The sequence below is a fragment of the Beta vulgaris genome, chromosome 8 (assembly GCF_026745355.1).
Source record: "Beta vulgaris subsp. vulgaris cultivar EL10 chromosome 8, EL10.2, whole genome shotgun sequence".
NCBI classification, from domain to species: domain Eukaryota; kingdom Viridiplantae; phylum Streptophyta; class Magnoliopsida; order Caryophyllales; family Amaranthaceae; genus Beta; species Beta vulgaris.
Window position 1 is genome coordinate 44,886,921 of NC_079209.1, and position 144,179 is coordinate 45,031,099.

Here is a 144,179-nt window from a genome sequence, read left to right on the forward strand (position 1 = left end):
TTGATGTTCTTCGCTTGTTAGCTACACAAGGTTGTCCATTAAGAGGTCATGATGAGTCGAAGGATTCACACAATCACGAAAACTATCTTGAATTTAGAAAAACTTCGGCAATATATAATAAAGATGTTGGCGAAGCCATAAGACAAGCTCCTTATAATTCCAAGTACATTGCTCCATCGATCCAAAAAGAGATTCTCCATATCATTTCTAATATGATAGACAAGAAATTTGAGACTCCAAATTTTGTATTATTGTTGATGAAGCACGAGATGAAATCTAAAAGAGAGCAAATAGGACTTGTATTAAGGTTTGTTGATCGAAACGGAACAATTAGGGAGCGATTTTTTGACCTTATACATACATGTTTCAAATACATCGGCAGCAACTCTTAAGAGGGAATTGTGTTCAGTCCTTTCTCGACATGAAGTCGCGATTGAAAATTTTTCGAGGTCAAGGATATGATGGTGCTAGTAATATGAGAGGTGAGTGGAATGGTTTGCAAGCATTATTTCTGTCTAATTCCCCGTATGCTTATTATGTTCATTGTTATGCTCATCGTTTACAGCTTGCTTTAGTTGCTGCATCTAGAGATGTAAGTCCAATACATCAATTTTTTCTAATTTGACTTTTATTGTCAATGTCATTGTTGCATCTCCCAAACGTCTTGATGAATTGCATGCAACTAAAGTTGTTGAAATTAAATGGTTGTTATCTATTGGTGAAATAGAAAGTGGTAGAAGGGCTAATCAGATGGGTACCCTCAAAAGAGCTGGAGATAAATGTTGGGGTTCACATCTTTACTCTATTCGTAGCTTGCTTAAAATGTTCAATGCAATAGTCTCACTACTTGAGCATATCATGGCAGATAAATCGTGTATATATTCTCAACATGGGGATGCTGATGGTGCTTTAAATTTATTGATTTCCTTTGATTTTGTGTTCATAGCACATTTAATGGAAGAATTTTTGAGAATTGTTGATGTTCTTTGTCAAGCTTTATAACAAAAGTCTCAAGATATTGTGAATGCTATAAAACTAGTCTCTACGAGTCAAACTCTCATTTAAGAAATAAGGGAGAATGGATGGGATAGTTTTTTTGGTTCAGTGGGACTGTTTTGTCAACAACATGATATTCTGGTGCCTGATATGAATGCTCCTTATCTAGCTTGTAAGGGTAGAGCTCGTCATCAACATGATCAAGTTACAATGAACCATTTTTATCGAGTTGAAATATTTTTAAGTACAATTGACAAGCAATTACAAGGCTTGAACCGCAGATTTAACGACAATGCATTGGAGCTCTTGATCTTGTCGTCATTGTAAGAGCCAAAGGATGGTTTTAAACAATTTGATATCAATAAGATTTGCATAGTAGTAGAAAATTATTATCCAAAAGATTTTACCGAGCAAGAGAGGTACAATATGAAGGATCAATTGCAACATTTCTTTTGTGAAGTGAAAGATGGTCAAAATATGAGAAATTATTCTACCTTGGAGGAGGTTTGTGAACAATTGGCAAAAACAGGAAAGTCAAATGCTTATTTTTTGTTTGACAGATTAATACGTCTAATATTGACTCTTTCTGTGTCAACAGCTACAACTGAAAGAGCATTGTCATCCATGAAAACCATGAAGACAAGACTGCGTAATAAAATGGAAGATGAGTTTTTGGCGAATAGCTTAGTTATTTATATTGAAAGGGAAATTTCTAAGAGTTTTAGCACCAAGTCAATTATTGATGATTTTAAAATTTTGAAAGACCGTCGAGCGTTACTTTAGTTCTTTTTTCAATAGTGGGATCATGACCTTGTGGTTTTAATATTTTTATATCTATTTTGTGATATTTTAGTTTAATCTATATTTTTACATTGGATTTAGAAGTATATTCATACGTTCTTATAGTTTTATACTTTCATATCTGTTAATATGTTATTGTGAAAAAATCTGGCCCCTATACAAAATCTTTCAACATCCGCCACAATCTGGATATGAAAACGACTTGGACAACAACTTTGGGCGACCAACACAAATATAGGCCTCTAGAGAGGCCATAAGAGTCATTGCCCACCCAGTTCCCATAACCTAACTTACTAGATAAAGGTTTTAAGCTAGAAGCCATACATTTAGTTTCCGATGAAAAAAGAAAATCTAAAGCTTCACTACTAACTAGCCATTTGAGGAAGGGAAAAGTAGGGGAGTTAGTAGATTTAAGGCCCCTATAGTTCCACAGGCCTTCATATCTCATTTGATGAGTGAGTTGGGTCAGTCATCATAACCCTTGCAGTATCACTTCCCTCTGAGCCTCTAGCATCCACATCATCTTCACTTACAGTGTGTTTGGTTCATTTTTAGTAAAGGAAAGAAAGGGAAGAGAAAGGAAGGGAAGAGAAAAGAAAAGAATGGAAGAGAAAGGAAAAAACCTTAATTTCCCATGTTTGGTATAATTTTCTCTTTCCTTCCGAATTCCCCCGCTTTTGGGAGGAAAGGAAAGTGAAATTTTATTAAAGAGTCTTTCCTTCCAATTCCTCCCATTTCCTTTCACTTAATTTTTTTTAATGAACCAAACATTGGAAAGTAATAAATTTCATTCCACTTCCTTTCTTTTCCTTCCAAATTCTTTCTACCAAACAAACTGTTAGGCGAAATTTTTCAGTTATGTTTCCACAAAAAAAAAAATTATGTTTTGTACCTCTTCGATGATGAACTGGCGTTTCCTGATGAATCCAGTAGGGACTCTTCATAATGGACTGTTGCTCTTTCATTAACGTTTCTTCCCCTTTACTGCAGATATTTCTTCTATAAATCTTCCCCAGAAATTTACTGCCCAAGTACCCAAGCCACGAGCCTTCTTTAGTTGTTTCTTTCTATGTTTTCTCTCTTTTTCTATAATACTCACCAATTTTTTCACCTTTTTCCCATTTTATTTTCCAAATGGTCCATGGGTAGGGAAGAATCCGAGGATTGTTGGGTAACCTTCGTTCCATCTGTGTCCATTTTACCAAGATCCAGCTGGCCCAACTCTGATTCTGCCGAGTAATAGATATCATCTAGGCTTAGACGGTGAGTGTGACTAGGTCCAGATATTTCCATCCCACCCTTAATAGTAGCTTTACCTTTGCCACTTTTTTGTGTCTCATTCACTATCAGAACATCCACAATTGGTCTGGGATCCTCCTGATCAATTACAGTTGGGTTTGGAATTTTTTGTTCAGTTGGTAATATGGTATGGTTCGTTTTTTTTTTTTACTGGTAGCAGCATAAGTTGTGTTTGGGATTGGGGTAGAGTAAGGAACGAAAATGGTAGCAGCATAAGCTTGTATTTTCCATCTTTTCAGGTGAAGTGTACTCAAGTCCTACAACTGAAGAGGGAGATAGTGAACCTAGGGAAACATTCCTCATAAATGCATTCGGATATCCTTCACTGCTATCCCACCTTTGTGTTTTTATGATTATTCTTATTCTTATACCTCTTAGGGTCTCTTGCATTAATTACCTTGAGCCTCACAAAACTGATAGAATTTGTGGCGCACACGGGAGTTTTGATGGACTCGAATAGTATCGTAAAATTGAATTTTCATTGATAATTAATTGTACAAGTGTGTTTGTGAGAGCTCATGTCTCTCATTCACCTTGGTAGAACCCTTTGTTTCTACCTTTCCTAATATCTTGTGTGTAGCTCACTTTATTTGGCTCCCCCTCATTTGAGCTCATCTTGCTAACTCTCATTTGAGCTCACCTTTTAACTCATACACATACAACATATTTATAGTCGTTGTACCTTAGTTTTTAGATTTTTCTAGACCTTGATATTTCTAACACACACTCAAATATTCTAAACTTAGATTTTTTTACATAGATATTTTACAAGATTTTTCTAGACAATTTAGGACATGCATATAAGTTTTTTCTTACATTACATGACCTATCTAGAATTTTCTAGATTAACTTTCATCACTGGGTGAATTAGGTGTGGGTCTAATTTTGTTTCAATGGATTTTAGAAGAAGGGAACTTTGAACCAAAATGTGCATGACTTACTTAACTTTCCTGGCTTCCTGTGGCATGCCTTGATTGTAACATTTTAGCTAAGTTTGCCAGCGAATCAGTGAATTCCTTCCCCCATGTTTTGTTTACCATCTCACTTTCAGGTCTTCCCCCGCCGTTTCGACGTTTTAGTCTTGGTGATCCAGGTTCCTCCTCCAATATTAAGCCTTTGCATTTCATACCATGGACTATATTACCTCTTGAGTGTTCATTAATGGAGCTACTTGTTGTTTGGGTTTGCGTTCTTGGCTGATACTTTTGATTTGTTCCAATTACTAGATTTCCTAGCTGCAGGAATTTCCTCCACTTCCATAGTGATCGACGTGATTCAAGGTAGTCATCTTTAGACGAAGAATCAGACTGGATTCTTCTTCTTTTGAGAGAGTATGGATCCTTGTTATCGACAATTTTACGTTTGGGACTTTGGGCCTTTCATCAGGTGATGATTGGGAGAAGGAATCAGAGAAGGATGAGAAGAATATTAGAATAATCTAAAAATCTAAGGGAAAATGTGAAGTTACTAGAAAGTTGTACAAATAAAAATCTAGTAAGTTGTAACATATTTTCTAGAAAGCTTATTTGATGTAGTTGATGTAGAAAAATCTAGAGACAAATTAAAAAATAATGTAAATGAAGCATCTAGATTAGAACACTCTAGGTTAGCTACATCAAGATCTATAAATAGGCTTGTATATCATGGCATTTGCAAAAAATAAGAAGAAAGATTTCCCCATATACACTACTACTCCTCTCAATATTCTACACCTTACTCCACAACTAAATACAAACCAAGACTCCAAATATAATATCCACCACATTCTTCCACTCAAATTTCTAACATTTGGTATCAAGAGCTTGTAACATACCCAACATATATACCAATATCTTTCCCAAATGGCCAACACCCAATTTCCCATTCCAATTTTTGGGGGAGAAAATTATGATTTTTGGAAGTTAAAAATGAAAACATTGTTAAGATCTCATGGCATATGGAGATTGGTTGATCAAGGCTATCAAGAATACAAAGATGAAAGCTCTTTAAGTGAAGCACAAAAAAAAAAAGCTTGAGGAAGAAAGGATGAAGGATGCCAAAGCCTTGTATTTAATACAAAATGCACTCTCCGAGCCAATATTTCCAAGAATCATAAGGGCCGACACGGCAAAGGAAGCGTGGGAGATCTTGCAACAAGAATTTCAAGGAGATAGCAAGGTGAGAAGTATCAAACTTCAATCTTTAAGAGGGGAATTTGAAAACTTAAAAATGGAAAAAGGTGAAACAATGAAAGACTATTTTTCAAGAGTAGTTGAAATTGTTAATCAAATGAAGTCATATGGGAAAGATATTTCAGATGAAAAAATTGTTAAGAAAATTTTGTTAACTTTAACGGATAAATATGATGACATTGTAGCTATAATTGAAGAAACAAAGGATTTATCAAAAATATCGGTTGAACAATTAATAGGATCATTGGAGTCTCATGAACAAAGAAAAAATAGACATGCAAATGAAGAAGTTGAAGAGATGACTTTTCAAGCAAAATTAACTTTAAAGAAGCAAGAACATAAAAAGGAAATTTCATCAAAGAATGATGATGATGGAGAAGAAGAGAAGCCAACAAAATACAAAGGCATGGACTCCAAACTTTTTTGTGAAATTTGTAAGAGGACTAACCATGTTAGTACCAATTGCTACTTAAGTTTCGGAGATTGGCTGGTGACAAGAGCATCACTGTAACAATTGGTAACATGAGTACCAAAATATTCTATGGAGAAGAAGCAAATGGAGGTTGCGGTGACATGGGCGCCAGCACAAGAAAATTATAAGCGTAATGTTTGGTGAAGGTTGATGACAAGTGCATCAACAATGATCAAGAACTTTTTGGAGCATACATCTGAGAGTACAAGATTTTTAGATTAGGGGGAGTATTAGAATAATCTAAAAATCTAAGGGAAAATGTGAAGTTACTAGAAAGTTGTACAAATAAAAATCTAGTAAGTTGTAACATATTTTCTAGAAAGCTTATTTGATGTAGTTGATGTAGAAAAATCTAGAGACAAATTAAAAAATAATGTAAATGAAGCATCTAGATTAGAACACTCTAGGTTAGCTACATCAAGATCTATAAATAGGCTTGTATATCATGGCATTTGCAAAAAATAAGAAGAAAGATTTCCCCATATATACTACTACTCCTCTCAATATTCTACACCTTACTCCACAACTAAATACAAACCAAGACTCCAAATATAATATCCACCACATTCTTCCACTCAAATTTCTAACAAAGAATAGTATTTCATATGAATGTCATTCTGTCAAATCAAGATGAGATGAATCTGAAACAGGGGTAAGGATGTGTTGAACCATTAGATTCTCGAGATTAATACATACTTCCCTCATAGGTCTCCTAAATATACCTTCATATCTAAAATCCACCCATTGAAAATGGCCAATTTGATATTCATAGAAGTATCCTGGGACGAAATGTTTGTCAAGTTGAACTTGAACTTTTACCCTCAAAAATTCCTTTGGACCTTCTTGCAGCGAAGCATTGTCAAATGTTATCACTCTACCTAACTTCTCAAGTGCTCTGCGAGCTCCATGGGGGTGATTGGAGGTGAGTGGTATTCCTTCAACTCGTATCCACATCGGTGCCATGGAAAGGTCGAAACTTCTGATGAATGCTCCCGGAAACCAACATTTGCAAATTAGAAGTGCTCCTTGAAAGCATGCACCTCGTTTTGCAAATAAGTTATCTCGATCATCTTCATGGGTGCAGTAGAAGAAGAAAATTTTGCCCACTTTCTCTACTGCAATTTCTTTGTCGGTTATCCAACATGACGCTATCCATTGTTGGATTTGATTTGCTGAGAAATCACAGCCATCTTTGAACTTACCTATTACAACCATAGGATAGACTACTCCAGAGGAAAGCATGTCCCCAAATTCAGAATTAATTTTAGGGCCCATTTTTTAAAATTTCCATTAAAGACATCCTCTACATCAGGATATGGATAACTCATTTAACTAATTGGAGTAAGGATATGGCTAACTGAGAAGATTCTCGATATGAATTAAGATGGGAATGGGAATATAGTAAGATAACGAGGTGTTTTGTAGATGGGGAGTTTTGGAAATTTTTTTAGAGAGAAATTCTAGTTTTCTAGAGAACTCAATATTTTTCATTGCTAGCCTTAGGGCATATTCTCTTCGGCATAAAACAACTGAACTGAACTGAACTTATTGAAGCTGAACTGAACTGAACTGAACTTATTGAAGCAAAACTGAACTGAACTGAACTGAATTAAATTGAATGTAATAAATATATAAATAATATTTAAACAATAATAATATGAATATTAAATAATAAATAATAATTATAATAATAAGTAATAATAATGAATAATAATAATAGTATTTTGGATATTTTAAATGATAGTTATAAATAATAAATTATTAATAATAATAATAATTAATGATAATGATAATTAATAATTATTTTACATTATTTGTATTAATAAATAATATCTAAGAAGTAAATTAATATTACTATTTTAATAATTATATTTAATAATATAATAATATTTAGTAATAAAAATAATGATTGGGTTGGACCGTGGAAATTACATCGTAAATCGTTTTGACACAATTTGATTGGTTTATGAGCAAAAAAATGTGAGTTTATTTGTGCTTTGACCTAAACCATGTTCCTCTTAATAATAATAGTAATAAGGATGAGTACAGCTATAATAAACAAAATAATATATAGAAACAACAACAACAACAACAATAATAATAATAATAACAATAACAATAACAATAACAATAACAATAACAATAACAATAACAATAATAATACTTAATAGTAATGATATAAAAATAAAAATAAAAATAAAAATAAAAATAATAATAATAATAATAACTAATAGTAATGAAATAAAAATCAATAATAATAATAATAATAATAATAATAATAATAATAATAATAATAATAATAATAATAATAATAATAATATAGTAATTAGTAAAATAAATTATACCAACATAATAATAATATTTAACAAAATGGTTATAAAAGAATAAAGCTGAACTGAACTTATTGAAGTTGAACTGAACTGAACTGAAAATAAACTGGGGAGAACAAATTCTTACTCTATTACTAAAAGATATATATATATATATCTAAAACCCAAAACAAACATATGTCATGCTGCCACATGTACTATCCCCTCCTCTACACAATTAAATGAGACATTAAACAATAAAAATGTGTTTCAAGACTCAAACCCCTGACTTCTCATTTGATATACTAAAGCACTAACCAATTACACTACAATACTCAATTGGTCTTTTTTGGGGGAAAAAATAATTTATAGACAAGATAATATTTCTATTTTTGAATACTTCAAATACCGTTGGTAAATAATCCGAAGCATATTGCCCAGCACACGAACTAGTTTACTATTAAAATCATTAACTTGCTAAATTTAACCATTTTTTTTTTTTGGTGAAAAGAGAGGGGAATACCCCAAACAGCATGCTAAATTTAACCATGATATTTAACATTCCTAGCTACAGATACAACCCAGCACACTTCTAGAAACGCATCATCTCCGTGACTGCTCGGTAACACTCCTATAGTCCTATGTAAATAAGTAAACAACATCCAAAGGCAACATGTTGAACGTCAAATGGTGTCGACCCCATATGCAACTACCGTGCACTAAATATAGGTTCAACATCAGGTCTTGGTTGTGATCTTCTTGTGTATTTGAGCAGCAAACCCTCCGAAGTAAGACCGGGTACCTTCAAATCTCTGCAGTGTTTTAGAAAATTTACATAAGAAACAGCAGGAAAGCAGACTAAGAATTTCATAGCAATATTCACATAAGAAACTTAAACCAGCTATTGCAATTTGCAGCAAAAATAACTGACCTTATATAAGGCTCAAGATCATTCCATTCCCACTTTGGTCTCTCTTTAAAGAGAATTGAGAAACGCTGAGCAGGAGTTGATGGTAGAGAAGAAACACTAAACGCACGAACCCAAAGTTCCACCCCAATCCTCTCTGTCAAGACTTCACCTTCCAACATATTAATATTTGTCTGCATTCCATGAGGAATTTTACTATTCCATTCCTCCACGAATTTGTCCATCTTCACTTTTCCTTTCCTCAGAATTCCTTTGGCAAAATGGACACAAACCTGTTTTTCATTCAATTTCCACAAAGAAATACCGTCATCATTGTTCATTTTATTTCCATAAACTCTCAAACAATGGGTGGAAATTCCCGGAGGAAAGCCATCTGATTCCAGCATGCAGACTACTTCATTTTCTGGTAGTGCATCAAAAGACCAATCGTTTAACACTGCATTATGCAAAATCATGTTCAAGACCGAATCCATGCATTTGTCATCTACAATTCTCCAATACCCATTGATTTCTAATGCACTAAGAGCTTCTAAGCCCAATCTTAATTCCTCATCACTTGCTTGAATCTGTCCAATGAGATCATCCCATCTATATACAGAGTTCTGTTCCTCACTCTCTGAAAAAGTATCCATTTCTGACAACTCCTTCATGCTAAAGGGTTTTTTTGAGAGAAGCAATTTTAGCTTGTCTAATCTGGGAGCAACCTCAACAAGCTCCAAGCTACCAGAAGCAACTTTCAACACAGATGCCAAAGCAGGCTGATCTAAGTTTTGCTCATCACAATCCATAGCATTTTGGGGTAACGATGATGATTTCGAAGGAGGGATGAGAAAAACAGAGTTGGATGTACCCACAAACTTGATTGCATAAGTCTTTGATTTAGTACAAAAAACAGCCTCTTCATCTGCCTCTCCCCTCAAAGACACTCTATAGATAAGCAACCGTCATTGAACAGAAAAGCATCAGCACAAAGAGATGCAACTCAACCAGCATGGAGATTTCAAAAAGATACTTACCTTTCGCAGAGTACATCAGGAAGAAGCTTTTCATCGAGCTCCAAAAGGATCAGGTCGTCATGAGGACCAAAATCAGGATGATAAGCCACGGATATTGAAGAGTTGGCTTGAAGATCTAAAACTGCTTCTACATCCCCACTTCTATCCATTCCGAGAAGCACCAGCTGTCTTCAGTTTTTCTCACTTCCCAAGATCAGACCTTATTACGACAAAGGAGTAGCATGCAACCAGAAAGCTTGAGCATGAAGTACCACTTCCTACCCTACTATCCACAATGAAGAAGTGGACAATCAGAAAAATTAGGGATGTAGGAACTTACAATATTCAATTTTGCAAATGAGTTAAATTAAGAATTTACATCTAAATTAAGAACTTACAATATTCAACAATTTACATCTAAATATTCAATTAAATTAAGAATCTAACAATATATAAACTTAGAAAAGTTGAAAAATCTGAAATTAAAACACAAAAGTATAAAGTATAAACTAAGAAGTAAGAACTTACAAGCTTGAAGCTGCGATTTGCGAATGAGTTCGAACTTCGAAGTCCGTGGGTACTGGCGGCTGGCCTACTGGGTCGCGAACTCGCGAAGCCGAACTGCCGAAGAAGGCGAATTGGGCGGCCACCGGCGTCTCCTAATCAGAAAAATAAAACAAAAAATATATATTTTCCTCATTTTAGGAAAGTCTTAACTCTTAAATGACTTATAACACTTGAACTACTTATACTTCTACCTATTGCAACATTTCTCATTTTAGGAAGTCTCCTAATCCTCTCTTTGGTCTTTGTACACAAAACTATAACGTTGCGAGTATTAAAAAAAGGAGGAAGTAGGTTATAATTAAGAATCAAATTGGGGAAGAACAACGTGATTCAACCAAACAACTAAAAAATCACAAATTATGTAAACCCTAAAAAGCGAAAATCCAAAAAGAAGAAAAAATTGCAGTGAGGAAAAAAAGAGACCTGTAGTAAAAGCTAGAAAAGCTCAGATGATGGCTTCGAGATTGAGAGCGGGTGAGAGAGAGAGGGTGGAAAATGCTGTCTACTCAAATTTGTGAATGGTGATTTTTGTTGAGGGGAGTTGGGAGTGAAGACTGAAAACTGAAGAGAAGACAAGTTTTAGAGCCAAAATTACAAGTGTTGGGAAAAACGGCGGGATAATTATAAGAGTTTAGGATTTTTCTAGATTGGTGCTCATTTAAGATAATTTCACAAAATATTGTTGTCACTTGTCAATGGAGGGTCGATTTAGTTTTGTACTTTCAGAAAAGGAAAAATTGATTTTATCAGTTCCAACTATGGGCGCCCTGATAAAAACAGTCCCAACTTTTGTTTTTTATTGTTCAGTCCCAACTTTTGGGGGTATTTTACAATAATGGTCCAGGTTAACCAGTAACCGGTTGAAGAGGTCAATTTTTTTCAACAATTTTTTTTTTTTTTTTTACTATTTTAACTCATCTTTCTCTCTCCTTCCTCCCCTTCCCCCTCCCTTGCCACCTTTCCTCCCCTGCCCTAACCATCTCTCTCTCTCCCCTAACCCACCACCCTTAACAACCCTAGCCCCACCACCCAGCAACCTCTCCCCCTCCCCGCTAGTCGCGTCGTCCCCTCCCCTTCCCCGCCGGTCGCGTAACCCCCTCCCCGTCCCTTCGCGCACAGTCGGTTTTTTTTGGCATTTCAGAGGGTGTTTGCGGCTTTTGCGGGGAATGGAAGGGGAGGGGGTTTAGCGACGTTTGCGGGGGAAGGGGAGGGGAGGGGGTTTAGCGAAGTTTGCGGGGGAAGGGAGGGGTTAGCGGCATTTGCGGGGAAGGGGAGGGGAGGAGAAGGGAAGGGGAGGGGGTTGTGCGGCAGTTGCAGAAGAAGGGAGGGGCTGCGGGGGGTGGGGTGCTGCGGTAGTTGTAGGGGAAGGGAGGGGGCTGCGGGGGTGGGGAAGGGAGGGGCTGCGTGGGTGGAGGAGGGGGTGTGGCAGTTGCAGGGAGGGGACTGCAGGGTGGGGAGGGTGGTGGCTGCGGGGGAGGGAGCTGGTGGACTGGTGTTGGTGGTTTTGGGGGAGGGGCTGGTGGGCTGGTGGGGTCGGGGTTGGTGGTGGGTGGTGGGCTGGGGGTGGGGGTTGTTAGGGGGTGGGGTGGGGAGCAGTGAAGAGAGGAGAGAGGAAAGAGGAAGAAGAAGATAGAAAAAAAAAAAGGGAATTGTTTTTTTTGGCAAGTTTACCTGCTACACAGGTTAGAAACCTGCTGGACTGGTATTGTAAAATACTCCCAAAAGTTGGGACTGAACAATAAAAAACAAAAGTTGGGACTGTTTTTATCAGGGGGCCTATAGTTGGGACTGATAAAATCAATTTTTCCTTCAGAAAAACAGATGATACCTCCGTTTTTTAATAAGTGCAACATTTCCTTTATTTGAAATAGTCATAATAAGTGCAACCAAACTCAAAATGGTAAAAAGTTCAATATTATTACAAATATGCCACCAAAAAGCAAGAGGGGACCACAACTTTTTTGTTTCATCACTTGAATTACTCTATTTTATTGTGGTCCCAACTTTCTCTCTCTACATTCCTTGGTATTCCCCCACTTTCTCTATGTTGCACTTATTAAGAAACGGAGGAAGTAGGATTTTTTTATTTTAATAATGCAATCTTTTTCACGTTCGCAAATAATAAGCTAACATTTGGCTTATTCCCTAATAAAACAACCTTTATAGTTGGGGTTCCTAGAATGGGTATAAGTTACCATTAACCTGTCGAATAGGTTACTCCTCATTAAATGACTTCTTTCCCCTCCTAAATCCCCAACCAAAAAAAAATGAAGGGTTTGACTTATAGAAAATTGAAAATCGTAAACAACCCTAAAATCTCTCTCTTCATCCATTAGTGAAATTCAAGCTTTCTCTCTCATCAATTCCATGCAATGAACATAGTGAAGTGAATTGTCACTATTTTCGCAATTCTCTCTCTTCTCACAATTTTCTATCTTCTTGTATTTCTCTCTCTTCTCGCATTTCGCTGTTGATCCAATATCTGGAGCTTAATTTGGTGGAGGTTGATTTGGTGGAGTTGTGAACAAAAAGTATTCCGGAAATTCGAGTAATTGGAGGTAATTTTGTCGAACCTTAATCTTTAAGTCCTTAAATTATTGAATTTGATTGTGCTGTGCTTGGGATTGAAAATTTTGCAATTTTTAATTGTGTTAATTAACTGATAGGATGGATAATATGACCTTAAAAATTTGCCATGGTGGTGGTTTTAAGAATGATAAGAGGGGTGATATGGTTTATGAAGGTGGAGTAGTACGGACATTTAGTGTAGATCCTGATGAGTTGTGCAACTGGTACTTTGAGGAGTTAGGGAAAAAATGTGGGGATTATCCTGAATTTTTTGGGATGTTTTACTTGATCCCTGATGATGAGGTGTTAGAGATTGGTGCACTTGCCATGGAGAAGAGGTGTATTGACATTTATATATGTCATACTAAGAAGGGTTTACCAGTTGTTCTTTGCACTAACCCACTTATTACACAAAGCCATTTGAATCCCATTGCTCAAAATCCACCAAAAACAAGACCTGAGAAGTTGACTATAAGAAGGGGACCAGAACATGTGAGATATAGTCCTAGGAAGAAAGCTATTGAGAGCACTAGTGGAAGTCCACCTAAGGTTGACCCCACATCAAATTTGCCCAAAAAAATTGACGGCACACAACCTTCCACATCAGCAAAAAAAAAAAAAAAAAAAAAAAAAAAAAAAACCAAAGCACCAGTCATTATCCCTCCCAATCTTAAACACTCAGGACTGTTCTCCCCAACTTATTTTCAGTTCAGTGTTTGACAATACTTTTACTCTCACATATCACTATTCATTTTAGTTTAGTTTAGTTCAATTCAATTCAGTTGTTTTATGCCGAAGAGAACAGACCATCAGCCTATCTCACATGATTTCACATCAGATTTGCCTAAAAAAATTCACCCCACCCTAGCTGTGCACAAAGAACCTTCCACCTCAGCAAGAAGCAAAAAAAAACAAATAAACCTCCCTTTTCCCCACCAACCCTAAGCACTGATCCTATGCTATGCTACAAAATGTTTGGCAATGTACTATGCTACAAAATGTTTGGACTGAAGGCATCAACATCAAAGAATACATCCAATTTCCAAAATTTCAGATAAGTGCTAAAATTACAACATGGCAGAATGAACCCAATAAGAAAAAAAGGTAAAAGAAAATAAAAAATAAAAACAATAAAGGTAAAAAAAGAGAAGAATTGCATGGCATGTTGCAAAACTTCATCTCCTCCTCATACATTGGTCTGATAGGAAGGAAGTCCCATTTGCATACATACCTCTATAAAACTCTAATTCTCTCTTAGAAAGAAAAAAATAGTCTAATTGGATTTGATGAGTCTTAGGAACTTGCACAGAAGCTCTTAAAAACCTCTGGAAAGAACACTATGCATTTACCACTACCGCATTTTGTAAGATTGAGTCCTGGAGACTACACAGTGTTGGCCACTGAACGAATACTCGAGCATTATATCGATGTCACGTGGATTCTTTTTGTTTTGGGAAACTGTCATGGTTCCCACAATAGCTTCCCCTTCACATATAGTAATCCTATCCTCAAGGTACAAGACTGTTTGCTTCCAGTGAGTGTTTCTTGATCTTGGTCCTAAAAATGTGGTTCAACAAAAGAATGAACATTTTACCCCGCATTCAAACATCACAGGCTTTCAAAATGTGATTTCTCAGAAAAAGTGAAAGCACTTGTTTAAAAGGAAGGGTTAGCAGGGGAAGCAGACCTGTAGAGAAGCCCATTAATTTATGGCACTTTGTAAATGACACGTCAAAATAAGCTACAAGAGCGTGAATGTAGTCATTGCGCTCTGCCACAAGTCTAAAAGGAGCAGTGAAGGAAGCATCACCTGGCGTCATTTTAGATATGTCCATAGTCTACAAAAACACAAAAGGTAGTTCATTAGAGAGCTAGAGTGAATAGGAATTTAACGAACGTTAATACAGCCAAACCTGAGTAGAAATTGGATCCAACAGAAGAAAAGAAAATTTGAACCAACCTTGAGTAGATGGGAATTTGTGACAATTTGATTTTGGTCCACTGTATCAACTAGTGGCTCCACCATGGCTTGCTTTTTAATACAGCTCATATCAAAGCCATAAACATTGTTCCAAACTGACAAAGACATAATTATAAGTGAATAACAGAAGGACGTAGACTTACAAAGAAAATATTTAAGCACATTAGCTCCAGACACAACAAAAAGTACCAACAAAAAAAATTGATGCATCAAACATGAATATGCTTGAGATATAAACTAGCACAACAAAGTAGATGCTTACACTCAATCTTATCCTCTTTGTACTCTGCATCTTCAATGGCTGTCAAATATAGAGAGGCTTTATCTGGAAAGACAATACCATTCTCAACCTACAAACAAGACATAACGCGAATGACTAAATCAATGGGAAATCTGAGTAATCAAGCGAGACAAACATATACTTGGACAAACATTCATATAGAGAATATACCACAGATTCTAACACTAACTAGTCGCATATACATGATCTGATAGACTGATATGCATTTTCCTTTAGTTTACAGCTTCAAGTTAAACTCACCTTGAGTTTTTTTCAGATCATTATCAGACTACATCTTCTAACTGGTTACTCAGTTCAATTATATTGCATAATCATATTATATTCTCCAATAACCCAATATAATCATCAACCCATGGCATTTAAGCCATCTCTCAAGCTTCCAAGTCATTTGGGCTAGGCTCTGGTTTCTTCACTTGAAGTAAGGTGATCTAGTGTGAATTTATTCAGAACTCGTCTGAATCTTTCTGTTTATGGTTCAGTCAAACCTTTCTAGTTTGATGGTCTGGTCTCCAAATTTAAGTGAATTTTGACAATATCTCTATGCTACATTTAGATAGAATATATTATCATGTAAAATCTCGTTAGATTCGTCTCAATGAACATATTTCAAAAATCCAATCTTTATTAATCAATTAGATTTGGCAAGTAAATGGAAATAAGTTCGGGTCTGATTTTTCTTGTCTAGTCTAAATTTTTCTGTCTCGGTCAGAAATTATTTGATTCTAACATGGATAAGTGATAATGTCTTGAAATAAAGTGAAGAGAACACAAAATGTCAAAAACTGTTTAAACAAGTAAATATTATCAGTTCCGTAACAGCTTAAAAACAATTGCAATGTAGTGCAAGTAACGAGCAATGCTTATTCTTGTAAGATAGATCAACCAACAGCAGACCAAACTCTTGCTAAAAGAAAAAGGGAAAAAATACATTGTTTGATCCATGAAACTGTGTACAGTTTATAAGCTAAAAATAAAGCAAGAAAACAAAAAAAAATCAGCTGGAGAAAATTGCTTAGAAACATAATACACAAAATGCAGAAAGAAAATAAATAGGGAACTACACAGAAAATTACCAGCCACTTACCAGCCACTTATCACGGGCATAAAGAACTGTATTCAACATATTTTCATACAATAGAAAGTATCCCATCCATTCTGACACGATAATATCCACTTTAACAGGAAGGTCAATTTCTTCAATTTTCCCCTTGAGCACAGTGATGACTGTCACATGCAGACAGGTCAGCATGCATATGGAATATACATCAGCAGTTACAACTAAGACAGAAATTAGATAGTAAAATTACCATCTGAGTATCCATTTGCTTCAACAATCTCCTTTGCCATGTCAGCCATGTGGGAGCATTCAACCTAGAAAGGAACAATAAATGAGAATTTGCCTAGAGCAAACTTACATTAACAACCAGTGGAAGGATGTCCTACATACCGCATAGACGTGCTTAGCCCCCGCTTTGGCACAAAAAAGAGACAAGATACCAGTACCAGCTCCTACGTCAAGTACCACCTTACCCTTAACGAGAAAGTCATTTTTATAAATAACATTTTGATATGTCTTGGTTCTCACCACATCCTTCAACATTTCCTGCAATGAATCATAGTTAGTTAACAGCATACAGGAGTCAGGACCCAACAGACAGTAAAAGCACATGAAAAGTTGTTCAAGCCAGAGAAAGAAGCATAATAGCGCTTCCTGTAAACCAAAGCATTTTTTAGCAGTTGTTATAAATATGTTTCTCAACTATCTTAGCTAAAATTTTAGTGCACTTTACTGAAAGAAAAAAGTCCGGACTTTTGAATCACCTTCACTCAAGACTCCAAGCACATTCTAAGAGAGAAAGTTCATAAGAAACTGGTAGGCTAGTAAATCATGTTGGGCTATGTTCTTATAACATAAGGACACACAAGTTCATAAAGATTCCAATAAGTTATCAGAATTAAAAACATAAGGACACATAAGTTCATAAAGGTTCCAATAAGTTACAATAGCTAGCCAAATTCAATACACAACAGCAGTAAATTTTAATAGGTTCAAGTGAAAAAAACACACCTTCAACATACAAGATTGTTAGACTTTGCAGAAGGTAAATAAATTGGAAAGATGGATATATTATGGACAGAAAAGGCTTCTTAGTAGAGCTTCCCAGTTCCCACCTTATTGTTATAATCTGCACAGAACAGATATGAAGCTGCCCTTCTCTGAAACATTCTATCGTCACTTTTTAATTAAACAACCAACCAAAGGAAACTGGTTTCTTGCTTTCCCCTAAAACCTCCTACACCAAGCAACAAAAAAGCTCTACTTTTTTCTTCTACCCACATCCTTCCTTTCCTTTTTTCTTCCCTATATTCACCTCCCACTTATCTCCTTTCCAGTCATCTAAAAAGAGCCAAACAAGCTATAAATTACAGAATTCTATTTGGGATCCCAGCAAGTGGTGAAGCACACAAACTAGAGCTAAATGTAAAATAATGACCATGACATCACAGCTTTCGTGGAAAAATAGAGTCGGCTCTGACTCTCTGAGGTACTAACTCAGGGAAAAGCCCTGTTAAGCTGAGGTCTGAAGGTAGGAGTATTAGCAACTCCGCGTTGTTTTTCTCAAATATGATAAAACTGCATTTGCAGATACGTTAGAAAGGGTCATAGAAATAATTATAGAGGCGCCCAAATGATTACATTCTTCCAAAAACGGATCTATGCAGCCTTTTTCTTACAACTTTGGCAGCAACTGACGGCAAAACATGAACAGGCTGATCCAATTTCATAAGAAAGATAAGTAAAGTACTAACATTATTTTGACTAAACATCACATACTAATTGGCACAGCTGAATTGAGGATAACTTCACATAGATCATCAGAAAAATGTTTGAGAAGTTCAACAAGGATAAGCATGTATCTGCAACTCTCATCAAACCGTTTAAATGTTATACTTGCAGTACCAACCCATTCCTTCTCTATTACTATCTTTCAAACACTCTAGATGTATTTAAAATCATCAACCAGCTTTAATATTAAATTATCACAATTAAAGGTCGGACATCTAAAATTTACTCATCCCAGAGGGGGAAAATAAATAAGAAAAAAAGGGACAGAATTTCTTAGAAATAAGCGGTCAGCAATTAGGATTCCAAGGCATTCAGATCAGCAGAACAGCATATCCATAGACAGCTTTTGAAAAGTACAAAACACTGCCAACATACAAGGACGTAGCCTTGAAATGACTGGGACTTACTTCATGTATACCTGCAACAACGGAAAACAAACACAAGAATATGTTAAGTATAAAAGAATATGAGACAGCATCATATTGTTTAAGATGGAGTAACACAAAATAAGAATAAAAGTGTACAAGATGCATGAACATATTATGTAATTACAACTATTAAGGAAAACAGAGGGACCAAGATATGCAAGAAGTTCAACTTTTTTCATAGTCCCCCAAATCACAAGCAAGCAAGCAAAACAAAAGAAGGAACTACACAACACAAATATACTCCCTTTGTCCTTAATAGATTTCTCATTTCTAATTTGGGCACTATTCATAGGTAAAGGACATCCTCAAAAATAATTTGCAATATACATATTAGAGATGGTTATGTGAGGTCTTGTTTGATTCGTCTCATTGTCTACATTGGGAAAATCAAATTTTTATAACTTTTACTAACATGTAATTAAAGATATTAACAATATAAAATGTGCAATGGAGAAATGGAAAATCTATAAAGGGAAGGAGGGAGTAATTTATATTGCATGGCATTGAAGCAAACCACATAAACGAGAACTTTAACTAATCACTCCATCCAGAAATAAGTTGTCACATAGTCCTAACCCCTTACTATAAACATATGGCATCAATCGATTACTTACAAGATGATTACGCATCCTCACATTCTGCCTAGGACTCGTTTTAAGCTGCATTTTCTAGAAAGTCCAATTTTAAATCATTATCATTCCAAGAAAGCTAAACACTACTTCAAGACATCCAAAACAGTATACCTGAAAATTATTTCTAGACGAAGAGAGTATTACGAAAAGCACATGACACTCACGGTCTTATATAAAAAGTTGGGTGCTTTTTTTCGCGATTTAATCTAATCTTATCAAAGGTGCTTAAACTAGAGTTGGATATTCCCTGGCAACTATTACAAGATAACCATTTAAGTAGAACTTAGCTTTCAATATTTGAACATGAAACAACATCAATAAAAACATTAACTCTTAACTTACATTTCAAATAATTTACTAATAAGTAATAACCTAACTTCAATTCAACATATAAAAAATTTTAAAACATCACTTTCCTCAAAACAAATATGCACTAATTCCTACATATTTCACACAACTACTAAAGTCCTCTGTCAAAACCAACTATCACAAACATAACAAAGTACCAAAACCCACCTACAAAAAGATTACTAAAGAACACAAAAGTGACCAAATTGAACATAAAGATGAAAACTTTGAATAAGAAAAGAAAGATTTATACCAAAGTGTGAGTAAGAATCGAAGTAATAATCAGCACTGGTTCTATCATCAGTAAGATTGGAGGTTGCTGCAACATCTTCAATAATTTCATCATCAACATTCATACTAACTGGGTTTTCAAAATTATTATTGTCGGGTAAAGATGCGTGTTGTTTGTTGTTCTTGTTACGACCCATTTTTTGTGCTTCAAAGGGGTTTAGGGGCTCTGAGTGGAGAAGATATTAGGGTTTTGCTATTGAAGAGGGGCTTAAGCTTTTTGTATTGAGGTGTGGGATTTTAAATAAGGAGCATAAATATCTTACTGACATGTTACCCTGGAAGTAGAATAAAGTCCAAAGGGAAAATGAATGGTTGAACCCAAAAAAAAATAGTTTCAATAAACATTTATATATTATAAATCATAGAGGTTTGTAAATGAAAAATAATTAAGGGTTAATGGTGGGTTATTGGAGTTACATATGAATGAGTTGCTGTAATTTATAAGGGAAAAGGTAATGTGATGAGAATAAAGAAATAGACCTAAAAGAAAAGTAGGAACAAAAAAAAAAGACATAAGTAATATTATCATAGATTGAAATTGGTTTCTAATTGATTTTTTAAAAATAAATGGAAATGCCATTTTCTTTTTTAGCAGGAAATAAAACTAGGGTGGATTCCAACTAATAGGTCACCCTAAAGCATCCTTACGGATGATTATGGAAAAGGAAGGATCATGAGACTCAAACCAATATCTCATATTTGAATGAGTATGGCCACGGTTTGCCATCGAGTCAGCTGCTGCATCGACTTTACGAAAGGCATGATTAATGGTACAGGCGTCAAATTTGCCCAGATCCAACTCTGCATCACAAATAAGAGCATTAATGGACCACGGAATTTTCCATATTCTCTTAATAGCTTGGATAACAGATAAATTATCCCCCTCAATAATGATATTTTTAGCTCCAAAAAAAGCGCACCCCTGATCTCTTCTCTTAAATCCCAAGCTTCAGCTACTAAGATAGAAGAATGATTCGAAATACTATTATCACCACTCAGAAGCAATTTATCCTCTGAATCTCTAATAACAAAACCATAAGCAGCACGTCCATCATGAAACTTAGAACCATCAAAATTGATTTTGACAAGATTAATCGGTGGGGGGACCCAGCTTATGTTAGTTCTTTGCAACTTCTTATGTACAATTTAGATCCTGCACCAGGGTGTAGGATGAGGAACCTACACCTTGGCCAAAACTACGTAGTTTTGATGCTTTTAGGAGGGCCAAAATTTGGCAGGCTTTTGGCAGAATTTTTAGGTGGGCCAGCTCTTTCTCTCTCATCACTCACTCATTCCTTCTTTTTCTCTCTCATTTATTTTTCAAGAACCATTTCAATTATCTCTCTCATTTATTTTGTTCTTCATTTATTTCTCCCTTATTTTCATTCATTTCTATTTTAAATTTCCAAATGTTGATATTTGATTTTATATTCTGTTTTGCATTTTTAAAACTTTTCTTAATGTACAAATGCATATGGTTTGATGTACAATAATATACGAGTGTACAGTTGGGGATTTTCAGTGATCAAAGTATTGACCATCAGTGTACATTGTGATTTATCCTTATTTATGTTGGTTGCGGAACCTTTTTTTTATTATTAGCTCCACCTACAGTTGCATGTACATGCACGTACATTGCATGTACACTTTGTTGACATTCATGTACATTAAGTGGGTTACAATCATGTTGTTATGTGTTGACCTTTTAATCTAGTACCCATATTGAGTTTTTTTTTTTTGTTTTGTTTGTGTCTATAGAATATGTTATGCATGCATGTTAGTGAAGCTAATGTATATTTAGTCATACACAATGATCATTAACGCAACTTTAATGTACACAGAACAAAGTCAGCTCTATAAAATAACTTGAACATTCAGTCATAACAACATTGTACATTCAGGCTTAATAATTGAACAATCTTGCTAGAATAATTGTACATTGAGTCATATCCAGTGAACATTCAATCAAACAATAATGTATCCTTATTTTCAGTGATCAAAGTAATGATCATCAGTGTACATTGTGATTTATCCTTATTTACGTTGGTTGCGGTACCTTTTTTTATTATTAACTCCACATACAGTTGCATATACATGCACGTACCTTGCATGTACACTTTGTTGACATTCATGTACATTAACTGGGTTACAATCATGTTATGTATTGACCTTTTGTTTTAATACCCATATTGAGTTTTTTTTTTGTGGCACCTGGAGCACTATGAGGTATAGGACTGTAATTGTACATATTGAATTTCATTAGCGAACAAACATCAACACACCAGTGTACAAAGATTTCAAATTACTCACTTGACATCAGCTTTAGGAATTGGGTTACTTTTATTCTATTATGTTTCTTTGTACATTCTTGGCTTCGTGGTTGTTCATTAACAAAATCAAAATGTACAATGACATCCCCCCATAAAATCGTCAATAACACACAATGAACAATAATAGACATCCAAAACAAAAAAAAAACTCAATACGAGTATTAAAACAAAAAGGTCAACATATAACAACATGATTGTAACGTTAACCCAGTTAATGTACATGAATGTCAACAAAGTGTACATGGTAGGTACGTGCATGTACATGCAACTGTAGGTGGAGCTAATAATAATAATAAAAAGTACCGCAACCAACGTAAATAAGGATAAATCACAATGTACACTGATGGTCATTACTTTGATCACTGAAAATCCCCAGATGTACACTCGTATATTATTGTACATCAAACCATATGCATTTGTACATCAAAAAAAGTTTTAAAAATGCAAAACATAAAATAAAATCAAATATCTACATTTGGAAATTTATAACACAAATGAATGAAAATAAGGGAGAAATAAATGAAGAACAAAATAAATTAGAGAGAGAGAATTGAAATGGTTCTTGAAAAATAAATGAGAGAGAAAGGGAGGGAATGAGTGAGTGATGAGAGAGAAAGAGTTGGCCCACTTTCATAAATGCTACCAAAAGCCTGCCAACTTTTGGCTCCCTTAAAACCATCAAAACTACGTAGTTTTGGACAAGGTGTAGGATGCTCATCCTACACCTTGGTGTATAATCTACTAATTGCTTCTTATGAGGCTTACACTTTTGCCTCATGTTGCCTCCTGACTTAAAATTTGAATTAAAAATAAGGAAGAATTTTCATCTTAAATCTCAAATTTATGGTGTCTTTCAATATTTATAAACGATTCAAATTTTGGTAATAGTCATTCTCGTATTATTCCAAATCAATTTGATCAATATATTAACAAGTAAACAAAAATTCACATAACATACTCTAATTGGCCATGACAACCTGCTAGTGAATAAAAAGGAGATAAAAAAAAAAACAGTAAAGGGAGAAGAATTGAAATTTGGATCCAACTAAATAGCGAAATTTAAATTGAAAAGTAGATAATAGGTCACTAGGAACCAATACAGAAAAAACATTAATAAACTTGAGATTTATTCATAATTGAATCAAACTTGGAATTAATATGAAAAGATGGCTTTAATATTGGGATTTATGGTGACACTTTTCTATAAGAAAACAAATAGCGTATTTGATTTTCAAAGTATTAATTAAGGGCATGTTCTCTTCGGCATAAAATAGCTGAACTGAATTGAACTGAACTTAGCTGAACTGAACTGAGTTGAATTAAACTAAATTGAATTAGATTGAATGTAATAAATATATAATTAATATTTAAACAATAATAATATGAATATTAAATAATTGTTATAATGATAAGTAATAATAATGAATAATAATAATAGTATTTTTGGATATTTTTAAATGATAGTTATAAATAAATAATATTAATAATCATAAATTATTAATAATAATAATCATAATTAATGATAATAATAATAATTAATAATAATTTTATATTATTTGTATTAATATATTAATACTTGATTATGATAACTAATACTTGATGATGATTATATAATAAAAATATATCTAAGAAGTAAATTAATATTAATATTTTAATAATTATATTTAATAATATAATAATATTTAGTAATTAAAATAATGATTGGGTCGGACAACGCAAATTACATCATAACCCGTTTTGACGCGATTTGATTGGTTTATGCCTTATGGGCTAAAAAACGTGAGTTTATTTGTGCTTTTCACCTAAACCATATTCCTCTTAGTAATAATAGTAATAATAATGAGTAAAGCTATAATAAACAAAATAGTATATAAAAATAATAATAATAATAATAATAATACTTAATAATTATGATATAAAAATAAATAATAATAATAATAATAATAATAATAATAATAATAATAATAATAATAAGAAAAAGAAAAAGAATAATAATTAGTAAAATAAATTAGACCAACATAATAATAATATTTAACAAACTGGTTATAAAAGAATGGAGCTAAGCTGAACTGAACTAAACTGAACTGAGCTAAACTGAACCGAACTGAATATAAGCTGGGGAGAACAGGCCCTAAGAAACCAATCTAACTATATTAAAAAAGATAATCTTTCCAAAAGTTAAAAATATGACTTAATCTCAAGTTTTACTTATATGTTTTAAATTTTATTTTAGTTACACGTCAAATGGATATACTTGTACATTTTATATCAATATATTACTAAATAAGATACGATGTAATGTGGTGTTTTTCCCTTATAGTTTTGTACTCCACGTCACGCACATACAAAAAAACAAAAATAGAAAATGCATTGTTTAAGATTTGATCTCGTGATCACAAGCATATATAATTAACGATTAACCACTAAACCAAATAATACTTAGCTTTATATTATCATTTAAAAGTAAAATATTAATAAATAAAAGATATAATTATTAAAATATTAATAAATAAAAAATATAATTATTCGGAGTGTAGTACAGCTGTACAGGCCTAAAAACAAGTTATTGTATTATGTAGAGCTACATAGTCCCACGACCTAACGGTTGTAAAGTAGGCCTTTCTTTCTCTTACTAAATTGGATGATTCCCTTTTATTCTTTTAGCTTATATATTTGGTGCTATTCTATCCCTAACTAGCTAGTACGTAAGTTCTCCTTAAAAAAAAAAAATAGTTAGTACGTAAGTTCCTTCTTTGTTCATTATATATGTTAGACTTAAGGTTTATTTCGCCAACATTATGGAAATACAATTTATACTTTTAAAAACACTTTTCTAGAACACAATTTTAAGATTAATATTAAGGTGTTTGACCGACTTTTTAAGAGTAGGAATGAATTTGGCATTATTTGACCCACTCTTTGATTCCATTTATAAAAAAGAAAAAGAAAAAAGTTCTCTGGTGTAAAAAAGGGTTCGTATTCTGTTAATAATAGGATTGGCCTACGCTGGATAAAACTTGAAGCATTTCAATCACCACTGGAAAAAAATGTTGGTCTCGGTCTCTATGTTGCATCGCCAACCATCATCTAATGACCATTGCTAATCATTTGCCATCACACCACCATCACCTGCCACTTTTTTCCCGTATCTCCCTCACCATGGACCCTATATATAATATATCTCTCTGTGTTCCTCCATCAACTCCTTTTTTGTTCAACTTTATCTCTCTCTCTCATCTCTTGCATTAATAACCTCCAAACTTTCGAAACCAAATTCAGCAATCAACCATGTTTATGCCAAATTCTAATCAGGCAGAACTTAGTTGAGGATCTACAACTAATGTAAATGCAGCTATAAATAATAAGAGAAACTAGCTACGAAATTAAAGAAGATGCAAAGGAGAGACAAAGGCACCAAGAAATGGTGACGCGGAAAACCCCAAGAAAAGGGTAAAAACTGCGGGTGGAATTGAGTCCACCAATCCACTATATGAGAAGATTACAACTTACAGCTAGCAGCTTGCACTAGGTATACTTATGAATATTGTAAATGTAGAAGAGAAAGTAAGAGCAATGTAAAGACTTGTTTTTTACAGAATGTTTCCCCTTCTATTTATACTAATACATTTTTATAACGTTATTCCTCCATTTGAACGTTGCATAACAAACTCTCCTAAGAAGGTGCCACAACTCCAGGAATCAAGGGAGATCTTCTCTTCTGCTGGCTAACCACTTCTTCCTATTTCTTTGGCCTAACGTCATTACTTGACTTGGTCTCGGTTAGCATCCAATGTTCTTCCAACCGGGTTATTTTGCACTCTTCATCTCTGCTTGCTGTAGCTGCTACCTGATGCTCTCTAGCTGTGACATACGCGTTACCTGTAAGTTTCAGCTTAGGAAAATTTTAGGACATAACAATTGCCCCTAACTTGTGATGCCAACCTAGGCGCAACTGAGTTAAAATCGCAAGTTACCAGTCAAAACAAAACAATTGTTAGCAAAAAGATTTATCTCAGGATTAAGATAAGCTTATACTCTCTTAGAAGATTTTTTTATCTTTTTCTCCGAGGAATTAAAACGTTTGAAGATAAAAATTTTTTTACTTAAGAGATAAACTTCTTTAACCACTAAAAAGATAATTTTCTTGGGAAAAGATAAACTTATCAGGTAATTGATTACTTATCAGCAGCTAAAAGATAAATGTTACGCAACATTTAATATCTATCCGTTGGCCTAGGCTACCGTTGAACTACTAGTATTTAAGGGTCTTTTAACCCTTCCTGAGACTTCACTTTACTCTTTTGCGAACTTTTCTTCTTCTCAGGTAAACTTCTTTTCCTCTTACTTTCTTACTTTTTCATTTCTTCTCTCTGATGGGCAAGGCAATTGACGATGTGCCTTCGTCAGTCACTGCGCAAGAAATAGATGAGCTTAAGAAACTAGGGAATTTCCCTGAAGGTGCTCAAATTATCATTCCTTCTGAGACATGCAGACCTGAATTTTGCCCAGAAGATTATGTTTGTTTCTACGAACATCCCTTTCTATTGGGCTACAATTACGAATTTACACCTCTCACCAGATCCTTTATGGAAGTCCTCCACCTTTCACCAGGCCAGCTGATGCCAGCCTTGTGGATAACCTGCTTGGTACTAGAAACCCTAACCGATACCTAGCATCATCCTTTTTCCCTGAATGAACTCCTGACAGCCTACAGCGTCAGAAAGTCAGCTAAGGGTTTCATTACCTTTAGGGCTAAAGCTCCTTACCCTCCACTGATAGATGGCACCATTTACTATGACTCTGTCTGGAAAACCAGAAACTTTTTCGTAGTAAAAGACTCCCTAGGTGAAGCTGGGAGTTTTCTGGTTGGGGGATGGTCTAATAAAGGTACTTATTCATCTAATTTTGTCTGTTATTCCTAAAAATGAATTAACTAGGTTCTTACCTTGTTTTTCCTGCAGGTCTTGGTCCTATAATCTCCCAGATACCTGAACAAGCAGAGAGATTAGCAGGCCTATTTGACTTACCCATTGAGGAACGCACCTATACTGCCCCAGCTGAAATTACTCCACTAGACTCAAAGATTCCCTCTCGCACGAACTCAATGTCTTCAGGTATAGACTGATCCTGATCGTCTTATTATTATTCTGAGATTTAATTTAGACTTTTCGACTAAACTAACTATCTGCCGCATGCAGCCCAAGCTAAGTCTAGCACTCTTTCTGATGAGGATGCCATGGACAGGCTGAAAAATAGAAAATGACCAGCAGCTCCCTCTGCCCACTCTCAGGTTGAGAAACCCCCCCGCAAGCATTTACGCTCAGCCTCAGTTCATACTGTCATAGACATCACGTCTAAACTTCCTAAGGAAGAGGAGTTCCTGGTGAGCTTACCTACTGACTTCCTAGCTGAGGAAGGTTTGGAAGGTGGTATTTGGCCTTCTGCTGAACAAACTGCTGTTCCCAGCCGCGTAGAGGAGGCTCAAAGGGCAAGACCCATAAATCACGCTGTCCAACTATCTCTACAGGTTAGGCATACTAAAATATTATCTTGTGCATTGAACATTGGTACATCTTTTATTCTTATGCCCTACTTTTCTTATGCCAGCTTACCCAAAATTGCCTAGCTGCTCGGGACAGCCTACGAACTGTGGCCTCCCTTCAGGATAAGGTGGCCCGGCTGCAAAAGGACAACCTTAGCCACCAAACCAAGCTGGAGAAGGAGAAGCAGGCTAGGCTAGACGCTGAGAGCAAACTGGCTGCTGAATTAGAGCTGATGAAGAAAGAGAGATTGGAGAAGGATGAGAAATTGCGGCAGCTGCGCTGGAGATCGAGCGCCTGACAGCCACTACTAAGGATGCTGAAGAGAGGGCTCTAGACGTTCAAGCTGAAGCCAAAATCATAGAAACAGCTAAACTAGCTTACCTGATCCGCTTCAAGAATCTGGACGACAAAGGCGTTAATGCCTACATTGACAGGTATCTTAAGCTGGACTCCATGGCTTCTCTGGAAGCCTTGGCTATGGGCAGCAAGGCAAACGATTCTGAGCAATCCACAGCTGAATCCCTAACTACAATCGGCCAGCCAGAAGATGTTGTCCCTGGCGACAAGGAAAAAGCTGTTGGTGATGATGCTAGCGTAGTTTCTTAGTTACCTTAGCTTTTTATCAGCTTTCTCTCTAGAACAATTTAATCTTAATTAACTTTGGTACTTTTACCATTGCCCATGGGGGAAATGTCTTTTTGTAAGAACATATTTTCCTTTTTGCTATTTAATCGTTTGGACTTATGCTTTTGCCTTTTCATCTTAGCTGTTGATACTTTGATAAATACTTATGTTACATGCATGCTTTTGTTCTTAGATATTTAGACAACATATTTACCTAGTGTAAGCGTTGTCCATCTTTGGTTGGGCCCGTTTCCTTGGTGCTACGACCATTTAGCTAAGTTCTGGTGCTTTAACCCTTAGCTGCTCAAACTGGTGCTACGACCTTGTAGCTAGACCTTGTAATTCCAGCTACCCACCTGGGTGCTGCGACCCCTTGCATTTGCCTGCGCATGAATTGGACTTAGATGGCCTGCTGTTACAAGCAATAATCATAAAGTACTTAAGTTATTAACAAAATTAATTTGTTGTTTACCTGGTGGACCAATGCTTTATGCAAAACAATGGTTGCCTTACTTGAAGATTCTGGCGTCTATAGCCCGGTAGTAACCTGGCTGATGCCCCAGGTTAGAAATGATACAGCTTGAGGTTAGAAGCGTTCCAGCTTATGGGTACCACTTTTCCATCCTTAGTAACTAGGCGATAAGCTCCTTTTCCAACTACTTGATCAATTAGATAAGGGCCTTCCCAGCTTATCCCTAACTTACCTGCGTTGATCTCTTGGGTATTTTGGAAAACTTTCCTGAGAACCCAATCTCCTACCTTGAATACCTTGGCTTTGACATTCTTATTGAAGCTACGAGCCACTATTTGTTGTTGCGCAGCCATCCGTACTAATGCATTATCTCTTAATTCCTCGATGGAGTCCAGGTCATAGCTAAGCTCTTTGTCGTTGGCTTCAGGAGTCATCAATCCATATCTAGTTGTAGGGACAGCTACTTCTGCAGGTAACATCGCCTCGCACCCGTACACAAGTGAGAAGGGAGTTCTTCCTGTAGCGCCTCTTGGTGTTGTTCTGTTTGCCCATAGTACCTTAGGCAGTTCTTCTACCCATTTTCCTTTCTTAGCTTTCAGGCGCCTTTTAATGCCATTGATGATTACTTTGTTGCTGGACTCAGCTTGTCCGTTAGCTGCGGTATCTAGGTGTGGAGTTATCAGACTAATGTTCCATTCTGACAGAATTGCCTTGTCTTGTCACTTATGAATTGTGATCCGTTATCACAAACAATTTCGCTAGGTACCCGAACTGCAGATAATGTTAGTATGCAAAAAGGATATTACTTCTTTTCTCTACCTGCTGGAATGCCCCAGCTTCGATCCATTTGGAGAAGTATCTGTGAGTGCTAGCATGAAAACTTTTTGCCCTGGAGCTACGGTAGTTTCCCCACAATCCATGCCCCACCTCATGAAAGGCCAGGGTGTAAGGTGGGATGCAATACTCAGCTGGCTGGTGATACTGCATGCTTTCTGGCAGCTTTCGCATTTTTGCACATACTCTTAGCATCAGCACGCATGGTTGGCCAATAATACCCGTATGCTAGGATTTTGTTTGATAGGCTTCTTCCAGCTGCATGAGACCCGCATTCACCTTCATGGAACTCCTTGAGTGTGGGCTCCCACTGGTCTTTCTCCAAGCATCTTTGCAATAGGTCATAGCTGGCGCAAGCTCTTTTGAATAGAGTGCCTGAAATAACATGATATCTTGTGGCTTTCATTCGCAGCTTCCTAGCTTCCAGCTTATCTTCTGGCAGGATGCCCCTCTCCAGAAAATCGATGATTGGCTGGGTCCAGCTAGCGTTTCCTGCCTGGCTGCATCTGGCTGCACCATGTTTACCTCTTTGCTAATAGCTGGCTCAGCTAGGTGGGCTATAGGTATTGACTTGAAATCGCATTTTCTGAGTGCTGATCCGAGGTTAGCTAGGCGTCGGCCTTGGTATTCTGGTCCCTTGGGATCTGTTTATGCTGAACTCTTCGAATAACTTGGCTTTGTCTTTACTAGCTCCAGGTAAGAGGCCATTTTTGAATCTTTAGCTGCGTATTCTCCATTTACCTGGCTTACTATTAGCAACGAATCACTGAAGACATGCAAACTGTTAGCTTTTAAATCATGCGCCAGTATCATACCTGCAATTAAGGCTCATATTCAGCCTCATTGTTGGTAGCTTTAAAATCGCAGCAGATAGGCGTACTATCATGTCCCCTTGTGGCGACTTTAGCACTATACCTAGACCAGCCCTCTGAAGTTTGAAGATCCATCCACATACAGCTGCCAGGAGCCTGATTTACCTACTTTGTTAATGTGGCGCACCTCTTCCTCAGCGGTAGCTGCTAGGTCAGGGCTAAAGTCAGCCACAAAGTCAGCTAGGGCTTGCGATTTTATAGCTGTCCTGGGCGATACCTAATGTCATGTGCACTTAGGGATATGGCCCATTTGGCCATTCTCCCTGAATGCTCAGGTTTTCGTAAACTGCTTTGATGGGGTAATTAGTCATAACATGAATGGGTGAGACTCAAATAGTGTCTCAACTTACGAGATGCCATAATAAAGCTAACACTAATTTTAAGTGATGTGTACCTGGTTTCAGCATCTAGCAAGGATTTGCTAACGTAATAAACTGGGAGTTGTTGATTTTCAGCTTCCCTGGCTAGTACCGCACTTACCGCTTTGCTGCTAACAGCTAGATACAGCTGGAGAGTCTCTCCTGAGTGGCTTTGATAGTAGGGGAGGTTGAGCCAGAAGGCCTTCAGATCCTGCAATGCAGCTTCATGCTCATCTGTCCAGTTGAATCCTTTATTCTTTTTTAGCACGTTGTAAAACAGGTGGCACTTGTCGGATGATCTGGATATGAATCTGTTCAGCGCAGCTACTCCTCCGTCAGCTTCTGGACCTCTTTCAGATTTCCGTGGTGACTGAATATTGATTAGTGCTTGCACTTGGCTGGGATTGGCTTCTATTCCTCGCTGGGTGACTATTACCCAAAACTTGCCTGCTGGGACACCGAAGGAACACTTGCTAGGATTGAGCTTCATCCCATACTTCTTTAAGACTTCAAAGGTTTCCTGCAGGTGGTCCACATGATCCTTCGCTTTCTTTGTTTTGACCAGCATGTCATCTATATAGACTTCCATCGTGTCCCCCAGCTGCTTCTCGAACATCTTGTTGACTAGCCGCTGGTAGGTGGCACCCGCATTTTTTAGCCCAAAGGGCATTACCTACCTCTTTCAGTCATGAAGGCGGTCTTTTCTTTGATCTGCAGGATCCATTAGTATCTGATTGTAACCTGAGTATGCATCAGGAAGTTAGCCTTCATGGCCAGCTGTAGCGTCCACCAATGCATCAATATGTGGCAGCGGGAATGGATCTTTGGGGCACGCCTTATTGAGATCTGTAAAATCGATGCACACGCCATTTGCCATTTTTCTTTCCAACAACCACCACGTTAGCTAGCCAGTCGGATATTTGACTTCTCGGATTTTGCCAGCTTTAGTAGCTTGTCCACTTCTCCGTTGACTATCATATTTCTTTCTGGAGCAAACTTCCTTCTTTTCTGCTTCACGGGCTTTGAATTAGGATCAACGTTTAGCTTGTGGGTAATGATGTCAGGCTCAATGCCTACCATATCTTCATGGCTCCACGCAAAACAGCTTAATTTTTCTTTAAGAATCTCAATAATCCGCTGCTTCTCCTCAGCTGGCAGGGATGCCCCAATCTGCACGGTCTGCTCTGGCTTTGCTGGGTCCAACGCCACTTCATCTACATCTTGATCTGTTGGCTTGGCTGGCGCTGGACCTTGCTGTAATTGCTAGATAGATTCCTTTTTTGCTTTTAGAGATATGCTATAGCACTCCCTAGCCAGCTTGCGATCGCCCCTGATTTCTTGCACTCCCCACTTGGTAGGGAACTTAATAGTCTGGTGATAGGTTGAAGGTACAGCTCGCATTTTGTGGATCCATGGTGTCCCCATTATGATTTTATGCTGAGGGACAATCTACCACATTGAACCTGGTTTGGAGGTTGACTCCTTTTGCATAGGTGGGCAGCACGATCTCCCGAGCGTTGTAGCTGGCTCGCCATTGAACCCGAACAGAACAGTTGCTTTCCTGAGGATATCAGCTTCCTGCAGCCCCATGCTTTCTAGAGCCTTTTGAAAATGATATTAGCTGAGCTGCCATTGTCTATCAAGACTCGCTTCATGAGGCAATTGCTGACGGTGAGAGATACGACGAGGCCGTCATGATTTCAGCTTCCTCATCTCCATCTTCTTCGTCGAAGCTGATGGTCATCTTCTGAGCTTTTTCTCTTCAGCACTCCTCAGCGGGCTGGTGCGTTTTGGAACCTTCTCGAGCAAATCTCTTGGCTGCAGAGTATGTTAGTCCACATATTTCTGAACCTCCAGAGATAGAATTGATTACCTTATCGTGTAGGGGCTCAGGTGGCGGATGAGGCTGTTGCTGGCTGGGGCCAGCTTTTCTTCTGCTGCCCCTTCTTCCCCATCAAGTGCTCGAGATAGCCCTTCTTGAGCAGCCATGCCACTTCCTTTTTGAGAGCATTGCATTCTTCTGTTCGATGGCCATGGTCGCCATGATAGCTACACCACTTGGTGGTTCCTTCTCGCTGTCTGGTCTGTCGCTTTTGCGGGCCATCTAGCGGTTGTTCCCAGCTTTTTAGTGCGTTTACTACGCCTCCTGCATCCACGTTAAAACAGTAGGAAGCAATGGAAGGGTAATCGTTATTAGCTGATTTACCTGTGACCTTGCTGGCTACATTGTTACTTTCGCGCTTCTGATATGGCTGATGGCGCCAATCATTCTTCTTCTGGTTCTGGGATTTCCGATCGTAGCTAGGCTCGCTCACGTACCTGGACGCCTCGTCCTCCTCGACACGTATCTCAGCCATAGCTCTGGCCCTGACCTCTTCGAAGTGCCACATGGGTACCTGGTCAATTCATAATACAATCTAGATTTATAGGTTAGTCCTCTCCTGAATGCTTCGATAGCGTGGGAACATCCAGGTTCTTGACAGAGATCATTCCTTGTTGAATCGATCCAGGTACTGCCTCACAGCTTCATTGCTTTCTGGGTGATGCGGTACAGTCGCCGGTTGCTTCTCTAGGACCCTGCTGCTTGCAAACTGCATATAAAACTTGTTAATTAAAGCAGCAAAATTTTGGATGCTACCTGGCTTGACTTATCAGCCATTGTAAAGCGGCCGATAAGGGTGGCCCGAAGGACTTGCACATGGTGGCCTCCAGCAGATGCTCAGGAATGGACAGAGTCCACATCTTCTGTTATATTGAGCTACATGGTCATAGGGATCCGCAGCTCCATCATACAGCTTGTGAGGCTGGGTCACGTTGATCTTTTTGGGAATCCTGGCTCTTGCGATTTCTTCCACGAAGGGGGATTGAGCGTAGCCATCAGGAGATTCTTCAGCCACAGGGGTGGTGCTCCAGGCACTTCGTCAGCATGCGAAGTATCTTCCTGTTCTGAGATTCTAGGAGCGCCATTTTCTTAGCTGCGGATCAGCTTCATCTGCTTCATCGTCGGACCTAGCTGCTCCATCTTCACCTTCACTGGCCTCGGAATCTTCGAGATCAGATCTTAGGAATTACGTTCCGGATACGGCTTTGGGTTTTGCTACTTTTGACAGAATCCAATTCTTTCTGAGGCTGTCAATGGTCTGCTGGGCTCAGATTGAGTGCGGTGAAGGTCTTCTTGAGCCTTCAGCAAAGCGCTTTCATTCGCTTCAGCAGAATCGTCAGCCATTTCAAAGTTGGGTTGAAGTGTTTCTTTTTTGGGATTTTATGAGAGTTTAGCTGTAGAGCCCCACGGTGGGCGCCAAACTGTTTATGCCAAATTCTGATCAGGCAGAACTTAGCTGAGGATCTACATAATGAAATGCAGCTAGAAATAAAAAGAGAACTAGCTACGAATTAAAGAAGATGCAAAGAGAGAACAAGACACCAAGAAATGGTGACGCGGAAAACCCCAGGAAGAAGGGTAAAAACCGCGGGTGGAATTGAGTCCACCAATCCACTATATGAGAAGATTACAACTTTACAGCTAGCAGCTAGCAGCTTGACTAGTACACTTATGAATATTGTAAATGTAGAAGAGAGAAAGTAAAGAGCAATGTAAAGACTTTGTTTTACAGAATGTTTTCCCTTCTATTTATACTAATACATTTTTAACGTTATTCCTCATTTGAACGTTGCATAACAAACTCTCCTAGAAGGTGCCACAACTCCTAGAATCAAGGGAGATCTTTCTTCTGCTGGCTAACCACTTCTTCCTATTTCTTTGGCCTAACGTCATTACTTGACTTGGTCTCGGTTAGCATCCAATGTTCTTCCAACCGGGTTATTTTGCACTCTTCATCTCTGCTTGCTGTAGTTGCTACCTGATGCTCTCTAGCTGTGACAAACGCGTTACCTGCAAGTTTCAGCTTAGGAAAATTTTAGGACATAACAAACCACTAGTTAGTATTAGCATAGTAACCATTCAATTTATCACACTCTTCATCACCCTCTTCTATCTCTCGCTAAGCCCTCTTCTCCTTTATCGATACTTACCCACATCGGTCAAGGTTGCCTTTCCTATGTTCGCTATCAACACCTAGCTTGAAGACTTTGATAAATACTTCCTCCGTTCTTTTTACTTGCAACATAGCTTCTTAGCACACAATTTTAGTAGAAGATTAGAGAATGTAAACGGACAAATTAATCAAAATAATTTAAGCGTTAACATCCTTATCCTTACTCATCACTCTTGCCGGTGTTTAAGTTATTTTGATTAATTAGTTCGTTCACCTTATCTAATCTCCTCCTTAAATTGCATATCAAAAAGCTATGTTGCAAGTGAAAAGAAACGAAGTACTTTGTTAGTAGCAAGTGGAGCATAGAATAGGCAAGGAAGAGACTTCATGAGAGTGAAGGAAGGGGTGTGAATTTTTTTAGTTGGAAGTGTATCATTTACTGTAGCAAAAATTTCATTAGAGTGATAAAAACCCCCCAATTAACTGATGTAAGAAGTTCAAATTTGGGGCATTTATTTCTAGCCTCGCTAGAAAGCATTGGTTCTCAAGAAATAATAACCTACTAAGTTTTATTGTGTTTGCCAAGTCTCAATATGTTACTGCTATTCCAAAGTTGGTGAGATATCTGATATGCTTAATAAAAGCCAGGGGATTGCCATACATTCTTGCTGGTGTACGGTCAGCTTATACTCAACAAAAAGAGAAGATGTAAGACTTCAAATCTAACCAATCATCTCTAGACTGTTATTAGCAAGAGAACTAAACCAAACTTAGACAAGCTATCACCCCATAATCCGAAAGTAAAACTCTCCCAAAGTGCAGCATCTCTTTACAGCACCAGATTCAGTAGAAATCAAGAAATTCCAGTACAAGAGCAATCATGCATTCATGCTCTTCCCACATGATCTCTGGCATCTTTCAATTATATGTAAGCTATTGTCTTTTCTCTCCTCGTTACACTGATTCAACAATTTGAAGCATCTATGATTGATACGACGACAAATTTTCCCCTACGAGCACAGCAAAAATGCAAGGGATACAAATTCTAAGATTTTACAGGAGCCAAAAGGACAGAAATGGCACTAGCTATATCATTTTTACAAGTATGCTATATTCAGCTTTTTGTTTTGATTACAACAAGTGAGCAAACATAGGATAGCTATGCACCAAAGTCAGACCGATAAACTCTTTGACATTAATTCCACCAGTATTGAACAGCAAGACTACGAATTTCTCCCCGCATCTATAGAGCTTGTACACTTGCTTGCATCCTCTGTAGGGACCTCAGAGCCATTAGTATTACAAACTTCTAACTTCCGCCTCTTTGCTGCCAGTCGAGGCCTCAACTGCAAGAACATTTAAAACCAGAAAATAGTTATCTGTAAACAAAATTAAGCCACTGGCTAACCATTAGATAAATTAAGCCCCGTTCTTTTGAACTGAGAGAAACTGAATTGAATGGAACGAAACGGAACTGAGAGAAACTAAAATGCAGAGAGTAAAACTGAACTGAACGAAACCGAAAATAAGTCCAAAAGAACAGGGACTTATTGCTCTCGCACAAGAAACGACTCTCCAGTCAGCATTATGTGAATTTTTCTAACTACAAACCAGTAAGTTTTAACTTCTAACTCTTACCAAATTATCCTCGTAAGTCGAACAGCATACTTTCTGACAGAGCACTGGCTGTCTGAACTACATTTTATTGTGCAGGTATCAGACACCTCTCTGCTATTGCAGGGATCAAGTCTGTAAACCCCCTGTCCTGCCAGGGGTGAGAGCCTCTTTAGAGGCATTAGGGTAAATATGTTAATTATATAATGTTTTCTGTTGTAATGCATAGTTCACAAGGCCATAGAGTATAATCTATCCAGCTTGCCCAAGTAGCTAATTCAGAAGAGAGATGCCCAAGTATACCATGTTCAAATTAACTATGCAGTTCAAAAATATGAATGCCTTTCCCCCTTAGATTAGTCACAATTCACTCTAGCTCTTCAAAAAAAATGAAGCAAAATTTATCCTTAAAGCCTGAAAACAGATGCTAGCCCATTCAACATTCCAACCAGACCTGATTCCAAACCCAAAAAGACTAACCAAAAATGTCTCTATGGAAACTGGAGTAAGCAAGTCTAAGTACTCAATACCTCTCAAAAAAAAAAAAAGTCCAAGAACTCAATAGAAAGTGGACCCAAAAGATGCAACAGACAAAAAGAACAGGTGGTGCACCAATGGCCAGGAATCATGACAACTGCCATCAATATCACATCCATTTTCACCTACTAGTATAATTAGAAAAGGCAGATATTACTAGACATGATTGCATGTATGCATATTTGAGGCAAGTCCTCTACATAAAACTCAAATATACATAGGCACAGATGTTTCCATAATTTTTCTTCATAATGAACTTACAAGTGGCAAATGAAACTTGCAATAAGAAGGAAAAAAAGGGCAGATGACTCATTACAGCAATCGAACATATGCACATGGAAGAAAGTCTTCTATGTAGAGCCTCATTACCGGCAAACTGACATATCCATAAAACACAAAATTCACCTACTTTCTTCATCGACTAATATCTAACAAGTTTAACCCATCAACCATAAGCCAATTGGGATATGGACAGTTTAAGACAATGTACTTACCATTTCAATGTACTTCAATTGCTTCAATACTTCTTCAGTTTCCAGCTCCTGGTACATTAAAGTTGCAAAAACTTGGGTGAACATTTAAACCATGCTCCGAATTGATTAACTTTATAGTCAAAAGAGGGGGACCCAAACTTACAATTCCGATCATTAACATAAATCATAAAAAAATTGTGTTTTTTTGGGCCAACAACCTTGGAAATTTGCACAAGATTTTCTTCGATATTGAGAAGGCTTATGATAAAGTACCCAGGTATGTACTTGATGCACAATAACAAAGAATGATGAATGTGTAAAACATAATAATGAATATGCAAGGGCAGCTAATGAAAATTGTTAGAATAAGGACTCTTCAAGGGGGTTGTCCAATCAAAACTGCAATTTATCAAGGATCTGACCTAAGCATAAGTACTAGTTTATTTGCAACAGCCACAGAAGAGTTGACCAAAGTCCATAAAAGATGAGGTGCCATGGTGAATGTTGCCATAGATAATATTATCAGACCAGGAGTTAATGATAGGCTAGAACTACAGAAACAAGAGTTGGAAGCGCAGGGCTAGAGGTTGAAATATTTGGGGTGTAAATTAGATATGGAGGACTATGACTGAGATACTGTGAAACTAGATAGGACATCACCCACCAGTAAGTAATTTTAGTATTTGTGTTCTACCATTTAGAAGCACGGAGATAATGACCAGGATGTTTAGCATGGAAAGCTCTAGAATACATACCAGGTTAATGCAAAGGGTTAGGTTGGCTCCATGATTCAACAACAATTACCTCCCCCCCCCCCCCAAAAACCCGCCAAAAAAAGAAAAAGAAAAAAGCTTCATCTATGGTTAAACATCCAGCTACACAACGGCACTGCCAATTAATGAAAGGAGTCCTTGAAGAGCACTGCCACCACTGCAACTTAAGATCTTACCAATCCAAGGTTCTGTACCACAATATAGACGAAAAAGAAAGAAAAAGTGGCGTTATCTTCCCTCCACTGCTATTCAGTTTCCACATACTTACCGAGTTTTCAAATCTTTGCATACACTAGAAATGATGCTCACAGATAATCATAATATCCTACTCACCTCACTCTTGCAATTTGAATTATAGAGTTTATGAAATAGAATAGCTGTTTGCGAGAAAAACCTTTTATGTTGGTATTTGATTATCACAATTTTGTTTTCCGCTTATTCCATGAACCAAACTTCGTCATAGTCAAAGCTTCTTTAAGGTTTATGCCAGATTTGACCGTTGGGAGATATACATTGTAAATTATAGTATATGTTAGGGTTGGAATATGTAGTTCGATCAAAAATTTATATTTTGTTGATTACGAATTTTTTTAAAATTGCAACAGACTGGTAGTAATAATTACTTGTTCATCCTCTCTGGCAGAAGAACCAAATAATAAAAAAAGGAATCAGAATGAGTTTGAAATGAATCATCAAAAATATGAAGTATAAGTAACAGAAACCATTATTGTATCGGTACAATTTGAATCCTTTCCATCTCAAACAACTGAACCTAAACTAGATGCTCCCTCAAAGTTTTAGAAAGCCATTTCATTATGAGAAAACTTACAGCTCCATAAAAGGTTGTTCACATAGGCTTTCTTACTCTCTGCTTAGAAAAACAAAATTATTTCTCAAGGAACAGTTTAAATTTCAACTTCAACTGGACTCTGGACACAAGACCTTGCCAGTTATTTCATCTCCAGTAGGCAGTAGCAAAAACACAACCACTTACCCAAATTCAACAATGAACTTCTAACTAACCTTGACATGAGGCCTGAGGAACTAGATTCTTAAATTTTTTAAATTTTAATGTAGTTGTTCATATCAAAGATATCTCCAAAGATTGAGACTGAAGAAAGATCTATTTGAACAAAAGAATTACCCCCCAAAAAAATTTAACAGTTACATTCAATTACAAACTACATGAAAGTTGCCTTTCTCATGGGACACATCACAAAGATGCACAAGAGAGAAAAGCAAACTTCACAAAATTCCTTTTCAGCTCAATCCAATAACAAGATCTTTATTCCTTTGCCACATTTTGAGTGGGTAGACCACTGCAGGGGGGTTTAGGCAGATTGTTGAGCAAGAGCACCCATTTTCAATTTCTTTATCAAACTTTATCAGCTACCTCATATCATGCTCCTATCTCACAATGAGCTTCTAGGAAAGACAGAACTTGATTTGAAAATCCACATACGAATTGGGGCAATGCCTCTACATACAAATTCCTAAAGTCTTGTGTTTCGCTATAATTCTCTTTTGAAGAGTCAACTTCCTGATCCACGCTCCAATTTCAAACTTCATTAACTGGTGAAGTCACAACTCATTTTGGAACCTATATTCTGAAAAGAATTTCACATGATACAGAGCCAGTGACCTGGCCACTTTGTACCGTGTCTAAGATTTTATGTTTTCACAGATCTAGCTAGTTCATTCTTCTAGCTACTTTTCTTCGAAAATCTTCAACAAAAACTAACAGAACACACCAAAACCCCCTATTTCCTCTATTTCTAATTTCATTAGGGAGGTGAAGACTCCTATATATATGAAGGCAGTATATAAAAGGCTAAACATGCATGATAATTTGCAGGTGCGGTGGTGACGGCCAACTAGGGTCTCATTTCATAACATTTGCACCAGTGTTACAAAGGTTCAGAATCTTTTACTCATCTTCCCCACTACTATGAGGTCACTCGTGCTTTCGGATGTAGGCTTTTATACATTAAATGGGAAGTTGTCTTGCTCTGTTTCTTTCGTGGGCTACATGAACAGGCGAAGCAAACAGCATAATAAGGTACTTTTAAGATATGCTTTTATGGCAATGATTCAAGTACTTTGACTGGAGAGCAAATAGTGTAGCTTCCATGTTAATATTAGTGGATAGAGATGGCATGTTTCCTATTATGTTCCTGGCCTCTTCGTGGTATGTTGCATCAGGTGCTTTTCTTATTGCTTTCAAATATCCAAAGTAATTGGCAAGCTTCTTGTAAGCATTTTCTTCTCAAGGACTTGTCCTCTAGTATTATGTACCGTGGTTTAACTTCATATTTCATCGTCTTTTTTAATTGCAACACTGGAACTTCTGCACTATTCAAATATATTTTGACCGGAATTTGTAACTAATACTTTCTTCATTCCATTATAGTTTCATCACTTCCCATTCTCAAAAGTTTTATATTAATGGCATCATTACCAATTTAGTGAAGGGTTCTCTCTATCTCTCTTCTATCACACCGGTCCCTTTTGTTTCTCTCTCTTTAACTCTCTATATCTCTCTCCTCATCACTTGGGCTCCTTTATCTGTGTCAAAAACCTAACGTATAATGGAACAGCGGAGCTATATAAACACAAATATCATTGGGGTTTTCTCAATACTTCCTTCGTTCCATAATAAGTGAAACATAGGGATTGAACACAAGATTTAATAAACATCACTTTCAAAAGCCAATAGTCATAAAATACCCTTTTCATTATCAAAAGGAGGAGAGAGAAAAGCAAACCACACAAGTTTGTGATGGGTACTATTGTCATTCTGTCACTTTCTTTTTTCCATTTTAAGGTATGTTTCACTCATTTTGAAACGTTCTAAAATAGTAAGTGTTTCACTTATTATGGAACGGAGGAAGTATATATTTTCAATAAATAATAAATATTTTCGTAAGTACCAACCTTTTACAATTTCTACTAATAAATAATTCTAAATGCTAACAATCAACGTTGTGCATCAGCAAATATAAAAACTAAACTGTTGTAACTTTCAAAGAACACAGGACGTATTTCTTATGTTTAAAGAAAAACGGAAGAAGGAACTAAATTTCATAATCTCATTTACTCTAACACATAAAGTAGGAAACAACTATCTTGAAGAAACAATCACTATCAGAAGCAGAATATTGGAAAATCACACTATGTATTACTCAGGCCTGAGGACGACGGAGAAAAAGTAGCATAACACTTCCTATTTTCATGCACACAAGCAGTAATGAGGAGGGAGAGAAAGTACTCAAACAAGGCTTTGGAATCTTCATCTATTGTAATGCAAAAGGAATACCCGTCACAAATTGGGGGGGGGGGGGGAATAAAGCCATCTATGCCTAATTAGCCTGGAACATAGGTATTGATAGATGAAAAGCTCTTCTTACCTGAGGTACAGAGCAGTCAGCATGCACATGATCCCAAAGAACAGAGCGAAAACAATCCCAATTGTCAGACTGGACCTCAAAAAGAGGAGCCCTGCATGTAAAGACTCCTTGAGCAAGCTCCATTCAACAAGGATAATGCCAGTAAACAAATATCAAGCACTGACAGTTGCTCTAGGAAAACTAGTTAGACAAAATCAAACAGACAATCACTCAGCAGTTGCACATATAATACAGCAGTCGAGCTTCAAGCACCTATGACAACACAAAACGGTGCAGAAGCCAGAGAAACCAAATTCGATACCCTTTAACAAATTCCATAGAACTAATCTGCATAATATAGAGCAGCTTGTTTTCAGTGGTTTATCCTGTAAGGGGAGGAAGCGATAAATAAAATACCAGACTTGTGTTTTCCCATGCTCCCACAATAATTCTGATTAGCCATGCTGGTGCATGTAATTTAGAGATCTAGGTGAAAACCTCTGTAGCTCATAAAAGGTCCATTAAAAGTTTACAAATTTTGCTTCCAAGGTCAGCAAATGAAACAAAGATTACATGTTGATTCTCATGTTGCCATGTGAATCTTTGTAGTTTTAACAATGATCAAAATTGCACCTGCTACCCACTCACCTGACTATAGGAAATCAAGAACCTAGTTCACAATACCAGCCCCTAACTTAATACCCTTGATACCAAAGAACAAAGCCAGCGCGATCTCCTTCACAGAAAGTATATATCAGTGAAACAGACTGATTCTTGTACTTTTAGAGACTTGATTAAGTGTCGAATTTAGTTAGCATCTCTTACATTTAAAAGGTTGCGTATGCATAACTAGAAGGAAAGAAACCACAAAACAAGATACACTATCAGATACCTGCGCCACTTTCCACATATAGTTCCATCTATGCTGTCTCCCAGACCAACGATGACCTCTCTACACTGAAGCCAATTACCAATAAAGGCCTTACGAGGTTTGCCAGAAAATGGTCTCTGCAGAGAAAATATCAAGAGTCACTTTTTAAAGTAAACCACATAAGAGAAACCAATGATAAAGCTTCAATGCAAGCCTCACAGGCAAACTAACAGAATGTGATGGATCCAACTCCATTGGTTCAGGAACGACACCACCTCCCCTGCATCAAACCAACAGCAAATATTACATATTGTGTAAGAATCACGATTCTTGAGAAGAAATAATATGTGTGTGCGTATATATAAAAATCTCTTGATATAGCGTGAGCTCAAAACTCAAAAGACCTTTAAATATATTGATAGACAGATAAAAATATAAATTCTGGATATAGCATTAACGGAGGCAGGGTAGATATTTCTGTAAATATCACATTCTCATACCACATCTCATGATAACAAATCACCCAAGTCCATTTATCCATGTTTAGCTCCTTTAAGATTCAGATCAATCACACACAAAAAAACAACTCTACATAGGTATTTAGCTGTTAATTCCCTTAACCTGATCCTCCCTACCCCACCCCCACCCTATTAAAGTATATCATGTAGAGCCTTTTCCCAGTTTCGGAATCTAAAGGGTATTGGTTGTGGAACATATCTCATTCTTTCATCTTGTATTTTGCAAGTCAAAAGCAATGAAAACAACAGAAATAATGAGATTATAATTTATAAGTACATATTATCATGTACGATATTTCACCTTTCCTCTAAGTCCATTTATTCTTACCAAGTAGTACTTGGTCACTTGGCAAGACTCTTATCTTAGATCCTTAAGGTCATGGGTTCAAATCTTGCCAAGTATGGTGCTTGGGTGTAAGGATCCCCTTACCGTCCCACCTACTCTCGCACGTGATCCGCAAATGTCAAACCAAGAAATTGTGAGAGTTGAGGTGTGGGTCCTTCTCCTTACCATTAAAAAAGGTTCATTCATTCTATCTTTCTCTCTCTCGATTTCTCTCAGACTCTTTGCTGGTTAGCCACCATAGATACACTTTTTGCTTGCATCTCACCAAATCTTCTCCAAACCCTCCAATTTCCTCCCCTCCTCTACGAAAAGCACACAACTCCACCCTCTACCTTCACTAAGCTGACAAAACCCCAAAACCATCCAAGTGTTTGAGCCTCATAGATGGTCAAATATGGATCAATCACCTTTGCCTAGAATAAGATAAAGCTTAGAACTAGAAATCGAGTCCAACGTAAAAATTGAATCCTTATATTCAAACACTAGCAAACCTAGAGAGAGAACATCCCAATATGTTTGCTTACTATTTTTAGAAACCATATCCTGAACATGGAATCTTAAAAAGAAAGTTCTAAAGGAAACATCGAACTCATGGCAAAATAATAACCTCAATCCATCTCCAATCTCCAACCTACAACCAACAAGATATTACTGAACATTACAAAACCGCAAAAACTTTGTTATTCTTCAACTCATGCTCAATTCTCAAGTTTCCACCACTTATCTCAAAGTTCTATATTATCACCAATACCTGCAGTAAACCCATCCACTAAAACAATACCATATGCAAACAAAGGACATCATGGTACCTCATCTTATATTCACCTTGTAAGTCATTGCAAAGAGGAAAGGACTATGTGCCAATACTTGATACAACAACGATCATGATATTGACCATCCTATTAGTCCGTCCTCGAGGCCCTAATGCATTACTACACAGGCACTCCTACATAACGTCCGAGTTGTAAACTTGTTACGAATTTGGGAGTTATTGTTCTACAACAACCCATTGTAGAACGCCATGACAAAATTACGTCCTTGGCGCATTCGAATATGTTTTTCAACTAAAATTGTTCGTTCTTTTGTCTGTTTTGCCCAACAGGGTTTTATTAATTACTTATGAGAAAGACAAAGACCATTTAACACCATGAGTTGCACGAGGTTTAGAATCTTCTGGAGAAAATAGCATAACAAATATCTGAGTCTTGTCTCCTAAAGCTACAACTTATGAGGTCAAATAGTTAACTGATCCCCCTACCGCGTCAACAAATCACCTTTTCCAAAAGGCACATTAGAGCTGACGAGATCCTTCGTATTGACAATGTATAAACTTATTGTCCCATTGCTATATCTATTATGATCTTCTTTCGGAGAGGATATACCATAAGAATCACATTCACATGCGATAAAACTTTCTTCGAAACAAGACAACCAATACAAATTACATCCAGACTTTCTCACAGCAATATTTATTGATAGGGAAATACACTAGAGAAATAAATCATAACGACGCTACGACAGAGACAAAAGAAACAGATAGACACTTAACTGCCTTCAAGCCATCCTCAACAAATTGACAAAGATACTACATAGAAGAAACTAGAAAGTATCAACTCCAGTGAAGCTAAACAAACTGTTGCGGATCAAAGAAAACCACTACAAAATGTAGAAAGATATTCTACAAAAGCAAGAAAATAAAGAGTTACAGAAATGAAGAACATTTGTATGGATCAATGACCTCAAGCCATATTGCATAGTACCAAAATCCATGAAGGGCAACACACTATTCTACCTCTTTCTTTTTCTTTGGAGGGGGGGGGGGGGTTAATTGCTCTACCAAGTACCAACTCTTATCAGCAAAAGGCAACAGCATCTTAAAAACACCTAAAATAACCTGCAAGTCATGAACCAATTGAAACTTCCCAATATCTCCAGAACCGAGCTACTACCTAACTTGTCATCCTATATATGTATTCACAATTCTGCAGAGTCCAAGAAATTAAGCCAGGAAAACAACCATGACAATTTCCACACTTCTCAGTTCTTATACACCTAGCTACTCAACAAAGCACTTCTGAGTGAAAATAACATGACATTCTCAAGCTACTAAGTTCTCATTAAAAAAACCAAGCACGATGGCCAGAACATTTCTTTTTCCGGGACCCTCGAATGAGCAAAAACATGATCCCCTATGTTTTCTCCAAGCTAACAATAAATATGTAAAGCTTAACCACAAACAATTAAGACACCACCATACTCATCCAAGGTACCACCAAATCCACCCTAACTAGCTGAATTGGATAGTTTTGTACCTCGTGGGGACAAACACAACATATCTCAAGTGTATGGAGGCATGCAACTACAAAGGTACTAATTGTAATCTAACCACTTAACTATTGGCTATTAATGGTTAAAGTTGACAGAAAAACCTCAAACAGAAGTCAAAAGGATATATAGATTATTGTCATAAAGATCTTGTAAACCAAATTCTAGAAGCATACCTTCTCACAGGTCCACGCCATTCAGGCACAATCGCTTGGAATCCTTTACCAACACGAACACTAGTTATGTAAGGCTGAGAATCCTTTAACATCAATGCTATTGGACTAAAATCTCCTTCAGAGGTTACAGAACCCTTTTCAGTCCGGATAATTGAAGACTTCCTAACCGCTCTCTCTCTTAACAAGTTATGCTTCTTTTTAGAACAAGGTTGACAATACCAATCATCTATAGGAAGCTTTTTTATGCTTGGATTGAAGCAAGAAATATGGAATGCTTCCTCACACTCGTCGCAAATTAGCATGTCTACCGCTGTACCAATTACACCACAAACATTACAAGTGCGAGAACAACTGCTGCCACTACATGATGGTGGTTCTTCCTCGGAAGCACCAGATCTGTTTAACCCAGAATCAGACAACAATCCATGGCTTCGAAGAATAGAAACACAAAGACCCTTAGCCGACTGTGATTGGTCATTTTCCATCACATCAACAACAAGTGCACCAGAGGATGAACACTCATCAGTGTCATCTATTTTACTCTTCAACGGACTCGAGCCCATATCAAGCAACGACGACGAACAGCTATCATCTACACTATACAACTCGAAATTCTTGTTCATCTTGTCTTTTACATAACAACCACGTTCCTCACTTACACACCCATCAATTGTTTCTGAAGTTGTCAACAGCTGCTCCTGTCCACTCAATCCTCTATTTTCCGGGCACGAGGGTACGACTCGGTTCTCTCTGATGGACGAATTACAAACACCATCAGGCGAAGAATTCGTCGAGACCATGGCTGGGAAAATAGTGACTGCCCTTTTGTGATTCTTCCTTCTTTCATAGACAAAATTTATGCTATCAGGTGATGTAATTGGGGCAACAAAAGTAGGGTTTTTTGGACGCCTCTTTCTCTGATATACAAAATTAAGGGCAGAACTTTCAGATGTAATGCTGCAAGCAGATAACTGTGAACAACTTTGAATATGATTTAACAACCCTAAACCATCAGATTTCAGCAACCCTTGTGTTGTAGACATAGCTCCTCCACACCCAAAAGCTTTCCCCATCTCAGTTTTTGAATCCATCTGCCATTATTATCATACTACAAAATCTATAATCTCATGTACAGCACTCAGAAATCAATGTTCTTACAAAAAAAAAAGGGGTATCTAACTCACATGAAAACAACAATAAAGAACATCTAAGAATAAAATGAAATTAAAAGAGGAATTTTGAAACTTACCACTATTTGAAAACCCTAGAATGTGTTGATTATCAACTCAATCACATACCAGAAACTCTATTTCCAATCAATTTTCCTTCTATTGTGAATTCAACTGTACAGTGATGGCTTTCTTAAAATGTAATTTGCATTTTTTCGAAAAGGGATTTAAGAATTAAAACCCCAAAAAAATCATGCCAGCCCTAAATTCGGTCAATATTACCCCCAAATCAAAATGTGGAGCAAGAAGAATATAAGCACATAAGGGTTCAGGAAGAATTTTGCATGCAATTGAATTGTAGTAAAATTTCTTGATTTTTGTTTTTTGAGGAAATAAAACCAATGGGAGGAAAGTTGACACAAAAGGACGAGGCACGTTCAGGGTGGTGGTGGGCTGCCGGACTGCATGTGAAAAGGTAACAAAGGGCAAAATAAAAGTGGGAAAATCGACACCAACTATCTCGACTATAGTTAGTTTGTTTTAGAAAAAGTTCCGAGTTTTTATTATCTTTTAGCAGTTTAAAGAAGGTTTCATCCTAAAATAATCCTACACTTTTAGTTAACATGTAAAATTGAGTAATTATGATATATGACGTGGTTTGATTGGTCTATGCGAATTGAAATTAAAGGGTTGATTGAAGAGTATATTGTGTTGTACTTAATTGATTTAGCAGGTTAATTAAAGTGAAATCACATTAAAAGAGACTCTTTAAAGTTAAAAATCCGAGACAATTATGTAGTAATTAAAAATTGGAATTTTTCAAACCAAATTGAAAACTGAGACGGACATAGCTTAACCATTCATATATGGAGAATATCAGTAATCAATTTGTACATAATGAATATAAATGCTTCAAATTTATTTTTAATCCTTCCATAAATAAAACTTGTAAAATTCAGAAAATTATACAAACTGTCATGAAGAATTTTAGCTCGAGTATTTAAAAGTTCTAGGTATATGTTAATAGTTTAAGAGTTTTAATGGAAAAAAAAATTGTCAATATTAAGAAGTTTTGAATGTAGATTGATATCTCCACTGCTAATATGTATAGAATTATATTTTACCGAAGTGTTGTCATTATTGAGGTGTACATTTGTTTAGAATGATCATTTCGATATCTAAGTTTGTCATAACGACAACATCATAAAGACCTTATATACTTAAACCCCTAAATTCTTTGTTGTAATGTCAAGACTTTGCAATTGCATCAACAACACCTTACACCTCCACGCATATTATAGATAAAAAAAAAAAAATTAGCACGACTGATGCTCCAGATTAAGTTTTTGTCACATTTCAATAGTTCAAGACAACTGATGATATAGCTCATTTGCTTCTAATAAGCAACTTGTTTTAACCTTTTTTACGAGTTGTGTTTCTATTTAGGAAGTAATGATTGCAATTATGATTGCATTTTACATAATACCCGAGGCCAAAAGGATTTAGTACTTTATTGTAATCATGTTTCAAAAAAAATGCAGCTTAATGATCAAAGATTTGAGATCTATTACAAAAATCTTGATCATTTCTAGAGAGATGCCACTTTAGAAATGAAACGGTGCCATGTAAGCGCTTGAAATGAAGTAACACAAAACGCCATGAAACGGTGTCATTTTTGCTCACACTTTTATGATTATAGTAAAATTTTCCCTGATTATAGGACAGGACATAGAAAGCTCACATCCCCTTGAACTTGTATTACATTTCTCAAATGATCAATGCTCTTATTATTACAAAGAGAGAGGGGATCAGAAACTCTACTTTATTGACAAGCTAGAATCAACACAATTTTTCTAGATATAAGCACACTAAAATCTGTCATTCTACTTTTGCAAATGTCAGCATCCATGTGTATAAACCTTGGAAACTATCGTGCACTTCCTCTCTGTTGGCACATCTCAACATACCTTCATGAATGAGGATTTCCAAATCCATTATCTGAATAATAAAGACCCTTTTCTGGTGGCCATTTCCCCCCTGCCATCACAGCTTCAATCTCCCATGTCTCCCGAGGAACATTTGTCATGTTCTTGCAGCCAGTTGAGGTGACGTGCTACATTGTTCAAGAGCAAAGTTTAGAAGAGAGAGCTACACACACCCCTCTTACTGGCATGATGGTTAGTCATAAAATTTATGCAGCTAAAACCAGCAAATGTGACAGTGCATACTGCAGATGAGTAAAGATATGCACTGCAGACCGAGGACATAAATACTGAAGGCAGCTCTCAACAATAATATTAAGGCAGAAGGGACCAGAAAAATGTCCACCAAATGACCATCAACATACACATACTTGAGAAACCTGAACTAAGACATGACCAAGCATAAAGCCAGAAGAGTCGTGCAATTGCCAATCAAGTATAAAGAAGTGTGAACTGGGAAAAAAATTGTTCAAGAAAAACATGGAGAATATCGAAAAGACAAGGGGAGAAACTTGATAGTCAGAGGAACTTTGCTACAATTTGAATCTGCCGCATGACATGATTAATCTAACATTAGGTCATCACTCATAGGCAACTCATTCTTAGTACAATTTGGGGAAAATCACTGGAATTAAGGGCTCAAGTAAGACAGGAGAGAGAGAGAGAGAGCATGTAAAAACACTCATTGAGACATTATATCTACTTTATCTGAAGTCAGCAACCTCATGATGTTAGTTCTCAGATACTGAATATACAAAACGTCATCATTAATGCATGAAATTATCATTGGGTTCTTAACCAGTGAATAGCACACAAAATCAGGAATAATAAGAAAATTGTACAGTACCACATCACTTTCAATTCGAACACCACCAAAGACCATAAATCTCCTTATAGTGTCAGGATTGAAGAACTTTGAAGTGTCTGAATTTTCCATTGCTGGAATTAGTAAAGCACTGATGAAGTAGCATCCAGGCTCCACTGTGATTACCTGAAACAGGTTGGTCAAGTTAGCTTTTTAGTTATATTTGTTTCCTGATTGTTCATATTTATGCGATAACACTATATAGATTTAACGTACACCAATAGTAATAAACAATCCAAACTAAAATGCAGAGACATTGGCACATTAACAGAATTGAAAGAGAGGGAGCCACGCAACATCAGGACACGACAACAAAAAGTATGGACAGAAAAGCCCTTTACTCATTAAGAAAGGAAATGCAAAGGATTTGTTGATGAGGTATGGCCTATGGTTTAGCACTATAGCACTAGGCTATCGCCTATTTTCCCAAAGTAGCATCTTCTGGAAGAATTTTTTTATTATATTATAGGCACTTTTGGATTAGGTGTCTACATATATGCATAGGATTAAGTGTGAAGTTAAGCCTCGTGAAAACAGATTTGCTAACCATGTCCTCCTTCAGTTCTCGAGCTGTACGTAGAGACTTTAACCCAGGCTCTTTTGGCCGCTCCAGTCCCTACAAATTTGCGAACCAGTTCATTTACATTAGGATCACCCAAGAAAAGAAAAAAAAAAAGATAAGCAGCATCAAGAGGATAAACAATCAGGACCTTAGGATAGCCTCCTGGATCATGGGTGTCGATGCCCAGCAAGTGGCCAAGACCATGAGGCATGAAAACAGCTCCAAGCCTTTGAGACATCATATCATCAATATCCCTAATAGCAGAGAAAAACAGGGAAAAGATACACATGAGTAACTAAATCAACTTTCCAGAAAACATGTCATGAGAAGAGAAATAGGCACTATCTCACCCAGTGATGATGTTCCCCTTCTTTAGACCATCAAGTATGATTTTCTCTGCAAGTCTGCCACCAGGATGCACATTTCAGATATCATGATCCAGCCCATATCTTAAAACACGAGCATTTTCGAAAAACTCTGTCTCTTATGCATTGTAGAAATGTCAGCAAAAATTCGAATTATTCCGAATAAAAGTACGATTTCCAGAAAGGTCGTGACAAAATTCTATATTTTGCCATGAAGCGATACTAATTCAAAATTACTTCTTTGAGAGAATTTGTTAACATGAGACGTGTCATCACTTATTAAATAAACTCCAATATCAGATTTAGTTTTAAAACTAAAAGAAACCAGTTCTATATGAAACATAATTCAATGCCTATGATTTCCATTGTATAGAGATAAAAAAGGAAAAAGAAAATTATATGAAGGAATGAATACACAAAGGACGATCCCCAACTCGGCCTTTATTGGATGAAATGCAGTTTAAAAGAATCTCCCTACTTACAAAACAAAACAGAGAAGCATATTATACGCTCTTTAATGAATCTGCACTTTATCAACAATAAGTTATAAGTCACCTATAACCAAAATTTAAGCAATATGTGATAATCTGTGAGTTCTTACTACTTACTAGCAGGCAAGTTTTTCACTCTGTTCACTTGGATTTAGGCCCTCTTTACAGCTAGAATTCAGTTCACGGAAGGGCCAAAAGGTTCAGATAAGGATTTTGCATGTAAATACAAAAAAATTGCATGCACACACACGCACACACACACATGCACAAGCACACACACACGACTCATATAAGAATCTTTATACTCCCTCCGTTTCGTTTAAAATGCAACAAAGGAATATTCTATATCTCACAAAAAATACCCCTTTGTTGCATTCAAAACGAAATGGAGGAAGTATTAGAACTTGATTGCTTAACTCTGGATGTCCTTATTACTTGATTCTATCTCCACGACTCAAATTAATTACATTAGATTAGTATCAGCTCAGTATTCTATCAAATATTAATTGTTTGTCACTTATAAAAATTGAGTCAATAATATCTAGTGTTTGCATTGTTTGTCTCTGTAGGATTGACCTTGACTTAGCCTGCTACATAGTTAGGAGGTTAGGAATTTAGGATTGTCTTTTTGTTAGGTACGCAACACACCTATCATTCTTAAGGAGAGAAAATCATAAAGTGGGCCCCATTGACGGAACAATCTAGCGATAAACATTAATAGGTAGTGCTACCTAAACTTTTTGAGTAAAGGTAGTATCTTTTTTTTAAAAAAAAAAATTATAAGGTAGTTGTTTCCAAAAGCCAATATTAAGTAGGTACTTTAAAAAAATGGCACCTAAAAAGAGATAACTATGAAGACGGAGCCAGAGAGTCTTACTTGTGCATATTTAACCAACTCACTCCAGGTCTCATTGCCGCTATGACAGAATTGTGAGCATCCAGGACAGCCTGCAAAGAAGAGATGAGAAATTTGGGAGTCCCCATCTTTATACAGGTAAGTGCACAATGCTAAAGAGTGTTAAAGGTTCAGGAAAGGGTATCATTGTGTTCCTTAGTCACACTGGATACAGAAACAACTAGCCAACAAAGGAGTTGCATGACCTTGGAGTGTGCCGGAAAAAATGGCAGGATATTTATGAAAAACCTCTTGCAAAAGATCTAACACACACTACGAGCAATTGCATAGCAATGACAGCCCTCCTTACTGTAACAAACTACCAAACCTCACTAGATCACAGGATATATTAACTCACAATGAGAGAAAGATTGTCACAGAATATTAAGGATATATATTGAATTCAGAAGAACAAGGTTACAAGGTAAGTCAAGGCTTTCGAGAGGCCAAGATCTCTCCCAATTACACTAGGTAACTACTCAATTTCTGGATACCTTCACCCTTTCTTACCCTCTATTATTTATAGCTATAGTCTTGTTCTCCTTTCTTTTCACCTGATGCCACCTCATCTTACAGCTCACCTAATTCCAGAATATCCCTGCTATATTCTCTGATATGCCCTGATTATTCTCTGACCTTGCAGGCTGAATATCCTCTGTCATTGCAGGTGACCGTTGCTGCCTTCCTTGTCCTTCTCCCCCCTTCCTCTTGCCACGTCTCTGATACGTCATTAGTATAGGAGGACGTATTTGGTTTGTTGCATTACCCCGGGCCCAAACACGCACCTTGTCCTCAAGGTGGAAGTGAGGAAAGCGTAGTTGGATTGAATGGAACTCTTCCCAAGTTGCTTCGAAAGTAGATGCTTGCTGCCATTTGATAAGTACCTCAGTACGTGGAGAGGCTGCAGACCCCACTGTACGCACCTCTAAGACAGCCTCAGGTTCAGCCAGCCATTCCAAGTCAGGAGATATGTGACTTGGCAGCACAGTCACAACACTTGCATCCCCTATGGCTTTCTTTAACTGTGACACATGGAAGACCGGATGGATTTTGCTATGTGGTGGCAGATCCAGCTTATAAGCAACATCCCCAATGCGCTGGATAACAGGGAATGGGCCATAAAATCGAGGTGCTAGTTTCTCAAAGGGCCGACGTGCCAAGGACTGTTGGCGGTAAGGTTGTAACTTAAGATACACTTGCTCCCCAACTTCAAAAGTGACATGCCTCCTTCTCTGATTCGCATATTTTGCCATTCTATGCTGGGCCTTGATGAGATTAAGCCTTAAGTCGTCTAGGATAGCTTCTCGCTCTAACAACAGATTCTCCAAACTATCCACAGCCGTGTGTCCTCTGCCCAATCGAAATAATTGGGGGGGATCCCTTCCATAAAGTGCCTTGAAGGGAGTGATCTTGGTGGATAAGTGGGGTGACGAGTTATACCAAGATTCCGCCCAATGGAGCCACGCTCCCCAATTCCTCGGCTGCCCAGATGTGAAGCAACGTAGGTAGGTTTCCAAGCATTTATTGACTACCTCTGTTTGCCCGTCGGTCTGTGGGTGGTATGTTGTGCTGCGTTTTAGTTGAGTTCCTTGAAGACGAAAGAGCTCTTTCCAAAATAAGCTCATAAATATACGATCCCGGTCTGACACAATTGAATTCGGGAACCCGTGAAGCCTTACCACCTCTTTGATGAATACCCCTGCTACGGTATAGGCTGTAAACGGATGTTTGAGGGGCAAAAAATGCGCATATTTAGTGAGACGGTCCACCACCACAAACACCGTATCATATCCCTTGGAACGAGGAAGGCCTTCGATGAAGTCCATTGTTATCTCCTCCCAGACCATTGTTGGTAAAGGTAGAGGCTGTAATAACCCTGCTGGACTGAGATTTGCAGCCTTGAATTGTTGACATACCCCACATTTCATCACATAGCTTGTTACATCCCCTCTCATGCCTACCCAATACCAACTTGCTGCCAATCTGAGGTAGGTTTTAATATCACCCGAGTGCCCACCAATGGGTGAGTCATGATGTTCTTCTAACAAGCGCTGCACATACACCGAAGTTCTGGGAATGACCACTCGTCCCTTGTACAGCAATTTTCCTTCAACCAGCGAAAAATAAGGGTGTGCGGATTGATCATTCTGCAGCTCTGTTATGATCTGTTGCAAGGTGTGATCTTTCTCAATTTCTTTGTATAACTCTCCCCAATCTACTCCCTGGGTACACACTGCAGCTCCCAACTCGATGTCCCCTTGATTCTTCCGTGATAAGGCGTCGGCCACTTTATTAGATGGGCCAGGTTTATACTGTATCTCAAAGTCCAGACCTATCAACTTGCTCATCCACCGTTGATACTGGCTCCCACCTCCCTTTGCTGCATAATGAATCTAAGACTTTGCTGGTCCGTTCAGACGATAAAGTGTCTTCCAAGGAGGTAATGACGCCATTTCTGAATTGCTAAGCAGATCGCCATGAGCTCATTTTCATACACAGATCTTGCTTGTGCTCGTGGGACCCAATAGCTTGCTGTAAAAGGCTATGGGGTGTTGGTCCTGCATCAAGACTGCCCCTACTCCGTAGCCTGACGCGTCTGTCTCCAAAATGAAGGGCAGTTTAAAATTAGGCAGAGCCAGGACCGGGGTGTTTGTCATAGCGGTTTTTAAGGCTTGAAAGGCTTGGTTGGCTGCCTCCGTCCATCCGAAGGAGTCTTTCTTAAGCTGAATTGTGAGAGGTTGTGCAATCTGGGCATAATGTGCAACAAACTTTCTGTAGTAACTGGTGAGTCCAAGGAACCCCTGTAATTCCCTCAGGTTCTTTGGTGGTTCCCACTCCACCATTGCTCTGATTTTATCATAATCAGCCGCTACTCCATCCCCGTCTACCTTGTGACCTAAGTAAGCCACCTCCGGAAGTCCAATCTCACATTTCTTAAGGTTCACAAACAGTTGATTCTCTTCCAACGTTTGCAAAACCATAGCCAGATGATTCACATGTTCCTCTTCACTAGTACTATAAACAAGAATATCATCAAAAAAGACAAGCACGAATTTACGAAGAAAGGGGCGCATTACCTCATTCATTAACGATTGAAATGTTGCCGGAGCGTTGGTTAGGCCGAAGGGCATTACTAAGAAATCGTAATGGCCTTCGTGTGTGCGAAATGCAGTTTTGTGAGTATCTTCAGGTTTGAGAAGGATTTGATGGTAGCCTGACTTGAGGTCCAATTTGGTGACCACCTTGGACCCGTAAAGTTCATCGAGGAGTTCGTCAATGACCGAAATAGGATATTTATCCGGTATGGTCTCCTTGTTGAGGGCTCGGTAATCAACGCAAAATCGCCAAGAACCATCCTTCTTGCGCACAAGTAAAACCGGGCTTGAAAAGGGGCTTGTTGATGGCTTGATGATGCCCGCCTCTAACATCTCTGTGATCAGACGCTCAATCTCGTCCTTCTGATATTGAGGGTATCTATAGGGTCTTACCCCTACTGGGTTGCTGCCTTGTTTTAGGATAATCTGATGCTCGTGTCCCCGTCGTGGGGGTAGCCCAGAAGGTTTCTGAAAAACCTTCTGATATTGTTGCATCACTTCCTCTAAATAAGCAGGCACCATTCCCTTGGATCCTTTTTCGGACTTATTGTTGGCTGGTCCTTCTTCCATCTGCCCCATCTCAATCAAAATCCCCCCTCTTTCCTTGCGAATGGTCCTGATCATGGCTTTGAGAGAGATACACGACCGGTTTAAAGAGGGATCCCCCTTCAAGGTAACTCTTCTGCCCCCTTGATTAAACTGCATTGTCTGTTCCTTCCAATTGGTGACCACGGTTCCTAATTTCTCTAGCCACTGGACCCCCAATATGAGGTCAGAGTTGCCCAACTTCAACGGTAAAAAATCTTCACTGATTTCAAACTCTCCTATTTTCACCTTCACCTCCCTGCATTCACCAACTCCGAGAATTGAATCTCTATTACCCAAGGAAACCTCGAACCTTCTGGAATCAGCCACTATTAGCCCCAATTTATCGACCACTTCGCTAGAAACGAAGTTATGGGTCGCTCCGGGATCAATCATAATCACTACTCGCTTTCCGCTAATTTCCCCCATCACCTTCATGGTTTTCGGGTTAGTCAGCCTAACCACCGAGTTGAGAGAAACTTCCGCCGTGGGCGGTTCTTCCGAGCCCAGTTCATCTTCGACCTCCCTTGCTCCCGAGTCATCCTCGTCCCCTTCTTCATCACAGGTGATTAACACACTTAACTCTTTTTTCCGGCAACGATGGCCAACGGCCCATTTTTCGTCGCACCGGAAACATACCCCCTTCTCTTTCTTCTCTTGTAGTTCTCGCTCAGTCAGGCGCCGGATTTCTCTCGGAGGAGTGAGCGACGGATATGCTCCACTTGTCTGGTTGGGCGTGTTACTCCAGTTTTTATGAAAATAAGTTGGATTTTGGGTGGGCCGAGTGAGATGTGTTGTGGTTATAATTCTTACCTTGGTCCCCTCAGTTAATTCCTCCTTTTTGTCCCCCTGCCATCTGCCACTTGGGCCCTTTTATAACCCTTATCTTTTCTTCAGCCCGTAATGCTTGGTCCATGGCCTGATCCAGAGTCAACGGCCCCATTTGACGAACCTCAGCCTTCACTTCCTCCTTTTACCCATGTAAAAACTGGCCCATAAGTATCCTTTCTGGTATCTGGTCTAACGGGGCTGCCAGTTTTATGAACTGCCGGCGATAGTTGGCGACAGTGTCCAGTTGACGGACGGCCAACCATTGCTCATACAATGACCCGGAGTTCGCCGGCCGGAATTGCTGTAGAACGAGTTTTCGCAGTTCCGACCACCGGTTGATAGGTTGTCGTCGGTGCTCCCAGTTGTACCAAGACAAGGCATCTCCTTCTAGCCCGACGACCGCCGCCTCCATTTTTTTCCTCCTCCGTAAGATAATAAAAATTAAAATACCGTTTTGCTTTAACCACCCAATCATCCGGTTCCTTCCCATCAAAAAGAGGCATATCTAACTTGCGATATCGCTACCGCCTGGTCCACCCCAGCCGGAACCTCCTCCGTTGTCGCCACTTCCTCCGATGCCCAGTCCTCCGTTTCTTCCGCCATTTCGCCAGTTCCCACTACCATTCCAACCAGCTCCTCCGCCATTACTCCTCCATCCCAGACCTTCTTCAAATGGTCCAGGTCCACCACCTGAACCCCCACCACCTGGAGGCCCCATGAATCCACCTCCTCCTGGATTTTCGGCGAAGGCGAACTCATTTTCTCCCCTTCTCTCTTCGTTATGGTAAGGTCCGTTTTCCTCCTCATGGAAGCTTTCTTCCTCGTTATGAACTTGGAGAGAAGGGGCTCTCCTCCACTTCAGCGAGTTTCGGATTTCCTCCTGAAATTTATTTTGCCCCACCCGAATCACTTCAATCATTCCTTCTTGGTTCTCCCTGGTCCGTTCTATGCGACCCTCCAACCTTTGAATGGAAAGATCCATACTTGCAATGATGTGCTGGGTGATAGCTGCTTGCATTTCTGCCGATGCCTTCGCCACAGCGGTGGCGACCTCTTCTGCCACCGTGTTTTTGAGGGTGGCAATCTCCTCCTCTATCTTGTCCATGCGTTGTGCATTCTGGACAGATGTAGGTGGTGCCATGGATCAACGTGCTCTGATACCAAGATGTAACAAACTACCAAACCTCACTAGATCACAGGATATATTAACTCACAATGAGAGAAAGATTGTCACAGAATATTAAGGATATATATTGAATTAAGAAGAACAAGGTTACAAGGTAAGTCAAGGCTTTCGAGAGGCCAAGATCTCTCCCAATTACACTAGGTAACTACTCAATTTCTGGATACCTTCACCCTTTCTTACCCTCTATTATTTATAGCTATAGTCTTGTTCTCCTTTCTTTTCACCTGATGCCACCTCATCTTACAGCTCACCTAATTCCAGAATATCCCCTGCTATATTCTCTGATATGCCCTGATTATTCTCTGACCTTGCAGGCTGAATATCCTCTGTCATTGCAGGTGACCGTTGCTGCCTTCCTTGTCCTTCTCCCCCCTTCCTCTTGCCACGTCTCTGATACGTCATTAGTATAGGAGGATGTATTTGGTTTGTTGCACTTACTTACCACGTGTCCCCCACCAAACAAAGGGGGGAAAAACGAAAGTTTTGTTTGCTACAGAAGTCCCTAAATGCTACAAAATCTCAATTATCAGCTAACACGTTAAATTAATTCAACCTTCTAATCCAAAATTGAAAATACAACACATAGAATTCGGTAATATGTAATGATATAATTAAACAAAAGATCGGAGGGTAAGCATAATCAAATCAGATAAAGTAGCGTTGCTTGATAGCAAATCTTAACAAAGTGGCTCTTTCAGAAATCCTCGTGGACCCTGAAAAAGAAATTGCGGACCAAGGGGCTGCTTGTCAAGTGCGGAGTATTCCCTTAGACGATGCATGCTGCCCATTAGCGTCACACACCCTTCGGACTACTAGTCAACGCACCCTATAGCTTTTAGGCTACGACATTGACTTAAGGAAGGAAGATGGCTAAGCAAGAGAGATAATAAAATTGCTCAAGAGAGTATAGACCTACATGCACCTAACCTAGAATGTTACTAATTCTATAATGTCCCTACCTCCTTAAAGGAACTCTCTACACAAGGAGAATCTATACAATTCCCTACATTATGTACAAAGATGTTGCTGACTCTTCCTAGCTAGAAGCATCTATACAAAACTCCACTACACTACCTATGAGCTGTCCGGACTCCGGAGCACTCTAGACCCTTTCAAACATGAACCTCTATGTTGTGCACCAACTTTGACTTCTATACTTCATCTTGTAAAAGTGGCCTGACCATTCTCTTCATTGGCCCAAAATATGGAGGACCCCCAAGTTTTGTAACACTAAAGCCAGTTTGGGCTGCTCCTATACATGTAGAAAATACAAACTTAAACACTGCAAAATCATCCAAGAGAAGAGCAGCTAGTCATATGTTCAGATAAAGCAGCAGACCCAAAAATATATGCAGCCACAAATTTGTCAACTTTCACGGTCAAAGAGTGACTATAGCCCACAAGCTCTTAGCATAACAGCTTAAGAAGAAACTCACATTGTATATAAGACGCTGATCAGCAGTGAACTTTCCATTTACCTGAAAGAAACCAAAAAGACAGTATTCAATGTCAAATTGAGAATAGCTTCATGCCTTTTATCTCATGAATATCTGATTCTACAAACTCTATAGAAGGTTGGCCAAATCCTCTAGCTTCAAAGCTAGTCACGACATATATTCATACAACAATATCATGTTTTCAAAGGGTTCAGATATGACTACTGTCGGCAATATCCCCATTTCTAAAGAGACTCGTCACAGAAATAGATTTTGTTCCCAGAAGGCCAACATAGAGACAAGACATCTTTCTCTTCTATCTTTCAGCACATTCATATGCTTAGGCCCCAAGAAATTGAACTAGTAACTAGGATAAAGTTCAAGAACGAGCTACATACAGGAAATGAACATGTTATGTCAGAACCATAGAAATGATATTCAGCTCCCATATCAAGCAACGCCATATCTCCGTCCATAAAAGTCTGCGAAGAGGTAATTGTAAGAAGATAGATTAATTAAAAATGAACTAGTAAAAAGAAGAAAGAAAGGAAAGGTCAAAGAGCTCAGTAACTACTCAAATTATAAATCAACAAGGAATAGTGAGCTCAGGCAATTCTGGGTACAGAGAAGAGCATAGCGAAGGCAATAAAGTACATACATATGGACAGCTGGCCATATAGATTCTATTGGCTGACAGATAGGCAATTAGACTACAGCATTAGCAGTTAGCAACCAGATTGTAATAGTTTTAACCATCAATTGTCCATTTGTATTACACCACTAGGAAATGTCATGTACAAATGGAAGTCCACGTTATAAAATTGCCAATATTAATAACGATAATGTTAAGTCTTCTAAAGTACATAGAAATTGCAGAACAATGATATGGAGTATGCTGGTATCTATTCGATAGAGCATAGGTTGCTAAAAGTAACTTGCTTACAACCATGATATTTTTACTTTTATTGAAAACATAAAAATTTTAAGTAGCAGGTGTTGTATACTTACATTTACATTTTACTACCTCCCTTTTTTTTTAAAAATCTACACACTTTCCTTTTTAGGCCGTTTCTTTTTAATCTACACCCTTTCCCTCTATCTAAAAATGGCAACCTTTCCCATCATCTTTCCCCACCTTTTCAACCCATCTCTACAAACATATACTCTCTCCTCCAATAATTTATTGTTTTTTTTTTTTATACTTTTCCCAACTTACATTTAGCTTTTAGACACTCTCCCTCATACTTTTGGCAAATTTCCTTACTTCTCCCCTAAAGATAGCCGTCTAGAACTTTTAGAAATGGAGGTAGTATGTAGCTAGCTTCAATCTTTCCTTCTTTTAAACAAAATTAATCACCTAGAACTCTCAAATAATTCTATCACTATGAACAAATAATAACTTAGTCAAAATAATTTCGCCGATCAAATCTAGGATAATTTTTGCCCCTAGGGGCCATAGTCATCATCTCAGACAATTAATGATTGATTGTATCTTATTGATCTTTCTTCTATAACTTTTTATTTGAAAATTATTTTACTCCTTTTGAATTGCAAAAGTTGAAGGTATGAGACAGGATATTTTTTCTCCAATGTCAATTCCTTTAATTAGATCAAAATCAATCCTAATATTTTGTAATAGATCACTTAAGACACAAGTCTACTTCATGAAACTTTGTTCTTTTTTTTCCTTTTGGATCAAATTTTTACTGTATCTTATGTTTTCCTATCTATTCCATTAGTTCTCACTAAACTATATGTTAAATACCAGGAAAAAATAGTAGTATACTTTGTCCTTATTATTTTATCTCTATCTCTTCCTTCGACCACAATTCTCTGGTTTTGTGAGACTGCTAACTTGAACAGTATCATATGCATTGGTATTTTTTGGCACGTACACATTGATTGAAATAATTAAATCGCAACTAGTTATATTCAGATATATAGTTTTTACTTTTTAGCATGGAAGTAAAGCTCGGTTATTTCGTTACAGTACACCCAAGTTGTAACAGATGTTGGAGTTGTCGTTCCACAAAACCAGTCATTACACAATGCGCGATAAAATCAGGGCTTTCTTGCTGCACCGTCCATTGCATAACATTGACTGGCTGTATAGGAACTTTTCTTCACACTGTGTTGGTTCTTTGTCAAAAGTGACCAAAAACCTTATTTTTAATATAATTATATTGTAAAAAAATTATCCCAATGTACCAATTGAATCGCAACACTCTCAAATATATTGTTTTAGGAGATGGATGGAGTGAGCATCGACTGTATCATTTTAGCACAAAAGTTGATTTGTATAAGATAGTGTGGTACTTCTATATCATTTGATTATGAGTGAGTAGGTGCGGTGGGTATTATTTAATTGTTGCTTCATCATTTTCAAAAAAAATGTGAGGCATTGAGCGGGAAATAATAGAGAAATAACGAACCCATGCCTTAAATGGATGTGTTGCAATCACACTAGGACAACTAAAAATGAAAAGAGTTGCAATTATATTAGAATGGAGGGAGTACTATTTTAAGTAATTATATTTCATTAACTAAATATACAACCCACTCACATTATAATAAATTTGGTCATAAACTCATAATACTTCCTCTACTCCAAAAAAATATGCAACACTTGCATTTTAAGAGTCGAATTTTCCAACTTGGACCACAAATTACCACCACTAGGTCAATAAGACAATAATAACAGGGTCATGAAAAACTTGTTAAATTCATGTCAATATGCAATATCTGAATAAATTTTTTTGATAATTTGTATTAATACATAATTAAAGATATTTATGGTCAAAGTTGTGCATTGTAGACCGTGAAAACTATTCTTTGTGCAGTGGAGGAAGTACGTTGAAATAAATACTAGAAAAGTCTCATACCTAAAAAAATTGCAATTGAGGTTAACCGTTAACGACCAATTAATACACTTTTGGAAAAAAAAAATTACATAGTGTAAGCTTGATCTATTCCATTCATTCGTTACAAACCCCTTCCTTGACAACTATCGTGAACACGATTACATCCATAATTTTTCCTTGCATCTTAGAGTTCCACACAGATATTGATGACTACATGAGCCCTAGATTGATGTTACAACATTTCATGCAAATGTGCAATTGATGAGTTTCCTTGCCTAAGCCCTTCTTAGAAGATGGAGGACTTAATTGATAATTGTTGGTCCTTATACACATTATAATTCAATAATACTTAGCTAGTTAGCTCTTCTTAAGGAAACCAGAATATGTCTCGATTCTTGGGATAAGTCTCCCAAGATACCTTAATAGTTACAAATTCAGACATGTCTAGGTGATGAGATTTTAAGCGCATTCACTAAAAAAAGGTGAAAAGGTTGAGATTCTAGTAAAGGGTAATGCACTAAAGAATTTAAATGAAGGCAAAGCTTGTAAAAGGCCAAATGTTGAACTCGTTGGGGGGATGCACAATATTTTTTGAGACTCGTGTGATAGGAGAGAGATGGAGAAAGATGAAAAAGTGCCCATGTGATTAAGACAAAGAGAGAGAACCCACATACCAAATAAGGTATGTTTATTTCTGAACATCCATGTAGGATAATGTTGCAACAACAAAAAATGGAGGGACTAGATAGCTAGGAAGTTTCTTTTAAGCAATTGACAGAAAATTGTTAGCGGATCAAGCCATACTCAGGGCATGGCAACTTAGTACATATGTTTTGAGAGTAAGAACTTACAACTTAGTGGCTCACCAATAGAGACATGGATAACTAATTGATGCAACTTAAAGAGTGGGATTTAAGATGATACTATGTTCAGGTTGTTAAACCTTAAACCAATCACAATAAGATCATGGACTCTTGATTCTTATAGTTGGGTACTAACGCATAAAATTGTAAGAGCATATTGGTTTGCAAGATTCTTACAAAATATGGGCAGGTTGCTCAGTACTACGGTAGTGGAGAAAGTGATAACATTCTACATAAATAAAATTGTCAAAATTAACAAATCAGCAAAGGGAAAGTCTTGGAATAACCCTTACAGTTGGTTATTATATCAAGATTTTAAACATGTCATCCCATAATAGGAGATTATTCATTTACGCAAGTTGAGTTCTACTTTCCTTATAACTTCCCTATTTTAATAATGATTACCTACAACTTGCTCACAAATCCCATTCTAACTTTCTCCACATTAATTGTATAGCAAACCTCATTAAATCGAAGCCTCCTGTACTCATATCATCCATATGGAGCTTTTTGAGGAGCAATTTTCTAGTGCAAAGATCAGTAATCTGAACGAGTTTAGGTTCTTAAAACATACCCTTTCATTTGGAGCCGCTGCATGCCCATAGTGAAGAACAGAACTGCAGAAAAATATACCACACTTAGAGTGAAAAAAAACAATTTTTACCATCATTCGTGTGCTTCATCGAGCAGTAAAACAAAATTTCATTTATAGTTCCTTGTTTAATTTCCAATGCTTCTTCTGTCTAAGAATGGCGAAAAGGGAGTGTATCACCATAGCGCAAAGATATCATGTGATTACATTTACAATCACAAATGGTCCCAAATGCTTAGTGTGTGACAATTTATTGGAGTCCAATTCTTTTGTCCCAAAACTCTAGAGAACTTGTGTGCCACTTCTTCTTATTGGTTGTAATTATCATTTATCACTATGACCCGCCTTATGATGATGAGCTTTTTAAAACACATAATAACAATCAACCAATAAGAAGCAGTGGCATACAAGTGGTACAAAATTGTGGGACGGAAATCGGAAGATTTGGACCCTATTTATTGAGCTACTGGAAAGATGTGGTCAAAAATACGTGATGCAATCCTGAACTGAACCTTGAGCTAAACGGCAAATGACAAACTAACAGACCCAAAAAATAACAAGGACCAAAGATGTGTGACTGAAACAAAGGACCTACGACTCTTATTTTGTGGTCTATGTTACTAAGACTCGCTTACAAGTGTCCACGTGCATACGGTCTTTTGAGTGTCAAAATCGGCCATTTTGTAGAAAAAATTGTCAAAGTATCACAACAAGACAAGTCCGACACGGACAAGTGAGAAATTGAGAAGAGTCAGAGTAGCATAGTTTGTGGTGTATGATGAATTTGGACCAATTAATTGAAAAACGCCAACCTAAGTCTCACATAGAGAGTAAAAAACCTATAAATGCACAGGAATGCTCAGGTTAAGACTCTAAGGTGGATATAAAGATGGATAAACTTAGAATACAAAGAGTATCAAATCAAACTTAAGGAACAGAAAGGCCATGGGAGTGGTAATCAGGTCCGGTCAGGGTTCAACCAGTCAAGAAACCAAGGTCCTAAGTCTGTAGGACAACAGAACAACCAAGGGAACTATAAGTGAGAATCCCAACCAGAATAAGCCTCCGGGTAAACTGTTCGTGATAAGTCGAAAGGAAGCTAAGAAATCTACCGACGTAGTTTCTGATAATTTTTCTATTAACTCAACCCTTGTTAAAACATTGTTTAATTCAAGGGTAGCTTATTCTTTTATATCATCATCTATCCTAAAGAGATGAGGTTAGTAGATTATGAAATTGAGTTGTCTATCAGTATTCCTACTTGGGAGATCATAATATGTACCAAGTTGTTTAGAAATTTGCCTTTGAAGATAGCAGGCTGTATTTCCATCTAACTTAATAGAATTCAATTTGGGAGACCTGGATATGAGTCTTGCGATGAACTTGCTAAGTATTTACATTACAAGAAAATACGTCATCAACGACGGTCGAAAGCCGTCGCTAGTGAGAAATAAACCGTCGGTGAAATGATCAACGACGGCTGGCCGTCGTTGATAGTCGGACGTTGCAGATATGGTCGGTATTTAAGCAATCAACGACGGTCGAGCTGTCGGTGAATAGTCAACGACCGTTCTTCAACAACTCACCGACTGCTTCAAGCAGCCGTCGTTGATTGTGAAACACCGACGGTTTAAAGCCGTCGCTAAGTTAACGACGGTGCTTAACCGTCGTTAAATCAACGACAGTTCATAACAGACGTTATTTGAGCGACGGCTTGAACCTGTCGCTAAAAGTTAAAGCCGTCGTTCTTTTGAATTCCTTGGCAGCAGTACTTTCTTTGTATAACAACCGTTTAGCCGTCGTTGTTTGATGTTTAGCCGTCGTTATTTTTAATTACATTAAATAATATTATAATATTACATATTATAATTAAACCCGTACACATTAAACCTTTTCCCGCATCTCCTCCTTCGCATTCTATATGTTAAACTAAAAAAATATGCAATTTAAATATGAAATAGATTAGATTTATGTACACAAAATACATCCCGATGTCGGGGAATAAGTTATAAATGTCTATAATTGGACAAACTACCTAGATTAATTATATGTACGCAAAATAGATCCCGATATCGGGAAATCAAGTCAAAGTCGAGTTCCAAAAAAATATACCAACACATCTAAAATCAAAGCTAGATATATGCCAATAAATATAGACACTAAATGCATATATATAATTAGACTAAGTATGTAGAAACTATAAGTTAGTAATTAGTTGTCAAAACCAAACAAACTACACTGTCGCGGGTGTCTTTGTAGCACCATTGCCACCACCAGGGTCATCGTCTGGTCTGCGCTGTGGAGAGGGTCATGTGTTGCAACCTGTGAACAAGTGGCCGTCATTAGACATGTTCCGCATCATTTCGTGCTGGAGGGTCCGATTTGACTCTTCCATCCATGCTGCGACCCTTGCCTCCACTTCTTCCACCCGTGCAGCGACCGTTTCCTCCACCCGCGCCTCGTTGAGAAAAAATGGATGGCTCATATGCTTGTGAAGAGCCATCTCCTCGGCCCGATGCAGAGTTGTAGTACAAATGATCTCCCTGACCCAACCCCTGACTTTACCTCTGTTCCTCCCACCAACTGTCTCCCAATACAACAAATTCGGGTTCGGCTGTGACCTCTGAGTGGTACAATCATCCACCTTATTGTATATCTCCTGCATTTGGTTAAATAATGTACCTCTGAGTAGTGCATTTGGTATGACTTAAGAGGGTGTTGCGATGCGAGTCTGCAATGATTCACAACAACATTCAGAAGCACGTAATTGTGTTGCATGTTAGTTTGAATGGATGGAGAGTGCTGCATCATCGTATTCGGAATTCATTGAGTCGGAAACCATGATTAACATTACATTTTCATAGGGCTAGGCCATGAAACATGTAAAATATTTGTAGAATATATGTGTAATTGATGCATTCCCTAGACTTTGTCGACGAGAAATTGTCCGCCTATCCCCATAAGTGTGTAATTATTCACATATATGATAGGGTCAATTACCACAATTGTAAGAGGACTAGATCACACTTTGTCCCTCTCCCCTCTTGAAAATGTCGCTGCCTGCATTTTCCGGTGGTTCCGGTTCAAGTCCGGGAGGAAGTAATGTAATATCGAATTCGACGGGGAAGGTAGTGGGGATAGCAATAGCAAGGGTAGGAGTGGTGATCTTCAGTACTACTCAGGGGTACATTATTTAACCAAATGCACGAGATATACAATAAGAAGGTGGATGATTGTACCACTCAGGGGTCACAGCCGAACCCGAATTTGTTGTATTGGGAGACAGTTGGTGGGAGGAACAGATGTAAAGTCAGGGGTTGGGTCAGGGAGATCATTTGTACTACAACTCTGCATCGGGCTGAGGAGATGGCTCTTCACAAGCATATGAGCCATCCATTTTTTCTCAGCGAGGCGCAGGTGAAGGAAACAGTTGCTGCACAGATGGAAGAAGTGGAGGCAAGGGTCGCAACACGGATGGAAGAGTCAAATCGGGCCCTCCAGCACGAAATGATGCGAAACATGTCTAATTTCGGCCACTTGTTCACAGGTTGCAACACATGACCCTCTCCACAGCGCAGACCAGACGATTACCCTGGTGGTGGCAATGGTGCTACAGAGACACCCGCGACAGTGTAGTTTGTTTGGTTTTGGCAACTAATTACTAACTTATAGTTTCTACATACTTAGTCTAATTATATATATGCATTTAGTGTCTATATTTATTGGCATATATCTAGCTTTGATTTTAGATGTGTAGGTATATTTTTTTGGAACTCGACTTTGACTTGATTTCCCGACACCGGGATCTATTTTGCGTACATATAATTAATCTAGGTAGTTTGTCTAATTATAGACATTTACAACTTATTCCCCGACATCGGGATGTATTTTGTGTACATAAATCTAATCTATTTTATATTTAAATTGCATATTTTTTTAGTTTAACATATAGAATGCGAAGGAGGAGATGCGGGAACAGGTTTAATGTGTACGGGTTTAATTATAACATGTAATATTATAATATTATTTAATGTAATTAAAAATAACGACGGCTAAACATCAAACAACGACGGCTAAACGGTTGTTGTACAAAGAAAGTACTGCTGCCAAGGAATTCAAAAGAACGACGGCTTTAACTTTTAGCGACGGGTTGAAGCCGTCGCTCAAATAACGTCTGCTATGAACTGTCGTTGATTTAATGACGGTTAAGCACCGTCGTTAACTTAGCGACGTCTTTAAACCGTCGGTGTTTCACAATAAACGACGGCTGCTTGAAGCAGTCGGTGAGTTGTTGAAGAACGGTCGTTGACTATTCACCGACAGCTCGACCGTCGTTGATTGCTTAAATACCGACCATATCTGCAACGTCCTACTATCAACGACGGCTGGCCGTCGTTGATCATTTCACCGACGGTTTATTTCTCACTAGCGACGGCTTTCGACCGTCGTTGATGACGTATTTTCTTGTAATGTAAATACTTAGCAAGTTCATCCCAAGACTCATATCCAGGTCTCCTAAATTGAATTCTAAAGGCAAATTTCTAAACAACTTGGTACATCTTATGATCTCCCAAGTAGGAATACTGATAGACAACTCAATTTCTTCATAATCTACTAACCTCATCTCTTTAGAATAGATGATGATATATAAGAATAAGTTACCCATTTATTAAACAATGTTTTAACAAGGGCTGAGTTAATAGAAAAATTACCAGAAACTACAGCTTCCTTTCAACTTATCACGAACAGTTTACCCGGAGGATTATTTTGGTTGGGATTCTCACTTATAGTTCCCTTGGTTGTTCTGTTGTCCTACAGACTTAGGACCTTGGTTTCTTGACTGGTTGAACCCTGACCGGACCTGATTACCACTGCCATGGCCTTTCTAAGAACTCTTACGCTGCATGGATGAATCACTCAACCTACGACACCTAAAAATATTTAAGGAAATAAAGTATCTCTGAGAAGTGAGAACAAATAACTTATCCAAGGATATTAACCTTACCAGACATGACACGAACTAAAGCTCTCCAATCTTTTATTGTGAATCAATCAGATTTAAGCACATAAGAATCACTCTCAAGTGGTTGTCACCTTACCAGATGTGACACAAACAAAAGCTTGCTAATCTCTTTACAGGAATGAAAAGCATTTGAGAATCACTCCATGATTGATTGTCATTACTTATCACCTTGACCATTACAATCAGAGAATGATGCTCTATTTGTAGAGATTACAAACTCGAAACTCTAAGCATCATTCAGAGCTAATTAAATAGATTAAAAATACTGTGATTCAAAATATGGAGAATACAGCTCTATGTGATGCGAATTCAATTTTACATCACTATAGCATGCTAAAATATGGAGACACGTTCATGAACTGTCCAAATTTAGGAATGGACTCGAGGATTAAATAGATATATAATCACTCTGTTCATTTGTGATGTACAAAGAAGGAATGTGGGAAGAACCTAAGGGTAAAAAATGAAAAAAGAACAAAAAAAAAGAAAAAAAAATTGGGTGGATGAAGTGGATGGGGTTAAGTGGGATATTTGGGGGGTAAGATAGCGAAACAAGTATTAGTTTCCAAATAGGAACAACAAAAAGATATCCATCAGGCCACTCACCAATACGCATTCAACAAAATTATACTTTTAATTTTCAAACACGAGCCCTACTGCAATACTCATCACTCATCAGGGCCATGACCGCAGCTGCCATCATCTAAACATGACAGAAGAGAGAAGACAGAAGTTTAGTTTTGAAAAGTGTGCCAAAGGCATGCTTAGGCTCTAGGCGATGGAAAAACTGCTTCGGACAGCCAACCTGTGAGCAAGCTACACCAGGCGGGGACCTCATGCCACCTTTAGACGCGTTTTTTTATCCATTTACTGTATATTTTTTCCCATTTTTAAAAGCAAAAATTGACATGAACAGTCCCAACTATAGGCGTTTTATCAATTTCAGTCCTAACTTTGATTATTCCACGATAAAGCCCAACTATACCTCATCTTTTACAAACATGGTCCCAGTTTACCACTGACCCGTTTCCAACATCACAATTTTTTTTCCTTTTTTCTTTACTTCGTTGCTTCTCCATTTTTATCTTCTTTCTTCCTTCTTTTTTTGTCCCTGCAATTGCAAGTCCTCATCGTTTCACCCACTGTCATCTTCTTTCTTCCTTCTTTTACTGCTCCATTTGCATCTTCTTTCTTCCTTATTTTTTGTCCCTACTACTACAAGTCTACAAGTCTGCTCTTTCTTGCTGTGTTCACCCATTGTCATCTTCCTTTTTATTTACTGAAACTGCTACTACAATGTCACTCTCTTTCTAAATTGCTTGCTTGAATTATGTCTTTAATCTTATAACCACCAATTAGACTACAGTTAAAAAGATCCTATCGTTCTATTGGGGCCCTCTCAATTTTCATTAATCTTAGCATGCGTATCATAGTATAGCATCCATAATTATTTTTTAAAAGAAAATTCTGGGAAAAAACAGGGGGGAAAACTCAATAAATGGAGCAGTTCAAAGCTTCAATGAAATTTAGGTTAAACTTTTGACGGAAAACAGAGAGTTCGATAACAAAAATTAGCAATTCAGACGAAATGCTAACTGTTTGTTGATTACAGAAGATAAAGAAAAGGTTTTTTCTGCTTATTGCCCCTGTATATTATGAAAATCTACGTTGTACCCGGCCTTCATAAACTTTCCATATTGTACCCCTAAACTTTCTAAACGTCACACAAAATACCCTTGTTAATAGAAAATCCTACCCCAAACCTCACTTAGCCTTCAATTTCTCATATCATATCCATAAACTAACAAGGCTAAAAATCCTACTCTATTCCCATAGGGTAAGTAAGTCCCAAAATTTACTATTTGATATTTTGTGCAACGTTTAGAAAGTTTAAGGGCACTAAGTCAAAATGTCAAAAAAGTCGGGTAGAACATAGAATTTCGTAAAACACAGGGGGTACAGGTACAACATAGAAAAACCCCCAAAAAAATTAAGAAGAATATAGAAATCAACTGAAATTTAAGAGAAAGATTTAAGAAAAATCAAGAACTAAGTGTGGCAGGATCAATGGCGGAAGAGAACTTATGATTAGCACGTATTACCAGTAGCGGGTGAATGAAAAACATTTTTGTACAAAATGAGCAAATAGTTGGGACCATTGAGAATAATTCACGAGTTGGGATTGCAAATGGCAGAACGGCCATAGAAGGGATTAACCTTATTAAATTTTTCTTTTTAAAAAAAGCTTTGATGAGGCAGTGACTAATTCTGGAATATCTCTCAACTAAAAGAAAAAATTCCATGAGGCAGTGAGTTAATAATTACAGATTTTTTTCCCCAGGATTCCCAGAGGTTTTATAAAATTCATGAGGCAACCGTACCCCTACGGTTTCAAATTTCAAAAATTCATCAGGTACTCCTTAAGTTTGCATATAATGTACCACGCCCTCAATAAGTTGATTATGTTAACTTAAATGACGTGAAATCACTTAAACCCCAACCTAATTCGCATATTAACCCACGCTATGCCAAAATTGTCTTTTCATAGTGATAGAAATCGCCTTTTTTCTACAGTCAAAATAGTTTAAATAGTGGTCTAAGTTACTCTTAGGCAACTTTGTCTGCTTTTAAAAGGCTTTGATGGGCATAATGTGAAATATTAGGGGAATTCGGATATAGGTCAACTGATTTTGGGTCATTTAAGTTAATAGAATCATCATTAGTAAATTATTGAGGGTTTATTGAAGGTGTTTGGTACATTATATGCTAACCTAAGGGGGCACCCGATGAATTTTTGAAACAGCAGATACCTCATGAATTTCGTAAAACCTCGAGAGGTAAAAAATCTGTACTAGACATGTTCCTCCTCTATTTTTTTTATTCCATTTCTTTTTCTTTCTACTTAGTACTTTGACTAAGACGGGTATTCTAGCGATGAACAATGTTTTCTTATATCCTTTTATGGGTCTTTAATATAATTACTATGTTGTTTTAAGTATTACAATGCTTCCATATTTGATTTCTAAGTTTTTTGATATCAAAGGTACGCCTTGCCTATAAAATGCATGCGCCTTCGCTTGCACCTCGCGCCATTTAAAACTAAGGTTATGTGAGAGAGAGAGAGAGATGTACTATAGAGCATTGTGGCTATAATGCCTTACTTTTTGGTTCACATGGGTTCTGTTTACTCCCACCCCTTCCCACCCCACATCAAATTATTAGAAAAAAGAGGGTAGAGATCTCGATATTCGTATCCCAGCACCTTTCTTCTCCCCTGTCTCTCTCTCTCTACTCTACCACTAGTGGCAGGTAAGATGAATTCTGACATATGAAATTCTGACTATTGCAAACAACTCAAGCTCCCTAGTAAAAGCCGCAATATTACCAAAAATAAATACATATATATCTTTTTGAATTATCAGATCAAGGTAATTGGGTCTTCTTTCTCTTCAATAGTTCCCTCCTCCCAGATCTATCTAGTTGTATCAAAGTGCAAAGTTATGTATTCGACACGTGTTTGTACCCGGATCCAAGTCAAGTCATATAGACACCGGTACTTCGACTGATGTCGTGTCCGAGTATCATAGATTGCTACATATCATTCTTTGGAAAGTTCGTGTGGATCCCCCTTCCCCTTTTCCCCTTTATATGCCATTTCTCTCTTTTCTATTGTACATAGCACATGGGTTATTATCCCCCCCCCCCTTCCCCTATTCTCCTTTTCCTTGATCCTTATTCCCCCCTACATGTAGAAATTACAGGGGTGTTTGGTTGAGAGAGTTTTAGAGTAAGAGGTTTGATATGAATAGAGAGGGTTTGACTAGTCCAAACCCATAATGGGAGTGTTTAGTTGAGAGAGGATTGAAAGAGAGGTTTTATCCCAAAAAAGCTTATTTTGAACAAGCTACTAGCAGGAGCTTTTTCGAAGAGAGGTTTGTGAATTTAGTTATGTAATGAATGATATATCCTAAAGTTGATCAAATTTACTACCTTTTACCAAAAAAAAAAACCACCAATAAATTATTCCAATATCCTTATCGGTCATTTCACCTAATAAAGTACCAATCGGCTAGCAGCTTTCTACCAAACACTTTCACACAAACAGCTAGTGAAACCAGCTAATACAATCAATTAACCACGCTAACAGCTATTATATCCCTAGCATGCATCTAAATATGATAAAATGAAAGAGGCGTACCTATTTTCACCTGTTGCACAAATACATGTGTATGAGCAATGCCTACAGCCACCATACATATAGGTGTGATGGAGAAACAAGCTTTCCATTTGATATTCTTTCATCCCCACTTTTGTATTTCTCATTACCTGCCAACCAACACTCTCATATAAAATTGCTAGCAATGAAGATGTAGACTTCGTGTTCAGTTGATAAATAATAGAAAATTTACAAGGAATTCAACACGAAGCAATAAGAAAAGCATAATGATAGTTCCGCCTTCCTGAAGTTCAAGTCAATCAGTTGATAAAAGATATAGCAATCTCAAAGCATCAAACCAGCAACGAAAGAAGCAAAAGAAATGATGAAAATAGATAAAGAAGCAAAATAGAAAAGAAGTTTCTTGCATAAATTATAAAACTTCCTCCTTTTCGTTTTAAACGCAACAGTTTCCATTTTTGGCAGTTTCAAATTAAATGCAACAATTTCTTTCTTTCTATTTTTAGTATGATTTTTACCCCTAAAATTACCAAAATGTCCTTTAAAAAACTTAAAACACATATTATACTACCCAAATCAAATTAAGTACTAACCTAATCTAAATTAATCTATCTAAATTAATCTAACCCACACCACCCACCACCATTTCTCTCTCCTCCATCCTCCATCACCATTTCTCTCTCCACCACCACCTCCATCATCACCATTATCTCAGTCCTCCGTCCTCTACCACCCACCACCATCATCATCACCTTTGATCTCCTTCCCCACTAGGCCAAAACCACCGACAACTTCGTTCCAACCTAAAACCACCTTCGCTCCACCGTCGGCGTCCATCCTCCGTTGTTCGTTCCAACCGAAAACCACCGATTTCTCTCTCCTCTTCCTTCGTTCTCTCTCCTCGATTTCTCTCTCTTCTCGATCTGCATCTCTCTCTATCCTATCCCTTTCTCTGGTCTTCAAGTTGTTGTGGAGATGGACTGGGTTTTGATGGCGTGATCGACGGTGATGGGGTTTTTGGGACTTCGATCTGCAGTGTAGGAGTGGTGGTTTTCAGTTGGGGTTTTGTTGTGGTGGTGTTTGATCTTTTTTTTGTGGGTGGATGTAAGGCTGGTGGTTGGCGGCGGTTTGTACTTGTAGTTTTTAGTGTGGTTGCTGGCAGTGACAGTGGCGGTGTGTGGGTGCTGGCAGCGGCAGTGGCAGTGGTGGTGATTTTTTTGTGGGTGGATGTAAGGCTGGTGGTTGGCGGTGGTGGGTGCTGACAGTGGCGGTGTTAGTGGTGGTTGTTGATTGTTGGTGATGGTTGCTGACAGTTTTTTTCTTTTTGGACCCACTTTATCTCTCCACTTAAACTTAATCACATGTCCCTCCCTTTTTCTAATCACTCCTTAAGAAATTTCAACTAGGAGTTCGTGCCCTCTAAATTGTTGCGTTTAAAAAGAAACGGAGGTAGTACATGGAACCTTTGCTCTTGTTAAAAGACAAACTTGCTTCAGAATTTTAGAGCATATGTTTATCATATTTCCTAAACACCATCATATATTCCCTGTATTCCTTCTCTTTTTGACATACGTCCTATGCCTGCTTCAAGAATCAGGATTTCTTCATCTCTAAGCAAATTAGCTTTCAGAAGACAATTTAGAGAAATTAGCAAACCTTAAGAAGTTCATTACTTACAAAGTTATAAATATTTATCGCAGATCGAATTTACTTTGACCATGGTAAAAAGTATATCTATAGTGTTGAAACCAGTGAAAGACTTCTTTACTAAGAAGCCATAAAGGTTCTTTCAGCTTCTCTTTATCGTGCCAAGTACATGGAATGCAATTCCTAAACATCGAGATCTATGTTGCTCGGACTCTTCATTTCACCTCAAGTACCCGTGTTGGATCCTCGACACTCGGACATGGGTGGGACACTTGGACACTTTGTTTTCGGCTAAAAAATAGAAAAAATTCCAAAAAATAGCCGAGTCGGACACTTGGACACGTACCCGTGTCGGACATGGGTACACGAGTCTGAGTAACATAGATCGAGATAATATTTTCCATTCTCTGGAAAGCCTTCGCTAATACCTGGCTAAAATCAGAAAACACAAACTTACAGTTTCAGGCATCAGGAAGCTTTCATATCTGAAGAGGAGGCAAGGAATCACCGACTGATCACCATGCCAAACAAATCTCCAGTTTGAGAGGAAAGAAAATGCTAACAATCTTGTAGCTTGGCCAAGTAGGGTCTCAAAAACTCAGAATGATAGTGTGAACCTCAAAAACTAGCCTAACTGCCAGCTTTTTATGACATAAAATCTAAGATTTATATCCTAACAATCAGTCAAATCAGAGAGATAATCATAACAATTGCAATGTGGCATGATTTCTACAGCATTTCTTGCATCAAGCAAAAGTTCACGAACAGGGAAATGGTACAAAAATTACATAGGTGTTTTTGGTTTCTACTCTTACTTTGTAACTTCATCCAAACATGTTTCAAAATGTTATTAATGTAGCAATAAAGTGAGTTAGAACAAAAATGGACAGGAGTTATATACGAGTGGAAAATGCTAGCAATATCTGATGTTTTCTTTTATTCTTTACCCAGTTAAATAGTGCAGTCATCTATAACTGGTGGAGGTGTACCTACAAAGTACAATTGAGACCATAGCACTGAACATTGACTAGATACAAGTATAGTAAGGCAAATAGGGTTGATATTAGAAGGATTATCATTAGGAAGATAACATCTATCAAGCAATAGAAATGAAAGGCAAGTGTAACGGAATAATTATTCTAATCAGACACAGGATCACCTAACTATCTCTGCATAAAAAATTGACCCTCACTTCCTCTATTTTAAGTGTTTTTTGAACAAAACTAACAGTCCAACGTTTTCTAGATCTTAATATTCCTTAGTTCCTCAAGCCCATATACTTCTTCAAGTTCCACGTCGCAAGTAAGCAGGTCTAATACAACAACAATAGCCTTAATCCCATTATGATGAGGTCGGCTGCATGAGTCAATCTATTATCTCTACATATATCTTCTAACTCCATTCTCTTCTATCAAGTGCTAGATGATCCTGCAAACCTAATATATCCATATTATGTATAATGCCCTCCATCCAAGTCATCTTTCGGCATCCCCTGACTTCTTCTAAAAGATCTCGTACCCCAAACTTCCATTAACCTAACCAGTGCATTCTCTAGAAGACGTCTCACATGCCCAAACCACCATAACCGGTTCTCTCTTATCCTACTCTTGTAAAAAGGAGATCTTCAGTTGAGGACAGTGTTGCCAAGTTCGAGTAATGCCTCGGATCGCGGAACGGGTACATGAACGTCATTCGCTAGTTGGGGAATTCGGATCGTTGGAGGGTTTTTTTTTGGTACAGATTTAGGGAACATAATTAGAGGGAACATAATACGTGCTAATATATTTATTAATGTATTTATTAAAAATATATTTTTTTATTATAAAATAATTTCGAATAAACTTAGTATAATGATCATCTTCAGCCATTAGAATTTTAATTTCCTGGTTAAGTCTATATTTTGAAACTAGCACTACATAGGGAAGAGAAGAGGAAAACGGACAGAAAAAAGGGAAGAGAAGAAAGACAAATAAGTGGAATTTAGTACTTAAAAAGAAAAGAAGATGGCAAAAGATGTTGTCAGCTATAAATTTAGTAATTAAAAATGTTGACCTTTCTTCAACCCTTCCCCTTCCCCTTCCCTCACTTGTTTTATGACTTTATCAGCATCCTTTCCCACTCTCTTGTCTCTCTCCATCTCTCTGCAACCAGAAAAAAGTCTCATCCCTTTCTCTGCAACAACATATGCAGTCCACTAATATGTCAGGGGTTCGCATCACTTTGGCGACTAAAAGCCCTAGTCTCATTCTCCTTTTCTTAATTTGGTGCCTGATTTTCAGATCTAGGGTTTCTGAAACCCTAACAATTGCTCTCCTTCCTTCCTTTTGATTGGAACGCGTTCCCCACCGATTTGGTGTGCAACCGAATTGCGTTTCGAAGACTAGCGAACTATACATGATTCGTGGGGGTAGGGTGAATTAGGTAACACTTGTTGAGGACTTTACGTTCTTATTTCTAACTTAAATTTTTCAAATTTAATATTATCATAACATCAGCATACTCCATCCAGAGTGTACATGACCATAAAAGAGCATGGCAGCCCCAGCAACAAGAAGAAATCATTTACTGATACCTCAACATGAGCTTCTGAGCTTATATCATTTGCATATTGGATAACGTCAAGCTCCAGCTTTGACTTCAAGACACGACACTCAGTCAATATAGGATGCAATGTACTTAAATCTGTTTCAAAATTCTCAATCCCCTGATCAAGTAAAGAACACATTTATAAGCAATTTGCTAGCATATAGCATAAAGTTACTATTTACACAATAGCACATGGATTTCAACATTTTAGAAGACCATATGAAAATGATAATCTGGAAGACAGCTGTGATGATGCATATTTTAGGATATTTGGAAAAGGTTGTCATATTCGTAAAATAAATGGTTTTAAGATTGAATTTCATAACATGCCCTTACTTAAGTTGGGTGATGGGGACGTGATAAAATCAGTGTCACATAATTTGCAAATCGCTCCGGAACGCAGAATGAATTCAGGAATGGAATTCGGTTCAATTTTAGTTCGTAGTGTGCTTTAAGAATTAGCTAGTAATGAAGTATATTTTTAATAGTTAATACTTGTATCCTGGAAAAATATGACTTTGTATTGAGAGAAAATATGACTTTAGGTCATAGAGGCACATACATAGATGCAAGAGGGTTATGTTACAGCTAGGTTGATGATTTTAAAGAAACAATAATCTTGATTCTTCCCTCACTATTTTGGAGAGCTAAAATCTTAAACGGCTATTTAATTTATATAGAAAGATAATTTGTCTGTCATTTCCTAGAAGAAAAAAGCTAAAAATTCAAGATACATTAAATGTCCTTTCGTTGGTGTGGTGATTTACTTGAAGTTAGGAACTTGGTCTTCCTGTTTTGACAAAATAAGGTTCAGGAGGAACATTTATATTCTATTTCCATAAAGTTTTGGGCTGTTATCAGGAGTGTAATGACAATATTACTGATATTACTCTTTTAAGTGTTTTGTGGCAGGAGATATTACTCTAGGTTAACTCTAGTAGAATCTAAAAGTTTGATACATTCTATGTAGTATATTTCTTGTGTAGGTATATCTCGTTGGATTGACCATAGTTGGGATCTGTGTTTGATTCTCTAATACAACAAAAATAATAGCAAGAAGCCAATAATGATGTGGGATGAAGATGACAAGAACAGATAGCAGACACCTTAAATTCTGCTGGTTTTGAGAAATTGCCACTGTCTGTATTTAGCCCATGCAACAGATATAGCACACATTTATCTTCTCCGTCATATTGACTGACTAGAACTTCTTCCATCTCATCCACATAAGAGACCAGGTTAACCATATAGCATTCCTGCAAAAAAAAACAACATATGAGCAAATAAATGTTTAAATAATCCTAACAAAGTAAATACTAAAGTTATCAATTCTCACCATGAAATAAGACTGTGGTTTTATGTCCCCCATCCAAACAGCATACTCTTTTGGGAGACGTGGAGCAAACAGGATAGATTTCCCTGTGGCAACATCCTTCGCAGCCAGTTCTAAAGTATTAGTATCAATGCAAAAACTAATTCACTATGCTTTTGAATCACAAAGGAAAAAGGTAAGGACAAATAGACATCGAGAGTCCCAATTATAGCCTCTCTTTTTTTATTAGTCCGAATTATTGATTAATTTGGTATACTCCCAACTTTAGGGGGTGTCTACTGTCTACCAAAAGCAGTCGCACATAACTTATGACTTGTTTGATATGTAGGTAAATAAAAAAAAAAAAAAAAAAAAAGAGATGATGATGGCCAAAAGGAAAAGCAAAATATTCCTCAAATAATTGGGGATGTTTACAAAAGATAATTAGCAGGTTATAAGTCATACTGGACTGACTCGGACGACAATCCTAAAGTTTAAACTACTTCGAGTTGATCAATAGTTGGGCTGTTTACAGAAGAGGGTCATAGTTGAGAACTGAGACTTGAGACTGTTGGTGTCATTTTCTTAAATTAATGAAAGGAAAAAATTTGTAACCCAATTTGAAATTCCGAACAAATGTACATGACGAACAAATGTTTAGATAATGATCAGTATGAAGATTGATGATGAAATGAAACAAAAAGTGACACCTATCACATTATCTACCAATAAAAGGAAACAGAAACGCGAAACAAAAGAAGATTCTTGTTGACTTCAGTTGATGCACAACAGCTCTCACACACAATAAATCTTGTCGACTCTGAATTTTTGACGCAAAGGCAATTAAATTTAGTCATTGGGAATTCAAGATCAGTAGTAATGATTTAACTTTTTAATGCTTTAATAGATATTATTCATGATACTTCCAATTCGATCCGATCTATTCGTTCGTAGAACTATTTACTCGATCGCAGACATGTCTGGAACACCTCTAACAGAGGGACAAATAGTCCATTTTGAAAGAACTTCTTGTCAACCTCTTTCCGATATGAATCTATCTGATTCAAAAAGGAAGAACTTGCATCAGTATCTCAATTTCAATTCAAACATGGGTTTTGTTTACACTGCATGCCCTGAGAAGTATTTACAATCGAAAATGAGGAAAAAACGGAGTCTTTGTCTAAAGAAATGCATTGACAAGTGTATTATTGTTTGAGAAGCAAAATAATAGCACAGGTATCCCAAAAAAATTCGTAAAAAAAGGAAATATGAAACGCAAAAAATATATGTCAGATATTACTAGACTTAGTAAACCAAGGGTGAGACAAAAACATTTATTAGTTATAAAACCTATTAAAAGATACGAAAAGTTCCAACTCAACTTCAAAAAATATCAATTTGTACTATCATCATCAAGCTAATAGCTAATTGCAATACAGAATTCAAATTTAATATTGCTCCTGACGCATTTTTCTCCCTCTCTTAGTGAAACAGCTAGCTCTCCCATATTTATAGGCATGTATTTTTCGGATTGCTTCAGAGCCCTGTTAATATTGCCTTTCTAATTGCTGCCACGCAAAAAGCTGTCTGCAGCTTGATCCAATTGAGCACCATAGACACATCATGTACACCTCCATCCCCCCAGTTGTCACCTAGAAGGCTAGAACTGAACATCTACTGCATCCTAGCCCTACGTTGACCAGCAGTAATCAAATAATTTCTAGAAAAAAAAAACCCCTTTGACAGACTGCTAGTCACACGAATAGTTCACATCCGTTTATTCCACATGATTGAGAGTGCTTCCTCGATATCATTACAAAGAATGCCACCATCCCTGCCTGGTGCCACCAAGCAGCTACCAGGCTGACAGAAGACTCACCAGAGTCAAGTACTCAAGTCACTTCTTCTGCCTCATATATCTGTCAGTATACCTTTTCCAGGATCTCTCTCATTAGCTTTGTCAAATTCCTATCTCAAGATCAAAAATCATTTGGATCAACCAACCAACTTTATTCCTATCCCGTTATATACTTCATATATGTGGTAAACATTAGTGTTAGCCCTATTATTATTATATGTATTTCTCTGCTTATCTTAACCAACTCGCATCGAGTTACCATGTGATAAAATTCACAAGGTAACTTGGACCCATCTTCTAAGGAAAACACATGCATACGCATATATGTATAAAATATAAATAAATACATACATAATGTGTGTGTGCGTGTATGTGTTTACTATAAGCGATCAAAATATAATATTAAAAGGCACCTAGGGAAGCCACCTGAAAGGAGGGCCAAAACCAAAAGTCATGCCCCTTAGCTAGCATGTAATGTTTCATCCACAAAGTCAAGTATTGCTCAGACTTAACACGTTACTGCAGCCACAAAATGACCTTGAAGAAAGAAAATCAAACTCCGTAATTTCTTACATTTACAGTTAACCACCAGATTGGTTAAAATAACCAACCTCCATACTTCAGTATTCAGGCTGTCATTCTGCTATTCCTTTACACGAGATCTTTAACAGCCGTGGTTGATAAGTGCCAAGGTAATAGAATCCAAGGACAAAAGAGTAGATGATGATCAACATACTTTTCCACATCTTGGAGTATAGCCACACTGATGACTTAACTAAGCCTCCATAAGTTCCATTTACAGTTAAGAAAGATTCCTTAAAAAATAGCTCATACAACTAAGTTACAAAAAACTCAAAAGAATTTAAATGTCTTGTAATCATCTTCTCAAAGTTGTTATCTCTCAGGAATCTTCTCAAAGATGTAGCTAAGATCTTAAGGAGATCAAAGGAGGCAAGTGTGTAATGCAGCACTCAGTTAACTAGCGACACTAAAAAAGAACAGCAACATTAGGATTGACGCTTAAGAAGCGGAATCCAAAGGCCCTGTACTTTTAACTTCAAAAATTTGTAGTCTATAAAAAAATCTGTTTTGATCAGTAAAAATCAGTTCTATTCACTCAGAAAAAATATATTCAGTTCTAGTAAACTGGAAGCCATTTATCGTGAACGGCAGTTTTGAAGTTTATTGGTGCCAGATAAAGAAGATAGAACCATATCAGAGAGTACTTTACCCAAGCCAAGTAAAAATGGCTTATACAGTTAGGATCTCAAACTGTCATGTACTCAAATTTCAAGATCTCTTGGCGGAACCCAAAAAAATTAGAACAAACTGTGACAAAAATGCTTACAGTAGCTTAATGGCTGCAATAAGTTACACGGCGGGAGGGTACTCAAAATCTTACAGGAGATATTACACGAATACGTCAAGCATGATTCTCTTGTCTTCTTAAGAGGCCATCTTGTCATCTAATGCCAAGTTGCCAACAACATATTATTTTGCTCCTGTGTTTACTTAGCTTGCAAAATTAAAATAGAACCAGCTGTTCTAGTTTTAAACTAGAAAGCCAGAATCTCTTTCAAACATATCTATGCCTCATTCCTCAAAGAGCACAGAATTTTGAGGGGATAAACTGGTTCTTATAAGAGGGGATGTAGATGTTCGATTGGCAATGGCACTTCAATCAAAAATTTGGATAGATAAACTGATCCAGAAGGAATGCAAGAGGAATTTGAATCATCTGTCAGAAAAATGATGCAAGAAGTGGGAAGAGAGTGATACTATTCTAAAAAATGTCCTACTCCCTTTCGATGCTGTGCTGCATCTTGATATATCTCTTAGTTCAAGAGATTCTATATTCGAATAAAAATTATCCAGGATAGTATCTGCTCCTCTATATATGCATGCCACATTGCCAGGGAGCTGGGTTTTTCTCTTAACACTTTCTCCTCTTCCTTCCCTAATGTGAGGCTACCATTTGGAGAACTAAGGTTCCTAAAAAGATGAAGGCTTTTTTGGAGACTCCTAAAAACTTCCACCTTCTGTGAGAAGCTAGCTAAGAACAGGTTATAGTGACAACATGAGCTGTCAAGCATGCCATAGAGAAGCGAAATCAATCGAATATATGGCATGACTTGTCAGGTGCAGTTTATTGTGGATTAAGAGCAAACCTTCCGGAATGGAAGGGCAGATGATATTTCTCTTGGACATGCTCCAATTTATCCTTGCTTGAGAAAGTTGATTTAATATGTTTATTAAAGAAAGGTTGGTTTGCTTGCCAAAGTTGATTTGATAATCCTTTCCTATAAATGCTGAGAACCCAAGGAGAATCACCTATAGACAAAGGCCTCAACTCATAGAATCGCCCCATAAAAGAAAAAGAAGTATGGATTGGGGCAAAAAAGAAAAGAAGCCCTATAGCTACTGCCAGTGAACATGGAAAAAAGATCTCATCAATTAGATTGGGACATAATTTGCCAAGAATATAGCAGTTATAAAGAATATAGCAGCTATAAAAGATTGCATATTTGGGGGAAGTAATTAAGAGATGTAATAGAAAGGCACCAAGGGGTGACCCCCCATGCACAAACGCAGGGCAAAGAACAAAAACTCATGACCTGAAACTATCATTAATTAATTTATATACATATACAAGCCAGTATCTCAGGGAACCTAATACTTGACTCCTGCTGTATAAAAGCCTCAATGAAAGAAACTTAATATCCTGACAAGGGAATGTTGTAACCTCTAAAATCTACAACTTCTTCATTTCCAAATGCACCACCAAACTGCCAGTGGAACCATATACCAAACTTCGTCAGACCAACCTTTCTTCATCCTTCTTTTCCAAGCTACAACATTGAATCGAGCTCATCCTTAACAACATTTAAGATAAGTGCCAAATAGTAAGAACCCCAGAGTAGAAGAGTAGATTATTTTCTAGTAGGATGAAGTAGATAATTTACTTGTTAGAATTAAAAAATGGAAAGAAATCCTTCCAGGAAAAAGGGGGCAATGAGATCCACTATTACAGTGGCAGATTCTCACTTTATATTAAAATATCTTACCTGTACAATAGCAGAAATTTTACACTATTCCTTAGCACTTATAGGAAAGAAATTTGAATGCAAATCTCACCAGAGATTGTTGATTATAGCTGACCGAGATGATATAACTTAAAAGAGTATTAGTTTGAACGTTCCTTCAGCAATCTCTATATAGGGTGAAGTAATATATAGCATGAGAGAAACATGGAGAAACAAGAGGTGTGTGGAAGAAGGAATAGGGGGGATAGGAGAAAGATTAGCTTACAATAGCTCCATAGAAGCCGGGCTCCCTCACTCCAAATAAATAAGCAAAATAACTTTCCTGCCTACAAAAAATTACGAAATGGCCAATTAGGCGTCAGAACAGAAATTCAAATATATTTTGTACAGATAAAATGTAAGGATGCACAGGGATAATGCATGCAGAGATAAATTACTAAGTACAGTCGAGGAAATGTGACTGCATACACATTTGGAACATACCACACGTATACAATCCAAACAATCTATCATTTGCACATACAAAAGATTCAGCTCAGAGAGAGAACAAGAGCAAGTGATATATGCAAGAGCCAATATATGCAAGAGCCAACCTTCACAGTTGAGGTGCTCAGAGATTTACTATGTCAAGGATGAGATACAAGATAAAGATGCATCCCCCGACCTCTCAAAAAAAGATCAAGTTCTTATAAAGATTCTAATAACATAGAGCATAAAGGATAAAATCCGAGATGGACTATATTTATGGGTATAAGTCAAAATTTTGAGGAATAACTTACTCCCAAGTTCAACTAGAGCTTAACCATTTTCGTTTGGAAGAGTTGTTCAAAACTACCTTTTATGGGAGGCCACTTGTGAGCAACTACCTTACATGAGCTTCGCTGTGGGGAACTACTCAACGGTCCACTGACTTTCTGAATGGGAATATCTTTCACCGGGGTCCAATGAAAAATGTCCAGATTCCGGCATTGATCTCATGTCCCCTGCGCGTCCCCCCCCCCCTCTCGTTCTCTCTCTCTTCCTTCGCAGCTACCTCATTAGACTACCTTACTTATTTCTATCTACCCTCCGTTACTTCTCTACTAATTTCCTCTAAATCTCTGGCAGAGGATGGACAGATACATAATTATCTTGCATCTCATCTTAGATTAACTACTTATTGTTTGAGCACCTGAACTCTATCCTCAAATGACAGCATCAATCTCAGTTACAACTTACAAACAACGCAAAGTTTCAATATTTCTTATTCATATAAATGTCTATGGATCAATACAGCTCATCCTCTATTCGAACACCAATGAGATAGAACATAAGAATCCCGCCCCAAACAAATGATGAAAGGTTTAACTTCATGCCATACATTAAGCACAATCCGAATTCGAATAAACAACAATATAGTAGTAGTAGTACAGAAACTAATAAATTACTTGGATGGACTGGGTTTACAATGATTTATGTGCACCCAAACTGACTTCATCACACAAAAACTGACTATATTAGAAAAAACAACTATATCATATGAAAACTGATATATCAAAATTGACTATATCGTACAAAAACTAACTATATAAAAAGTGATTATATCATACAAAAACTGACTATATCAAACAAAAACTATCTATATCAACTTAAAAAACTGACTATATCTTATGATTTTCGGTGTACAATAAGTTTTTGTGAAGTCGTTCCATTCAAAAAAAAAGTACGAATGAGTTAGCCCGTAATATATGATTAAAATCATAGAAAGTGATTATAAACATAAATTAAGTAAATGATCGATATACTAACCGGAAAAGTTCGGAATGATCAGTACAATATCGAGTCTTTTCTTCTCCGCCCTAACAATTAGCAATTGAAAGAATTGCAGAAAGTTTATTTAGAATTAAGATACCAACAAATAACTTGAATTAGAGAACTAAAATCAAAAATAAAGACGATAGACTAATTGTTTACCTGGAGAAGGACGAGGCCTTGGATTGGACGACCAGAATCAGCAAGGTGTTGTTGAAGAGATTTGACGAGTTTTTCGCGATTGATTACGTGAAGTTGCATTGGAACTTCGGGAGGAGAGAGAGAGGAGCACGGAGAAGCCATTGAAATCACCTCTTTGGCTTCCGTCATTAGCAGGGCGTTTTAAGTAGTTTACTGTGTTTTAGTTCCGGTATCTTGTTCTAGGAGAAGTCTCTCACAAGTCACAAGTCACAAGTCACAAGTCATGGGTTACACTTTAGGCTATGTTAAGTTGACCTGAAATTTTCTGATCTGAACTTATCTAATCTGATCTAATCTGATTTGATCTGAATTTATTTTTTCTGATCTGATCTGATCTGAATTGATTTGATTTACAAGATCTTATCTTTTATAAAATATATTATTACTTTGTAATTCATTATTATGCAATACATTATAAGATCTTATTTATAGTATTACTATTATTATCATTTATTTTTATTAGAACTTTTAGACAACTTTTATTATTATCATTATTATAAGAACAACAACAATAATTATAATCATAATAATAATTATTATTATTAAAAATAGATATCATCAAGGATATGTATGAGGGGGCAACTGCGAGTGTGCGGACTACGGTGAGGAGGACAGAAGACTTTCCTATTACGATCGGAGTGCATCAAGGTTCTGCACTTAGTCCCTTTCTCTTTGCTCTAGTCATGGACGAACTAACGAGGTCAGTTCAAGATGATATACCATGGTGTATGATGTTTGCGGATGATATTGTGTTGATTGATGAGACAAAGGAAGGTGTTGAGAGTAAGTTGGAATTGTGGAGGCATACATTAGAAGCCCGTGGTTTTAGATTGAGCAAAAGTAAGACGGGGTATATGGAGTGCAAATTCAGTGGGGTTACAAGCAGCGAGGCGGGGGCGGTCACTTTGGATAGTAAAGTGGTTCAAGGATCGAACGCCTTCCGTTACTTAGGATCCATTCTCCAAAAGGATGGAGAACTGGATGGAGACGTGGCGAATAGAATTAACGCAGGATGGTTAAAGTGGAAAAGCGCCACCGAATTCCTTTGTGATTCCGGCATTCCCCAAAGATTGAAGGGAAAGTTCTACCGCACTGCAATTAGGCCTGCTTTGTTATATGGCACCGAATGTTGGGCGGTGAAACAATGCCACGTTCATAAGATGAATGTGGCGGAGATGTGTATGTTGCGGTGGATGTGTGGCCACACAAGGAAGGACCGATTAAGAAATGAAGTGATCTGGGAAAAAGTTGGAGTTGCATCCATTGAAGAAAAGATGAGGGAGAATCGGTTAAGATGGTTTGGTCATGTGAAAAGGAGATCAAATGATGCACTGGTGAGAAGAATTGAAGAGTGGAGGAGTAATCAAATTGTAAAGGGTAGGGGAAGACCTAAGATGACTTGGCTGAGGGTAATTGAAAGTGATATGAGGTTACTTGGGATTGAGGAGAGCATGACGTTAGATAGAAGTGGGTGGAGGGGCAGTATCTATGTGGAGGAAGGGGTCTGATTACTACATTTATTTGTTTTTCTCAATTGTGTTGGTATTAAAACATTTTGCTGAAAACCTCTTCTAAACACTTTTCGGTGTAAACCTTGTTTTAAAAAAAAAACTTTTATCACTCTTGACGATGCCATCTCCTCTGGTCACGATTCCAGTTGACGATTCATGTTAGCCGACCCCAAATCACCTTGGGAATGAGGCTTAGTTGTTGTTGTTGTTGATTATTAAAAATAATTATATAACCAAATCATTAATTTATAAGAGCACTTATACAATGTTTCACACTTTCCCTTAAAAAAAATATTTCACACTTGAGAAGTCGGGAGACTCAACTCTTTTTTTTCATATAAAATAAAATTAGATATACAAACAACTATGACTTGCGCAAGAAAGAAATAAGTAGTGTGCAGCTTCAAATAGATAGAGAGATTTGGAATTCGGTAGGAAGAGGTATACCGAATATAAATTTATAATTTGTATCTCGCACTTAGCTTATTTTGAAATGTAATCTGAACTTAGTAGTTTCATTGTCATGAATTTGAGCTGTCATATTTTATATATTTCTTATTTTTGCGTCAATCTTATGTTCTTAACACGTGGCTTTTAATTTTCTATTATTTAATAACAACAAAATAACTTAAAATAATGATAACAATGACATTTATAATGATAACAACAAGATTAATAATAATTACCAATATTAATAATTAATAAGTACAACAACAACAATAATAATCCTTTAATTTTGAACAAATGTACTAGTAAATAATAATACTCCCTTTGTATTTTTTTATCTTTCTCACTTAGAATCTTGACACTATTCACAATTAGAAAGAATCTTTTAGATTTATTTCAATATATAAGAAAAAATATAGTCATGTGGGGCCTTGTTTGATTCGTCTCAATGAGTACTTTATTAATATTCAATTATTATAATTTTTATTAATATGTAATGAAAGATATTTAATAGTAATAATGAGTTTTTTAAATATAAGCATGATCTGATCTGAACTTATTTTTTCTGATTTGATCTAATCGGACTTATTTTTTCTGATCTGATTAGATCTGAAATAAGCAAAAATAAGGTGAACTGAACATGGCCTTAGTTTAGCTTAGACTAGTCTTGTATGCACGCGATGCATGCGAAAACTAATAAAATATTAATTGCATAAAAGAAAATTTCATGAAACTATCTTTTATAATCAAAAATTTTAAAAAAACTACCTTTTAAAAATTTTCTTTCAAAAAACTACCTCATACAACAAATTTGTTTCAATATACTACCATTTTATCATAAATGGAGTTTAATCACTAATAATTGAGTCACCGTAAATTGCTTTTCTTTCTACTCCTCTCGTTTCTCTCTTTTTTTCTCGCTACCCCATCGGCCACCTACGGCTACTGTCATTTATTGATTAGTATTAAATATAAACGTAAAGTGGTAGTATATTGAAAGGAATTTGTTATATAGGGCAGTTTTTTGAAAGAATTTTAAAAGGTAGTTTTTTTAAAAAAGCCGGTTATAAAGGTTAGTTTTTTGAAATTTTCCCATGGCATAATAATATATACGAAAAATTGTTTATAAAGTTTATTGTATATTTTTCTTTAGTTCTTTGAAAACCAATAAATCAAGGATGATGTAAATATTCTTTTAATTGAGGGTATAATGGTAAAAGATGGTGAATTTGTATTTTGTTACTTAAGGGTATGAAAGAGTTTGCCATTTTTTGTGTCCCTCTCCTCTTCCCTTATATAATAGAGATACAGTTTCATAGTTTTATCATTTATGTATGACTTTCTCACATTTCACTTCAGTTTCTCGCAGTTTAGTTCAATTTCTCGCAGTTCGATTCTTAGTTTCTCCCAGTCCAAAAGAAAGGGGTTTAACTTTTTTCGTTTTTTCACTGGATACCTTCGAGTTTTCAGAAAATTCACGAGATACCCCCAACTTTTCAAAATACACGGGGTACCCCTAAGTTTCATCATAACACACCCAAATACCCTTAATGACTAACGACGGTTAACTTTGTTAGTCTTAACCTTAATTAACCCCTAATTGAACCCTAATTAACCTAACTAAACCCTAGAACCTAACTCCTAACTAACCTAACCTCTAACCCTAATCTTAACCCCCCTCCCCCACCCTCCCACCATCCCAGCAGCCCCCCCCTCCCCCACCCTCCCCACCACCCTAGCAACCCTCCTCCCCCACCACCCAGTCGAAACCACCCTCTCCCCTAACCCCCGTCGAATTCCACCGCAGATATCAGCGGGGGGATTTGAGGAGGTGGGCTTCTCGGAGGCATCTGAGGTGGGCCTCTTTGATGCATATGAGGTGGGGCGGGTGAGTATCTAGAGATTTTGTTTACCTGGCGGGCTGATTACAGGAGCACCTAGGCAATTCATTGCAGGAGCGGAGATTTGAGGGGCTGGAACTGGTGGACGAGATATTTGAGGTTGCATCATGCCTGGTGCTGACCACCAACACCACGTACTGGACCAGCCAAATCAGGTTGAGCATGAAACAGAGGTGTTGTTGGAATGCCTCGTCTAGTAGCTTGGCCAAGATTGGACCAGTCATGGCAGCAACACCGACATACTTGGTACGTGACTCTTCCGGTTGAGGGGACGGGGGAGTTCGATGTGGCTATGGGAGGGGGTTTCGACGGGGTGGGTGGAGGGGGGTTGTGTGAGGTGTGGGGAGGGGGTTGCTAGGGTGGGGCCTTCCGTGGTGGTGGGAGGGTACGGGAGGTGGTTAGGGTTAAGGTTAGAAGTTATAAGTTAGGGTTAGGGTTAAAAGTTAGAGGTTAGAGTTTAGTTGAGTTAATTAGGATTTAATTAGGGGGTTAATTAGGGTTAAGACTAACGGAGTTAACCGTCGTTAGTCATTAAGGGCATTTGGGTATATCATTATGAAACTTAAGGGTACCCCGTGTATTTTGAGAAGTTGGAGTATCTTGTGAATTTTTTTCAGGGGTACTTGGTGATAAGGTTTTGATAATATACAGTTTAATATTTTATTTTGAATAATAATGTATCTATATTTTTATTTTAATGTTTGATTTTTTAGAATAAAATATACATTTACAATTCATTTCTTTTGAATAATTCAAAAAAAAAGAATTTGCAAGATGGAGTGCTCCATATATGGCTAGTTTATCACATCACTTGGGTGTTTCATGGCAGGTTTCTTTTCAAGCAATGTACAATGTCTAGTATGGATGGGCATGGGCCCAAGATCCAATCATATCTGGTTAAACCCGACTCATTTTTAAGGGTACAAGTCTTAAATTATGAGAACCGATGAATTTGGGTCGGGTACGGTCTGGGTCTTAGTGCTGAAAACTGGATTTGGAACTGGGTCTGATAGATTTAGTTTTAGACCCGCCCCATATACCCTATATATATATATATATATATATTAATATATTATATATATATATATATATATAAAATAAGGAAAATTTGTTAGAAAACACCTTTTATAGCCACTTTTTTGTGAGAAACCACATTTTTTTAAAAAAAACTGGTTAACTAGCCACCTTTTTTGTTCTTTTTTTGTTGGAAGCCACCACTTGCCGGAAAATTGGCATTGACTAAAGCTTTCCAGCGTTGACCATCACGTGTATGGCACATGATGTCATAACATCCTTCTTTTTTCTTTTATTCTTTGATTTTCCGTCCAAACCCATTTGATTTTCCCTCCAAACCCATTTGATTCATCTCATTCTCTCTCTTCCTTCGATTCATCTACCTGTTTTTTTGGTCTGATGAAAGTTCTTATTTTCTTCAAGATTCTACCCTTCAGATGAAAATAAGAAAGCGAAAGATGAAGGAAGATGATGGGTTTGTGGGGGGATCGGGGAAAATTGGAGGGGGGTTGCCGGCAGGTTGCGAGGGGGGGGGGGTTGCCAGCAGATGCGAGGGGGATGGGGTTGTCGGTGGTGGAGGGGGTGGACGGTGGGTTGTCGAGGGATGCGAAAGGGGAGGAGAAGTATAAAGGGGAAAGAATGGCGAAAATATGATGGTCAATGCAGGAAAATCGAGGTCAACCACCGGATTGCGGCAAGTGGTGGCTTCTAACAAATAAAAGAACCAAAAAGGTGGTCATTGACCAATTTTTTTAAAGGTGGTTTCTAACAAAATAAAAGTGATTATAAAAGTTGGTTTCTGACAAATTTTCCATATTATACATATATATAATATAATAATGCAAAATATATAAAGAGTAATGGAACTTTTTATCCTAACATTTGAAATTTTTAGCTTTTCATGCAGCCATTGAGTCAAGTGGCTCAATTACTCGAGCCTATACTAGTAGAATAAATGCTATTTGCTGCGGTCAAAAAGTGGCATATTGCTGCGGTTTTGGGCGCGCAGCAATTAAGGGGGCAGCAATAGGTAATAATTATATTACTGCGGTTTAAAACCGTAGCAATATATGTCAGATATTGCTGCGATTTCTAGGCCAAACCGCACCAATAGTTTCTTTTTTTAATATTAAATCCGCGGGTATATTGCTGAGGTTTCTTCCCAAAACCGCAGCAATATAAGCATGGCAGGTAAATTTTTTTTTCTTTTATAAAATCAAGGTGTAATTTTTTGATAGTTATAATACACTTGTAATATAAACATTTTTAAATCCAAAGAGACTATTGCAATACAATAACAACACAAAATAAACTCACCCAAACTGTCATATACTCCCTCCGTTTCCTAAAGATCTTCCCTCTTTTGCTTTATTCCTTATTTGGCAAAACAAATTTCCTCTTTACCCTCTCATGTCACTATCATATGGTCCACTATTACATTATTAATTCAATTTTACTCCCTTTCTCTCTCCTACTTTAACCCCTTTTTATTTGTTTGTTTATCTTAACCCCTTTCTCTCTCCTACTTTACTCACACCATGCCCCACACAACTTGATTTTCCTTGGTATCTGTAGGAACAATAAGTGGGAAGATCTTTAGGAAACGGAGGGAGTATTCAATAAAAAATAATAAATTACAAATCCTAATTACAAAATATATAAAAAATGAATACAGACTAATAATGAAAAAATTTTAAAAAACGAAAAAAATAGAGATATACAAAAATATACAATGAAACAGAAGTACATAATTAACAAAAAAATTAAAAACTAAAGAAAAAAGGAAAAACATCATTAGATCTTGAAACAACTCGCCGGTGGAGACGAACGGAACGCAGTCGCCGCTACCATTGATGGAGATGAATAGACCACGTTGATGGAGCACGTTCGAACGCCGGAGATAAACGATGGAGAGATGCGAACGATGCAAAAGACATTGATGGATCCAGATGCCGCAGACCTTATCACACGCTGCTCTTCTCTGACAGTCGACGATGATGGGAAGCAGGAAGAGAGTGAGAAAAATTCGTCGGAGGCTTCAACGTCGACCGACGACGACTTGCGGTCGAGGAAGAGAGAATGTGTGATGAACGACTCGCGGTCGAGGAAGAGAGAACGACGACAATTGACTCGCGATCGAGGATGAGACACGGCGACGAAAGGAACTCATCGGAGGCTGCGATTGGCTTCGTCGCGTCCGCTCCGTTCGAAGGAAGGCGAAGGTTGACAGGGAGGCTGTAATCCCCCACATTTTAAAAAGATTTTCATAAATATATTTAAGTATTTATGTAATTATATTTAAATCCAAATGAGTTTGGAAAATGATTTGACTTTTAAAAAGGGTTGACTATTTTAAAAGTCAACTAAAAATATTTTCTTAGCTTAATAAAATTGGTAATATTTTAATTAAGCATGTTTTAAATAAGAGTTTAATTTTTAAAAGCATATTTGAAAAGAAAACTTAATGGAATCGAAAGCCCAAAAGTAATAAAAAGGGAAAGGATGATTTGATGACTAAAGTCCTAATAAGCCCATCTTGTTAGTCATCAAAGTTTTAATTATTGAAATTCCTTTTCCTAAGCCCAATAGGATTAGCCTATTTAAATATCCTAAAAACCCAAATATTTTGCCCTACACTTTATTTTCTCTCTCCTCCCTTGCACGTGACTTCTGAGTTCTCTCTCTCTCACTCGACATTTTCTCTCTCCTCTTCCTCTTGAGCGTGAGTTTCATTTTTCTCTCAAAAATCGTTTCTTCTTCGCTAAGTAACGTTTCTTGTTGAACAAGAACGTCACGAATAATTTCTTGAAGCCAAAACCTGCTGCCGCACCTCCTTGCTGCTGTCACAGCCGCGGCGCTGCTCTTCCTCCTCTTTTTTGGTTGTTTTTCTTTACTTCTCCTTTAAGATTCCATTAAAGTCCTAATTTTTATTGTTATTTTATTACTATTTACATGATTACGATTTGAGTTATTATTTATTATGAAGAATATATTTTCGGATCATATGTATAAAAGAAAAAAATTTCAGATTTATTATTTTTAGTTTTAATCATGAAAGATGTGATTTTTAGGGTTTTAAATCACTAGAAATCGTATATTTAAAGTATGAATATGAATTTTGATTGGAATACGATTTTTATATGCATTTAAAATATTTTCAGAAGGTTTAGAAAATTTTATAGATGCTGGAAATTCAGAAAGTTAATATTTTAAGGTTTTTAATGGTTTTTAATCACTAGAATAGTTGATCTATACTAGGGATTAAAAATAAGAGAGTTTAAATTATAAAAACGATTTTTAAAGAAGTTTAAAAGGGTTTGGGACGTTTTAAAGTTGCTGTATTTTTTTTAGTTCAAGTATTTACTTGATTATTTATTGTTCTAGCGGGCATTTCATTGTAGGGGACTTTTAGAGCTTAAAAGTGGCCTACCGTTGCGTTTATACAAGGTACGTACATAGTCTACGTGCTATATTGGTTAGAAACATGCCTTAGGGATGTTTTTATTTTATTAGTATCATGTATAGGACCTTGTTGTTCGTATATATGAGTTATTGAATTTGTTTTACATGATATTTTGCCTATGTGCTACATGTAAATTAGAAGCAATTATGAATATGTGTGTTTGTATACGAGTTTGATGCAAACAAAGGAGTTCAGTTCATGTATTAATTCGTGAGAGAATTAATGTAAGTAAGTTGGATCATGTGTTACATAGATTCATGAGTTTCATTTATTTGTCTTATAAGAACCTAGGAGATCTTATTTGGTAAATATGAGTTATACCTATATAAAGGTACAGTTTACTGTTGGCTAGGTTCAACAGGCAAGTTAGTAAAGAATAAAAGAAGTTAAAAGAGTCTTGGATGCTAAGTTGTGAACACTTATTGATTCTAAGATTAAAAAGGAGTTTTGTGATGTTATGTGATTATTAGTTGTGAGTATTATGTGCTTGGTTGGTGTCAAACACAAGTATAAAATGAATGCAACGTAAAGTGAAACGAGAATAGGTTATAGACTTTAGACTGGTGCACGTCTAGAGTTGGACACTAAGGGTTGGAGTACATGGTGTAGCCCGGCTTTCCTGGGATTGGATTGATCACCTTTCCTCTTTAGCTCAAAGGTTCCTCGATATCGCAGGTCAATTTGGTTTACGGAGTCATGATCGTATTTCCTATTTCAGTATAGACAACTCGTCCCATAACTATTCCATTTAAGAAGAAATAAAAGTTAGAGTCTAGTTCAGTAAGAGTCATCTGCAATTGTTATGTTATTATTATTTTATTCTACAAGTTGTGTTGTAGTATCATGTTTAGGATTATTTTGTCTGATATGTAGTACTCAGCTTTGCTGATTACGTGCTTGTCTGTGTTTGTGATCATGGCTTTGCCTATTGATCCTGTGGTGATCCTTCGGGGGAGCAGAGTCAAGAAAGCATTGACATTACAGGTTCGAAGATGCATACCATTGGGAAATCTGGAATGGAGAGGCTTTTGTGACATTAGTCGTATTTAAGTTGTTTTAGGAATTTATTTTCAACATTAGCTTTAAGTTGGTGTGTTTCAGTTCAAACATTGTTTGACTCTTATTTCATAAGTTTAATAAAGTTGGTTTGTTTTTAGTAAGTTTTCCGCTGCAAAATTCTGAGTAAGCCGAAACGTTATCACACGGGCGATAATGCCTGGGTAATTCTCTAGATTTGTTATAAAAGTATTTTCTAGAAAGAGAGAATTATCGGGGTGTTACAAAGTGGTATCAGAGCTTTAGGTTAGTTTAAGACTTATAGGCGCCTAACTAACTAGCTTATTAAGTACTTTAGCTTCTTAAGTTACCTAGATTATGGGTTATTTGAAGGAAACCTTAGTAGTGCTCCTACGTTTCATTTCGAAAAGTTAGACAAAATATTTTGAGGATTAAATTATTTTTTTTAGAAACCGAAATTTTCGGAAATGCGAGCTTCGAAATTCTTTCCGGAAATTTTACGAGTTCGAAATTTTTTTTTTCGAAAAACGTGCGACGTCCGGAAAAAAAAAAAAAAAATTTCGAGTGAAACTTTTTTTTTCGAATAACCTAGGAGTCCAAACTTCTTTTCGAAAATTATTTAGGCACAAAGTAATGTTATTTATAAAAAGTGTCTGCATTAGTTTCATGCCTTAAGGTACAGTATTGCATTGTGAGAATGGGTAGTAAAGGAAGGGCATATAGGATAGAAATATTATATGCCTGCATTGAAAAATTAGTTCAGCATCATCATTAAATTTTCTTCCCTGCAAATAAGTGCATTATTATTTTTCTTCCCTACTAACGATGCATGAATGTTTTCTTTCCTGCTAATTGTTATATCCTTCTTGCCTATTAAGGTGTTATATTTTACATGCCTTTGTTTTCTTACCTCTTGATTCTTGGTGGGAATACGTTAAGGAAGAGTGCTAAACCTTTTGGGTTATTGTGATGTAGCTCTACTATTATGGCTGCAAATTTAGGAAACTACTTTAACCCTATCGTCCTGACTGACGATGAAGACGACGACCATCATCCACCCATTGACCATAGGGAATATGAAGAACTGCATTGGATAATGCGTCGCATCTTAGAAGACACTATGCTAGGGATGATGAAGTCATCATAGAAATGGATCATGCTAGAGGAACTACCAGGGAAGACATATATGATGCATGTATGAGGGTGGAATCTGAACCTGAGGAAGACTTGGACACCATACCTACTGGCAGTCTAAGATCAAGAGAAAATTCGTTGACTACTATGAGACTGACGAAGAGGACGAAGTTAGTGATGAAGACTTTGTACCTCAACAATATAAGGAAGATAAGGATAAGGATGGCAGTGTAGTGCCATAAGTTATATACATATAGATATTATATATATATATATATATATAGACGTACATAAGGTTTTAGTTAAAAGAATAATGTTGGGTATATGCCAACAAGCAAAGGTGTTTTATAGGATTAGCATTTTAGGAAATATATATATATACTAGTGTGTTATTTTATTTCACATTTTTCCTTTCCCTTCTATGGAAGAATAAAATCTAGTCTGTTTATTCAAGGAGTAAGAATTTATTTTGGGCACGTAATGGGGAATATATTTTTTTTATTTTCATTATGATGTTTCAATTTTCTTGCTTAAATTCATATGACTATGAATTATTTTACGTGAACAACGTATGAATATTAGTGAACATTCCATGTTGAAACTTAGTGAAATTGTATGTTGAGACGATCTTTAGTGATCAAATCAAGTATTGTCTTGCTTAGATACTATAAAAGTTTCTGGAACCTGAGTAGAGTTATATTACTTTCAGGTCCCGAAGTAGAATGGCTAACAACACTGAACTAGCTGACGCTATTCGCCTCTTGGCGGAGAAACTGAACCAGGACAAGGTTGAACGTCCAGAGACTGCTGGAGAAATGTTTGAAAGACTGTCCAAAGTGAAACCACCTTACTTTAAGGGACAAGCTGACCCTACTTTCCTAGAAAACTGGATTAGGGAATTTGAAAAGTTGTTTGAGGTAGTAATTGCCCTGCTGACATGAGATGGACAAGCTGTTTTATACCTAAAGGATGAGGCTGACTTGTGGTGGAGAGAAAATGGGGCTAGATTGAGTGCTGCTGAGGGATTCAATTGGGAAGCCTTTGTGATTGTGCTGAGAGGAAAGTTTTACCCTGCCTTCATGAGGAAGCAGAAAGCCCAAGAGTTCATCAACCTTAGAATGGGTAGTATGACCATTTCTGAATACTATAGTAAGTTTATAACCTTGTCTAGGTTTGCACCTGAGGTGGTAGCTACTGAGAGCTTAAGGCTCAGAGGTTCGAACAGGGTTGACTGATGAATCCAGCTGGGATTAGGGGGTGAGACCTTTACATCCTTAGATGTAGTGTATGGGAGAGCTTCTCATATTTATGGTTGCAATCGAGAAGAGATAAGAAGGCTGGAATAGTTGGTGAAAAGAGAAAGAAGTTAGTACTGGGGAAACCAAGGTAACTTTAAGAAAAACCGGAATGGGAATGGGAACTTTCAAGGAAGGAACAGCCAGGATAATCGTAGTCAGGGTAGACCTGAGAGGGTTCACAATTGCAAGTTCTGTGACAAAAACCATCCTGGGAAAGACTGTAAAGAGAGCAGTGTTGCCATTATTGCAGAAGAAGGGTCACAGAGAGTATGAGTGCTACGCTAACACGGAAAAGGTTTGAGATTCAGGGAAACGGTAACCAGGCTAGACCAGGGTCTAATCAAATAGGGAACCAGGGTCCTAAGCCTGGAGGTCCAAATAACCAAGGGAACCATAGTAGGCCTGCTGCTAATGATAATCCTACCCAGAACAAACCTGCAGGAAAAGTGTTCGTGATGAGTCATAACGAGGCAGAGAGATCTGCGGATGTGGTAACTGGTAATTTCTCTATCAACTCAGTTTTCGTTAAAACGTTATTCGATTCGGGGGCTACTTATTCTTTTATTTCGCCTTCTGTTTTAAAGAGTCTGGGATTGGTGGAGTATGAGTCAATTGACTTGTCTGTTAGTATTCCTACTGGGGAAGTCGTTAAGTGTACTAAGTTATTTAAGAACTTACCTTTGAAGATAGGAGGGAGTGTCTTTCCATCCGATTTGATCGAGTTTAACTTAGGAGATTTAGATGTGATTCTTGGGATGAACTGGTTGAGTCATTACAAGGCCAGGATCGATTGTGAAGTCCAGAAAGTAGTGTTGAGAAACCCTTCGGGAAAATTTACCTCATATAGACGATTTGGGAAACCTAAAAACTTTGGAGTGATCTCTGCTCTGCAAGTGCAGAAGTTGATGAGAAAGGGGTGTGAGCTGTTTTTCTGTAGCGTGCAAGATGTGAGTAAAGAAGTCGAGTTAAACTTGAGGATGTTCCAATAGTGAATGAGTTTATGGACGTATTTCCGAGTGAAATTTCAGGTATGCCGCCTGCAAGAGCTGTTGAGTTTACCATAGACTTAGTTCCTGGAACTGCACCTATATCTAAGGCACCTTATAGAATGGCACCTCCTGAGATGAGTGAGTTAAAGACACATTGCAAGAACTTTTGGATAAGGGTTATATCAGACCTAGTGCATCGCCTTGGGGAGCTCCTGTTTTGTTCGTGAAGAAAAAGGATGGGAGTATGAGATTATGTATAGACTATAGGGAGTTGAATAATGTTACCATCAAAAACAAGTACCCTTTGCCTAGAATAGATGACCTATTCGATCAACTAATGGAGCGAGTGTGTTCTCGAAGATTGACTTACGTTCAGGATATCATCAATTGAGGGTAGCTGATAAGGATGTACCTAAGACTGCCTTTAGAACGCGTTATGGTCACTACGAGTTCACTGTAATGCCATTTGGGTTAACCAATGCTCCTGCTATATTTATGGATTTGATGAATAGAATCTTTCACGAGTTTTTAGATAAGTTCGTAGTGGTTTTCATCGATGACATTTTGATTTATTCGAGGAATGAAACCGAACATGATGAACATTTGAGGATTATCTTGGAAACCTTGAGGAAGAACCAATTATATGCCAAGTTCTCTAAGTGTGAGTTTCGTTTGGAGAAAGTAGCATTCTTGGGTCATTTTGTGTCTAAGGAAGGAGTATCTGTAGATCCTGCTAAGATTCAAGCTGTGAGTGAGTGGCCAACTCCAAAGAGTGTGACGGACATTAGAAGTTTCTTGGGTTTAGCTGGCTATTATAGGAGATTTGTGAGGGATTTCTCGAAGATAGCGAGACCTATGACGAATTTAATGAAAAAGGAGTCCAAGTTTGAGTGGAATGAGAAGTGTGAGGAAGCTTCCAGATCTTGAAAGATCGTTTAACCACTGCACCTGTCTTAACCCTACCTGATGGGAATGAGGGATTTGAGGTCTATAGTGATGCTTCGAAGAATGGTTTGGGTTGTGTTTGCAACAGAATGGTAAGGTAATAGCTTATGCATCGCGTCAACTGAAACCTTATGAGGCTAATTACCCTACCCATGATCTAGAGTTAGCTGCCATATTGTTTGCATTGAAGATTTGGAGGCATTATCTTTATGGGTCAACTTGCAAGATATTTACAGACCATAAGAGCTTAAAATACATTTTCACCCAAAAAGACTTGAATATGAGACAAAGGAGATGGCTAGAGTTGATTAAGGATTACGATCTAGACATCCAGTATCATGAGGGAAAGCAAATGTGGTGCTGACGCCTTGAGTCGGAAATCGAGTCATAGCTTGAGTGCTTTGATAGTCCCTGAGGAGTATGTAGAGATATGCAAAGGTTGAACCTAGAAATTTTAAATCCTGGGGAAAGTGAGGCTAGACTCAGTAATCTTTCTTTGGGAGTGTCAGTTTTCGATGAGATCATTGAGGGTCAAGTTGGGGATGAGCATCTAGATAAGATAAAAGAGAAAATGAAGCAAGGTAAGGAATAGACTTCAAGATTCATGAGATGGGAGTCTAAGGTTTAAAGGAGGTGGTGTGTACCACAGAAGTGTAACGATCTAAAGAGACGTCTTATGGATGAGGGCATAAACTCCATATTCTGTGCACCCTGGGGGTGACAAGCTGTATAAGGATCTTAAGGTGATATATGGTGGCCGAACATGAAACGAGAGGTAGCGAGTATGTGTCTAAGTGTCTAACCTGTCAGAAAGTGAAGATAGACCATAAGAGGCCCATGGGGACAGTCCAACCACTAGAGGTTCCTGGATGGAAGTGGGATTCGATTTCTATGGACTTTGTGACTGCCTTACCCAAGTCGAGGAGTGGAAATGATACCATTTGGGTTATAGTGGATAGACTGACCAAGTCCGCTGTTTTCATACCTATTAAGGAGACATGGAAGAAGAAGCAACTCGCTACAACCTATATCAAGCATGTAGTGAGATTGCACGGAGTCCAAAGGACATTATTTCAGACCGTGACTCTAGATTTCTATCTAAGTTTTGGAAGAAGGTTCAAGCAAACCTTGGGACAACATTAAAGATGAGTACCGCCTTTCACCCTGCGACCGATGGTCAGACTGAGAGGACTAACCAAACTATGGAAGATATGTTGCGAGCTTGTGCTATAGATTTTCAAGGAAGTTGGGAGGACCAATTAGATTTGATTGAGTTCTCTTACAATAATAGTTACCATGCGAGTATAAAGATGGCACCTTTTGAGGCGTTATATGGACGGAAGTGTAGAAGTCCCATTTGCTGGAATGACTATAGTGAGAATGTAGTTTTGGGGACGAATTCATTGAGGAGACCGTCAAGAACGTTAGATTGATTCAGGCTCGAATTCAAGCTGCGCAAGATAGGCAGAAGAGTTATGCAGACTTAAAACGGCGCGAAGATGAGTTCGCTGTAGGTGATAAAGTATTCCTGAAAGTATCACCCACCAAAGGCGTTATGAGATTTGGGAAAAAGGGCAAGCTGAGTGCTAAATATGTAGGCCCATATGAGATTTTGGAGCGCATTGGGAAAGTAGCTTATAGATTGGCTTGCCAATGGATTTGAAAGATGCATGAGTGTTTCATATATCCCAATTGAAGCGCTATATCCCTGATGAGCGCCATGTGTTAGAGCCTGAACGAGTCAGATAGATAGTAGCCTCACTTATGAGGAAAGACCTGTCAAGATTCTCGACAGGAAAGTGCGTAGTACGCGTAACAAGGATGTTCATATTGTCAAAGTTCTTTGGTCTAACCACGAGTCAGAAGAGGCAACGTGGGAAGCCGAAGAGGATATGAAGAAAAAGTATCCAGACCTATTCCTTGAGGTGAGTTACGAGGGCGTAACTCGTTTTCTTTAAGGGGGGTAGAATGCGATAAATTTCGCGCTTTTTGTCTATTTTTATGAGATTTTCATGTATATGTATGCCTATGTTGGGCAATTTGCACATGTTAGTGCAAAAGAAGTAGAGTCTCCGCATAAGAAAAGTGTTCATAAGTAACACAAGTGTTTTAAAAATGGGAAAGTGCACAGAGACACTACCTTTTCTTCAAAGATTTTCGAAATGATGAGTTCAAACTTTCGAAACACGAGGGTTTTGTGTTAAGTTTCGGGACGAAACTTCTTTTAAGGGGGTAGACTGTAATCCCCCACATTTTTAAAGGATTTTCATAAATATATTAAGTATTTATGTAATTATATTTAAATCCAAATGAGTTTGGAAAATGATTTGACTTTTAAAAAGGGTTGACTATTTTAAAAGTCAACTAAAAATATTTTCTTAGCTTAATAAATTGGTAATATTTTAATTAAGCATGTTTTAAATAAGAGTTTAATTATTAAAAGCATATTTGAAAAGAAAACTTAATGGAATCGAAAGCCCAAAAGTAATAAAAAGGGAAAGGATATTTGATGACTAAAGTCCTAATAAGCCCATCTTGTTAGTCATCAAAGTTTTAATTATTGAAATTCCTTTTCCTAAGCCCAATAGGATTAGCCTATTTAAATATCCTAAAAACCCAAATATTTTGCCCTACACTTTATTTTCTCTCTCCTCCCTTGCACGTGACTTCGAGTTCTCTCTCTCTCACTCGACATTTTCTCTCTCCTCTTCCTCTTGAGCGTGAGTTTCATTTTTCTCTCAAAAATCGTTTCTTCTTCGCTAAGTAACGTTTCTTGTTGAACAAGAAACGTCACAATAATTTCTTGAAGCCAAAACTGCTGCCGCCCCGCTTGCTGCTGTCACAGCCGCGGCGCTCTTCTTCTCCTCTTATTTTGGTTGTTTTCTTTACTTCTCCTTTAAGATTCCATTAAAGTCTAATTTTTATTGTTATTTTATTACTATTTACATGATTACGATTTGAGTTATTATTTATTATGAAGAATATATTTTCGGATCATATGTATAAAGAAAAAAAATTTCAGATTTATTATTTTTAGTTTTAACATGAAAGATGTGATTTTTAGGGTTTTAAATCACTAGAAATCGTATATTTAAAGTATGAATATGAATTTTGATTGGAATACGATTTTTATATGCATTTAAAATATTTTCAGAAGGTTTAGAAAATTTTATAGATGCTGGAAATTCAGAAAGTTAATATTTTAAGGTTTTTAATGGTTTTTAATCACTAGAATAGTTGATCTATACTAGGGATTAAAAATAACGAGAGTTTAAATTATAAAAACGATTTTTAAAGAAGTTTAAAAGGGTTTGGGACGTTTTAAAGTTGCTGTATTTTTTTAGTTCAAGTATTTACTTGATTATTTATTGTTCTAGGCGGAGATTTCATGTAGGGGACTTTTAGAGCTTAAAAGTGGCCTACCGTTGCGTTTATACAAGGTACGTACATAGTCTACGTGCTATATGGTTAGAAACATGCCTTAGGGATGTTTTTATTTATTAGTATCATGTATAGGACCTTGTTGTTCTATATATGATTATTGAATTGTTTTACATGTATTTGCCTATGTGCTACATGTAAATTAGAAGAATTATATATGTGTGTTTGTTATGGAAGTTTGATGCAACAAGAAGTTCAGTTATGTATTAATTCGTGAGGAATTAATGTAAGTAAGTTGGAATCATGTGTTACATAGATTCTGAGTTTCATTTATTTTCTTATAAGAACCGTGGATCTTATTTGGTAAATATGAGTTATACCTATATAAAGGTACAGTTTACTGTTGGCTAGGTTCAACAGGCAAGTTAGTAAAGAATAAAAGAAGTTAAAAGAGTCTTGGATGCTAAGTTGTGAACACTTTATTCTAAGATTAAAAAGGAGTTTTGTGATGTTATGTGATTATTAGTTGTGAGTATTATGTGCTTGTTGGTGTCAACACAAGTATAAAATGAATGCAACGTAAAGTGAAACGAGAATAGGTTATAGACTTTAGACTGGTGCACGTCTAGAGTTGGACACTAAGGGTTGGAGTACATGGTGGTAGCCATGGCTTTCCTGGGATTGGATTGATCACCTTTCCTCTTTAGCTCAAAGGTTCCTCGATATCGCAGGTCAATTTGGTTTACGGAGTCATGACGTATTTCCTATTTCAGTATAGACAACTCGTCCCATAACTATTCCATTTAAGAAGAAATAAAAGTTAGAGTCTAGTTCAGTAAGAGTCATCTGCAATTTATGTATTATTATTTTTATTCTACAAGTTGTGTTGTAGTATCATGTTTAGGATTATTTTGTCTGATATGTAGTACTCAGCTTTGCTGATTACGTGCTTGTCTGTGTTTGTGATCATGGCTTTGCCTATTGATCCTGTGGTGATCCTTCGGGGAGCAGAGTCAAGAAAGCATTGACATTACAGGTTCGAAGATGCATACCATTGGGAAATCTGGAATGGAGAGGCTTTTGTGACATTAGTCGTATTTAAGTTGTTTATGGAATTATATTTCAAACATTAGCTTTAAGTTGGTGTGTTTCAGTTCAAACATTGTTTGACTCTTATTTCATAAGTTTAATAAAGTTGGTTTTGTTTTAGTAAGTTTTCCGCTGCAAAATTCTGAGTAAGCCGAAACGTTATCACACGGGCGATAATGCCTGGGTAATTCTCTAGATTTGTTATAAAAGTATTTTCTAGGAAGAGAGAATTATCGGGGTGTTACAGAGGCGAAGAGATGAAGAGAGGTTGAGAGTGATGAGAGAGAGATGAGAGGGTTGAGAGGCTGAGAAAGAGAGAAGAGAGGTTGAGAGAGGTGCTGAGAGAGAGAGGCGCTGATATAGAGATGGAAAGTGAGGGAAAAAACCCTAAGTGCTGTGTTTTATATCTTCACAGGCACCCCGTCTTTTTTTTGTTTAGTGACAGCAAATATTGCTGCGGTTGCCACGTAGGACCGCAACAATATATTAAAAAAATATTTTTTTAATATATTATTGCGGTCCTACGTGGAAACCGCAACAATATTTGCTGTTCAGGGCCCCACATTATTTTTAAAAAGTGTTCGTTAGACAATATTGTTGCGGTTTTGGGCGGGAACCGCAACAATATTGTCAATTTCTATTTTTTCTTTTCTTTTTGCGTGTTATATTGCTGCGTATAGGTAAAACCGCAGCAAATAGCATTTATTCTACTAAACTTCTCATTTTATCTATTATTGACCAGGACTGAAGCCAACTTGTTGTGAATGTTTTGATTTGGAATCTGTGGCAGAAGAATTTAACTATTATTTTGGTATTTTATCAGTTCAAAAAAATGAAAACTCTTAGTAAGTTTGAGACTCATTTCAAACCCGTTTTGGACACAGTGCCATCAAACCCATAAGATCTACGGGTAAGGGTCCAGATTTACTAAACCCTGTGAATCTGGGTGTAACCCCCCGTAAATTTATGAATTTTATAAATATATTTTAATGTATAGTTATTTTATATTAAAATATATTTTACTACTTAAATGATTCATTTCTTTAAAGGCTGACTATTTGAAAGTCAAAGGAATTATTTTCATGATTTAAAGAAGTTAAAATATTTTGTTTAGGCATGTTTTGAAAAAAATAAATATTTGAAAAGGTTAAAACACACTTTGGATTTCGAAAAGGATTTCTAAGTGGGTATGAGGAACCAATTTGGATTAGAAAAATGACTCCTAGTTGGATATGGGGACCCAAACACTAATTTCATCCATCATTAAACTCTATTTGGACCCAATTACCTTTTCCTAAGCCCACAAGAGAAACCTATATAAATCCCATAAACCCCAAAATTTTCTCACACAATTATTTTCTCTCTCCTCCTTCCTCCCATATTCCGTCCCCCTCTTCCTTTCTTCACTCTCTTCACTCGACCATCGCTTGTCGCCTTTTTCCCCCGTCGACCGACCACTATCGCCAGTCGGCAGCACCGCCACCGCCACCGGTCCTTCTTGTTTGGCGCCTTCGTCCCTCATCTTCTTGCTTTGGTTAATTTCTTACTCCTCAAGTTATTTTCAATGCAAAATTTATATTTTAAAGATTTGTTTTAATATGATTATGTTTAAAGATTATAGTTTGATGAGTTAATTATGAATCTAAAATTATATAGTTTATGCATTGAAGAAATACAAATTCAGATTTATTTATGATATTGGAATTGGATTTTTAATTATCAAAGTATGAATTTTAAGGGTTTTAAAGGTTGGAAATCGTAGTAATATAAGTATAGTTTGTTATGATTTTGAACATGTTTAAAAAAAGTTCTAATTAATATATTATATGTTGCTGGAAATTTGAAAAGAGTATTGTTAATGGAGATTTATGATTTTAGAACATGTGTTTTGAGAGTTGTTGGCAACTAGTATAGTAGTACTATAGTAGTACTATACTAAGAGACTTTAATACTTAAGTTCTAATGATGAAAATTAAAAGATTTTTAAACATTTTAAAGAAGGATTTAAAGTATTTTATTATTGCTGTAAATTGATAAAAGGATTGATTGTGGATTTATATTGGTCATTTTAGGTTGAGATTTCTCTTTACACGACTTTTAAGGTTGTGAAAGTGGACACTCGTTTTGTCTACACAAGATACGTACATACCTATGTGTTGATTGGATTAGTATCATGATTCTAAGGATGAAAATTATGTAGTATCATGTATAGGGAACTAATTGAGTTCATATGTGATTACTATTAAATTGGATTTGCATGTTTTATGTCGTTGTGTGAAACATGTTGTTTATGAGATTTATATTATGTTTGTATAGAAGATTCATGCAAGGATATGGGATTTGAGAGCTTTATTGTATTAATTTATATGAGGGATTAATATATATTTATTAGTTTGGATCATGGTTGAATCACGTTGCTCCCTTTTTATTATTTCACTACTTTATGAGGACTAAGGGCCTTATTTGGTAAGTTGATATTTTATACCTTTGAAAGGTTGTTTGGTTCATTGGTTGTTGACTAGGTTCAACGAATAAGTAAAATTAGATTAACGATTGAATTAATCTTGGGTTGTTAAGTTGTTTGATCACTTATCTAATTCTAAGATAAAAATGGAGGTTTATGATTGGTTGATGATTGTATTGTCTGTATTGCTTATGAGTCATAACAAGTAATAAATAGTTAATCATGTAAAGTGAAACGTGGATAGCAATAGCTTTAGACTTGTGCACGTCTGAAGTGTTGAACAAGTAGAGAGTTGGAGGACATGGTGGTAGCCCATGACTTTTCCTGGGATCGGATTGATCACCGTTCCTATTTCTATTTTAAAGGTTCCTCGATAGTAGGTCATGGGTGAGTCGCGTCCGTATTTTGTCTTTCAAAGGAAAGGCTAGTTTTTAGTCAGACAACTCGTTCCATTGACTATTCCATCTAAAGTAATAAAAATGTTATTGTGAAGTTTAGTTCAGTAAAAGATATCAGCAAGTTATTATGTTATTATTTAATCCTGCTTATTACTTATTAGTATCATGTTAGGTTTATTTATTTATTTAGTACGTAGTACTTAGCTTTGCTGATTACGTGCTTTTGTTTGTGTATGTTGATGATCAATAGTACATTGTCCATCTACAGGTTTGAAGATGATGCATCATTGTGTTCGAGATTTGAGAGCTTGTGTAGTCTATTTATCATGCATTGAGTTTATACTTTTATGAGTTGGTTTGGTTTTAAGTTTGACTTTGTTGGTTTGACTTTTGGAGTTGACATTGTAGTTGACTAAGTTTTATTTATAAAGTTATTGATTATATTTTCCGCTGCGAAATTCTGAATAAGCCGATACGTTATCACACGGGCGATAATGTTTTGATGATTCTCTAAGTTTTATATTGAAAAGATATTTTGGAAAAGAGGGAATTATCGGGGTGTTACACTGGGTCCAATCAAAATTTAGGAATATGGGTCTGACAAGACCCGTCCAATACGCGAACCATGCACATCCCTACGTTCTAGGTAGAGGTTGTGGAGGTTGCAAAAGGACTGAAATTAGCTAATGCAATGGGAAATCTTGAAGTTTATAGTGCAAATTGACAATATGTCATGTATTAAGATTCTCCAAGGTAAAAATAAGAACAATGGTGAATAAATTTGACTAATCAATGGATAGAGTTGTCCAACCAAACCTTGTTTTAAATTTAGAAGACGAAGTACGGACGCTACTCCGTACTCCCCGCGACCAATGATATTGAGGTACTAATTAAATAAAAATAGGACACGGTGGTCAGTCCGGCCCCAAGAAAAGTCATGTGCTACCACCATGTACTCCAACTCATAATAGTTTAATACTTCAGATGTGCACAAGTCTCCGGCCCCAAGAAAAGTCATGTGCTACCACCATGTACTCCAACTCATAATAGTTTAATATTTCAGATGTGCACAAGTCTAAAACTTATTGTTATTCACTTTTCACTTTAAATATTAATATTTTATTTGATATTGGTACTCACAATAATAAGACAACCAACACAATTAACACAAATACACAAAGACTCCAATTTTACCTTAGGATTAAATATTGTGATCATACAACTTAATTGACACAGAATTAATCCCCATTTATTTATCGACTAAAATCACCAACCAACCAACATTATTTGTTGACTTAAATCAACAACCAACTAACTTGTCAATAGGTAGATATCCAACTTTTACTAAGCAAGGCCCACAATTCTTATGAATTAAATAATATAATAAATTTAAGGGAACAACATGATACATTTCATTATCTAATAAACAATACATTTATTAATCCCTTATATAAATTAATAAATTAAATGTTCCATCCCAGACGTTTGCATCGCTCAGTCATACAAACATGTAATGCTTCATAATAAGCAACATGCTTCATACAACAATATTTAACATGCAAATCTACTTAAATATAAGCAACATATGAACTATAAAAAGTTTTGGAAAAATTGTTAACAATAAGTCAACCTTTGGCTCGTCCACTAGAAATAAGTCATCTCTTTGATTATTCCTGAATAAGTCTAACTTTGATACCAATTTGTTTTTAACAAGTCAAAACCGGTTACAACTTTTTGTTCACCTTTTTAACAGGTTAAAGTGACACGTGTCTTTCATTGGATGCTTTTAAATATTAGCTTTTATTAAAATAATAATAAAAAAAGAACTCTTCCCTCCTTCTCCTTCCTATCCCCACCCTGACCTTCTTGGTATTTTCTACCACCCTACTGCAAGCCCTACCACCGGAAAATACTAACCCAGCACCAAAAGCCACCCCTCCCCTCCTCGAAACCACACCTCGCTCGAAAAAAACTACCTTTGCCCCCCCCCCAAACCATAACCCAGCCGAGAAAACCACTTTTACACCTTGAAATTTCATTTTTTTTGTAATGCATTGTTTCCACATTAAATCCGATAGCTAAAACAACCCAAACAACAATCACCGCAATTTCAATCAAACCCTCTGATCATAAAACTCATAAAACAAAGAACAATCATCCTAAGGCATAAATCACAAAAAGTTACCCTGGTCATATTAAAATCAACAACTAACAAATCAAATTGCAATATTATAACATGGTTTATAATCAAAATTGCAATCTAGAAAAAAGAATGTGCAAAGAATAGTGTATTTGCCGAAATTATCAAGGCCGAGAACAAGAGACGAGTTAAAAGAAATCCCATTTTTAATCTGGGATTCAGAGCATTAGATTGGAATAGATCAAAATGATGTAAGACTTATGGAGTTGTAGAAAATAATTCCTTTTTGCAACTTGTCATTCTTCGAAAAAAGACGAAGTGGGCATTAGTTCATTAAAGATAAAAAGGGAGAAGAGGCTCGGGATGGGGTGATTGCTGCAAGGAAGAAGAAGATGGGTGGGGGTGATTGCTGCATTGAAGAAGGAGAGGGGAAAGGCGGAGATCTGGTGGTCTGCGGTAGTTGTACGTGGACTGATCTGCTGATAGAGTGATAGGGTGGCAGTAGGGTGGTTCGTTGGCTGACGGGAGAGAAAAAATGAGGTGGTCTAGTTTGGGTTGCGGATTGGGGGTTGAGATGGAGAATCAAGAAGATGACTTCTTTAGAGCATAAAGTCAAAAAGAAGGGTAATTAGAAGGGGTTTACAGGTTCAATAGGTAAGGGGTAAAAAAACTTGTTAAACATTTAAGTGACATCAAGTTTGACTTATTCCTCGATAATCAATTAGTTAACTTATTGTAAGCGGATCGCGCAAAGGTTGACTTATTGTTAACAATTTTTCCAAAAGTTTTCTACACATGATACTATATCATTCCTAACCTTAGGACATGATACCAGTCTAAAAATACAAAGGCATGTACGTACCTTGTGTAGATAATACGGGAGGCCACTTTCACAATGTAACACCCCGATAATTCTCTCTTTCTAGAAAATACTTTTATAACAAATCTAGAGAATTACCCAGGCATTATCGCCCGTGTGATAAAGTTTTGAACTGAAAACTTCTAGAAACATATAACAAATGACAATGTTTTGAACTTTAACAAATGACATATGACAAATGACAAATCTAGAGAATTACCCAGGCTTACTCAGAATTTTGCAGCGGAAAACTTACTAAAAACAAACTTTATTAAAACTTATGAAACCAAATGACAATGTTTTGAACTGAAACACACCAACTTAAAACTAATGTCTGAAAATATAAACTCCTAGAAACAACTTAAATAATACTAATGTCACAAAAGCCTCTCCATTATTCCAGATTCCCTAATGGTATGCATCTTCGAACATGTAATGTCAATGCTGTCTTGACTCTGCTCCCCCGAAGGATCACCACAGGATCAATAGGCAAAGCCATGATCACAAACACAGACAAGCACATAATCAGCAAAGCTGAGTACTACATATCAGGTATACATAACCCTAAACATGATACTACAAAATATACTTGCAGGAATAAATAATAATAAACATATAACAAACTGCAGATGACTCTTACTGAACTAGACTCTAAACTTTTATTTCTTCTTTAAATGGAATAGTTATGGGACGAGTTGTCTATACTGAAGTAGGAGATATGGGAGCTACCACATATTCCAATTAACCAGCGATATCGAGGAACCTTTGAGCTAAAAAGAAGGTGATCAATCCAATCCTAGGAAAATACATATCACGCGGACTATGTATCCCAACCCTTAGTGTCCAACTCTAGACGTGCACCAGTCTAAAGTCTATAACCTATCTCGTTTCACTTTACGTTGCATTCATTTTTATACTTGTGTTGACACCAACCAAGCACATAACACACATAGCTAATAATCACATAACATCACAAAACTCCTTTAATCTTAGAATCAACAAGTGTTCACAACTTATCATTCAAGACTCCTTTAACTTCTTTTATTCTTTACTAACTTGCCTGTTGAACCTAGCCAACAGAAAACTGTATTTTATATAGATATAACTCATACTTATCAAATAAGATCCACGGTCCTTATAAGATAAATAAATAATACTCATGAATCAATGTAACACATGATTCAACTTACTTACATTAATTCACTCACGAATTAATACGTGAACTGAACTTATCTGCTTGCATCAAACTTCCATACAAACATACATACTCATAACTACTTCTAGTTTACATGTAGCACATAGGCAAAATATCATGTAAAACAATTCCAGTAATCATATATACGAACAACATAGTTCTATACATGATACTAATAAATAAAACATCCCTAAGGCATGTTTCTAAATCATAAGCACGTAGACTATGTACGTACCTTGTGTAAACGAATCGGTAGGCCACTTTTGCGCTCTAAAAGTTCCCTACTATGAATTCTCCGCCTAGAAAATAAAATAATAAAATAAATACTTTGAACTAAAAAATTTACAGCAACTTTAAAAATGTCCGAAACCCTTTTAAACGTCTTAAAAATCGTTTTTATGATTAAACTTCGTTATTTTTAATCCCTAGTATAGTACACATTCTAGTGATTAAAAATCATTAAAAACCTTAAAATACATACTTTCTGAAATTCCAGCACTTATAAATTTATAAATCTTCTGAAAATATATTTAATGCATATAAAATCATATTCTAATCAAAACTCATATTTATACTTTAAATATATAGTTTCTAGTGATTAAAACCCTAAAAACTATATCTTTCATAATAAAAACTAAAAATAATAAATCTGAAATTATATTTTTACATATATGAAAACCGAAATATATTTTCATATAAAATAATAATTTAAATCATAAACATGCTAATAAAATAAAATAATTAAAAACTAATACTTTAATGGAATCTTAGAGAAGAAGAAAAGAAAAACAACCACAACAAGGAGAGGAAAGGCGCCGGAACTGTGACAGCAGCAAGGGGCGGCGGCAGCAAGGTCTTGGCTCAAGAAAATATTTGTGACGTTTCTTGTTCAACAAGAAACGTTACTTAGCGAAGAAGAAACGATCTTTGAGAGAAATATGAAATCACGCACAAGGGAAGAGAGAGAAAAATGTCGAAGGAGGAGTGAAGTGGAATGGCGTGAGTAATAATAAAATAATTGTTGGGATAAATAATTGGGTTTTAGGATATTTAACATAAAGGCTAATCCTTTTGGTTTAGGAAAAGAGATAAGATTTATAAGATTTGATGACTAATAAGATGATAACTTAGGACTTTAATCATCAACATGACTCCTTTTCCTTATTATCCTTTTAGGAGTTTCGATTCCATTAAACTTCTTTTTCAAATATACTTTATAATTAAACTCTTATTAAAACATGCTTAATTAAAAATTTACAATTTTATTAAGCTATGAAAATATTTTAGTTGACTTTTAAAATAGTCAACCCTTTTTAAAAGTCAAATCATTTTCCAAACTCATTTGGATTTAAATATAACTACATAAATACTTTAATATATTTATGAAAATTCTTTAAAATTGTGGGGGATTACAGTCTACCCCCCTTAAAAGAAGTTTCGTCCCGAAACTTAACACAAAACCCTCGTACTTTCAAAAGTTTGAACTAAGCATTTCGAAAACTTTTGGAGAAAAGGTAGTGCCTCTGTGCACTTTCCCATTTTTAAAACACTTGTGTTACTTATGAACACTTTTCTTATGCGGAGACTCTACTTCTTTTGCACTAACATGTGCAACTTGCCCAACATAGGCATACATATGCATGAAAATCTCATAAAAATAGACAAAAGCGCGAAATTTATCGCATTCTACCCCCCTTAAAGAAAACGAGTTACGCCCTCGTAACTCACCTCAAGGAATAGGTCTGGATACTTTTTCTTCATATCCTCTTCGGCTTCCCACGTTGCCTCTTCTGACTCGTGGTTAGACCAAAGAACTTTGACAATATGAACATCCTTGTTACGCGTACTACGCACTTTCCTGTCGAGAATCTTGACAGGTCTTTTCCTCATATGTGAGGCTACTATCTATCTGAACTCTTTCAGGCTCTAACACATGGCGCTCATCAGGGATATAGCGCTTCAGTTGGGATATATGAAACACATCATGCATCTTTTCAAACTCCATTGGCAACGCCAATCTATAAGCTACTTTCCCAATGCGCTCTAAAATCTCATATGGGCCTACATATTTAGCACTCAGCTTGCCCTTTTTCCCAAATCTCATAACGCCTTTAGTGGGTGATACTTTCAGGAATACTTTATCACCTACAGCGAAACTCATCTTCACGACGTTTTAAGTCTGCATAACTCTTCTGCCTATCTTGCGCAGCTTGAATTCGAGCCTGAATCAATCTAACATTCTTGACGGTCTCCTCAATAAATTCAGTCCCCAAAACTATATTCTCACTAGAGTCATTCCAGTAAATGGGACTTCTACACTTCCGTCCATATAACGCCTCAAAAGGTGCCATCTTTATACTCGCATGGTAACTATTGTTGTAAGAAAACTCAATCAAATCTAATTGGTCCTCCCAACTCCCTTGAAAATCTATAGCACAAGCTCCAAATATCCTCCATAGTTTGATTAGTCCTCTCAGTCTGACCATCGGTCGCAGGGTGAAAGGCGGTACTCATCTTTAGTGTTGTCCCAAGGTTTAATTGGACCTTCTTCCAAAACTTAGATAGAAATCTAGAGTCACGATCCGAGATAATGTCCTTTGGAACTCCATGCAACCTCACTACATGCTTGATATAGGTTGTAGCGAGTTGCTTCTTCTTCCGTCTCCTTAATATTTATTAATAGGTATGAAAACACGGACTTGGTCAGTCTATCCACAATAACCCAAATGGTATCATTTCCACTCCTCGACTTGGGTAAGGCAGTCACAAAGTCCATAGAAATCGAATCCCACTTCCATCCAGGAACCTCTAGATGTGACTTTCCCCATGGGCCTCTTATGGTCTATCTTCACTTTCTGACAGGTTAGACACTTAGACACATACTCAGCTACCTCTCGCTTCATGTTCGGCCACCAATAGATCACCTTAAGGTCTTTATACAGCTTGTCACCCCCAGGGTGCACAGAATATGGAGTATTAGTCCCTCGTCCATAAGACGTCTCTTAAGGTCATTGCACTTCTGTGGTACACACCACCTCCCTTTAAACCTTAGACTCCCATCATCATGAATCTTGAAGTCTACTTCCTTACCTTGCTTCATTTTCTCTTAATCTATCTAGATGCTCATCCCCGACTTGTCCCTCAATAATCTCATCGAAAACTGACACTCCCAAAGAAAGTTACTAAGTCTAGCCTCACTTTCCCCAGGATTTAAAATTTCTAGGTTCAACCTTTGCATATCTCACACAACTCCTCAGGGACTATCAAAGCACTCAAGCTATGACTCGATTTTCGACTCAAGGCGTCAGCAACCACATTTGCTTTCCCCTCATGATACTGGATATCTAGATCGTAATCCTTAATCAACTCTAGCCATCTTCTTTGCCTCATATTCAAGTCTTTTTGGGTAAATATGTACTTCAACTCTTATGGTCTGTAAATATCTTGCAAGTTGCTCGATAAAGATAATGTCTCCAAATGGCAGCTAACTCTAGATCATGGGTAGGGTAATTAGCCTCATAAGGTTTCAATTGACGCGACGCATAAGCTATTACCTTACCATTCTGTTGCAACACACAACCCAAACCATTCTTTGAAGCATCACTATAGACCTCAAATCCCTCATTCCCATCAGGTAGGGTTAAGACAGGTGCAGTGGTTAAACGATCCTTCAAGATCTGAAAGCTTCCTCACACTTCTCATTCCACTCAAACTTGGACTCCTTTTTCATCAAATTAGTCATAGGTCTTGCTATCTTCGAGAAATCTCTCACAAATCTCCTATAATAGCCAGCTAAACCCAAGAAACTCCTAATGTCAGACACACTCTTTGGAGTTGGCCACTCACTCACAGCTTGAATCTTAGCAGGATCTACAGAGACTCCTTCCTTAGACACAAAATGACCCAAGAATGCTACTTTCTCCAAACGAAACTCACACTTAGAGAACTTGGCATATAGTTGGTTCTTCTCAAGGTCTCCAAATAATCCTCAAATGTTCATCATGCTCGGTTTCATTCCTCGAATATATCAAAATGTCATCAATGAAAACCACTACGAACTTATTCAAAAACTCATGAAAGATTCTATTCATCAAGTCCATAAATATAGCAGGAGCATTGGTTAACCCAAATGGCATTACAGTGAACTCGTAGTGACCATAACGCGTTCTAAAGGCAGTCTTAGGTACATCCTTATCAGCTACCCTCAATTGATGATATCCTGAACGTAAGTCAATCTTCGAGAACACACTCGCTCCATTCAGTTGATCGAATAGGTCATCTATTCTAGGCAAAGGGTACTTGTTTTTGATGGTAACATTTTCAACTCCCTATAGTCTATACATAATCTCATACTCCCATCCTTTTTCTTCACGAACAAAACAGGAGCTCCCCAAGGCGATGCACTAGGTCTGATATAACCCTTATCCAAAAGTTCTTGCAATTGTGTCTTTAACTCACTCATCTCAGGAGGTGCCATTCTATAAGGTGCCTTAGATATAGGTGCAGTTCCAGGAACTAAGTCTATGGTAAACTCAACAGCTCTTGCAGGCGGCATACCTGAAATTTCACTCGGAAATACGTCCATAAACTCATTCACTATGGAACATCCTCAAGTTTTAACTCAGCTTCTTTACTCACTCTTGCACGCTACAGAAAAACAGCTCACACCCTTTCTCATCAACTTCTGCACTTGCATAGCAGAGATCACTCCAAAGTTTTAGGTTTCCCAAATCGTCTATATGAGGTAATTTTCCCGAAGGGTTTCTCAACACTACTTTTTGAACTTCACAATCGATCCTGGCCTTGTAATGACTCAACCAGTTCATCCCAAGAATCACATCTAAATCTCCTAAGTTAAACTCGATTAAATCGGATGGAAAGACACTCCCTCCTATCTTCAAAGGTAAGTTCTTGAACAACTTAGTACACTTAACGACTTCCCCAGTAGGAATACTAACAGACAAGTCAATTAACTCATACTCCACTAATCCCAGACTCTTTAAACAGAAGGCGAAATAAAAGAATAGTGCCCCCGAATCAAATAACGTTTTAACGAAAACTGATTAATAGAGAAATTACCAGTTACCACATCCGCAGATCTCTCTGCTCGTATGACTCATCACGAACACTTTTCCGCAGGTTTGTTCTGGGTAGGATTTCATTAGCAGTAGGCCTACTATGGTTTCCTTGGTTATTCTGACCTCCAGGCTTAGGACCCTGGTTCCCTATCTGATTGACCCTGGTCTAGCCTGATTACCTGTTTCCCTGATCTTCAAACCTTTTCCGTGCTTAGCGTAGCACTCATACTCTCATGTGCCCTTCTTCTGGCAATAATGCAGGTCACTGCTCTCCTTACAGTCTCTCCCAGGATGGTTTTTGTCACACAACTTGCAATTGTGAACCCTCTCAGGTCTACCCTGACTACGGTTATCCTGGTTGTTCCTTCCTTGAAAGTTCCCATTTCCATTCCGGTTTTTCTTAAAGTTACCTTGGTTTCCCCAGTACTAACCTCTTTTCTCTTTTCACCAACTATCCCATTCTTTTTCCCTCGATTGCAACCATAAATATGTGAAGCTCTCCCATACACACATCTAAGATGTAAAGGTCTCACCCCCTAATCCCAGCTGGATTTCATCAGTCAACCCTGTTCGAACCTCTGAGCCTTAAGCTCCTCAGTAGCTACCACCTCAGGTGCAAACCTAGACAGGTTATAAACTTACTATAATATTCAGAAATAGTCATACTACCCATTCTAAGGTTAATGAACTCTTGAGCTTTCTGCTTTCTCATGAAGGCAGGGTAAAACTTTCCTCTCAGCACAATCACAAAGGCTTCCCAATTGAATCCCTCAGCAGCACTCAATCTAGCCCCATTTTCTCTCCACCACAAATCAGCCTCATCCTTTAGGTATAAAACAGCCTGCCTACTCTCATATTAGCAGGGCAATTCACTACCTCAAAATATTTCTCAAATTCCCTAATCCAGTTTTCTAGGAAAGTAGGGTCAGCTTGTCCCTTAAAGTAAGGTGGTTTCACTTTGGCAGTCTTTCGAACATTCTCCAGCAGTCTCTGGACGTTCTGCCTTGTCCTGATTCAGTTTCTCCGCCAAGAGGCGAATAGCATCAGCTAGTTCAGTGTTGTTAGCCATTCTACTTCGGGACCTGAAAGTAATATAACTCTACTCAGGTTCCAGAAAACTTCATAGTCATCTAAGCAAGCAATACTTGATTTGATCATAAAGATCGCATCAACATACAATTTCACTAAGTTTCAACATGGAATGTTCTAATATTCATATAGTTGTTCACGTAAAAAATTCATATCACATGAATTTGAGCAAGAAAATTGTAATCACATAATGAAATAAATAAATAAAAAATATTCCCATTACGTGCCCAAAATAAATTCTTACTCCTTGAATAAACAAACTATATTTTATTCTTCCATAGAAGGGAAAAAAAAAATTGTGAAATAAAATAACACACTAATGTATATATTTTTCCTAAAATGCAACTATAAAAACACCTTTGTCTTGTTGGACATATCCAACATTATTCTTATAACTAAAACCTTATGTATATTATATTATAAAAAAAAATCTATAAGTAATACCTATGGCACTACATTGCCATCCTTATCCTTTCTTCCTTATATTGCTGAGGTATGAAGTCTTCATCACTAGCTTCATCCTCTTCTTCAGCTCATAGTAATCAACAACTTTCTCTTGATCTTAGACTGTCTAGTAGGTATGGTGTCCAAGTCTCTTCAGGTTCAGATTCAATCCTCATACATGCATCATAAATGTCCTCCCTAGTAGTACCTCTAGCACGATCCATCTCTATGATGACTTCATCATCCCTAGCATATTCTTTCCTCAAAATGCAACGCATTATCCAATGCAGTTCTTCATACTCCCTATGGTCAATGGGTGGATGACGGTTGTCGTCTTCATCGTCAGTCAGAACGATGGGGTTAAAATAGTTTCCTAAATTTGCAGCCATATTCGTAGAGCTACATCACAATAAACCAGAAGGTTTAGCACTCTTCCTAACGTGTTCCCACAAATAATCAAAAGGTAAAACAAACAAAGGCATGTAAATATACACTTTACAGGCAAGAATTATAAACAGTTAGCAGGGAAGAAAAACATTCATGCATCATTAGCAGGGAAGTAAAAATAATAATGCACTTATTTGCAGGGAAGAAATAATGATGATGCTGAACTAACTTTTTAATGCAGGCATATAATATTTCTATCCTATATGCCCTTCTTATACTACCCATTCTCACAATGCCATACTATAAACCTTAAAGGCATGGAAAATAATGCAGACACTTTTTATAAATAACATTACTTAAGTGCCTAAAATAACTTTTCGAAATAAAAATATTTCGGACCCAAGACACTCGAGAAAAAAAAAATAACTTTCACAATGTAACACCTCGATAATTCTCTCTTTCTAGAAAATACTTTTATAACAAATCTAGAGAATTACCCAGGCATTATCGCCCGTGTGATAACGTTTCGGCTTACTCAGAATTTTGCAGCGGAAAACTTACTAAAAACAAACTTTATTAAAACTTATGAAACCAAATGACAATGTTTTGAACTGAAACACACCAACTTAAAACTAATGTCTGAAAATATAAACTCCTAGAAACAACTTAAATAACACTAATGTCACAAAAGCCTCTCCATTATTCTAGATTCCCCAATGGTATGCATCTTCGAACATGTAATGTCAATGCTGTCTTGACTCTGCTCCCCCGAAGGATCACCACAGGATCAATAGGCAAAGCCATGATCACAAACATAGACAAGCACGTAATCAGCAAAGCTGAGTACTACATATCAGGTATACATAACCCTAAACATGATACTACAAAATATACTTGCAGGAATAAATAATAATAAACATATAACAAACTGCAGATGACTCTTACTGAACTAGACTCTAAACTTTTATTTCTTCTTTAAATGGAATAGTTATGGGACGAGTTGTCTATACTGAAGTAGGAGATATGGGAGCTACCACATATTCCAATTGACCTGCGATATCGAGGAACCTTTGAGCTAAAAAGGAAAGGTGATCAATCCAATCCTAGGAAAATACATATCACGGCGGACTATGTATCCCAACCTTAGTGTCCAACTCTGACGTGCACCAGTCTAAAGTCTATAACCTATCTCGTTTCACTTTACGTTGCATTCATTTTTATACTTGTGTTGACACCAACCAAGCACATAACACACATAGCTAATAATCACATAACATCACAAAACTCCTTTTTAATCTTAGAATCAACAAGTGTTCACAACTTATCATTCAAGACTCCTTTAACTTCTTTTATTCTTTACTAACTTGCCTGTTGAACTTAGCCAACAGTAAATTGTATCTTTATATAGATATAACTCATACTTATCAAATAAGATCCACGATCCTTATAAGATAAATAAATAATACTCATGAATCGATGTAACACATGATTCAACTTACTTACATTAATTCACTCACGAATTAATACATGAACTGAACTTATCTGCTTGCGTCAAACTTCCATACAAACATACATACTCATAACTACTTCTAGTTTACATGTAGCACATAGGCAAAATATCATGTAAAACAATTCCAGTAATCATATATACGAACAACATAGTCCTATACATGATACTAATAAATAAAACATCCCTAAGGCATGTTTCTAAATCATAAAGCACGTAGACTATGTACGTACCTTGTGTAAACGAATCGGTAGGCCACTTTTGCGCTCTAAAAGTTTCCTACTACGAATTCTCCGCATAGAAAATAAAATAATAAAATACATACTTTGAACTAAAAATTTACAGCAACTTTAAAAACGTCCCAAACCCTTTTAAACGTCTTTAAAATCGTTTTTATGCATTAAACTTCCGTTATTTTTAATCACTAGTATAGTACAACCATTCTAGTGATTAAAATCATTAAAAACCCTTAAAATACATACTTTCTGAAATTCCAGCACTTATAAAAATTTATAAATCTTCTGAAAATATATTTAATGCATATAAAAATCATATTCTAATTAAAACTCATATTTGTACTTTAAATATATAGTTTCTAGTGATTAAAAACCCTAAAAACTATATCTTTCATAATAAAAACTGAAAATAATAAATCTGAAATTCTTATTTTTACATATATGAAAACCGAAATATATTTTCCATATAAAATAATAATTTAAATCATAAACATGCTAATAAATAATAAAATAATGTAAAAACTAATACTTTAATGGAATCTTAGAGAAGAAGAAAAGAAAACAACCACAACAAGGAGGAGGAAAAAGGCGCCGGAAACTTGTGACAGCAGCAAGGGGCGGCGGCAGCAAAGGTCTTGGCTCAAGAAAATATTTGTGACGTTTCTTGCTCAACAAGAAACGTTGCTTAGCGAAGAAGAAACGATCTTTGGGAGAAATATGAAACTCACGGCACAAGGGAAGAAGAGAGAGAAAAAAATTTCGAAGGAGGAAGTGAAGTGGATGGCGTGATGTATATAAAAATAATTGTGTGGGATAAAATAATTGGGTTTTAGGATATTTACATAAAGGCTAATCCTTTTAGATTTAGGAAAAGAGATAAGATTTAATAAGATTTGATGACTAATAAGATGATCAACTTAGGACTTCAATCATCAACATGACTCTTTTCCTTATTATCCTTTTAGGAGTTTCGATTCCATTAAACTTCTTTTTCAATATACTTTAATAATTAAAACTCTTATTTAAAACATGCTTAATTAAAATATTACGAATTTTATTAAGCTATGAAAAATATTTTTAGTTGACTTTTAAAATACTCAACCCTTTTTAAAAGTCAATTCATTTTCCAAACTCATTTGGATATAAATATAACTACATAAATACTTTAATATATTTATGAAAATTCTTTAAAATTGTGGGGGATTACACACAACCTTAATTAGAACTCACTTAAGGTGAAATCTCCTCCTACCAAGTAATAAATTTCCACTATAAGTGCACCAATAAAAATTCTAGCAAGGTAACTTCTTTAAACTCTTGTAAACTTACTTTAAAATAGTTCTAAAGATTAAAGTACTCAATTTTCATAAACTATAACATAATACTACAGTTTTCACTCTTAAAAACACTAAAAATCCATGCTTACTTATTTAAAATCCTAATTTAAACATATATATTAAATATGAAATTTATTTACTTCACCAAATTAATTATATGATCAGAAATTAATATTTAAATAGCTAAAGATACAAACTTTAAACTATAATTCGATAAGATAATACTTAAAACATGAAAACACTAAACATCATAAGTAATAGGAAAAATTGATAAGTTTAATCGCACATTTAGCCGGTCTGCTCAAAACAGTCCCACCTTCAATTAATTTTTAAAAAATCCCACCTTTACACCTAACCTTTTTAAAATGGTCCTTAATCTGTTGATAACCAGTTTAGCAGGTAAATCTTGACATGTGTTGTTTTTCTATAGGTACGCAGAAAATATATTTTTCATTATTAAATAAAAAACAATTCTCTCACACCCTTCCCTCTTTCCCTCAACAGTCTTCCTCTCGAAACCTAGCGAAACAATAGCGCAAACTTCTCATCGCCTCCGCCGCTTTATCCCCTCTCCCCCTACTGGCTCGTCGACGACCTGAGAATCTTCGGCTCTATAAAGGTCATCGGCGAGCCCAGCCTCCTTTCCCCCACAGTAGCCAGTCGATCGGTGTCGTAAAAGTGTGTTTTCCGGAATCGCGAGGAACGCCGCCGCTCGAAATCGACCGCCACAACAACGAAACACCTTGGCGTCTCTTTTCAGGGTGCCGATGAATCACCACCACCACCTGATGTTAGTAACCGTGCTCTTCTCCTACAGATCTACCAACTACTGTGAGGTTATCCCTTAAGCTTTACTATTTTGTTGCTTCAATTCTACTAGGCGTAGTTTCTCAACCAAGTTTAGGCTGTTGTTGGTGCCTCTTTATCTACTAGTGGTTTTATTATTTTAGTCTTTTAGTGTTATCTAGTTATCTTAGAATTCATGAACAGTATCGATGAGTTAAAGGGGGAATTGTGCCTTTATCACTTTGACGAACTTGATTGTTCTTCTACTAATTGGGTTCAAAGGCTTGAATTTCTTGTTAATCCGTTTGGTATCTTCGAGTATGCTCGAAGTTTGAAAGCTGAGGGTAATACCTTTCACGAAATCAATGATATTAGGGCAGCCATTGCACACTATATTCAAGCATTCAAGTTCTTGTTTTTTGCGGACGTTAATAATGAAAAGGAAAAGTCTGTGTTTTTAAGTCTAGCTTTATCTATCAATTTGAATTTGGCTGCGTGTTTTACCAAGGAAAAGGATTTTCAGAAAGTGGGTGAGTTATGCTCTCTTGTTTTAATGTATGACACTACCAATGCCAAAGCTTATTTTAGGCGAGCTTTTACAGCTTTGGAACTTAGCCAACCCGGCATAACGTTACTAGATCTTATTCAAGCTCTTAAACTCCACCCGACTAATGGAGAATTTCAACAAAAATTTAATGAAGTCTCGTCCATGTTAGGAATGTCTTCAGCTTTTGTTGATATTAATGCTCAAACAGTCGGTGAGGATGAAGTATTGAGTAATTCTTCACTCCTTGGGAAGGAGGAGAAAAGGAGAAAGGTAGGAGAAAGGAAATCCTACCAGGGTACCACCACTATCAAAGTGGCAAAGAATCAAACCTTCTCAGAGAAGGTGACCATGAATGTCGTTGGAACAGATCACGACATTAAAGTTTGTACTTCAGTCCTAGAGTCTACTTCTGGGAAAAAAAGCGAAATCTACAAGGTCCCGATTTCGATTATCAAATCGGAAAGCGCAGGACACCTATCTGCATATCACCCCCTCAATGTATAGGGTGATGTCAGCGGCAAGAACCTTGCATTACCATTGCTCTTCCCAAAATCAAGTCATCAGCATCCGAACTATAAATCCATCACAAAGGATGGATTGCAGCACGACTATAGCTTACCATACACCTAAGGAGATGAGTCACTCCCCTGTGGAAGGGTACGAGTAGTGTAACCAAACTCCAATTTTCGGCTCCGATATAGCGGCTACAAGTATGGTTTCCAACAAGTCGTCTTGCGTCTCTTTGTTAGTACCTCCAAGCACCTCCTTTTGCTTGTCGGCAACGTCTACTTCACGGGTCAACAACCAGTCTATCAGCAAGATGAAAATCTCCTCTCGTGTGCACTCCAGTATCAAAAGCTAAGATAATACGGTAAAGCGTCAAAGTACCTCTTTTTCTAACCCTTTGTTTTTCAGGGTGCGCATTGGACTCAAGCGAAGTCCATCCTGCTATACTGAGGACGTCTGTTATCCTTGTCGGAAAAAATGTTATGCCCCTTTTCCCCTGTTTTAGTAACTAATCCTATTCAACATGATTTCCTTATGTTTGGTGAGTATGTTTCCTAGGTTGTAATTCAGTTTTATTAATGCAAGTTTATCTGATGTCAAAAAAAAAACAGTCTTCCTATCTCTCCTGCCATCCCAGCAGCAACCCTCTGTCACCCTTTCTCTCTCCTTCCTCCCCTACCAACAATACCCCCTCCATTGTTGTTTCTCTCTTGATCCCCCTACACTAGCCTTTCTCTCTCCTCCTTGCTCGTACCTTTGCACCAACGCCCTTTCTCCCTGACTATTCCATTGCCATTGCCACCACCATCGATTGTGGTAACCACTAATGGAGAGAATATGGGGCAGTGTCTGCAGCGATAATGGCAGACAAATTTAGCCTGATTTGTAGTCTTAACCTCGATAATGGCAGTGACGGGAACCACTGTTAATGCTTCCTCTAAACAACCTTCTCAGGCCATCTGATTTGATTTCTTCATCACCCTCATTTTGTTTAGCCTGATTCGAGCTAATCTTGTTGCTTTTCAATTTTTTTTGTTTTATGTATGGTTGCCATTGAGGAATTGACTATGTAGGTGATTTATTTTTTGTGGGATTGATTTTTCATGGCTTTGGGATACTTCTTACGTATAGATCTTTTGATTTTTGTTGTTGTGGTGGCGATTTATGAATTGTGATGTAGAAATTATTGATGGTAATGACAATGATTATTGTTGTTAAACGACAAATATGGACGAATTTACGGTTCGATAGGATGGGGTTTTATGATGGTGGGTGCGTTTTTTTGGTGGTGGGTAGATGGTTTTCGCTTGGCGTTGATCTGAGTGGATTCTGGATGGTGGAGTTTTAGTGGTCGGTGGATAGTTTGTATTGGTCGGAGTGGGACTTTGGGGTGGAGTAGTGTGGTGGGTCAGTTGGTTGCTGCTAGTGGTGGAGTCAAGTCGAGGAGAGAGAAAGAGGTTGAGGGGTTGAGTATAGGGAGGAGATAAAAGGACCTTATTAAGAAAAAAATGGTTTTAACCAGTTCAACAAGTTTCAGGTTAAAAGGCCTAATTAAAAAAGAAAAGGTACAAAAGTGGGATTATTTTGAGATTAATTGATGGTGGGACTGTTTAGAGAATACCACCAAAAGGTGAAATTATTCATATCAATTTTTCCTAAATAATAATAAGAAAAAGAGAGGAAATAAACCAAAAGAAGAGAGGAACAAGCGGCTGAGAGGAGGTGGGTCGGCTAGGCTACGACGCCGGGCACGACGGCTAGTGGTCGCCGGAAGTGGCGACAGAGAGACCGGCAGCGCGGCAACCGAGGGGAAGGAGAGAGAGAGAAAAAAAAATCGGGTGAGAGAAGAGAGAGAAGAGAGAGAAAAGAGGGTCGTGTGTGTGAGAGAGAGAGAGAGAGAGAGAGAAATAGGGTATAGGGCTTTGTCTCCTAAATTTAATGAGAGGCAATAGTAGTGTATTTATAGGTTTCCATTAGAGTCCAAAGGCTAATGGGCTTGCTTGTTTAGTTTAATAAAAGAAGACAACATGAAATTCTACAAAAGGTTTGGGCTTTTCTAACCAAATATTAAATTCATTTGTTCGACTACTCAAACTTATTTAAATTAATTGTTGACTCTCAAAGTCCATCTTAAAAGTAATTTAATTACTTTGTCTATTAAAAACATTAAATAATCATTGACTTTTAAATAGTTAATACTCAAGAATTATTCAAATACTAAAAATACTTATAATTATACTTTAAATATATTTATAAAATTCATAAATTTGTGGGGGATTACATCGATAGCCTCCAACACAATAACATTGCCAAGAACCACCTCCTAAAACTGGCCAAACTGTTGCATAACCTTTACTTTCTCGCCGACTATTGCTCCTTCGTTTCGCCTTCTTAGATAATTCTTCCAACCTATTTCGAAAAATAATGTATAAATATGAAAGTGCAAACGCCAACTGTTGATTTTTTGTTTCGCCTTCTTAGCTAATTTTACCAACCAATTTTAGAAATGTATAAATATGGAATTGCAATGTTTGAAATTAGCTAGGGCTTCTAAATGAGTTAAGTTGGAGCATTAACAATTCATAGTGGTACGTGGTGGAGAAGGTGGAGGACGGTGAAGTCGATGAAGAAGATGGTGGAGCGTTGTTGGTTGATCACCACCAAGACTTTTTGTTCATTTTATGCATATGGAGTGCCAAAATTGTAAATGTTACAACATGTACAAATATGTAGTCAAATAGAAAAATTATACAATAATATCTCACAAATTAATTGAGCCAAATTTTTCTATAGATTAATAGTGAAAGTCAAATAAACTTTCACTTCACTTTTTTTTACCGCCGTTCCGCGCCAAATTCATGTGTTCTCGTTCCTTTTTTTATTATTTTACCACTAGATTTGCCAAAATCGCAAATCATGGTGATTAAACCGGAGTTTCTCCCTATTTGCGCACTCCAAACAACTCAAAATGGAGAAAATCAAAGTTCTTAACATAAATAAATTATGTTGCGAACAATTTTTCAAAACCTTCCCTATATATTCACAAAGTTCTTTCCAAAATGTCATATTATGAATATGTAGGTTATTACAGTTAGGAAGTGTGAAGAGTTTCAGTGAGAAACACTAAATCTCGAACCATTATACGTAGAAAAAATGCATATATTAGTAACAATATCGTAAATGAATTTAATTATATTTAAAGAATCAATAAATGTCGTTGTATATTAATTTATGTATGTTGTATCTATATATAAATATATTAAAAAGGTATTCCTAAGAAAGCCTATATGACATATGACACTCTCCTCAACCTTCTAATGGGAATGTTTTATGTTTGCATTATGTCCATATTCTAATGGGAGTATGATATTAGTCTTATAATAATTAAATTATAAAAAAAAGTCTTATAATAATTATATTTAACTAAAAAGACTTGAACAAGTATTTACATCTGACACTCTTATTATGGTACTACCAAATTATCAATAGGCTATTGATGACATATTCTCTTACCCTAATTCCTGTTAACCTATTAGTTTCAAAGTCAAACCTTTAAAGTTTTTTTTATTTATCACGTCATGGCGTTAATTTTCCAGTTTTTCACCGGACAAAAAAGTAACAAATAAACTATGAAATTATGAATAATAACATATTTATCGTCATTGACCCGAGGCATGAACCAAGCTAAAATATTAGTTTTAGTTTATAAATGTTGTATATTTATACTCTAATGTTGTACTGTACTTTGTAGGGGAAACTTCATAATTTTTTTTTGGATTAGTAAGATGAATCTCCCAATCGGGATAGGAACCTTATACAGATCAACCCGACCCGGGTTAGCAAGCTAGGCACACCGAGAGTAAGGGGTGGTAGGGGAAATCCCTACCCTCAAAGTGCCCCTAGTGGGAATGTGTCCGATCATGTAGAGTTTCAATTAAACGCTACAAGGTAGAGTTGTATCTGAACCATATATTTTAAAAATAAGGGCTCATGCATATTGGTGGAAAGGAAAAAATTAGGGAGGTGGATTTTTATGAGAAAAAATAAGGGGGGTTTGGAAAGATAATATATGAGACATTGATTTTTTACTCAATAGTCGATATTGCTCAAACTCTACCTTATAAATTAATTTTAGAATTCTAGATCATCAAAACACAGTGAAAATTGAACCCCAACCTTAAGGCTGGAAAGCACAATCTTAGATTGGCAGAAAAGAAAAAAAAACTTTGTATATATACATCTCTATCTTTCAAATTTATTTAGTCATGCATAAATTACAAATGAATATTTTATATTAATTTATAAATGTTTTATTGCATATTATAAATATTTATTGTATCTAAATATTTGTAATTTAACAAAATATCCCTTATCGTATAACTAATATATAAAGCAGAGTACAAAAGTCAACTCACGAGGTCGCGACATTTGGCGTCCTCATTTGACGCCATTTGTCAGGCGCTCATTAAGTGGCATGTTATTTTTAAAATATAAATAGAGTTCTAAATTGATTAAAATACAAATAGAGTTTAGGAGTATTGATGGGTTTTAAAATAGTACCGCAAGTGCACTCTGTTGCTAGCAGATACTTAGCAAATACGGGTCGATTCACATGGAGAGGAATTCTACAGATTAATGCTCAATTACTTAACTATTCAGAGAGAAAAGTTATCGACTGATTAATAACTAAGCTAAAATAAACTAAATCACAAGAGATGGAAATTTATCAAATAATTAATTAAAGATCTACGGCGTTTGATCGATCCATAATTCTTATACCAATCAGGAGGGTTCAGAAAACTAATGATACTTAGGTATAGGATCGAGCAATTAGAGTAGGCGTTAATCCTATGGTTGGGTCTTAACAATCTCAAAGCAACATATGCAGTGTGACCACATGATCACATAATCAGACTCACTAGTTTATCCTAGACCTCTAAAAGTACGATCTTGATCAATACAAACAATTATTAGCTAGAAACGATTCATGAAATTGTACACTAATATAAATCACAGATAAAAGAATGAATCACACTATAATTTCTCTAACCACAACCTAAATATTAAAGGAATCAAGAACAATAAATCATGGCATAACCATGGCTTCCCCCACTAAACCCTAGAGATGAATCTACTCACTCGTGGCAAAGAAAGCACAAACAATAACTATTGAAATACTCATAATTTGAAGCAATTAAAAATAAAAATAAAACCAAAAACTTGTAAGTAAACAAGAGCTATGAAAGAGAAATTGTCAATTGAAGGGAAAAATGAAGAACTTGAATAATCTCCAATGTGCAATAGCTAGGGCTAGAGAGAAAACTAGAGTTTAGGGAAACTATTGAATGTAAAATAAATTTTGAAAAAAGGTCCTTTCCAAATATTTAACAAGGCTATTTATAATAACTCCTAAAAAGAACAAAAAAGGAAAGAAAAAAGTCCAGATTTTCTTTTTCCGGATCAACCGCCCGATCGAGCGGGTCTCGTGCTTTGTAATTCTTCAGCAACTAGAAAAGTAGGGCGCTCGATTAGACCAGGCGGGGACGCCTGATCGGGTGCCTTCAGCGAATTGTGAACGGGCAAGTTACGCCCTATCGTGCCCGAGACATTTCGTTTTTGGAGAAAAGTGGTCGTGGCCGCCCGACCAGATTAGGCGACCCTTCAAATAGCACTCCCTTGGCATTTGACGCCAAGTCTTCAAATCTCTTCATATTAGAAGGCTTGGGAAGTAGCTTCGGGCCTCGGATACACGTGCCTCCTAACTCTCTCCAATCCATTATGGCATCAATAATAGCATAAAATAGGGAAATAATTCCCTAAAACCTGAAAACTATCATAAAAAAAAAACCACAACTAGATGGAAGATGTTAGTATAAAATAGCTCCTAAGAGCAGTATTAGCACACATTTTAACAAAAAAGCAGGGAGAAAAATATATATAAAACTATAACATCAAGAATAATTAGAGTTGCGTTCACAATGAAAATCTGAAATATAGTAAATTGATTATAACTTTTAATATATAGTTCGTAAAATTATATTTTTTGTACCTTTGGAAAGTGTTTAAAAAGTAATTTAGAATAAGATTTATTTATACTATTTTTAAAATTTTATATTAAAGTAATGTCTAAAAAGAAAACATTGACTATACTAACGTATTAAAGTAACCTACTGCAATTGGAATTAGCGATTCAATTAGAATTAAGGTTAAGTATTAAAGTAACCGAAGGTACAGTTTCTAAAACATATACTCCTCATATTTTCTTTTCCTTCGATAAGAAACAAATGTTGCATCCTTCGTCTCCTCCAAACATTAATGTTGGATAACATGTGACATGGTCAACATATTAAAAAGAGGGTTGATATTGTTAATCATGTTGGTCTATTGAGGCTTGAAGGGCACCGTAGAAACATACCTTAGCAACATATTGTAGCAATATTACCAATCCTTCCTAATCTAAAAAAGGAAAAATGGATCAGAATACCCTCAATTTTGGCCCGTCTGCTTTTAATACTCCCAAGTCCCAACTATGGGTTATGTTTAAATACCCCCAACTATTGGGGGAGGTCCGCCAAAAATACTCCATTTACCTATTATGACCGGATGAATTGGTAAACAAAACTCCTACCACCCCCACCCTCCTCTACTCATCTCTCTCCTCTGCTCATCCCACCAAGCCCCACTCCCCTACCCACTGCCACACCCCAGCAGGGGCCCTCGCCCACCACCCCATCGAATTCCCCCTCCCCTAACCCCCTTCGAAACCCCCTCCCTAGCCCCCATCGAACCCCCTCCCCTAACCCCCGTCAAAACCCCCTACCCTCTATGTGAGTAGCGACGAACAGAGGGAGTAGAGCTCCGACAATGGTGGCGACGACCGACAGGGCTAGGCAGTGGCGGCGAGTGACGCCGCACATAGTGGCGGATCTTGAGCAACTATTTTACAGGGGCCGAATGAACAAATTAAAAGTTAACTGTAAAATTTTATAAGAAAAAATTCAAAAAACTACCTGTTATAACCAATTTTTTGTAAAAAAACTACCTTTTAAAACTTTTCTTTCAAAAAACTACCTTATATAATATATCCCTTTTAATATACTACCATGTTACGTTTATATTTAATACTAATCAATAAATCACAATGGCCCTAGGTTTTGCTGCCGATGGAGTATCGAGAAAAGAAGAGAGAAACGATAGGGGAGGAAAGAATAGCAATTTACGATGACGCAATTATTAGTGATTAAATCCTATTAGTGCGTGGTAAAATGGTAGTATATTGAAACAACTTTGTTATAAGATAGTTTTTTGAAAGAAAATTTTTAAAAGGTAGTTTTTTGAAAAAAAAAAATTGATTATAAAAGGTAGTTTTATGAAAATTTCCCAATTTAAAATGATGAATATAAACACTAAAAGCACATCAAAGTTTAAATATACTATTATTAATGGCTATGAAGTTGTAACTAATGTAATTGTTCTAAATCTCAATCCTTCAATTTTAAGCACTTTTTTGTCCATTTATTTGTTTGACCATTATCAAATTTCAAGAAATTGATAGAATAGCTCATAAGTAAGTGAGTAGATTTTTAAGAAATTAAAGAAAAGGCTCACTAATTAGTAACTAATCAATTACCAAATAGCTTTATTAAATCACAAATAAAAGCAGGTGAATTACACTTTTTTTTATGGTTTTTAGGAATAATTTGAAGGAAAAAAGTAGTTATTGCATTCGAAAAAGAAAAAGAAGAGGCCAGTAACAAAAAATGACCAAAGACATAGGGAGTAAAAGAAAAAGAAAAAAGGCATTTGAAATGAAGAAATAATTTGAAAAGTACAAAAAAATGCATTAAACTTTGCTGTCATCTGGGTTCGAACCTCGCCCTAAATATGAAACGTTCCTTTGCATTCAATGCAATTGCCATTGTGCCAACTTTGCATGTCATACATCATATTGCAGGGAAGTTCTTTTATCTCATATAATTAAAGGGCGTCAGACCTACACCATCCCTAATAATGATCCGCCATTGGCCGCACACAACACCAAAAACCACGAAGAGGAGTGAGAAGATGCACGCAAAGGAGAGAAATAGAACTAACTGCACCGGCAACGAGGGCCAGTCATGGCAGCAAACGCGGGTAAGGGGAAACAACACCTAGGAGTGAGGGAAAAGCTGGGGAGGGGGTTTCGACAGGGGTTAGGGGAAGGGGGTCTCGAAGGGGTTAGGGGATCGGAGGGGGAATTCGCCGGGGTGGTGGGGGAAGGGGAGGTTGCGGGGGGTGGGGGGCTGCTGGGATGGTGGGAGTGAGGAGGGGGCTAGGCTGGCAGGAGAGTTAAGTCGGTGGAGGGGAAGGGCTGGGTGGAGGGGGAGAGGGTGACTGAAATGGTGAGGGTGGGAGTAGAAATTAAAAATAAAAATAAAAGAGAAATAAAAAATAAAAAAATTACCTTGCTAACTGGTTACAAGCCATCTGGGTGCATTTTTGGCGGATCTCCACAATAGTTGGGGTATTTAAAATTAACTCATAGTTGGGGGTATTAAAAGCGAACGGGCTAAAGTTGGGGTTATCATGATCTATTTTTCCTTTAACAAATTGTTTAATATTTATATGATAGGTGCTTTAATTTGATTTGTAAACACAACGAGTACTAAAGAAAGGTAAGTTTTATTATGAACTTTCTCCATTATTAACTTTTCATTGGTCTAAGTTTTATTATGAACTTTCTCCATTATTAACTTTTCATTGGTCTAGAACATATGCATGTTTTATTTTTAATGTTTTAACATGCAAGAAGATGTAGGTTGTGTAGTATTTCGTGACATGTGCTTTAACATATATAAATATGTAGGTTTTGCATGATAGCGTGAATGTCTGAATCATATAGTGAGTTTATGCATAATATAGTGAGAGTCTAAATGATATAGTAGATTGTTCATAAATGATGTAGTTTCTATATGATATAATATGTTTTTGAATGATATAGTGAGTCTTTATGACCTATAAATTAGAAACCAACGTTAAAGCTAATGCCAAAAATATGAGTATAAATATTTAAAAACTCTACCTATTCCTCACGAAAAAGCACGGACATTTGTCTGGGTCCTAATACTATCAGTAGGGCTGACAAAAGTTGACCCAACCCGATAATCCGACCTGAAAAATTTGGGTTTGGGTTGAGATTTTCGACCTGAAATAAAAAATCGGTGGACCCAACCCGACCTAAAAGCATAATGGGTTAGGTTTGGGTTGACTTTTTGAACCTGAAAATAACCCGAATAACTTGATTTAGAAGTCGAATTATTTTCAGATCTGGTCAACTTGAAATTAATTAACCGAGACTTTCATAACTTATACAACCTATTTTTTGTTATTCTTATTTGTATTGGGCGAAGCCCATTTCTTGGATCACCTAAATTTCATTTCAAGTCATTAACCCATACTTTCATAACTTAGCGTGTATAGTTGAATTTCATTTCAAGTCATTTTGGGTTGGTTGCGAGTCAACCTGAAATCAGTAAGGTCAGATTGGGTTATGATTTTCGACCTGAAATTAAAATCAGGTCGAGTTGGGTGAGGGGTAAGTGACCTGAAATATAAATCAGATCAACCTGAATTGACCCAACCCGACTTGAGCTTGAGATTGGGACAAAATCAGCTAAAATTAATAAAATAGATTTTCACTTGTAGAACTAAAATTTGGGTATAAAATTGAAAATCTATGAATTTGTTGTATTATAGAGAGGTTTTAAGCAATATTGGAGAGTATGCTATTGTTGTTGTGTTCTATCTTTTCTCCCGCGAAGTGCGGTACATATATAGTACCTGTAACAACCCGAATTTCCCAACCAGCTTCCAAAGGATTAAGCACAGCGAAAGAGACTGTAGTCGAGGTAACTCGGGCTATTACCATCACACTCACCGAACTATATCGGAGAGTGTGGAACTCAATTCCCAACTCTATTCAAATAAATTAACTATTATAACTACGCTCTGATTCTTAGACTCTATTCCCATAAATTTCTACAGAAAATCCGGCAGAATTTCTTTTGAAAATTGGACAACGCTAAAGCGAAAAAAATGATTTAAACCTGTTTGCAATTTCAATTTATATAATATATCCAAATCCCAAAGCTCAACAACCTCAACGCTTTCGCGGAGCAGCAACCAATAGAGAATCAGGAGCACTAACTAGCGCTTCTTAAATGTAGAAATAACTATAGATTATAAACAACTAACTATTATAAAGTCAAGCGTCCTCACTTCGATAGCAACTATAATACTGCTCCAACTTGTATTAGCTTCAACTTGCAAAAGGATAACTCACGGCTTCAACCTGAAACATTTAAGATACTGCCACCCACCAAGTGACAGGCCACAGAAATGACAAAACACATATACACATCAGCAAAGCTGAGTACTAACCCGTAAACAAGAGTAACACATGCTTTGGTGGTTTTTACTTGAAAACGACTCTCACACAATCAACATAAGTTCAACAATCACACCAATCATAGCATTTTAGCAGCAATATTCTTGTTGAACATACATATTACATTTCCAAATTCCACGTTCCATAATACTTCATCAATCATATAGTAACAAAATTCAATAAGATGACTCTCAACAATGACATGTTTCTATATTCTCATTTAATCAACCTTTCAACTAGTTACTATATTTTCACAAAATCCGATCGTTTGGCATGAACGCGAGTGGAGAGGGTACCACGCAGTACCAGCTGTCTCCAAACTAGTGAGGGTCGTCACCCAGCCTTTTATTGTTATGCTTGCAAGACTTACCCGGACATGTCCTATAACGCCAGGAATTCGCCCCTCCTGGAAGGCAACAGCTAGGGACTCTACCCGCCCTAACTCGGGGTGCCTATTCATGCCTCACTTTCATATTTATAAAATAAGATATTTAATGTTTATACTTTAATCCTCAATACTCATAACATAACACCATATTCGACCTTATCTGGTCTTAACTCATATTTGAATCATTTCCTCATTATTATACCAAATTATATTTTCAGAAACATAGTATTTTCGAAAAAACTCCAATGTGAACAAAAAGAATACTTTTATAATAACCGAATAGCAATTCACAACTAACTCATAGAGATGCATCTATAATCATGGGCATTACTATAAACGATATATGATATCTAATATTCATATAACGCACACAGGAGCATTTAAATATATATTGCTGAACATAAAGGTTACATCCACTCTATAACAATTATGCGAAACCTCCAAGCATGATGACTTGATTTCCCATATCATCTTGAATTATATACGTCTACATAGCCATCCTCCAACAACCACCTCAAAATAAATTCGATAATCAATAACCAAAATTAGACTAATCTAAACTATAAAACATAATCGATAACTATTCCCAATTAAAATTATCAACCTTTAACATTCTAATTTCCTTAATCCTTAATTAATATCTATAACTTCGATGATATTAGCTACATCGACTTGCATCCCAATTCATAATCACAATTCTAAATTATATAACTAACCCAACTAAACATAACTCCCAACCTTACCTAAATCAAGAACATAATTTGCTACCAACAAATATATTGGAATATAAAGCTACTCGACACATAAATAAACCTCAATAAACTGATTTCTATCTTGCATTCAAACCCTTAACCAATCGAATAACAATTCCAACATTATAATCTCCTTCATGATTCCCAATGATACTCCATTCAAAATCATCCTCCAATAATCAAGACTATTAAAGTAATTAGCAACTTGTATCCAACCTAGTCATTTCCCCGTAGATAACCATAATCGTCTAACATATAACTCTTATAAATACATATTTGAAATCGATACATATATGCTTTTCAAATCCAATTACCAACATAAAGATTGTGAGCCACAACTAGTAATAATTAATCATGTCAATAAATATCCACAACAATATTACTAAGTCTCTCAGTTAGAATTAACTAACGAGAGTTAACCAAAAACACAAAACTCAAGTTTCATCGATCATAGGTTAATTATAAGTAACTAAATATGATACAAGTTGAGTTCTTATTAACATAATCAGTAATAAAACAAGTACAGATCATACTCATGGTCATACATAGCGAGTTTATCTCATTAAAACAATTCCATTATCTAAGTGGGACTTCTTCAAAGTAAATCTTAACTTACTTTGATTTATGTAGTTAAACACACACACTAATACATTTAGTGAATCACTAGTCAAATAAGCCGACTTTATTATCTTATTCATTTATAGTTATCAAACTAAAATACTTTATTAACCACATCTTCATTAATCGAATCCATAGTTAATAAAACTAACTCAAGTACTCTTCACATTACTAATAAGGACTAATTAATTCTCTTTCTAACTTAATATGAGAAAACTAATTAAACACATGAGCATCATACACTTCTTAATTACTATTCTTTTAACTTATACTTCAACCATAAACTTGGATTACTACCACATTTATTGGAAATTTTCTACCAACATTAAACTAAAGAGACTTGAACCACTTCTTACTAACTCATATCATTCCAATTCCGTCCTTCATCAAATTAACTACCTTTATTAATCTAATTCCAACTGTGTAACTTACTCAACAAAAACAATCCCAATTTGTTATCCTGAACAACTTATTTTACTAATCTTCCGCGAAACTAACATTACATCAATCTAATTTATCAACTAAGTTTGAGTGCATATCCAATATGCATTTCCCACTAACAATTCACAACAATACAATGGTACTCTATTTATAAAATCAATCAATATAAACACAATCCAATTTAATATAAACAAATTCACCAACACTAGTTCAACCCCATTAATACCACATAATCATCAATCACAATTCATCATCAAATTATCAACCATTATCATGATTCAAAGGAAGGAAATTAAGATCAAAAGGAAGGACCAAAAGTTAGTATCTCTGCTCATGAGAGCAGCGAAGAACAAAGGGATGAAGAGTGGTTTCGAGGCTTCGGCGCGGCAGAGCCCGACGAGCAGCAGCGGCAACCAACAGCAACAGGACAACACCACCAAGCGAAGAGAGAGAATGGTGGTGAGGAGCACCACCAACAAGAACCAACAAGACAGAGGAGTTGACGAGAGAGAGACAAAAAAAAAAAAGAACAGCGGCAACAACAACGTCACCGGCAGCCAACAACAATAATTGCGGCAGCACCACTAGAACAACAGCAACATCAACGGCGCAGCAAACAGAGGCAAAAGAGGAAGAACACGAGCACCGCACAAAGCTGCAACGAGTCGAAACGACGCACTGGGGAGGAAATCCACGAGGGCTAAGTGGCCGCGAGGTAGTACAGCACAGCCGTGACGACGACGACGTAAGTCCGGCAGTCGTTCGTCGGTGGAGCTCGAGCAGGACGAGAGAGAAAGATATTGGGGTTTAGGTTTTCAGTTTTGGGGTTTAGAGAGAACAGAGAACACGGGAGAGAGAGAAAGTTATAAGGGGTTTGGGTTTTTTTTTTTTTTAAATTCTAGAACCCACGAGTAAAGAGAGTAGGAGATGGTGTTGGGTTTTCATCAACTAAATCAAACCGACAGAAGGTATAAGAGTTGAAGGGCAAATTGACTTTGACTTCCTATTTGACTAAATACCACACAATTTAGTCGCACATAAGACCCAAAATAATAATAATAATAATAATAATAATAATAATAATAATATAATAATAATAATAATAATAATAATAATAATAATAATAATAATAATAATCTCATATAATTAAATAAATAAATATACTGCAAACACGATAATATAAAAATCACACTACACAACTCTGAAATAAAATAATATTTTCAGAACATAATAAACTTAATAAATATATTTAACGTTTAAATAAACGCTCTTAAAAACCAGGGCTATTACAGTACCAGGTGAATAATTCACCCGGTGATACATCATATCACTGCATAACTGCAGTGAAGTGTCTAATCATGGACGGCAAAATACGGCGTCGTTTTATCCGTTCACTGTTTACATAGAATATTACAACACTCCCCCTTGAACGGATCTTAAAACATATATTACGGGGTGACAACTACCTCATTAAAAACTTTACATTTGAAAAAACCCTAATGGGATAAAAACAAATATAAAGGAAAAAAGAATACAATTGGGTTTGATATGCCTATATGCTTTTCTGCCTCGTTAAACCCTTGCCAAGAAAAACCCTATGGGATAAAAGCTTGGACGAAGGAAAAAGAGTACAGAGCATATAGCGTTCCCCCTTGATTTAACGTATATCTCGAAGGCGACGCAGACCAGTTAGGTGTACAAGCTCTTGGAATTGGTTTGCTGGTAATGCCTTCGTGAGTAGGTCGGCTAAATTGTCGCATGATTGAACTTGTGTGACATTGATTGTTCCTTCCTTCTCCAAATCGTGGGTGGAAAAGAATTTAGGATCGATATGCTTTGTTTTGTCACCTTTGATATAACCTTCTTTAATTTGTGCAATGCAAGTGGTATTATCTTCATGGATTATGGTTGGACCTTCTTGTGTCTCTTTGATACCACTTTCCCTGAGTATGTGATGGGTCAAAGATATCAACCATACACATTTTATACCAGCTTCATAAAGTGCGATTAATTCAGCTTGATTTGATGAAGTAGCTGTTAGAGTCTGTTTTGTTGTCTTCCAAAAGATTGTTGTATTTCCATGTAATCCCCCATATTTTTGTAAAGGATTTTCATAAATATATTAAGTTATTTATGTAATTATATTAAATCCAAATGAGTTTGGAAAATGATTTGACTTTTAAAAAGGGTTGACTATTTTAAAAGTCAACTAAAAATATTTTTCTAAGCTTAATAAAGTTTGTAATATTTTAATTAAGCGTGTTTTAAATAAGAGTTTAATCATTAAAAGTATATTTGAAAAGAAACTTAATGGAATCGAAAGCCCAAAAGAAATAAAAAGGGAAAGGATAATTTGATGACTAAAGTCCTAACAAGCCCATCTTGTTAGTCATCAAAGTTTTAATTATTGAATTCCTTTTCCTAACCCAATAGGATTAGCCTATTGTTTTAATTATTGAATTCCTTTTTCCTAAGCCCAATAGGATTAGCCTATTTAAATATCCTAAAACCCAAATATTTTTGCCCTACACTTTATTTTCTCTCTCCTCACTTGCACGTGAGTTCCGAAGTCCTTCCCCCTCACTCGACATTTTCTCTCTCTTCTTCCTCTTGAGCGTGACTTCCATCTTTTCTCTCAAAAATCGTTTCTTCTTCGCTAAGTAACGTTTCTTGTCGAACAAGAAACGTCACAAACCTTTTCTTGAAGCCGAAAAAGTGACTTCCGCCGGTTCCTTGCTGCTGTCCTCAGTCCGGCGCCCTCTTTCCTCCTCTTATTTTGGTTGTTTTCTTTACTTCTCCTTTAAGATTCCATTAAAGTTCTAATTTTTATTTTTTATTATTATTATTTGCATGATTTCGATTTGAGTTATTATTTTATTATGAAATATGTATTTTTCGGATCATATGTATAAAAGAAAAATTTCAGATTTATTATTTTTAGTTTTAATCATGAAAGATGTGATTTTTAGGGTTTTAAATCACTAGAAATCGTATATTTAAAGTATGAATATGAATTTTGATTGGAATACGATTTTTATATTCATTTAAAATATTTTCAGAAGGTTTAGAAAATTTTATAGTTGCTGGAAATTCAGAAAGTTAATATTTTAAGGTTTTTAATGGTTTTTAATACTAGAATAGTTTATCTATACTAGGGATTAAAAATAATGAGAGTTTAAATTATAAAAACGATTTTTAAAGAAGTTTAGAAGGGTTTGGGACGTTTTAAAGTTGCTGTATTTTTTTTAGTACAAGTATTTACTTGATTTCTTGGTTGTTTTAGGCGGAGAATTCACTGTAGGGGACTTTTAGTGCTTAAAAGTGGCCTACCGTTACGTTTATACGAGTACGTACATAGTCTACGTGCTAAATGGTTAGAAACATGCTCTAGGGATGTTTTTAATTTGTAGTATCATGTATAGGACCTTGTAGTTCATATATATGATTTACTGAGATGGCTTTACATGTTATTTGCTTGTATGCTACATGTAAACTAAGAATATGTTTAAGTATGACTTGTTTGTATGGAAGTTTGATGCAAGCAACTAAGTTTAGTTTGGTATTAATTCGTGAGTGAATTAATGTAAGTAAATTGGAATCATGGATTCTTTGATTTATCATTTATCTTATAAGAACCGAGGATCTTATTTGGTAATTTGAGTTATACCTATATAAAGGTACAGTTTACTGTTGGCTAGGTTCAACAGGCAAGTTAGTAAAGAATAAAAGAAGTTAAAAGAGTCTTGATGCTAAGTTGTGAACACTTATTAATTCTAAGATTAAAAAGGAGTTTTGTGATGTTATGTGATTAGTAGTTGTGAGTATTATGTGCTTGGTTGGTGTCAACACAAGTATAAAATGAATGCAACGTAAAGTGAAACGAGAATAGGTTATAGACTTTAGACTGGTGCACGTCTAGAGTTGGACACTAAGGGTTGGGGTACATAGTCCGCCGTGATATGTATCTCGAGGTTGGATTGATCACCATTCCTCTTTAGTTCAAAGGTTCCTCGATATCGTAGGTCATTCTGGTTTACGGAGTCATGACCGTATTTCCTATTTCAGTATAGTCAACTCATCCCAATAACTATTCCATTTAAAGAAGAAATAAAAGTTAGAGTCTAGTTCAGTAAGAGTCATCTGCAGTTGTTATGTTATTATTTTATTCTACAAGTTGTGTTATAGTATCATGTTTAGGATTATTGTTGTCTGATATGTAGTACTCAGCTTTGCTGATTACGTGCTTGTCTGTGTTTGTGATCATGGCTTTGCCTATTGATCCTGTGGTGATCCTTCGGGGGAGCAGAGTCAAGAAAGCATTGACATTACAGGTTCGAAGATGCATACCATTGGGGAATCTGGAATGGAGAGGCTTTTGTGATAGTAGTATTTAAGTTGTTTCTAGGAGTTTATATTTTCAGACTTTAGCTTTGAGTTTGTGTGTTTCAGTTCAAACATTGTTTGACTCTTATTTCATAAGTTTAATAAAGTTGGTTTTGTTTTAGTAAGTTTTCCGCTGCAAAATTCTGAGTAAGCCGAAACGTTATCACACGGGCGATAATGCCTGGGTAATTCTCTAAGTTTTATATTATAAAGTATTTTCTAGAAAGAGAGAATTATCGGGGTGTTACAAAGTGGTATCTGGGAGCTTTAGGTTAGTTTAAGACTTATAGGCGCCTAACTAACTAGCTTATTAAGTGACTTTAGCTTCTTAAGTTACCTAGCTTATTGATTATTTGAAGGAAACCTTAGTATTGCTCCTACGTTTCATTTCGAAAGATGAACACAAATATTTTGAGGATCAAAATTTTTTTTTAAGAACCGAAATTTTTCGGAAATTGGGTTCGAAAATCTCGTTTTCCGAAAGTCGAGGAGTTCGAAATTTTTTTTGTCGTTTTCGTTTTCGGAAATTCTTTTTAGGAGCCGAATAAAAAAAAAAAAAAATTTTGTCAGAGAAAAAAAAAAAAAAAAAAAAAAAAATTTTTTTCGAATGTCTTTGAGTTCGAAATTTTTTTTTTGAAAATTTATTTAGGCACAAAAGTAATGTTATTATAAAAAGTGCCTGCATTATTTTCATACCTTTAAGGGTTTACGCATGACATTGTGAGAATGGGTAGTATAGGAAGGGCATATAGGATAGAAATATTATATGCCTGCATTGAAAATTTAGTTCAGCATCATTATAAATTTTCTTCCCTGCAAATAAGTGCATTATTATTTTCTTCCCTACTAACGATGCATGAATGTTTTCTTTCCTGCTAATTGTTATATCCTTTTGCCTATTAAAGTGTTATATTTTACATGCCTTTGTTTTCTTATCCTTTGATTCTTGGTGGGAATACGTTAAGGAAGAGTGCTAAACCTTTTGGGTTATTGTGATGTAGCTCTACTATTATGGCTGCAAATTTAGGAAACTACTTTAACCCTATCGTCCTGACTGACGATGAAGACGACGACCATCATCCACCCATTGACCATAGAGATATGAAGAACTGCATTGGATAATGCGTCGCATCTTGAGGAGACACTATGCTAGGGATGATGAAGTCATCATAGAAATGGATCATGCTAGAGGAACTACCAGGGAAGACATATATGATGCATGTATGAGGGTGGAATCTGAACCTGAGGAAGACTTGGACACCATACCTACTAGGCAGTCTAAGATCAGAGGAAATTCGTTGACTACTATGAGACTGACGAAGAGGACGAAGTTAGTGATGAAGACTTTGTACCTCAACAATATAAGGAAGATAAGGAAAGGATGGCAGTGTAGTGCCATAGGTTATAACTTATAGATATTTTTTTATATATATATAATAATAGAGTACATAAGGTTTTAGTTAAAAGAATAAGTTGGGTATATGCCAACAGACAAAGGTGTTTTATAGGATTAGCATTTTAGGAAATATATATATATACTAGTGTGTTATTTTATTTCACATTTTTCTTTTCCCTTCTATGGAAGAATAAATTTTAGTTTGTTTATTCAAGGAGTAAAAATTTATTTTGGACACGTAATGGGGAATATTTTTTTTTATTTTCATTATGTGATTTCAATTTTCTTGCCTAAATTCATGTGACTATGAATTTACTTACGTGAACAACTGTATGAATATTAGTGAACATTCCATGTTGAAACTTAGTGAAATTGTATGTGATGCGATCTTTAGTGATCAAATCAAGTATTGTCTTGCTTAGATGTCTATACTAGTTTTCTGGAGCCTGAGTAGAGTTATATTACTTTCAGGTCCCGAAGTAGAATGGCTAACAACACTGAACTAGCTGACGCTATTCGCCTCTTGGCGGAGAAACTGAACCAGGACAAGGTTGAACGTCCAGAGACTGCTGGAGAAATGTTTGAAAGACTGTCCAAAGTGAAACCACCTTACTTTAAGGGACAAGCTGACCCTACTTTCCTAGAAAACTGGATTAGGGAATTTGAAAAGTTGTTTGAGGTAGTGAATTGCCCTGCTGACATGAGAGTAGGACAAGCTGTTTTATACCTAAAGATGAGGCTGACTTGTGGTGGAGAGAAAATGGGGCTAGATTGAGTGCTGCTGAGGGATTCAATTGGGAAGCCTTTGTGATTGTGCTGAGAGGAAAGTTTTACCCTGCCTTCATGAGGAAGCAGAAAGCCCAAGAGTTCATCAACCTTAGAATGGGTAGTATGACCATTTCTGAATACTATAGTAAGTTATAGCCTTGTCTAGGTTTGCACCTGAGGTTGTAGCTACTGAGAGCTTAAGGCTCAGAGGTTCGAACAGGGTTGACTGATGAGATCCAGCTGGGATTAGGGTGTGAGACCTTTACATCCTTAGATGAGTGTATGGGAGAGCTTCTCATATTTATGGGTTGCAATCGAGAAGAGATAAGAAGGCTGGAATAGTTGGTGAGAAGAGAAAGGAGGTTAGTACTGGAGGAAACCAAGGTAACTTTAAGAAAAACCGGAATGGGAATGGGAACTTTCAAGGAAGGAACAACCAGGATAATCGTAGTCAGGGTAGACCTGAGAGGGTTCACATTGTAAGTTCTGTGACAAAAACCATCCTGGGAAGACTGTAAAGGAGAGCAGTGACCTGTCATTACTGCCAGAAGAAGGGTCACAGAGAGTATGAGTGCTACGCTAAGCACGGAAAAGGTTTGAGAATTCAGGGAAAGGTAATCAGGCTAGACCAGGGCTATCAAATAGGGAACCAGGGTCCTAAGCCTGGAGGTCAAATAACCAAGGGAACCATAGTAGGCCTGCTGCTAATGATAATCTACCCAGAACAAACCTGCAGGAAAAGTGTTCGTGATGAGTCATAACGAGGCAGAGAGATCTGCGGATGTGGTAACTGGTAATTTCTCTATCAACTCAGTTTTCGTTAAAACGTTATTCGATTCGGGGGCTACTTATTCTTTTATTTCGCCTTCTGTTTTAAAGAGTCTGGGATTGGTGGAGTATGAGTCAATTGACTTGTCTGTTAGTATTCCTACTGGGGAAGTCGTTAAGTGTACTAAGTTATTTAAGAACTTACCTTTGAAGATAGGAGGGAGTGTTTTCCATCCGATTTGATCGAGTTTAACTTAGGAGATTTAGATGTGATTCTTGGGATGAACTGGTTGAGTCATTACAAGGCCAGGATCGATTGTGAAGTCCAGAAAGTAGTGTTGAGAAACCCTTCGGGAAAATTTACCTCATATAGACGATTTGGGAAACCTAAAAACTTTGGGTGATCTCTGCTCTACAAGTGCAGAAGTTGATGAGAAAGGGGTGTGAGCTGTTTTTCTGTAGTGTGCAAGATGTGAGTAAAGAAGCTGAGTTAAAACTTGAGGATGTTCCAATAGTGAATGAGTTTATGGACGTATTTCCGAGTGAAATTTCAGGTATGCCGCCTGCAAGAGCTGTGAGTTTACCATAGACTTAGTTCCTGGAACTGCACCTATATCTAAGGCACCTTATAGAATGGCACCTCCTGAGATGAGTGAGTTAAAGACACAATTGCAAGAACTTTTGGATAAGGGTTATATCAGACCTAGTGCATCGCCTTGGGGAGCTCCTGTTTTGTTCGTGAAGAAAAAGGATGGGAGTATGAGATTATGTATAGACTATAGGGAGTTGAATAATGTTACCATCAAGAACAAGTACCCTTTGCCTAGAATAGATGACCTATTCGATCAATGAACGGAGCTAGTGTGTTCTCGAAGATTGACTTACGTTCAGGATATCACAGTTGAGGGTAGCTGATAAGGATGTACCTAAGACTGCCTTTAGAACGCGTTATGGTCACTACGAGTTCACTGTAATGCCATTTGGGTTAACCAATGCTCCTGCTATATTTATGGATTTGATGAATAGAATCTTTCATGAGTTTTTAGATAAGTTCGTAGTGGTTTTCATCGATGACATTTTGATTTATTCGAGGAATGAAACCGAACACGATGAACATTTGAGGATTATCTTAGAAACCTTGAGGAAGAACCAATTATATGCCAAGTTCTCTAAGTGTGAGTTTCGTTTGGAGAAAGTAGCATTCTTGGGTCATTTTGTGTCTAAGGAAGGAGTATCTGTAGATCCTGCTAAGATTCAAGCTGTGAGTGAGTGGCCAACTCCAAAGAGTGTGAGACATTAGAAGTTTCTTGGGTTTAGCTGGCTATTATAGGAGATTTGTGAGGGATTTCTCGAAGATAGCGAGACCTATGACGAATTTAATGAAAAAGGAGACCAAGTTTGAGTGGAATGAGAAGTGTGAGGAAGCCTTCCAGATCTTGAAAGATCGTTTAACCACTGCACCTGTCTTAACCCTACCTGATGGGAATGAGGGATTTGAGGTCTATAGTGATGCTTCGAAGAATGGTTTGGGTTGTGTATGCAACAGAATGGAAGGTAATAGCTTATGCATCGCGTCAACTGAAACCTTATGAGGCTAATTACCCTACCCATGATCTAGAGTTAGCTGCCATAGTATTTGCATTGAAGATTTGGAGACATTATCTTTATGGGGCAAC

General features: G+C 36.8%; 4 protein-coding genes and 2 long non-coding RNA genes across 10 annotated transcripts; all 6 read right to left on the minus strand.

Moving 5' to 3' along the window:
* Nucleotides 1-1,347: 1,347 nt before the first annotated feature.
* LOC130589770 (uncharacterized) lies at nucleotides 1,348-4,285 on the minus strand. Its single transcript, XR_008967419.1, has 2 exons — nucleotides 2,690-4,285; nucleotides 1,348-2,302 (listed from the first exon to the last, which is right to left on the minus strand). It is a non-coding gene; the product is annotated as an uncharacterized LOC130589770 (long non-coding RNA).
* Nucleotides 4,286-8,501: 4,216 nt separating this feature from the next.
* On the minus strand, nucleotides 8,502-11,201 carry LOC104883681 (uncharacterized). 2 transcript variants are annotated; one of them, XM_010668230.4, is made up of 5 exons: nucleotides 10,962-11,201; nucleotides 10,500-10,630; nucleotides 9,993-10,254; nucleotides 8,980-9,903; nucleotides 8,502-8,860 (listed from the first exon to the last, which is right to left on the minus strand). In XM_010668230.4, the coding sequence occupies exons 3-5, from the start codon at nucleotides 10,139-10,141 to the stop codon at nucleotides 8,758-8,760; spliced, it is 1,176 nt and encodes a 391-aa protein (XP_010666532.2). In that variant the 5' UTR covers nucleotides 10,142-10,254; nucleotides 10,500-10,630; nucleotides 10,962-11,201; the 3' UTR covers nucleotides 8,502-8,757. The 2 variants fall into 2 exon arrangements, with proteins under 2 accessions (XP_010666532.2, XP_010666533.2); XM_010668231.4 differs by having other exon boundaries at nucleotides 9,993-10,257.
* A 3,012-nt stretch (nucleotides 11,202-14,213) lies between these two features.
* LOC104883682 (protein arginine N-methyltransferase 1.1) lies at nucleotides 14,214-20,243 on the minus strand. The gene is made up of 9 exons (XM_010668232.4): nucleotides 19,898-20,243; nucleotides 18,644-18,654; nucleotides 16,836-16,991; nucleotides 16,696-16,759; nucleotides 16,473-16,612; nucleotides 15,350-15,437; nucleotides 15,067-15,182; nucleotides 14,794-14,944; nucleotides 14,214-14,663 (listed from the first exon to the last, which is right to left on the minus strand). Exons 1-9 carry the CDS (start codon nucleotides 20,070-20,072, stop codon nucleotides 14,458-14,460), a joined length of 1,107 nt encoding a protein of 368 aa, XP_010666534.2. The 5' UTR covers nucleotides 20,073-20,243; the 3' UTR covers nucleotides 14,214-14,457.
* A 15,588-nt stretch (nucleotides 20,244-35,831) lies between these two features.
* On the minus strand, nucleotides 35,832-47,675 carry LOC104883683 (uncharacterized). Of its 4 annotated transcripts, none has more exons than XM_048635348.2 (8): nucleotides 47,233-47,675; nucleotides 45,984-47,074; nucleotides 42,838-42,898; nucleotides 42,640-42,755; nucleotides 41,769-41,859; nucleotides 37,610-37,657; nucleotides 36,603-36,748; nucleotides 35,832-36,310 (listed from the first exon to the last, which is right to left on the minus strand). In XM_048635348.2, the coding sequence occupies exons 2-8, from the start codon at nucleotides 47,072-47,074 to the stop codon at nucleotides 36,307-36,309; spliced, it is 1,557 nt and encodes a 518-aa protein (XP_048491305.1). In that variant the 5' UTR covers nucleotides 47,233-47,675; the 3' UTR covers nucleotides 35,832-36,306. The 4 variants fall into 4 exon arrangements, with proteins under 4 accessions (XP_048491305.1, XP_048491304.1, XP_048491306.1 ...); XM_048635347.2 differs by having other exon boundaries at nucleotides 45,984-47,091; XM_048635349.2 differs by lacking the exon at nucleotides 47,233-47,675 and having other exon boundaries at nucleotides 42,850-42,898; nucleotides 45,984-47,210.
* Nucleotides 47,676-48,791: 1,116 nt separating this feature from the next.
* On the minus strand, nucleotides 48,792-85,588 carry LOC104883685 (uncharacterized). Its single transcript, XM_010668236.4, has 16 exons — nucleotides 85,362-85,588; nucleotides 85,197-85,246; nucleotides 83,674-83,734; nucleotides 78,531-78,626; nucleotides 78,301-78,450; nucleotides 77,181-77,312; nucleotides 72,983-73,110; nucleotides 63,744-63,786; nucleotides 59,844-59,927; nucleotides 59,446-59,487; nucleotides 52,295-52,365; nucleotides 50,912-50,965; nucleotides 50,710-50,815; nucleotides 50,547-50,615; nucleotides 49,982-50,125; nucleotides 48,792-49,265 (listed from the first exon to the last, which is right to left on the minus strand). The coding sequence occupies exons 1-16, from the start codon at nucleotides 85,527-85,529 to the stop codon at nucleotides 49,122-49,124; spliced, it is 1,542 nt and encodes a 513-aa protein (XP_010666538.1). The 5' UTR covers nucleotides 85,530-85,588; the 3' UTR covers nucleotides 48,792-49,121.
* LOC130589723 (uncharacterized) lies at nucleotides 82,961-83,667 on the minus strand. Its single transcript, XR_008967362.1, has 2 exons — nucleotides 83,430-83,667; nucleotides 82,961-83,237 (listed from the first exon to the last, which is right to left on the minus strand). It is a non-coding gene; the product is annotated as an uncharacterized LOC130589723 (long non-coding RNA).
* Nucleotides 85,589-144,179: the final 58,591 nt, after the last annotated feature.

Bases quoted from the DNA above. Each gene is read 5' to 3' on its own strand.
- LOC104883685 (XM_010668236.4), bottom strand. From the start codon at position 85,529: ATGACGGAAGCCAAAGAGGTGATTTCAATGGCTTCTCCGTGCTCCTCT. The intron at 78,627-83,673 runs GTAAGCTAATCT...CTGGCTGCGAAG, and splicing joins CCGGCTTCTATGGAGCTATT to GATGTTGCCACAGGGAAATC. The intron at 78,451-78,530 runs GTGAGAATTGAT...TTTTTTTTGCAG, and splicing joins AACCACAGTCTTATTTCATG to GAATGCTATATGGTTAACCT.
- LOC104883681 (XM_010668230.4), bottom strand. From the start codon at position 10,141: ATGGATAGAAGTGGGGATGTAGAAGCAGTTTTAGATCTTCAAGCCAAC. The intron at 9,904-9,992 runs GTAAGTATCTTT...GCTTATCTATAG, and splicing joins CCTGATGTACTCTGCGAAAG to AGTGTCTTTGAGGGGAGAGG. The intron at 8,861-8,979 runs GTCAGTTATTTT...AAAACACTGCAG, and splicing joins GATCTTGAGCCTTATATAAG to AGATTTGAAGGTACCCGGTC.
- LOC104883682 (XM_010668232.4), bottom strand. From the start codon at position 20,072: ATGGGTCGTAACAAGAACAACAAACAACACGCATCTTTACCCGACAAT. The intron at 16,760-16,835 runs GTATGTAGGACA...GTTCCTTTCTAG, and splicing joins GGGCTAAGCACGTCTATGCG to GTTGAATGCTCCCACATGGC. The intron at 14,664-14,793 runs GTCTGCTTCCCC...CCACATTTTTAG, and splicing joins ATTAATGGGCTTCTCTACAG to GACCAAGATCAAGAAACACT.
- LOC104883683 (XM_048635348.2), bottom strand. From the start codon at position 47,074: ATGGATTCAAAAACTGAGATGGGGAAAGCTTTTGGGTGTGGAGGAGCT. The intron at 42,899-45,983 runs GTATGCTTCTAG...GGTTTGATGCAG, and splicing joins TGGCGTGGACCTGTGAGAAG to GGGAGGTGGTGTCGTTCCTG. The intron at 42,756-42,837 runs GTGAGGCTTGCA...TTTTCTCTGCAG, and splicing joins CACATTCTGTTAGTTTGCCT to AGACCATTTTCTGGCAAACC.